The sequence below is a fragment of the Pecten maximus genome, chromosome 9 (genome assembly GCF_902652985.1).
Source record: "Pecten maximus chromosome 9, xPecMax1.1, whole genome shotgun sequence".
Classification (NCBI taxonomy): Eukaryota; Metazoa; Mollusca; class Bivalvia; order Pectinida; family Pectinidae; genus Pecten; species Pecten maximus.
In genome coordinates, this window is record NC_047023.1 from 45092778 (window position 1) to 45212939 (window position 120162).

The 120162-nt window shown below is 38.9% G+C and overlaps 3 protein-coding genes and 2 long non-coding RNA genes across 12 annotated transcripts; 4 read left to right on the forward strand and 1 right to left on the reverse strand.

The window, feature by feature from the left end:
* The first annotated feature begins 3503 nt into the window (after positions 1 to 3503).
* Positions 3504 to 22012, forward strand: LOC117334129 (lamin Dm0-like). Its single transcript, XM_033893588.1, has 11 exons — positions 3504 to 4036; positions 7007 to 7139; positions 7296 to 7445; positions 12408 to 12578; positions 12927 to 13052; positions 14256 to 14476; positions 14912 to 15137; positions 17147 to 17260; positions 17808 to 17924; positions 18346 to 18435; positions 18767 to 22012. Exons 1-11 carry the CDS (start codon positions 3606 to 3608, stop codon positions 18794 to 18796), a joined length of 1809 nt encoding a protein of 602 aa, XP_033749479.1. The 5' UTR covers positions 3504 to 3605; the 3' UTR covers positions 18797 to 22012.
* A 6490-nt stretch (positions 22013 to 28502) lies between these two features.
* Positions 28503 to 69509, reverse strand: LOC117334523. Its single transcript, XM_033894201.1, has 12 exons — positions 69369 to 69509; positions 68735 to 68897; positions 66987 to 67055; positions 66147 to 66223; positions 65700 to 65750; positions 57679 to 57749; positions 46793 to 46912; positions 36893 to 36973; positions 36021 to 36159; positions 33999 to 34081; positions 30413 to 30509; positions 28503 to 28729 (listed from the first exon to the last, which is right to left on the reverse strand). The coding sequence occupies exons 1-12, from the start codon at positions 69447 to 69449 to the stop codon at positions 28553 to 28555; spliced, it is 1209 nt and encodes a 402-aa protein (XP_033750092.1). The 5' UTR covers positions 69450 to 69509; the 3' UTR covers positions 28503 to 28552.
* On the forward strand, positions 47965 to 49216 carry LOC117334525. The gene is made up of 2 exons (XR_004534188.1): positions 47965 to 48160; positions 48712 to 49216. It is a non-coding gene; the product is annotated as an uncharacterized LOC117334525 (long non-coding RNA).
* LOC117334524 lies at positions 54096 to 55366 on the forward strand. Its single transcript, XR_004534187.1, has 2 exons — positions 54096 to 54317; positions 54862 to 55366. It is a non-coding gene; the product is annotated as an uncharacterized LOC117334524 (long non-coding RNA).
* Positions 69510 to 69534: 25 nt separating the features above from the next.
* Positions 69535 to 112951, forward strand: LOC117334526. 8 transcript variants are annotated; one of them, XM_033894202.1, is made up of 15 exons: positions 69547 to 69585; positions 69769 to 69886; positions 72309 to 72425; positions 76907 to 76991; positions 77102 to 77175; positions 78416 to 78475; positions 79481 to 79645; positions 81388 to 81573; positions 81978 to 82163; positions 84091 to 84189; positions 84815 to 84943; positions 93382 to 93483; positions 94230 to 94299; positions 104632 to 104726; positions 112133 to 112951. In XM_033894202.1, the coding sequence occupies exons 2-15, from the start codon at positions 69884 to 69886 to the stop codon at positions 112262 to 112264; spliced, it is 1503 nt and encodes a 500-aa protein (XP_033750093.1). In that variant the 5' UTR covers positions 69547 to 69585; positions 69769 to 69883; the 3' UTR covers positions 112265 to 112951. The 8 variants fall into 8 exon arrangements, with proteins under 8 accessions (XP_033750095.1, XP_033750093.1, XP_033750096.1 ...); XM_033894204.1 differs by lacking the exon at positions 69769 to 69886 and having other exon boundaries at positions 69535 to 69585; XM_033894205.1 differs by lacking the exon at positions 81978 to 82163.
* Positions 112952 to 120162: the final 7211 nt, after the last annotated feature.

The window sequence follows — 120162 nt, forward strand, 5'->3', positions numbered from 1 at the left end:
TAAAACGTTATTTCAACCGTGCGCTTTGGAATAACAAAGATGGTGATTTAATTAGAAAGGCATGGTACACAAAATCAGTGGCATCGTTAGCTGTTGTGACGTCAGCTAAATTTCCATATCTTTTTATCCTCGTATTTCTTCAAAATCATAAACGTCTTTTATGTTTCCATTATCCATCATTAAACTCATTGAAATGTAAATTGATTTTGAAATCTATAAAATGATTTGAAACAAGATACGTAAAACGATTGTTGAGTGTTAAGTATTTCAACCGTATTTGATCAAAATACAGAACAGACGCAGTTAGTAATAGATCACTGGTGAAAACATGTTGGTATGATTTGTCTGAAAAGTTTATCAATTGGCTGTTTGGCCCATCACATACATAGCTTTCTTAGCGAGGTGTATTTTCATTGGTTAAATCTTACATGGAGTGGCGTAGTTATAAAAAGAATTTTAAAACTTACTCCCACGCAAACGAATGAGCGTACGAAAAGGGGGCAGATGGCTTGCAGTAAATGCCGTGTAAATTAACGCTGTCATGGAAATACACAATAAAACGTTTCATCCTATCAAAATACTTCTGTGTGACTCTCATAAACGGCAGGTATCCTTGGACACTGCGGGAAGGACTGACATATTACAGAAGATTTCCAGAAAACCGGTTTTATCGCTGAGCGGGCCTGGCCTTGTAGTTATTTGTGACGGTTACAATGTCTAACCTACCTACAAACTGACTTACTAGCTCTGTATATTTATACACCTTACCTGTAAATACATATTTATACACCTTACCTGTAAATATATTTATACAACTTACCTGTACAGATATTTATGGGGTCATATGTTTGTTCGGAACAAGGTTACTTTACCCATTTTAATTTGTCGACTGAAGTAAAGTTTGCCCACGAGCCATTTTGACCAAACCATGTGGTGTTGTAAGTAGACCTTGACATAAACCCCTGGATGGATTTTTTTCTTTATTTTTCAAACATACCTCATGGGTTGTCTCTAAGGTTGTTACAATTAACACCTGTTTTTGTCAAATTGGTTTGTGGGCGAAATTACTGTAGCATGTCCTTTCCTGAGATCTCATGGGTCCATTTCCTAGGACTATTTCAGACTAACATGTCCTTTCCTGAGATCTCATGGGTCCATTTCCTAGGACTATTTCAGACTAACATGTCCTTTCCTGAGATCTCATGGGTCCATTTCCTAGGACTATTTCAGACTAACATGTCCTTTCCTGAGATCTCATGGGTCCATTTCCTAGGACTATTTCAGACTAACATGTCCTTTCCTGAGATCTCATGGGTCCATTTCCCTAGGGACTATTTGCAGGACTAACATGTCCTTTCGGAGATCTCATGGGTCCATTTCCTAGGACTATTTCAGACTAACATGTCCTTTCCTGAGATCTCATGGGTCCATTTCCTAGGACTATTTCAGACTAACATGTCCTTTCCTGAGATCTCATGGGTCCATTTCCTAGGACTATTTCAGAAACTGAAACATTTCTTTTGTCCACTATTAAATACCGAACACGTGTTCAACGCTTCTGTTCTGGTGTTTAAATTTGAGTTGGTAAAGTTTTTACAAAACAAAGTGTTATTTTGATATGCGATCCTGATGTAAATATACATGTACAGTGTATACAGAGATCGAATGGCGATCGATTCACAAGGGCGATCACTACTAATAGGTGTATTAGCACGTGTACGGACCACTGGACACTGGTCAATTCAATATAGAATAATCCGATTCCCCGTCAATTAGAAAATGTCTCGAGGTTTGACCCACTGTCAGCAGAAACTAAGGAAGTCTTGGTTTGGATCACCCTGACAATCCAGTGGTTAATCATTGTACAGAAAGCGTCCATGGAGTATCGATGATTGGTTAAATTTAGTAACACTAAGCTGATTTCTCTGATAGGAACAATAAACAAATAAACGCCATAATGCTAACCCTATTTCTAATGTACCCTCAGTATAGAGAGGAATGTTATGATCTACAAAAACTGCTTAAGATATTTAAATCAAACAATTTTAACAAACATCCTCGATCAGAAATTGCACAGAATGGCCGATAATGATAAAAAGCTGATCAAAATAACTAAGTTGTTTTGTGGAACAGAATGTTTTCATACTCCGATATAGAACGGGCTGGTGACAAAGTTGATAATTTTTTTGTTAAAAGTTAAGATTAACAAACCTACTAAAGAATAGTTATGTCTGAAAAGTCGGATATTTTATTCTCAAAGTTAATATATATGTTATCACACTGTTCAGCAGAGGAAGATATAGAAAAACAAAATAGGATATTTTAGAGATAGAGAAAATGGGTTAACATATTATATATTTTTCTACTGATGTATCCATTCGATCACGCTGTTTCGTTCGACCGCCTGTCCAACCCGACAAGAGAATAGTCAGAATAAGTAGAAACATATAAATATAAGACATACAAGGCGTGTATCTATACATGTGGTGTCTCTATAAATCTGAGGCACTGTGTGTTTGACAGTACATTATGTAATGTACAAGGCTTGAGGATCAGTTAAGTCAATCTTCTTTGTTGTAAATTGCGATATTTTGACAAAGGCTATATCATATGTGAGTAGACGGCCCATTGTTTACCGGCTGAAGAAGACCGCATTTAATCTACAATGTGTTTACAATACTGAAACACATTGACCGCTATCAAGTTTATTTTCAGGAGCAATGCACACACAAAACATCGACAACGAGTATTCAGTGCACCAGGCGGATTTTGATTTAAATATATTTCATTTGCTTCAAAAGCATAAAGGATTAGGAACAGTCGGTTTTCTTCTTCTTTTGAATAAACGCGATGATGAGGCTAATGTTGTTATGAAAAAATGAATACAATTTTCGCCAATAGTGTGGATAGTATTTCGTTTTATCCTGTTTATAGTCTTCGGCATAAACTTATAGTTATGTTTTCATCGTTTTGTCATAACGGCACAGTATGCAGTACACTGATCCATATCTGGTTGGTGAGTTAAACATTCCTATAGATCGCCATAAACAAATTTATTGTGCACAAGTATAACGCATGGGACAGAGAGGTACATATAGTTTGCAAACTGTTAACATCTGTCCACAATACATTCCGTATAGGCCTATATCATTTATGTTGAGAGCGCAAGTGTCGATTATTGTTCCACAAAGTACTAACAGACGTTATTTAAAGAGGTGTAGAAAATCCGTAGGATATAAGTATAAATGTCGCCCAGTTTGTCGTTCCACTTCACCATGCTTGCATGTCTAGCTACAAAATGAAAAAAAAGTCCGTGCAGTTAAAAAGAAATTTAATCGTTAATCACAATATTATTTGTCTAATCTTCATTACGAAGCGGAAGTGGACGAAGAGTAGGAAAATATTTACGACCCGTAAAATCCCAGCCGACGGCAACAACATACTGGAATTTATTTCTCACTCAAGCGTAGAGGAGATCTTACACAGTAGTCGGTCACGTGACCAAAAAGGCGGGTACAGACGCTATCCACATTGGCGGCCATTTTGCCGAAGTTTACATGGTCTGTGTTTGTTTTGAAGCTCCGATTTCCAATTAATCGTTGAAGATGGCAAGCAAAACTGGGACGCCGACGAAAACTACGAAAAGGACGGTCACTACGACAACTTATTCTCAACGGTCATCAGGAGATGAGACTCCTTCTACAAGCTCTGCCTCTCCGGGCCGGCGCGGCGTGCGATCTCCCTCACCGGCGAGGTTGACCCGTCAAAACGAAAAAGACCAACTGCAAAATCTTAACGATCGCTTGGCAACATATATAGACAGGGTTAGATATCTGGAAAATGAAAACAGTAGACTGACAGTTCAGATCAAATCCGTTGAAGAGACTGTGAACAGAGATAGATCGAATATAAAGGCTGTTTTCCAGACTGAGCTTGACGATGCTAGACGACTTTTGGATGAGACTGCAAAAGAGAAAGCACGTTTGCAGATCGAAGTAGGAAAGTACAAAGAGGAATCAGAAGACTGGAAACTCAAGTGAGTTGGCTGTTGATTTGCTTGTAATTACATCATTAAAAGTGTAAACAAAGTATGTTGATTGGGACCGACAGGTAAATTTGTATGGTACCTGTATCGTTTCGCCGCTATAGTCAGTTTCATAATTGTATCTTAAATTTAAATGAAATAGATAAAATCCGTGCCCATGAAGTATCTCAAAAATTCACAAATAATCGATACTAATATGATTAAGCTTTTTCTATTTTGTACTAGACTATGTTATTTCTTAAAAATGCATATTACATTTTAACTTTTAAAATGTATGTTGAAAGCGACGGGACTGCACAAACAGACACAAAGACAAAGTTTATTCAAAATATTAATAAAAAACATGTTATTTGGTGTTGAAAGTTCATCAAAGACACACTACACTGACTTATTATAGTAAGAGCACATACTATGTACTACAGTCGGTTTGTCTTTCATTCATGCTACAATGATTGAATCTGATGGGCATTAGGACCCAGCGAAATAATGAGGAGTGTATAATGGCACAGGGCGAGCCCCAGCTGGGACAGCACGTTCCCTGAGTCATTGGAGCCTGACATCTGATACTGTTAATAACTGTTCCAGAGTGCTTGCATTCTATTTGTTGGTGAAAGCTGTTGAGTATCTAACAACAGAGAAGACTTTGATTTTGTTGATAATCAGACAAAACAAAACTTGCAGAAGATAAAGTCTGTCCACATGCCAATTTTTTCAATGATCTTTACAATTTAAGTATTTGTACATATTTCGCTAATTTAACTATGAGCCGTTTGTTTTGGAAAGTAAAAAGTAATATATTAAAATTGGAGCCACAAATACAATTTTTTTAAAGAAAAATTTGTGTATGATATGGAGTCCTATTTTTTTTCGAAATATTTTGTCAACACTATAAATGAATTATTCTTTCATAGAAAATTATTACAGGTTAAAGTTTTGACAACAGGGGATTGGACAATAGATCTTGACTAAGCAGTATTATTTATTTTATTTTATATTATTTTTGATTTCATTTTGTTATCTGTAGCTGTTTTTTCATTTTTCAAAATTGCCTTAATATAGGTCTTTATTATATAAAACATATTTAATAATTCAAAAGTGAGTTTAGAATTGGGAATTTTTCAGTGGCAAATTGGAAATTTTCACAAGATTTGTTTAGGGGAATGGGTCTTTTTAAAGGTCCCTGTTTTTAATGTAGGACAATCCCTGGGCCTATATTAGTCCTCTCCTGCATATTTCTGTTATTACAAATATAAAGTGTTGAGTAGTAGGAAAATTGCAGAATACTGAATATATATAAATAGTCAAACAAAACACATTCTCGCTTATACTACATGTACCATGATGTAGGGATAGATTGATAGAACTTTGATATAAATAAATATATATATATAAACATATATACCCAATAAATTTGAACTTGTTAACATTTAAGAAAATAAAATCTAGTGTGAAAAGTAAGGTTTATATATATCGGTAGTATAGGGCTGCCCAATGGCACCATTATGAGTCCTAGAATTGTAGTAACATTATTTTAACGATTCATGATATGGTTTTTATTCTGTGTATTAATCAGTGTTATCAGGATGTCAGTGTATCTGTTTGTCTTTTGTTATCAAATGTTGACACAGAACTTATCTGCTTAAAACACATGTGATCTCTGTACTAATCCGGAGTGTAACGTACATGTCTGGTGGTATTTTACTCACCCTGTCACGCCCACACACTACTGTGGCAGTAACATAACATTACTATGAACTTAGTCATTCACAAAATCCTGTTGTATCTCATCAGTTCATTTGCATATTTATAATAAGAAAAAATATTTTGGTGTGGTAAAGCGATTTTGGGAGGGTTTTGTTGTTTTCTCATGGAAGGGGCACTGTATTTTCTAACCAGACCCTAATCAATTAAGAGAATCAACAAGTTTAGTTTAAAGCCAAAGAGGTACATGGAACCTGTCTTATTTCTGGGAAAATAAAATGTGCTCAATTTCTTCAGTTGAGGGTCAACTAAAAGCCCTGATCCATGATCACTCATTACCTAGTCCAATCAAATATTTATAATCTAAGTGAGTGATGGAGCGATTATCGCTGACGATCGATTAACAGTCGCCCAATCCACAGTGATGCTATCAATTCGATTACAAAATAAATAATAAAAAATAGCCAAAATCACAGATTTCCTTCTTTCTGCATCCCAGATTAATTTCCTGCATTAGTTTAAAGTTATCATATTGTCCATTCAATAAGATGCTTGAGACTTCATGGGGAAACAAATGCAGTCAGCAAGTGTCTGGTTGAATGTGACTATGATTAATCGGAACACCTTGGCTGCGCAATGAGTTCCGATCTAAAAACAAGATTGTAGACGTCTTTCATTCAAGGTCACTGGTTAAATTATTTCAGATTTGAAATTCTTTCAAAATTCTTCATTTTTGTCACATTTTAAAGAATCTGCTCTTATGAAGGTGTGTACAATGTTTCAAGGACAAATCATAAAAAATGATGCAGATATGGCACTTCGAAAATTTTTTTCCTGCCAAAATTTAAAAATCACCGAAATTACACATGAAATGTTTGTTCTTTTATCTATAGACATGAAGGCATGATGTTTGGCACATTGATAACATGTATGACGGGCTATAAATGTAATGCTCATCTTTGACCTTGACCTTCATTCAAGGTCACGGGGGTCAAATGCTGAAAAAAAATCTTCAATTCTTTCAAAATGGTGATATATGGCACCATTTTATCATTCAATAAGGGACAGGTTAGTTAAAACATCATTGGTCATTCAGACTGCCTTATGATTACAAGATAACATTTTAGTAGCTGACTTTGATATAGTAAGTTACATTTTCCTCCCAACATGATCACCAGTTAGTGACCGGTCTTCGTATCTCATTCATTTGCACTTTTGAAAGCATGCATGCAAAACTCAACATGATATTGTTCATTTCAGATATCACAAAAAGGACAGAGAACTGAGAGATGCTCAAAATCAAAATACAGCCCTCCTCAAAGAAAATGCTGACCTGGAAAACCGAGCAACAAATGCGGAGAACCAGAGGAAGCAGTTGGAGAAAGAGTGTAATGTAAGTTATTACCACATTATTATTTACCAGATTTGTGAGCGGTAAATAGATAACTGCCATATTATTAACTCTAGACTGCTCACCTTTAAACTACTTGTGTTCAAGTTCAACTCTATGAATAGTAATGCATTTATTTGCTGGTATCTTTCCATGTAGAAACTTCGGAGTGATTTGGCTGCACTGGAGAGACAGTTGGCAACGGCCAAGAAACAGCTAGAGGATGAAACCTTACTGCGTGTTGATCTTCAAAACCGTATCCAGAGTCTCAAAGAGGACCTATCCTTCAAAACTCAGGTGTACGAACAGGTAACTAAAGGGTAAAGATGATCATAAGAATGTCGTGCGGGACAGATCAGCTTTAACAAATATTTGACCAGTTTGGACAATAAGGCCTAGAAAAAAAAATGTTGTGTTTCCCCTTTCCCGACCGACCCTAATTTTAGGCCACCGACCCTAATTTTTTTTTGTTTGAAATACTGAAAATCCGGAAATTTTCGTAAATTTAGCCCGTTTTCCGTTTTATTATTATACACACCCAAGTCTTATAAACGCTTGTATATGACGGGCACTGGTTTTAAAGCGTATTGATGACCTCGATGTTCAAAAAACATGGCGGCTTTTTGCACGCCGTCGTCTGTTTTGGCACTGACGATAAAAAAATGTAAACACATGGACGAAAAGCGAATTATGACATCACTGCCGCATACAACGCTATGTGGAGATATATTTTATAGATATCACGAAAAAATTGTAAAAGGTGATTGTGTTATATTGGGGAGGGAGGTTGATCAGGAATTAAAGAAACAATATAAAACTGTTCTGCCCGTGTGTCTAGAATGTCTCGAACATGAACAGCCTCCATGTTATCGTCCATACGGAAAAAAATCGAAGAGTGGAAACTCTCAATAAACTTCGTTTATAATGACATGGTTTTACTGTTCTGACTATTAATATGATGCTCCTATTTGAGATTATCTGAAAAGAGATAACAAACACTGCAAATAAAGTTTGATATACTTTTAATATCATTTTCATCTCCCAATACATTGCATTTCAAAATGAAGTTAGGTAGAAGAATGATCAAACACTGAAATATAATGATATTGAAATGATATATACAGCATATATAAATATTCAAATATGAACATTTGATTATTTATTTAAAAAAAAAAGATAAAAAAAAAAAAAAATCCCTACCTACCTACCCTAATTTTTTGAGAGACGAAAGGGGAAACACAACATTTTTTTTCCTTGGCCTAAGGTGTGTCGTTATCAGAACAAATTTAAAATACAAATATTCAGGTATAAAGTAAAGAATGCGCTGCCTAGCCTAGCGACAATAACAAAAGTTATGAAGTTTTAATCTCGCATGTATGAATACTAATACATAAAACCATAGAATATAACAACTATTGATAGATTCTATAGAATATAACGCAGGTTTTTTAGCTCACCTGGACCGAAGGTCCGGTGAGCTTATGCCATGGTGCAGCGTCCGTCCGTCAACATTTGCTTCAACTCGCTACTAGTCATAAAGTTCTTATTGGATTTTAACCAAATTTGGTCAGAAACATCCTTGGCAGAAGGGGATCAGATTTTGCATAAATGGTTACTATGACCCCCAAGGGGCCTGAGGGGCAGGGCCCAATAGGGGAAATTAAGGCAATTCCTTTAAATCGCTACTAGTCATAAAGTTATGAATGGATTTGAACCCAATTTTGTCAGAAACATCCTTTGGGGAAGGGGAACAGATTTTGCATAAATGGTTACTCTGACCCCCAAGGGGCCAAAGGGGCGGGGCCTAATGGGGAAATAGAGGTAATTCCTTCTAATCGCTACTAGTCATAAAGTTATGAATGGATTTGAACCCAATTTGGTCAGAAACATCCTTCGGGGAAGGGGATCAGATTTTGCATAAATGGTGACTCTGACCCCCAAGGGGCCTGAGGGGCAGGGCCCAATAAGGGAAATAGAGGCAATTCCTTTAAATTGCTACTAGTCATAAAGTTATGAATGGATTTGAACCCAATTTGGTCAGAAACATCCTTTGGGGAAGGGGAACAGATTTTGCATAAATGGTGACTCTGACCCCCAAGGGGCCAAAGGGGCGGGGCCTAATGGGGAAATAGAGGTAATTCCTTCAAATCGCTACTAGTCATAAAGTTATGAATGGATTTGAACCCAATTTGGTCAGAAACATCCTTTGGGGAAGGGGAACAGATTTTGCATAAATGGTTACTCTGACCCCCAAGGGGCCAAAGGGGCGGGGCCCATTAGGGGAAATAGAGGTAATTCTTTCAAATCGCTACTAGTCATAAAGTTATGAATGGATTTGAACCCAATTTAGTCAGAAACATCCTTTGGGGAAGGGGAACAGATTTTGCATAAATGGTGACTCTGACCCCCAAGGGGCCAAAGGGGCGGGGCCTAATGGGGAAGTAGAGGTAATTCCTTCAAATCGCTACTAGTCATAAAGTTATGAATGGATTTGAACCCAATTTAGTCAGAAACATCCTTTGGGGAAGGGGAACAGATTTTGCATAAATGGTTACTCTGACCCCCAAGGGGCCAAAGGGGTGGGGCCCATTAGGGGAAATAGAGGTAATTCCTTCAAATCGCTACTAGTCATAAAGTTATGAATGGATTTGAACCCAATGTGGTCAGAAACATCCTTCGGGGAAGGGGATCAGATTTTGCATAAATGGTGACTCTGACCCCTCAAGGGGCCTGAGGGGCAGGGCCCAATAGGGGAAATTAAGGCAATTCCTTTAAATCGCTACTAGTCATAAAGTTATGAATGGATTTGAACCCAATTTGGTCAGAAACATTCTTGGGGGAAGGGGAACAGATTTTGCATAAATGGTGACTCTGACCCCTGAGGGGCGGGGCCCAATAGGGGAAATTGAGGCAATTCCTTTAAATTGCTACTAGTCATAAAGTTATGAATGGATTTGAACCCAATTTGGTCAGAAACATCCTTTCGGGATGGGGAATAGATTTTGCATAAATGGTGACTCTGACCCCCAAGGGGCCAAAGGGGCGGGGCCTAATGGGGAAATAGAGGTAATTCCTTCAAATCGCTACTTGTCATTAAGTTATGAATGGATTTGAACCCAATTTAGTCAGAAGCATTCTTGGGGGAAGGGGAACAGATTTTGCATAAATGGTGACTTTGACCCCCAAGGGGCCAAAGGGGCGGGGCCCCATATGGGAAATAGAAGTAATTCCTTTAAATCACTACTAGTCATAAAGTTATAAATGCATGTTGTAAACTCAGACAGTCTGGACTTCATTATTTCTTTAAAGCAGTTGGGATCCCCACGCTATAACCATAAATAGCATTGTTTGAGGTTAACAAACAAAAGGAATTGAACATGAACATTATTTTGACATTTGGTCAAATCCAACCAGGTGAGCGATACAGGCCCCATGGGCCTCTTGTTTTTCACTACTTTGGGAATGGGGCCTATGGCTTTGGGATTGGGGAAAAAATGTGCGGCAACAGGTAAATTGGGGAAAATGGACATAATGGTAAAAATAACAAGTAGACACAAATATAGATCTATGCTATATTTATTTAGACTCTAGAGCATTTATCTCCCTTTATCAGGCCAGAATAACCAATAAAACGTAGACGTGACGGCACCATCTGGATTTTTAAAGACATAATTTTTCTATAGATCATTTGATTGGGAATTTTAACTGGTCAGATTGGGAAAAATATCCAAAAAATTGGTCCCAAAAAAGCCCTGTAACGACTTTTGATATATTTAACATCATATACTGTATATGACCTAATAAGGGCGCAGGGTGCGGGTAATTGACAGTGGGGGGCGCCCTTATGAATATTTGTTATTCTAAGGTTTTATGAAACAGACTTTACCTTATAGCAGAATATCCAAGGCTGTGGAAACGGTAAAATATTCAGTCATAAAAATATTTCAGATGAAGATATTTATTCATTATCATAAATTCAACTTAAACATCACTTGAATATTCCTGTAAACTTGTAAACCATTATAGCTGTTCTTTAGAACATAGAACGTGTATTCCACCATTTATGTTCAAATGGAACTCTTATGTTCTATTTATAGACGCAGGTGATTTCCCAGATATCGGGCATCGTTTTCTAAACTTTTCTTTTACCTAACAATTGATTTACAATGTCTTTTACTAGTTTTTAGCTCACTTGGTCCAAAGGACCAAGGTGAGCTTATGCCATAACGTGGCGTCCGTCGTACGTCCGTCAACAATTGACTTATTTGACTTCTTCTTCATAACCGCTGATTGGAATTTGAACAAATTTGGTCAGAAGCACCCCTATGGGAAGGGATTCAAAAATTGTACAAATGGTGGGGCCGACCTCCACTGGGGCTGATGGGCGGGGCCAAAAGGGGTCAATTTGGTTAAATTGATATAAACAACTTCTCTTAAACTAAGCAATTGATATCACTTACATTTGTATGGTAGCATGGTCATGCCCCCCCAGGGGGCTGAGGGGTGGGGCCAAAAGGGGTCAATTTGGCTCAATTGATATGAACAACTTCTTCACTGAAGCAGCTCATATTTGACTGGTGCTGAGCATCCTTTAAGGTAGCCTAGGGATTCAAATTTTTATAAAGGAAGGAACTGACCCCCCGGGGTGCAGAGGGCGGGGTCAAAAGGGGTCAAAACAACTTCTTTTCTGAAACTAAGCAATGGATATCGCTCACATTTGTGTGGTAGCATCCCTATGGGGCTGCACAAAAAGTCCATTTCATTTCATGGATTAATGTATTTTTTGGCATAAAAACCTCGCATACCTGTATAAAATGCCTGTGATATATTGACATAGCAATATCAGTGACAAATATACTTAATCATCATTCTTGTTTCATATCTCATGAAATCCAGGTGAGTGTTACAGGCCCTCTGGGCCTCTTCACCCTCTTGTCTGTTCTTAACATTTAGTTAACAACATGAATTAAGTCTTTTACTTGATCTTCAAATAAATATGGTAGTTATTGATAAGTAATTTGTATGTGTGTTTAGCATTAGTTTTGGGTGCACTTTGTACTGACATCTGTATCACTGAGTAGACAAAATATGGCGAAAAACTTCTGTTCCAGTGACTTAGTTAGGTGAAGAAAATTGAACACATAAAGTAGCAAAACATTTCACATAAGTTATTAGTTATATATAGTTACGTAGAATATAAGGAGCTCATTATTTTCTCTCGAAGTCTTGTAATTTGATGTTTGGTCACTGAAGTTTTTGTTTGTTTTGAAGGAGTTGAATGAGACCCGTGTAAGAACAACACAAGAAATTGAGGAAGTGGATTCGTCTGTACGCATAGACTACGAGGCCAAGCTGCAGGAAGCACTCCAGAGTTTGCGAGAGGAACAGGATATTCAGTTACAAGAGGTTCGCCTCGAGGTTGAAAGTCTCTACGAGAGAAAGGTGATTATTTCATTTATCACTAATAACTTTCAGTGATGTGGATATCAGGTTGTATGAACCACATACACTGGCTTGATATGAATAGAAAAAGTTTGTTCCAAAATTACCCTGTTGGAACTATATCAGACTATTTTAAGTATTCATGCAATTTTCGTAAAGTTAAAATGAAAAAAAATGTTCTTATGGATAAGCAATAATACTAAGTAATATGGTAATGGTTCTGTGATATTTAAACAAATTCAAGCGATTTTTGGGATACTGTACAAGAAATTTAGTATAATGGCTTCTCCTTGAAAAGTTGTAGATCTAGGGGATGACTTTGTACATGTGTAAATTGTGTTGTTACAGATTGGTGATGTGCAGTCAGCTCTGGACAGGAGCATGAGCAGCTCAAATGTATCGTCAAAAGATCTGATGTCAACTCGTAAACAGTTGGATGAAATGTCAGCTGAAGTCACAAAGCTTCGGTCACAGGTACAAAAGATTACATGGCAGGGTTCTGTTTTGTGTGGTCTACTGACTAGCCGTATTAATGGACAAACCCCAGCACTGCATTTATCTTTCATCAAGTACTTATCTGGTCTGCTTCTACTACAACAATGTTACTGTTAGAGGATAACATGGCGAGAAACTTATGACAGGCGCCATGTAACCTCTTAGCTTCCCAAGGTGGATTTACACTGCACAGATTGTTAAATTTTCAAAGTCAGGGTTTTGATCATGTCAAACAGCTACTTTTAATACGTTTAAGTGTCAAGTTATAACCTCTTTTTCAATAAGCAATCATTAAATCCACAAAAATAGCACTCGAAGACACACAATCACGATTATTTATATTTCCAGGCTCTATTCTGGTAACAACTCGCATTGAAATTAGTGGCTTGATAAATACAAAATTAGAATGTAAAGCAAAACAAAGGAAAAGCTATTTGCTTTGTACTTCATTTTTGTTCTGCTTGGTACACACTTTCCGTACTTTTTACCACCAGTGCTCCAATATTCAAAACGTTACATGGAATGGTGTAGCAAAGTGTTTTGCGTCAAAGTATTATTAATTTGGTGTGAATTAGTGATTGGACTGTTTAAATGGGATATATATATTACCTAAACTGTAAGTACACACCACTGTCGCCCAGTTTAGACTGATGAATACCACCGATATTATTGTCTCTTTCATTCCGCCCTAAAATCAGGGTAGAACTTGCGCAGTGTCAAATAGGGTTCGGTTGCTAAAGGTCGGTTGGCGTCGGAACCAAAAACTAATCAGAGACCTTTAGCTAGCTGAAGAAGTATGCTTCATGTTTTTGTTGGTCATGTTGGTAATGCTGGCCCTCTCAATATTTCCAAGAGCATGAAGTTTAGATATTCCAGAAGATTGACAGAAACCAGTTGCCTGTTTTAATTTCAGCACATGTTTTATGTCAAGAAGTCCTTTTACCTCAAACAAATGTCTTTAGTCTATTGTTGATGACAGTTGCTCTATGAGTGCACAATGTTGATAAAGCTGTATGTTTTTTTCATCAAACATGATGAATTAACTGTTGACTAGGCTCTTGCTATACAAGCTTTGAAAATCATAATTAAACACTTTTTTTATGAATTTTATAATTTATATAAATCAAATCCATTGATATTTCTGCATTTACATCAGTATGTATCAATGTGTCTTCCCTGTAGAATGCGGCATATGAGGCACGTATTTCTAACCTGGAGGCCCAGCTAGCTCGTGACCAGGAGGAATTCCTTAATCGTATCGCTCAGAAAGACCAGGATATCAATGATCTACGTATCAGCCTTGATGAACAGACACGAGAGTATGCCGACCTTCTGGACATCAAGATTAAACTGGACAATGAAATCATGGCTTACAGGAAACTGCTGGAAGGAGAGGAAGAAAGGTAGTTACTAGGAAATGATGAAAGGCCCAGAAAAGTACTGTATTTATCTGTAATAAGCCCCTGCCCACAAATAAGCCACTGTATTTTTGCAAACTTGATCAATATTAAAAATAACGAGCTGAAAGTGGTTCACAATGGCGAAGGCTATGTTCCAGACATGGAGAAAGAAAGTTAGTTGGAAAGGAAATGATTAAGGCCAGCTACATCAAATGAGATATTTCAGACTCGTGTTCTGGCTTTGTAGAGTTTAATGAAATCTAGATGTCCTTGGTTTGAATTGATCACTGATTGGCCATGAATTTCCTGAATGTGAGGGTGAAATTTACAAAAGTAACCAAAATGAAGTGACTTGTAAACCTACCACAACAGAAAAAAAATAATGAAAAAAATTAGAAGGTCCATGGTGAACGGGTATCTCCTTTTCTCCATTTTCAGACTGAACTTGTCACAGACATCCTCCACCTCCGAGTCGACCCCTGGGCGGTCTGTAGCACGTGGTGCCAAGCGTAAGCGTGTGACACTCTCTGATTCTGTTGAGGCAATCAGTGAGTCTTCATCTAATGAAGGTTTTGCTACAAAATCTTCAGCCAGTGGCCATGTAGAAATTAAAGAAACAGACGGGGAAGGAAAATTCATCACAATTTCAAACACTTCAGACGAGGTAACAATTTAAAATCCTCGCAATATCATGAAGGTCTGATATATAGGTACAGTAAGGGTCGGGGAAGGTCTGATATATGGGTATAGTAAGGGTCGAGGAAGGTACGATATATAGGTACAGTAAGGGTCGGGGAAGGTACGATATATAGGTACAGTAAGGGTCGGGGAAGGTCTGATATATAGGTACAGTAAGGGTCGGGGAAGGTACGATATATAGGTACAGTAAGGTTCGGGGAAGGTCCGATATATAGGTACAGTAAGGTTCGGGGAAGGTCTGATATATAGGTACAGTAAGGGTTGGGGAAGGTCTGATATATAGGTACAGTAAGGGTTGGGGAAGGTACGATATATAGGTACAGTAAGGGTTGGGGAGGGTACAATATATAGGTATAGTAGGGGTCGGGGAAGGTACGATATATAGGTACAGTAAGGGTCGGGGGGAAGGTCTGATATATAGGTACAGTAAGGGTCGGGGAAGGTACGATATATAGGTACAGTAAGGGTCGGGGAAGGTACGATATATAGGTACAGTAAGGGTCGGGGGGAAGGTCTGATATATAGGTACAGTAAGGGTCGGGGAAGGTCTGATATATAGGTACAGTAAGGGTCGGGGAAGGTACGATATATAGGTACAGTAAGGGTCGGGGAAGGTACGATATATAAGTACAGTAAGGGTCGGGGAAGGTCTGATATATAGGTACAGTAAGGGTTGGGGAGGGTACGATATATAGGTACAGTAAGGTTCGGGGAAGGTCCGATATATAGGTACAGTAAGGTTCGGGGAAGGTCTGATATATAGGTACAGTAAGGTTCGGGGAAGGTACGATATATAGGTACAGTAAGGGTCGGGGAAGGTCTGATATATAGGTACAGTAAGGGTCGGGGAAGGTCTGATATATAAGTACAGTAAGGGTCGGGGAAGGTCTGATATATAGGTACAGTAAGGGTCGGGGAAGGTACGATATATAGGTACAGTAAGGGTCGGGGAAGGTACGATATATAGGTACAGTAGGGGTCGGGGAGGGTACGATATATAGGTATAGTAGGGGTCGGGGAAGGTACGATATATAGGTACAGTAAGGGTCGGGGAAGGTCTGATATATAGGTACAGTAAGGTTCGGGGAAGGTACGATATATAGGTACAGTAAGGGTCGGGGAAGGTCTGATATATAGGTACAGTAAGGGTCGGGGAGGGTGCGATATATAGGTACAGTAAGGGTTGGGGAGGGTACGATATATAGGTACAGTAAGGGTCGGGGAAGGTACGATATATAGGTACAGTAAGGGTCGGGGAAGGTACGATATATAGGTACAGTAAGGGTCGGGGAGGGTGCGATATATAGGTACAGTAAGGGTCGGGGAGGGTACGATATATAGGTACAGTAAGGGTTGGGGAGGGTACGATATATAGGTACAGAGAGGGTCGGGGAAGGTCCGATTATGAAGGTGGAAGGATCAGGGAAGGTTCGATATAATCAAACTTCAGTTTTAAACAGGATGAATATTTTCTCAGGATTTCCAAAAAATATGGCCTAGAATCCAGATATTTGACTGACAGGTTTCTAGGTTGAACCCCCTAGAGTGTTTGTGAAAAGAAATGATCCTGACCCATATTCAAGCTGACAGGGGTCAAATTTGTTGAAATATTTGTACGACTTGGAAGTATCCCTGAAAATCTGTAGAGTAATGAAATGTATCTTAAATAGTCTGTCCCCTCTAATCCAAGAGATGAAACTCAACTTTCATCAATCTATCAAATGGTTCTCACCAGTCTTTTACCATTACACCATTCTTACCAAAGAGATGAAATTCTCGGTTCGCTGAAAGGTGGGTACACCCCTAAAAATGTGTGCATGCCAATTGAAAAAAATAATCTAAATGGAGGCAAAATAATATACATATTCAATAAATATGCATGTCAATTCTAAATTTGCCTGTGAAGGTGATACGTCATTTGTTCAACCTAGTTCCTGTTATGACTTTATGATTACTGTTATTTTGTAATTACAGGATATAGCTATTGGAAGTTGGCAGCTTAAACACAATGCTGGAAAAGACGGTGAAAAATCTACCCACTACAAGTTTCACAGGAGTCTTCTCCTCCGGGCAAACCAGACCTGTACAGTGAGTTTTAAATCTGATTCAAACATAGAATATGTAAATATGTCAATCTAAGCTAAACAACCTTAGCCATTCCATCTCAACCTTCGACTGCTGTCTTGTGTGGGGACCATATCATTCAACCTAAGACTGCTGTGTTGTGTGGGGACTATACCATTCAACCTTAAGACAGCTGTATTATGTGGGGACTACCATTCATCCTGAAGACAGCTGTATTATGTGGGGACTACCATTCAACCTTAAGACAGCTGTATTATGTGGGGACTACCATTCAACCTTAAGACAGCTGTATTATGTGGGGACTACCATTCAACCTTAAGACAGCTGTATTATGTGGGGACTGCCATTCAACCTTAAGACAGCTGTATTATGTGGGGACTACCATTCAACCTTAAGACAGCTGTATTATGTGGGGACTACCATTCAACCTTTAGACAGCTGTATCATTTGGGGACTATTTCTAACTTGTAATAAACAATGTTCCTGAATGTTTGATATGTTGTTCCTGAAGTGTTCACTTTTACCTATGCTGACCTTTGAACTTTTGTAGGTGTGGAGTTCTGGTTTGGGTAAGACACATAGCCCACCCTCCGACCTGGTGATGAAAACTCAGGAGTGGGTTACCGACGGTGATATGAAAACCGTCCTCATAAACAGTGATGGAGAGGTTTGTATATCAAATGTAGTTCCATCTCTTAATGGGTTATAGTATGTATATGGTAGGCGGCTGTTATCCAAATTAAGGTGTTTGGGGTTTTAACTTTTGTCAGTATGTGGTAAATATACAACATAGTAAGATGTAGTGAATCCACAAATGTAAAAAAAAAAAAAAAAAAAAATGACTTTATGGGTAATGACACTTCCATTATTTTTTTGTTTTTGTTTTTTCTTTTAAATTTGGATATTTTTTTCATATATTTACATATATCACTGGAAAAATATATGTTAACAGTTTATATCTTTCAACTAGTGAAATTATTTAATGAATCGGAAGGACCCTATCAATGAGAGATTCAACATTGATTACTGTGTATTGTATTACTTCCTTCCCCAGAACTAATGTTAGCACTGTTTCTTGTTGGGTACAGGAGGTAGCCTCTAGAGAAATGTCTAAGACACTTGCTCGAACCACATTGTCCTACCGCACCAGCCGAGGATTTGATGATGTTGATGCAGCCGTAAGTAATTTGTTTTATTATGTCAGTTTTTGGTCATTGTGTTGGTGATTAGGCAGTAGAAGTGGAATTATTACATTTAGGTTATTGTTTATTGTATAAAATTTGCTAAATTACAAAATCTGCAGTTATTAAGGAAATCAAGGTTTTAGGATATTAACTTTGTATTTAACTGTGTATTCTCTATGTGATGCATGCAAGAATTTACAGACAGCTGCTTAAAATTAAATAAAATAAAGTTGACTTGCATCATCAAATCAATTCAAATCTTTCTTGTTAATGTTTCATTCTTTTGTTTGACATAATATTTGAATTATTGAATTTTCTTTTGCAGCGTGGAAATGATCGATGCTCCATCATGTAAAACAAGTATGGAAAAAAAAGGAGTCAGAAGTGTTTTGTGTGACATGATAGGAGATGTATAGAGCAGAGCTCCCTGGTTTACTTCCTACAAGATACTTCTAAATTGCTGATGATGTTCGGTATAGAATGGTGTTGAATCTCTTCCAACATAGTTGTGTCCTGCCATTGTTTTTTCGTGGGAACCAGACATTCAGATATATATATACAACATTTATATACAAGTTTATGATTTAAATGCACTCAGGAGAAGTTACTTTGAGGCATTTTGTTAAAATTTAATACAAGAATATCTTGTTAACATGTCTAATTTATTGTCTTAGATCATTTCAAATTTATTAACTGTCAGATTATGTGCTTGTGATTTGATAAATCATTGTTATTTTTTCTTTTGTCTATTGAATACCATTTAAATGTGATCAATAGATATCTTCAAACTATTTGGTTTTGCAGACTTAAGTGCTGTTCAGTTAAAAATTAAGTTTAAAAAAACTCCATTTGTGATTGGTCTAGATTTTGTGAAAAAAAAGAGAACATTAACGCATGTTGCTGTGTATATTGTGTGATAACATTTTACTTTATTTTTTTCATCATTTTGTACCAAATCATCTGAAAGCTAATCATTGTGGATGTTAGATTCATAAAAATGCCATTGTAAACGTGTTGTGATCAAATTCTTGTGTTGGTGATGAATGTTTACCATTGGTATGGTACAGCATTTGCTGCCTTTTCTACCTCAGACATGCAGAGGCAAGGTTAGATAGCAGGAATCCTGGCAATTTAATAGATGTCTCACTTCTGAGCGAAGACATGTACCAACCAACTTAACTCCTTTTAAACTCCTTTTACACTGCCATATAGTAATCCATTTGGTCTGTAATCCATCGTCATTATTGAAAGTATTAAACAACATTTTTAAATGTTTGCAAGTTCTCAATTGTAAAGGTGATATATATATCCCAGTGAGGTCTTGTTTTCTTAGAAAATGTCTGCAAACATTTTGCATCAAATTGATGTAAATATTTGTGGTAAAGGTAGGAAACTTTCCATTCTATATCACTGGTCATCACAAGCAATAATAATACGGTATTAAGGTCATTTGCTTATATTTGCTTACAAATGAGGCAGCTTAAAACGGTGTATATATTGTATGGTTATAACTATTAATAGATCATACTCCAAATATTGAATAAAAATGTACCAAGTCAGTCTTCACACAATACCAAATCACTTGGCTGTTTCTAGTAATCTGAGTTTGATAGTGTTGGAACAATTACCATGAATACTTCCTTTAGATTAAAGGTATTTACAATATATAAAGCTTGTACTGTTTATGATAGAAGCTTGTTATTGTTTTGTTGATCCATGTTAATGGATTCCTGCCTTGTTGGTGTTGTTAATGTCCGGTTGTGGTTTAGTCTTGTAAGATTTCTACGTGATGTCTATTATTTACATTTATTGTCCCACATTCTATTGATGTACAATGAATTCATGATATTGGTTTGTCAAAGCTGTTCTCGCTGGGATTTTGGTAATATGAGTCAATCTTAAGTGGCGATTTCGTATATAGCCCTATTTTTTTTATCTTCCATGCTGGTATACACTGTTAAACACAGGAAAATAGACAAAAATTTTTGAAACATTTCAACCAGAATGGCACCATTAATCTGGAAAACTTATTTTCTGGAAATGTTTCATGAAGGGTAAGGTACCTACAGATAGGCTGAAGTATTTGCGGGTAAATGTTTGATAACAAAAGTGTCGCCTTGTCCCAATATAATGCTTGGGAACACTCCCTGCTTTTGTTTCAGTAATGAGAAATATTTCTAGTGAGCAGCTTTGACAATATTGCACTTCCTCTTTTTACACTAGTCACTTTAGTGGTACTTGGCAATGATGATCTGTGTATACTAATGTTAGGACACAGCCAGATAAATTGATCCCAAGTTAATGAAACCACACTATACTCGTCATCATTGTCAATTATTAACTCCGAAATACTTGCCTAATATGTTACGCACTAATTAATAAATATATACATGTAAACTTTATACAAATGTTTTAATTATAAAGTAATATACTATACTCCTACATGTAAGCCTAATGTGCTCTAAAACATTTCATTTACTAGTATGCTAATAAAACCCCAACATTATTTACTATTAGAAACTTCACATTTTAAACTTAAAACTAGGTTCGAATTTGATTTTAAAAAGTTACTTTCTTAATGAGTTCAAAACTATATATCATTTTGTTGGTATGGTAACGAAACTATATATCATTTTGTTGGTACAGTAAAGATGGTATATTAGAAGTAAATGTTCTGGAAATAATTTAGGTTTACATTGAATTTGTCATAATATTTTTGTCTTTGTAGAATTTTTTTTTTTAATAATACATGACATGATATACTGGTGCATCAGCTGTTAACCTTTTTCCTCCCATAACCCTGGTTGTAGTAGCGTTTTTGTTTATCATTGTTTAGTTTTTACTTACTATGCTCAACATGGTATTATGATATAGATTCATACTGGGGTTTTTTAGGGTGCAATCGTATTTTAATTTGTAGTTGTGTTGCTTCATATATCCAATATAAGGGGCCAGGTGTACTAGTACACCTGGGTGTCCCACTTTCGTCATCTCGTTCAATGATTTTCCAGAATTCATGTACTACACTATACCAGTGTATATGAATACTAGCCCCTGTAGACTGGCATTCATCTAACCGTGAACTGTAATGGCCTTGTAGTGAAAGTTTGTGTGATATTCATGTTTAGTAACCTTTAGAAATATACACATAATATATATATATATATATATCAACATCAACAGCTTTTTTACAGAGAAAGGGAAAATGCTTTTATGATTTAGTTCGGTATAATTCACAAATTTCATCCTTCACTACAATTTAGATTAGCACACTTATGTGCTTGACTTATTATTTCTTGAGTAGAGAAATAAATGATTGTGAGGTATAATTGTCAGTTGATCCACCAAAACCTTCAAACTTGTTCTCATTTTAGATATAATCTTTATGATTTCTATCTAATTTACATATCTACATTTAATTTCGACCACAAACCAAGTGATATTGAAAGTAATGTCTTTCGTGGCTGGATGTTATATCTTGGTAAAAACAATGTACTACAAATGAATCATAAGTGATTTTCACTTCCTTTCAATGAAAAAAAAATTAATAAAAATATAATTGTTTTTGGTATTTTGTCTCCTTGTTTTGAATTTTTGATGAATGACCCTGAATACTGGTATTAATCCTCCTTTTCAATCTTCAATATAGCTGGTATACATACATGTAACTTGCTATGTAGTGTCATATTTAGTTTGATGTGGTTGAACCACAGAATCAAGTAAACATAGTAATAATTACCTGCTCTTAAAATTGGAAAGTAAAACTGAGGCTGTGCTCAAGACCTCCCTTCTGACTACATGAACACAGAAAACTGAGGCTGTGTTTAAGACCTCCCTTCTGACTATGAACACAGAAAACTGAGGCTGTGTTCAAGATCTCCCTTCTGACTGTATGAACACAGAAAACTGAGGCTGTGTTCAAGACCTCCCTTCTGACTACATGAACACAGAAAACTGAGGCTGTGTTCAAGACCTCCCTTCTGACTACATGAACACAGAAAACTGAGGCTGTGTTCAAGACCTCCCTTCTGGCTACATGAACACAGAAAACTGAGGCTGTGTTTAAGACCTCCCTTCTGGCTGTATGAACACAGAAAACTGAGCCTGTGTTCAAGACCTCCCTTCTGGCTGTATGAACACAGAAAACTGAGGCTGTGTTCAAGACCTCCCTTCTGGCTGTATGAACACAGAAAACTGAGGCTGTGTTTAAGACCTCCCTTCTGGCTGTATGAACACAGAAAACTGAGGCTGTGTTTAAGACCCCCCTTCTGGCGACAGAAAACTGAGGCTGTGTTCAAGACCTCCCTTCTGGCTACATGAACACAGAAAACTGAGGCTGTGTTCAAGACCTCCCTTCTGGCTGTATGAACACAGAAAACTGAGGCTGTGTTTAAGACCTCCCTTCTGGCTGTATGAACACAGAAAACTGAGGCTGTGTTTAAGACCCCCCTTCTGGCGACAGAAAACTGAGGCTGTGTTCAAGACCTCCCTTCTGGCTACATGAACACAGAAAACTGAGGCTGTGTTTAAGCCTCCCTTCTAGCTGTATGAACACAGAAAACTGAGGCTGTGTTCAAGACCTCCCTTCTGGCTGTATGAACACAGAAAACTGAGGCTGTGTTCAAGACCTCCCTTCTGGCTGTATGAACACAGAAAACTGAGGCTGTGTTCAAGACCTCCCTTCTGGCTGTATGAACGCAGAAAACTGAGGCTGTGTTTAAGACCTCCCTTCTGGCTACATAAACACAGAAAACTGAGGCTGTGTTCAAGACCTCCCTTCTGACTACATGAACACAGAAAACTGAGGCTGTGTTTAAGACCTCCCTTCTGGCTACATAAACACAGAAAACTGAGGCTGTGTTCAAGACCTCCCTTCTGACTACATGAACACAGAAAACTGAGGCTGTGTTTAAGACCTCCCTTCTGGCTGTATGAACACAGAAAACTGAGGCTGTGATCATAGTCAGAAGGGAGATCTTGAACACAGCCTCAGTTTTCTGTGATCATAGTCAGAAGGGAGGTCTTGAACACAGCCTCAGTTTTCTGTGTTCATACAGCCAGAAGGGAGGTCTTAAACACAGCCTCAGTTTTCTGTGATCATACAGCCAGAAGGGAGGTCTTGAACACAGCCTCAGTTTTCTGTGTTCATACAGCCAGAAGGGAGGTCTCTGTCTTCATGAGAGGGTTACATGGGATTGTGTATCTCATCACTGTCTTCCTGAGCGGGTTACATGGGATTGTGTATCTCATCACTGTCTTCCTGAGAGGGTTACATGGGATTGTGTATCTCATCACTGTCTTCCTGAGAGGGTTACATGGGATTGTGTATCTCATCACTGTCTTCCTGAGAGGGTTACATGGGATTGTGTATCTCATCACTGTCTTCCTGAGAGGGTTACATGTGATTGTGTATCTCATCACTGTCTTCCTGAGAGGGTTACATGGGATTGTGTATCTCATCACTGTCTTCCTGAGAGGGTTACATGGGATTGTGTATCTCATCACTGTCTTCCTGAGAGGGTTACATGGGATTGTGTATCTCATCACTGTCTTCCTGAGAGGGTTACATGTGATTGTGTATCTCATCACTGTCTTACTGAGAGGGTTACATGGGATTGTGTATCTCATCACTGTCTTCCTGAGATGGTTAAATGGGATTGTGTATCTCATCAGTCACTGTCTTCCTGAGAGGGTTACATGGGATTGTGTATCTCATCACTGTCTTCCTGAGAGGGTTACATGGGATTGTGTATCTCGTCACTGTCTTCTTGAGAGGGTTACATGGGATTGTGTATCTCATCACTGTCTTCCTGAGAGGGTTACATGGGATTGTGTATATCATCATTGTCTTCCTGAGAGGGTTACATGGGATTGTGTATCTCATCAGTCACTGTCTTCCTGAGAGGGTTACATGGGATTGTGTATCTCATCAGTCACTGTCTTCCTGAGAGGGTTACATGGGATTGTGTATCTCATCACTGTCTTCCTGAGAGGGTTACATGGGATTGTGTATCTCATCACTGTCTTCCTGAGAGGGTTACATGGGATTGTGTATCTCATCAGTCACTGTCTTCCTGAGAGGGTTACATGGGATTGTGTATCTCATCAGTCACTGTCTTCCTGAGAGGTTACATGGGATTGTGCATCTCATCACTGTCTTCCTGAGAGGGTTACATGGGATTGTGTATCTCATCACTGTCTTCCTGAGAGGGTTACATGGGATTGTGTATCTCATCAGTCACTGTCTTCCTGACAGGGTTACATGGGATTGTGTATCTCATCACTGTCTTCCTGAGAGGGTTACATGGGATTGTGTATCTCATCACTGTCTTCCTGAGAGGGCTACATGGGATTGTGTATCTCATCACTGTCTTACTGAGAGGGTTACATAGGATTGTGTATCTCATCACTGTCTTCCTGAGAGGGTTACATGGGATTGTGTATCTCATCACTGTCTTCCTGAGAGGTTACATGGGATTGTGCATCTCATCACTGTCTTCCTGAGAGGGTTACATGGGATTGTGTATCTCATCACTGTCTTCCTGAGAGGGTTACATGGGATTGTGTATCTCATCAGTCACTGTCTTCCTGAGAGGGTTACATGGGATTGTGTATCTCATCACTGTCTTCCTGAGCGGGTTACATGTGATTGTGTATCTCATCACTGTCTTCCTGAGAGGGTTACATGGGATTGTGTATCTCATCACTGTCTTCCTGAGAGGGTTACATGGGATTGTGTATATCATCATTGTCTTCCTGAGAGGGCTACATGGGATTGTGTATCTCATCAGTCACTGTCTTCATGAGAGGGTTACATGGGATTGTGTATCTCATCACTGTCTTCATGAGAGGTTACATGGGATTGTGTATCTCATCACTGTCTTCATGAGAGGTTACATGGGATTGTGTATCTCATCACTGTCTTCATGAGAGGTTACATAGGATTGTGTATCTCATCACTGTCTTCATGAGAGGTTACATGGGATTGTGTATCTCATCACTGTCTTCATGAGAGGTTACATGGGATTGTGTATCTCATCACTGTCTTCATGAGAGGTTACATGGGATTGTGTATCTCATCACTGTCTTCATGAGAGGTTACATAGGATTGTGTATCTCATCACTGTCTTCATGAGAGGTTACATAGGATTGTGTATCTCATCACTGTCTTCATGAGAGGTTACATAGGATTGTGTATCTCATCACTGTCTTCCTGAGAGGGTTACATGGGATTGTGTATCTCATCACTATCTTCCTGAGAGGGTTACATGGGATTGTGTATCTCATCACTGTCTTCCTGAGAGGGTTACATGGGATTGTGTATCTCATCAGTCACTGTCTTCCTGAGAGGGTTACATGGGATTGTGTATCTCATCACTGTCTTCCTGAGAGGGTTACATGGGATTGTGTATCTCATCATTGTCTTCCTGAGATGGTTACATGGGATTGTGTACTTCATCACTGTCTTCCTGAGAGGGTTACATGGGATTGTGTATATCATCATTGTCTTCCTGAGAGGGTTATATGGGATTGTGTATCTCATCAGTCACTGTCTTCCTGAGAGGGTTACATGGGATTGTGTATCTCATCACTGTCTTCCTGAGAGGGTTACATGGGATTGTGTATTTCATCACTGTCTTCCTGAGAGGGTTACATGGGATTGTGTATCTCATCACTGTCTTCCTGAGAGGGTTACATGGGATTGTGTATCTCATCAGTCACTGTCTTCCTGAGAGGGTTACATGGGATTGTGTATCTCATCACTGTCTTCCTGAGAGGGTTACATGGGATTGTGTATATCATCATTGTCTTCCTGAGAGGGTTACATGGGATTGTGTATCTCATCAGTCACTGTCTTCCTGAGAGAGTTACATGGGATTGTGTATCTCATCACTGTCTTCCTGAGAGGGTTACATGGGATTGCGTATCTCATCACTGTCTTACTGAGAGGGTTACATGGGATTGCGTATCTCATCACTGTCTTCCTGAGAGGGTTACATAGGATTGTGTATCTCATCAGTCACTGTCTTCATGAGAGGGTTACATGTGATTGTGTATCTCATCACTGTCTTCCTGAGAGGGTTACATGGGATTGTGTATCTCATCACTGTCTTACTGAGAGATAACATGGGATTGTGCATCTCATCATTGTCTTCATGAGAGGGTTACATGTGATTGTGTATCTCATCACTGTCTTCCTGAGAGGGTTACATGGGATTGTGTATCTCATCACTGTCTTCCTGAGAGGGTTACATGGGATTGTGTATCTCATCAGTCACTGTCTTCCTGAGAGGGTTACATGGGATTGTGTATCTCATCACTGTCTTACTGAGAGGGTTACATGGGATTGTGTATCTCATCACTGTCTTCCTGAGATGGTTACATGGGATTGTGTATCTCATCAGTCACTGTCTTCCTGAGAGGGTTACATGGGGTTGTGTATCTCATCACTGTCTTCCTGAGAGGGTTACATGGGATTGTGTATCTCATCATTGTCTTCCTGAGCGGGTTACATGGGATTGTGTATCTCATCAGTCACTGTCTTACTGAGAGGGTTACATGGGATTGTGTTTCTCATCATTGTCTTCCCGAGAGGGTTACATGGGATTGTATATCTCATCACGGTCTTCCTGAGAGGGTTACATGGGATTGTGTATCTCATCACTGTCTTCCTGAGCGGGTTACATGGGATTGTGTATCTCATCACTGTCTTCCTGAGCGGGTTACATGGGATTGTGTATCTCATCATTGTCTTCCTGAGAGGGTTACATGGGATTGTGTATCTCATCACTGTCTTACTGAGAGATAACATGGGATTGTGTATCTCATCACTGTCTTCCTGAGAGGGTTACATGGGATTGTGTATCTCATCACTGTCTTCCTGAGAGGGTTACATGGGATTGTGTATCTCATCAGTCACTGTCTTCCTGAGAGGGTTACATGGGATTGTGTATCTCATCACTGTCTTACTGAGAGGGTTACATGGGATTGTGTATCTCATCACTGTCTTCCTGAGATGGTTACATGGGATGGTGTATCTCATCAGTCACTGTCTTCCTGAGAGGGTTACATGGGATTGTGTATCTCATCATTGTCTTCCTGAGCGGGTTACATGGGATTGTGTATCTCATCACTGTCTTCCTGAGAGGGTTACATGGGATTGTGTATCTCATCACTGTCTTCCTGAGAGGGTTACATGGGATTGTGTATCTCATCACTGTCTTCCTGAGAGGGTTACATGGGATTGTGTATCTCATCACTGTCTTCCTGAGAGGGTTACATGGGATTGTGTATCTCATCACTGTCTTCCTGAGAGGGTTACATGGGATTGTGTATCTCATCACTGTCTTCCTGAGAGGGTTACATGTGATTGTGTATCTCATCACTGTCTTACTGAGAGGGTTACATGGGATTGTGTATCTCATCACTGTCTTCCTGAGATGGTTAAATGGGATTGTGTATCACATCAGTCACTGTCTTACTGAGAGGGTTACATGGGATTGTGTATCTCATCACTGTCTTACTGAGAGGGTTACATGGGATTGTGTATCTCATCACTGTCTTCCTGAGAGGGTTACATGGGATTGTGTATCTCATCACTGTCTTCCTGAGAGGGTTACATGGGATTGTGTATCTCATCACTGTCTTCCTGAGAGGGTTACATGGGATTGTGTATCTCATCACTGTCTTCCTGAGAGGGTTACATGGGATTGTGTATCTCATCACTGTCTTCCTGAGAGGGTTACATGGGATTGTGTATCTCATCATTGTCTTCCTGAGAGGGCTACATGGGATTGTGTATCTCATCACTGTCTTCCTGAGAGGGTTACATGGGATTGTGTATCTCATCAGCCACTGTCTTCATGAGAGGGTTACATGGGATTGTGTATCTCATCAATCATTGTCTTCCTGTGACATGGTGTAGCTCTTTGTCATTGATAACTTCAAAGTTTATTTGTGATGGTGTCATTTATCCTAATAGGTTATGTTGTCGGTCTTTACACCAGCAATGTACATATTAACTTGAATCAATAAAAAAAAAAATGAAATTAACGAGGGGAAAAAAACCAAAAATTTTATTTAAAATGGCATTGGATTGTTACAGATCAGTTTAGGATTTTTTCTGAACTTTTATTTTGCTCTTCCATTGTCGGACAATCCTGTTGATTGGTTCTGTGACGCTGGACGGATTGTTGTACAACATGTGACGATCAGCACTGTTGATAACTATGTGCTTGGAGTTAGGGTAATGTTTCGTCAGTAAAATCTGCTCCGATTTGGCCCAAGCCTACCAAAATAGAAACATTCATAAACAATGTAATGGATGCAGGTTTAGAAGCATATCAATCACAATGAAATTTTCTCATACAACTATTGATATTACAATGTTGTTATTTTGATGATAGATAAAGGTCATGTGTGATCAGAAATTGTCTCCTTGGCAACATGTGGACTTAAGACATTCTTCTAGGACCACTCTCCATCAACCCCTCTAGTAATCAAGTGGATCATGATACTATATTGAACACATTAGTTTTTCTCTTAGTAAGTCAAAGAACAGATCTGGTGACTTCGGTCACCTAAGAATTTCGTAGACAAAAGTATTTTTTGGCCACTTAAGTATTAAAAGTAGATCAAGGTATTAAAATCCTTACCTATAAGTTTTTAAATCTTTACCTTATTTTCAAACCCTCACTTTGTTTTAGAATTCTTACCTTATTTTCAAATCCTCACTTTATTAAGAATTCTTAGCTTATTTTAAAATCCTCAGTTTATCTTTAATTCTCACCTCATAAATTCACTGCCTTATTTCAAAATCCTTACCTTATTTTAGAATCCAAACTTTATTTTGAAATCCTTAGCTTATTTCAAAATCCTTTCCTTATTTTCAAATATTTACCTTATTATAAAATCCTTACCCTATTTTAAGATCCTTACCTTATTTTAATACCTTACCTTATTTCAAAATCATCACTTTATTTCTAAACCTTTGCCTAATTTTTAAATCCTTACCTTATTATCAAATCCTTACTCTTAGTTATAAAATCCCTACCTGATTTTAGAATACTTCCCTTGATTATAATGTCCTTACCTAATTATAAAGTACATACCTTTAATTATAAAGTCCTTACCTTAATTATAAAATCATTACCTTGATTATTAAATCCTTACCTTCATCATAAAATCCTTACCTAATTATAAAATCCTTACCTTAATTATAAAATCCTTACCTAATTATAAAATCCTTACCTTAATTATAAAATCCTTACCTTAATTATAAAATCCTTACCTAATAATAAAATCCTTTAAATTAATACCTTAATTATGAAATCCTTACCTAATCATAAAATCCTTACCTTAATTATAAAATCCTTACCTAATTATAAAATCCTTTAATACCTCAATTATAAAATCCTAACCTTAATTATAAAATCGTTACCTAATTATAAAATCCTAACCTTAATTATAAAATCGTTACCTAATTATAAAATCCTAACCTTAATTATAAAATCCTTACCTAATTATAAAATCCTAACCTTAATTATAAAATCCTTACCTTAATTATAAAGTCGTTACCTAATTATAAAATCCTTATCTTAATTATAAAATCCTTACCTAATCATAAAATCCTTTAATACCTCAATTATAAAATCCTTACCTTAATTATAAAGTCCTTACCTTAATTATAAAATCCTTACCTAATCATAAAATCCTTTAATACCTCAATTATAAAATCCTTACCTTAATTATAAAGTCCTTACCTTAATTATAAAATCCTTACCTTAATTATAAAATCCTTACCTAATCATAAAATCCTTAAATATCTTAATTATAAAATCCTTTCATTTTTATGACATCCTTACCTTGATTATAAAATCCTTTAATACCCTAATTATAAAATTCTTTAATACCTTAATCATAAAATCCTTACCTTAATTAACAAATCCTACCTTAATTATAAAATCCTTACCTTATTAAGATAGCTTGGCATCTGTTCGTCGTAGTAATTTCCACTTATAATTGTTACTGATATATTACTTGGTAGTGATTTTATCATTCGCACTGTTCTGAAAACAAAATGGGAGATAAATGTTAATGTTTCATTTTAATTTAAATCTTTGAGGTATGTGTGTGTGATATAGAAGGTGAGGTATGTGTGTGTGATATAGAAGGTGAGGTATGTGTGATATAGAAGGTGAGGTATGTGTGTGATATAGAAGGTGAGGTATGTGTGATATATACGAGTGAGGTCATGTGGTGCCCTAGCAGGGTGCGGTCTGTGTGTGTGATCTAGGTGCAGGTCTGTGTGTGCAACTCGCCGGGTTCGGTCTGTGTGTGTGCACCTCGCCGGTGCGGTCTGTGTGTGTGACATCGCCGGTGCAGGTCTGTGTGTGTGCTCTAGCCGGTGCGGGTCTGTTGTGCTCTCTCCGGTGCGGTAGTGTGTGTGCTCTAGCCGGTGCGGTCTGTGTGCTCTCGCCGGTGCGGTCTGTGTGTGTGCTCTCGCCGGTGCGGTCTGTGTGGTGTGCTCTCGCCGGTGCGGTCTGTGTGTGTGCTCTCGCCGGTGCGGTCTTGTGCTCTCGCCGGTGCGGTCTGTGTGTGTGCTCTCGCCGGTGCTGTCTGTGTGTGTGCTCTCGCCGGTGACGGTCTGTGTGTTGTGCTCTCGCCTGTGCGCTCTGTGTGTGGTCTCGCCGGGTGCGGTCTGTTGTGTGTGCTCTCGCCGGTGCGGTCTGTGTGCTCTCTCCGGTTCGCTCTGTGTTGCTCTCGCCGGTGCGGTCCCCTGTGTGTGTGCTCTCGCCGGTGCGGTCTGTGTGCTCTCGCCGGTGCGGTCTGTGTGTGCCCTCGCCGGTGCGGTCTGTGTGTGCTCTCGCCGGTGCGGTCTGTGTGTGCTCTCGCCGGTGCGGTCTGTGTGTGCTCTCGCCGGTGCGGTCTGTGTGTGTGCTCTCGCCGGTGCGGTCTGTGTGTGCTCTCGCCGGTGCGGTCTGTGTGTGCTCTCGCCGGTGCGGTCTGTGTGTGCTCTCGCCGGTGCGGTCTTTGTGTGTGCTCTCGCCGGTGCGGTCTGTGTGTGCTCTCGCCGGTGCGGTCTGTGTGTGCTCTCGCCGGTGCGGTCTGTGTGTGTGCTCTCGCCGGTGCGGTCTGTGTGCTCTCGCCGGTGCGGTCTGTGTGTGCCCTCGCCGGTGCGGTCTGTGTGTGTGCTCTCGCCGGTGCGGTCTGTGTGTGTGCTCTCGCCGGTGCGGTCTGTGTGTGCTCTCGCCGGTGCGGTCTGTGTGTGTGCTCTCGCCGGTGCGGTCTGTGTGCTCTCGCCGGTGCGGTCTGTGTGTGCCCCTCGCCGGTGCGGTCTGTGTGTGTGCTCTCGCCGGTGCGGTCTGTGTGTGTGCTCTCGCCGGTGCGGTCTGTGTGTGCTCTCGCCGGTGCGGTCTGTGTGTGCTCTCGCCGGTGCGGTCTGTGTGTGTGCTCTCGCCGGTGCGGTCTGTGTGTGTGCTCTCGCCGGTGCGGTCTGTGTGTGTGCTCTCGCCGGTGCGGTCTGTGTGCTCTCGCCGGTGCGGTCTGTGTGTGCCCTCGCCGGTGCGGTCTGTGTGTGTGCTCTCGGTGCGGTCTGTGTGTGCCCTCGCCGGTGCGGTCTGTGTGTGTGCTCTCGGTGCGGTCTGTGTGTGTGCTCTCGCCGGTGCGGTCTGTGTGCTCTCGCCGGTGCGGTCTGTGTGTGCCCTCGCCGGTGCGGTCTGTGTGTGTGCTCTCGCCGGTGCGGTCTGTGTGTGTGCTCTCGCCGGTGCTGTCTGTGTGTGCTCTCGCCGGTGCGGTCTGTGTGTGCTCTCGCCGGTGCGCTCTGTGTGTGGTCTCGCCGGTGCGGTCTGTGTGTGTGCTCTCGCCGGTGCGGTCTGTGTGTGCTCTCGCCGGTGCGGTCTGTGTGTGTGCTCTCGCCGGTGCGGTCTGTGTGCTCTCGCCGGTGCGGTCTGTGTGTGCTCTCGCCGGTGCGGTCTGTGTGCTCTCGCCGGTGCGGTCTGTGTGCTCTCGCCGGTGCGGTCTGTGTGTGCTCTCGCCGGTGCGGTCTGTGTGTGGTCTCGCCGGTGCGGTCTGTGTGCCCTCGCCGGTGCGGTCTGTGTGTGCTCTCGCCGGTGCGGTCTGTGTGCTCTCGCCGGTGCGGTCTGTGTGCTCTCGCCGGTGCGGTCTGTGTGTGCCCTCGCCGGTGCGGTCTGTGTGTGTGCCCTCGCCGGTGCGGTCTGTGTGTGCTCTCGCCGGTGCGGTCTGTGTGTGTGCTCTCGCCGGTGCGGTCTGTGTGCTCTCGCCGGTGCGGTCTGTGTGTGCTCTCGCCGGTGCGGTCTGTGTGCCCTCGCCGGTGCGGTCTGTGTGTGTGCCCTCGCCGGTGCGGTCTGTGTGCTCTCGCCGGTGCGCTCTGTGTGTGGTCTCGCCGGTGCGGTCTGTGTGCTCTCGCCGGTGCGGTCTGTGTGTGCTCTCGCCGGTGCGGTCTGTGTGCCCTCGCCGGTGCGGTCTGTGTGTGTGCCCTCGCCGGTGCGGTCTGTGTGCTCTCGCCGGTGCGCTCTGTGTGTGTGCCCTCGCCGGTGCGCTCTGTGTGCTCTCGCCGGTGCGGTCTGTGTGTGCTCTCGCCGGTGCGGTCCCCCTGTCTGTGTGCTCTCGCCGGTGCGGTCTGTGTGCTCTCGCCGGTGCGCTCTGTGTGTGGTCTCGCCGGTGCGGTCTGTGTGTGCTCTCGCCGGTGCGGTCTGTCTGTGTGCTCTCGCCGGTGCGGTCTGTGTGTGTGCTCTCGCCGGTGCGCTCTGTGTGTGGTCTCGCCGGTGCGGTCTGTGTGTGTGTGCTCTCGCCGGTGCGGTCTGTGTGCTCTCGCCGGTGCGCTCTGTGTGTGCTCTCGCCGGTGCGGTCCCCCTGTCTGTGTGCTCTCGCCGGTGCGGTCTGTGTGTGCTCTCGCCGGTGCGGTCTCTGTGTGTGCTCTCGCCGGTGCGGTCTGTGTGTGCCCTCGCCGGTGCGGTCTGTGTGTGCCCTCGCCGGTGCGGTCTGTGTGCTATAGCCGGTGCGCTCTGTGTGTGGTCTCGCAGGTGCAGGTATGTCTGTGTGATATAGACGTGCGCTCTGTGTGTGGTCTCGCCGGTGACGGTACTGTGTGCTCTCGCCGGTGCGGTCTGTCTGTGTGCTCTAGCGGTGCGGTCTGTGTGTGTGCTCTCGCCGGTGCGGTCTGTGTGTGTGCTCTCGCCGGTGCGGTCTGTGTGTGCTCTCGCCGGTGCGGTCTGTGTGTGCTCTCGCCGGTGCGGTCTGTCTGTGTGCTCTCGCCGGTGCTGTCTGTGTGTGTGCTCTCGACGGTGCGGTCTGTGTGTGTGCCATCGCCGGTTCGGCCTTTTTGCCCTATCCCCCGTCTTCCCTCCCCGGTTCCCCAAAAAATGCCAATGTCTATAATTATACATGTATCCTTTGAAAAATACTAAAATGCCTCTTTTCTTTGTGAAATGTTACTGAAAGTTTAAACATCAAACATGTACAAATTATGATGTTAGCTTTGAAAGATTAAACTGTCATCGCCATATGTGAGCAATAAGGAATTATATAATAGCTACCTTAGCTGTGAAAACGACTCATTGATGAAGTGATGTTCGTCCACAACAGAACTTAGGTGTTTAGGGTGACAAAGCAGATGTTTCTACAAAACAACAATAGATGAATCAAATTCACAAATCAACCATTTAATGGATTATCTAATATTCAAATATATTAATCAGACAATAATGGTAACATTTTGAAGACGTCTCGACTATGTTCATCTCTCTCATCTTGAAATTAATTTCACTAACAAACATTAAAAGAAACCGAGAAAAAAAATTTAATGCATGACCTTTCAAATCATATACATTGAGTTGGTCTTCAGATTTCAGATAATTCTTAAACTGATCTCTACATTAAATGTTTTGAAATATCTCAAATCTGTTTCATGAATAGTCAATGTAAATACATTATTTATTTGTGACCTAGTTTCATCAACTATTCATTTCAAGGCAAGGATCCTGTTATAAGTTGTGTCACCTTTTAACTTAATTCAGGGCATGGATCCCCTTATAAGTCGTGTCACCTACATAATTCAGGGCATGGATCCCCTTATAAGTCGTGTCACCTACTTAATTCAGGGCATAAATCCCCTTATAAGTCGTGTCACCTACTTAATTCAGGGCATGGATCCCATTATAAGTTGTGTCAACTACTTAATTCAGGGCATGGATCCCCCTATAAGTAGTGTCACCTACTTAATTCAGGGCAAGGATCCCCCTATAAGTAGTGTCACCTACTTAATTCAGGGCATGGATCCCCTTATAAGTCGTGTCACCTACTTAATTCAGGGCATGGATCCCCTTATAAGTCGTGTCACCTACATAATTCAGGGCATGGATCCCCTTATAAGTCGTGTCAACTACCTAATTTAGGGCATGGATCCCCTTATAAGTCGTGTCACCTACTTAATTCAGGGCATGGATCCCCTTATAAGTCGTGTCACCTACATAATTCAGGGCATGGATCCCCTTATAAGTCGTGTCACCTACATAATTCAGGGCATGGATCCCCTTATAAGTCGTGTCAACTACCTAATTTAGGGCATGGATCCCCTTATAAGTCGTGTCACCTACTTAATTCAGGGCATGGATCCCCTTATAAGTCGTGTCACCTACATAATTCAGGGCATGGATCCCCTTATAAGTTGTGTCAACTACCTAATTTAGGGCATGGATCCCCTTATAAGTCGTGTCACCTACATAATTCAGGGCATGGATCCCCTTAAAAGTAGTGTCACCTACTTAATTAAGGGCATGGATCCCCTTATAAGTCGTGTCAACTACTTAATTCAGGGCAAGGATCCCCTTATAAGTCGTGTCACCTACTTAATTTAGGGCATGGATCCCCTTATAAGTCGTGTCACCTACTTAATTCAGGGCATGGATCCCCTTATAAGTTGTGTCAACTACTTAATTAATTCAGGGCATGGATCCCCCTATAAGTAGTGTCACCTACTTAATTCAGGGCAAGGATCCCCCTATAAGTAGTGTCAACTACCTAATTTAGGGCATGGATCCTCTTATAAGTCGTGTCAACTACTTAATTCAGGGTATGGATCCCCTTATAAGTCGTGTCAACTACTTAATTCAGGGCATGGATCCCCTTATAAGTAGTGTCACCTACTTAATTCAGGGCAAGGATCCCCTTATAAGTCATGTCACCTACTTAATTAAGGGCATGGATCCCCTTATAAGTCGTGTCAACTACTTAATTCAGGGCATGGATCCCCTTATAAGTCGTGTCAACTACTTAATTCAGGGCATGGATCCCCTTATAAGTAGTGTCACCTACTTAATTCAGGGCATGGATCCCCTTATAAGTAGTGTCACCTACTTAATTCAGGGCATGGATCCCCTTATAAGTTTTGTCACCTACTTAATTCAGGGCATGGATCCCCTTATAAGTAGTGTCACCTACTTAATTCAGGGCATGGAACCCCTTATAAGTAGTGTCACCTAATTAATTCAGGGCATGGAACCCCTTATAAGTAACTTTACTGTATGTAACTACTTAATTACAGGTGGAGAAATGCTTACTTGACGATATTTAACATTTTCAGGTAACTCCGAGTCAAAAAGAGGCTGATGAAGGAAGCCTAATAGTAGAGCTAGTCGTGTAAGACCAAGTGCCGCCCCAAGTTGTAGGCTTTGGAACATTGGTACCATCTGGCCGTACCTAGGAAATAGTAAAATCATTACAATATACAACCTCTAATTAATTAGGTAGCTACCTTTTCTATGATTACTGCATAACCTCTTATAAAACAACTTAAATGTTCTGTCTTCTATCCACTACATCCATGCAAACGGTGAAAATAGTCATGTTTGAATATCAACATTTTTCCATTAATAAGTTTATCTTTCTCTGTACCCTGGAATATGTTATAACAAAAGGAGACCGATGGACGTAATGTTCAGATCTGGAATATGTTATAACAAAAGGAGACCGATGGACGTAATGTTCAGATCTGGAATATGTTATAACGAAAGGAGACCGATGGATGTAATGTTCAGATCTGGAATATGCTATAACAAAAGGAGATCGATGGACGTAATGTTCAGATCTGGAATATGTTATAACAATGGGGGAAACCGATGGACGTAATGTTCAGATCTGGAATATGTTATAACAAAAGGAGACCGAATGACGTAATGTTCAGATCTGGAATATGTTATAACAAAAGGAGACTGATGGAGGTAATGTTCACATCTGGAATATGTTATAACAAAAGGAGACCGATGGACGTAATGTTCAGATCTGGAATATGTTATAACAATGGGGGAGACCGATGGATGTAATTAATGTTCACCTGAGTTCTATTATGTATACTGATAGATGATGTTCTAAATCAATACATTATAAAATCAAGATATGAAACATGTTGGCTATAGGACTACTTTGAACTTACCAGTATTGATGCCAGGCTCCACCATCCTGTTCAAACAGGCCGTCAGAGGTTGGATTGATCAGAACCATCCCAGCTATCTGACTAAAATAAAATAAAACAAAATGTCAGAAACTGACTGAAAACATGTCCAATATTGACTCAATTTAACAAATACGCTTAAACCTGCTTTCTGTGTATAAACTTAAGTTCCTGGCCAAGACATACCAGACTATATATCTGATTCTTGCAGTCCTTCCAGACATTTTTAGCCCATCATCGATCATCAGATGGCTATTAATATCGTCCTGCATCCATGGTGCATTGTTTGTCCATCCATCCGTCTGTTCGTCCGTCCATCCCTCCATAAACAATTCTTGTTATTATTATTTCTCAGAAAGTACTAAAGGGATCTTTCTAAAACTTCATATGTAAGTTTCCCTTGGTCCCTAGTTGTGCATGTTGCATTTTGGGGCCGATCAGAAAACAACATGGCCCACAAGCCATCTTAAATTTTGACATTTGAAGTTTGTTATCGCTATATAGTTCTCAATAAATACCAAAAGGATTTTTCTCAAATTTCATTCGTACCGGTAATTTTCCCTTGATCCCATGAACCTTACATCACTTCACAACAGCTCACACCACCTCAAACAACCTCACACAACCTCACACCTCAAAACAACCTCACACCTCAAACAACCTCACACTTCACACAACCTCACAACACTTCACACAACCTCACATCTCACACCTCAAACAACCTCACACCTCAAACAACCTCACACCTTCACACAACCTCACAACATCTCACACAACTTCACATCTCACACCTCAACACCTCACACAACCTCAAACAACCTCACACCACCTCACACCTCACACAACCACACAACACCTCCCATCACCTTCCACTACCTCACACCACCTCACACATCACACCACCTCACACCACCTCACACATCACACCACCTCACACCACATCACACCACTTCACACCACCTCACACCTCACACCACCTCACACCACCTCACACAACCTCACACAACCTCACACCACCTCACACAACCTCCCACAACCTCACACTCACACCACCTCACACCACCTCAAACAACCTCACACCTCACACAACCTCACAACACCTCACACCACCTCACACCACCTCACACAACCTCACATCACCTCACACAACCTCACACAACCTCACAGCACCTCACAACACCTCACAACCTCACACCACCTCACATCACCTCACACACCTCACACCACCTCACATCACCTCACAACACCTCATACAACCTCACACCACCTCACACAACCTTGCACCATTTCATACAACCTCCCACTACCTCAAACAACCTCCCACCACCTTACACAACCTCACACCACCTCACACCGCGCAACAGACCTCACAACACCGCCAGCAGCCGCAAAACACCTCACACAACGCTGCAACACCCACCATCAAAACACGTAAAAAAGCACCGCCACAAATAAACGCACACCACCACACACACCGCACAACACCGCGTACGACACCAAACCTCACCACCACCGCACACAACTCTGGGCATCCACAGCAGACAACCGCCCCGACCGCTAAAACATAACGGCCTCACAACATTACCACAACCGTCACACCACAGCACATCCGCCCGCACAAACCGCACAACATCGCAGCCAGCACCGTCACACCACCGCACAAAAACCGCCACCATACCTCAGAACAAACGCCAGCACCGCAGCACCGCACACAACCGCACACCACCTGCACAGACCGCACACAACCACACATCACGCACACCAACCGCACAAACCTCACAAAACCGGCACCGCACACACGCACACAAACGCAGCAGCACACCAGGCACACCCCCTCAAACAACCGCACACCGACCGACATGACCGCACACCCACCGCACACAACCTCACACTACCTCACACAAACCGCACACACCGGCACAAACACCGCACACCACGCTCAAATCAACCTGCACCGCACACCCAACGCACAAAGCCCTCACTAAAAACCGCCAACAACCACACACCCTTTGACCACCTCACAACCTGATCCTTTGACCAAACAAACACCGCACAACCACCGCAAAAAAACGCACACAACCGCTCACCCAACCGAACCCCACCGCACACCTACCGGCACACAAAACGCACACAACCGCACACCAACCGCACGGAGAAGCGCACACCACCTCAAACAAGTCACCATTGGACAACCTCACACAACCGCACACCAACGCACAACACCTGGACATCACGTAACAACAGCTCACACCACCGTCAACAACGTCCCACACACCGGCAAACCCCCGTCAAAAAACCGCACACCAACCTACATCAGGCACAAACACCGTGCACACCACGCACACAACCGAACACCACCGCAAACAACCTCAAACCACCGCACAACAACCTCGCACACCGCACACAACCTCACCACCTCGCAAACAACCGCCCAAACACCGCACACCAACCTGCCACAGCGCACACCGCAAACGACCGCACACGCACACAACCGCCACAAAACCGCAAACAACAGTCACACCACCGGCACAACATCTCACAAAACCTGCACCACCACCGCACAACCCACCGCCACACCAACCGGGCTATCAACGCACAAACGCCCAACACTAACCGCACACACCCGAACACTCGCCGCAACACAACGCGCCGACAACACCGCCGAGCACCGGCCACCACCGCACACAACCGCACACTCCACCGTCAGACAAACGCACAAAACCTGCACAGCCACCTGCACCAGAACCACCTACAGCACCGCACACAGACGCACACAACCGCAACACATAACTCACAACGACCAGCACCGTCACAAAAACCTCACACAACCGTCCACTCCGCAAACCACGGTCACACCACCGCAACAAACCGCACACCACCGCACAGGCACCTCACACTCACACCACCTCACACAACCTCACACAACCTCACACAACCTCACACAACCTCACAACACCTCACACCACCTCACACAACCTCACAACCTCACACACCTCACAACACCTCACAACACCTCACACAACCTCACACAACCTTGCACCACCTCATTCAACCTTGATCCCTTGAACCACACAAACACCTCACACCACCGCAAACATAGACAAAACCTCATCACAACTCGCACACACCGCACACACCGCACACAACCTCACACAACCTCACACCACCGCACACCAGCATCAAGAAAGCTCACAACCAACCTCAAACAACCTCACACAACCTCACACAACCTCACACCAACTCACACACCTGAACGTGGCACTTCACACAGCCGCACATACCACCTCGAAACAACCTCCTCACACAACCGCGACTCCACCGCAAAACAACCGCACACCACGGACGCCCGGCACCACACCGCTACACAACCGCACACCACCTCAGAAACAACCGCACACCACCGCACACAACCGCACACGGCACACAACCCGCACACCGGCAAAACAACCGCACTAAACCGCACACTATACCTCACACTCACACCGCAAATCAACCGGTCACACCGCACACAACATCACCAAAAATCCGCAAACAACCGACACCACCTACAACAGCGCACACCAACCGCCACACACCTCAACAATCACCTCACACAAACGTGCACCACCTCAACACACCTCACAAACCTCACACAACCTCACACTCCGCACACAACGACAACACCTCCCAGGGCACCGACACACCTCACACAACCTCACACCACCTCATACAAACTCACAACACCTCACATCACCTCACACAACCACACATCACCTCACACAACCACACATCACCTCACACAACCACACATCACCTCACACAACCTCACACAACCTCACAACACCTCTCATCACCTTCCACTACCTCACACCACTTCACACCACCTCATACAACCTCACACCTCACACCACCTCGCACAACGTCCGACAACCTCCCACAACCCTCACACCACCTTCCACTACCTCACACAACCTCACACCTCACACCACCTCACACCACCTCACACAACCTTTGACACAATCATCCACCGCCTCACACACTCACACCACCGACCAGCAACGCACACACATCACACAACCTGGCACCACCGAAACACTCACGCACACAATCCCTGCACACTCCACAGCACACCACCCCACACCAGTTGCCACAACACCGCACCCAAACGCAAACCACCGCACAACCGGCCTCACACCGTCCGAACACAACCTTAACAAAACCGCACACAACCTCACACAAACTCAGACCACCGCCCACCACCGCACACCACCGCACACAACGGGCCACCAACAGCACACATCCTCACCCACAACCTCACACCACCGCACATCACCGACACCACAGAACCACAACCTTGCACCACTCACACCACATCACACAAAGCGCACACCACAGTAAGCCCACCCTCACACAACCTAACACAACCGACACAACCGGCACAACAACCGCAACACCAACCCTCACACAACCTTACAACCTCACACCACCTCACAACACCTCACACAACCTCACACAACCTTGCACCACCTCATTCAACCTTGATCCCTTGAACCACACAACACCTCACACCACCTCAAACAACCTCACACAACCTCACACAACCTCACACCACCTCACACCACCTCACCACAAAACCTGAACACCACCGCGAACGGACTCACGAAAGCGCACACCACCTCAAACACGGCACTACAAAACCTGCACACAACCGCACACCAACTCACAACACTTACATCACGGCACAGACAGCGGCAAACCCCGCAAACAGCCCCACAACGAACACCACCGCAACACAACCGCCACACACCTGATCGCATCGGCACGAACACCGCACACCACCGCATCACACCCCACACCATCCGCAAACAACCGCACACCACCGCAACACCAGCACCAACGCACACAACCTCACACCGAAGAACAACAGTGCACAAACACCGCACACAACCGCTACATCGCACACCGCAAACAACCGGCCACACCCACGACAACGCACAAACCGAACAACCGCACACACCGCACAAAACAGCGCACACAAACCGCACACCAACGCCAACCACCGCACATCAACCGGCACCACCTCCACACACGCACACTCACCTACACCTCCCCACACAACGCACAACACCGGCCCAGCACCGGCACTATCACTCGACACACAACTCGCACCGACCACCGCAGACAAGAGCACAACACCGCACAGCAACGCACACAACCTACAAGCACCGGCACACAAACCGGGCAACTAACCGCACAAACACCAGCACTCCCACAAAACCGCACACAAAACCTCAAGCAGCACACCCTGCCCACCACCGCAACAACCTCACACCACCGCACGAGGACCGAACACACCGTCATCACTACCGTAACACAAACCTCACACAACCGTCACAACACAGTGCAACCAACCATGCACACAACCGTACACCTCACAACACCTCACAACACCTCACACAACCTCACACAACCTTGCACCACCTCATTCAACCTTGATCCCTTGAACCACACAACACCTCACACCACCTCAAACAACCTCACACCAACCTCACACAACCTCACACCACCTCACACCACCTCACACAACCTCACACCACCTCACACCACCTCACGAAAGCTCACACCACCTCAAACAACCTCACACCACCTCACACAACCTCACACCCAGCACAAGCACCTACAACACGGGCACAAACAGGCACCACCACCGCCAAACAAACCGCACACAAACCGCACACCACCGCAAACGAACCGCACACCACCGCGACTACAACGGCAAAAACCCACGCACACACCGCACACAACCGCAAAAAACCGCAAACCACCGAACAACCTGGCACACCGCGACACAAGCCGCAGCACCGCAAAACAACCGGCACAACACCGCACACAACCGCACCAGGCGCACACGCAAACAACCGCACACCGCCACACCAACCGTCACAAAAAACCGCAAACAACCTCACAACATCTCACACAAACCGCACACTCACCGCACACTCATCCGCACACAACTCTTGCACCACCGCACACCCCGCACACCACTCGCAACGCCGCAACCGAACTCGCACAACACCGCCCAAGACCGGTCACACCACCGCAAACAACCGCACACCCAGCATACTAAAAAAAACTAGAACTCAAAAACCGCACATCACCTCACACAACCACATATCACCTCACACAACCACACATCACCTCACACAACCACAACATCCACCACAACCGTAACACAACCGCACAAAACCTCTCATTCACTTCACTAAACTCACACCACCTCCCACCACCTCAAACAACCTCACACCTCACACCACCTCCGACAACCTCCCACAACCTCACACCACCTTCCACTACCTCACACAACCTCACACCTCACACCACCTCACACCACCTCACACAACCTTGCACCACATCACACCTCCTCACACAACCTCACACCACCTCACATCACCTCACACCACCTCACACAACCTTGCACCACCTCACACCACCTCACACAACCTCACACCACATCACACCACCTCACACCACCTCACACAACCTCACAAAACCTCACACCACCTCACACCACCACACAACCTTGCACCACATCACACCTCCTCACACGACCTCACACCACAGCACACACCTCAAACTCACATCACACAAACCTGGGCACCACCTCCACAAGCAGTCACCACCCACACCACAGTCACACCACTCACACCACCTCCACTACAACCACATAAACCGCACACAACCGAACACCACGCCACACCACCGAACACCGCAAACAACCTAACACCACCTGCAAACAACAACGCACACCAACGCACACCGCCGCACACCACCTCAAACCGCACAGATCACCGCCACACCACCTCACACAACCTCACACCACCTCACACAACCTCCAACAACCTCACAACCTCACACCACCTCACACCACCTCACACAACCTCACACCACCTCACACAACCTTACAACCTCACACCACCTCACACAACCTCACACAACCTTGCACCACCTCAAACAACCTCACAACACCTCACAACACCTCACACCACCTCACACACGTGCACAGCACGCAAACAGTGCACACCACTGGTCACACACCTCACACAAACCGCACACCACCTGCACACAAAACCTCACAAACCGCGCACAACACCTGACAGACGTACACACCCCAGCACCTGTCCACTACCGCCATACAACTCAAAAACCGCACACCTCACTCCTACGCACACCACCTCACCCACAACCTCATACCGCACTCAACATCCCAACAACCTCAAAAACACTCACACAACCTGCACCACTCAGACAACATCCCCTACCTCAAACACCTAAAAAACCTACACAACCTCACACAACTCAACCTACTCACACAACATCCACACAACCTCAGACAAACTCACAAAACCTAATACAACCTAAAACAAACCTATCAACCGAACACCACCTCAGACAACACGTCTCACTACCACCTCACACATAACCTTGCACCACCTCATACAAACCTCCCAAACATGCACAACAACCTCCCACACCCGCAACACCCGGTCACACCGCACACAACCGCCAAGAAACCCGCCACAAGCAGCACACCACTCTTCAACGACCGCACACAACCTCACACTCACACCACCTCAAACACTCACACCACTCACAAAACCTTGCACCACATACACCGCCTCACAAAGACCTCACACCACCTAACATCGACCTCACACCACTGCACCAACCTTGCACACCTGCCACACACCTCACACACAACCTGCAACCCACATGCCAACCACCGGTCACACCATCCGCACACAACGCACACAACATGCACACCCAGCTCTGCAAATCAAGCCTCACACAACCTCACACCACATCACACCACCTCACACCTCCTCACACAACCTCACAAAACCTCACACAACCTCACACCACCTCAGACCACCTCACACCACCTCACACCACCTCACACAACCTTGCACCACATCACACCTCCTCACACAACCTCACACCACCTCACATCACCTCACACCACATCACACAACCTTGCACCACCTCCACCCACGGCACACACGACACCACAGCACACCACGCACACACCCACACAACGCACACACAGCTACACCCACCGGCTACAACCACCGCAAACAACAGCACACACCTCACACAGAAGCACACCAAACCGCACAAAAACCGCACACAAACGACACCATCCGCACCACCACCGCACAAGCAAACAACCTCACACCACGCAAAACAACCTCACACCACGCGCACACGCCGCACACCACCGCAAACCGAGACACCACCGCACACAGACCGCACACGAACCGACACCGACAGCACAAAACCCCAACAACCTCACAACCTCACACCACCTCACACCACCTCACACAACCTCACACCACCTCACACAACCTTACAACCTCACACCACCTCTCACCACCTCACACAACCTCACACAACCTTGCACCACCTCAAACAACCTCACAACACCTCACAACACCTCACACCACCTCACACAACCTCACATAACCTCACACATCACACCACTTCACACCACCTCACACAACCTCACAACACCTCACACAACCTCACACAACCTCGCACAACCTCACAACACCTTACAGCCTTACAACACCTCCCATCACCTTCCACTACCTCACAACACCTCACACAACCTCACACCTCACTCCACCTCACACCACCTCACACAACCTCACACCTCACTCCACATCACAACACCTCACAACACCTCACACAACCTTGCACCACCTCATACAACCTCCCACTACCTCAAACAACCTCCAACCACCTTACACAACCTCACACCACCTCACACCTCCTCACACAACCTCACACCACCTCATACAAACTCACAAAACCTCATACAACCTAAAACAACCTTACAACCTCACACCACCTCACAACACCTCACACCACCTCACACAACCTTGCACCACCTCATACAACCTCCCACAACCTCACACAACCTCCCACCACCTCAAACAACCTCACACCTCACACAACCTCCAACAACCTCACACCACCTCACACAACCTCCTACTACCTCAAGCAACCTCGCACCTCACACAACCTCACACAACCTCGCACAACCTCACAACACCTTACAGCCTCACACCACCTCCCACCACCTCACGACACCTCACACCACCTCACACAACCTCACACAACCCCCCCACTACCTCAAACAATCTCCCACCACCTCCCACCACCTCACAACACCTCACACTACCTCCCACTACCTTATACAACCTCACAAAACCTTGCACCACCTCACACCACCTCATACAAACTCACAACACCTCACACAACCTCACACCACCTCACACAACCTCACACAACCTCACACCACCTCACACAACCTCACACAACCTCACACCTCACACCTACTCACAACACCTCACACCACCTCACACAACCTCCCACAACCTCACACCACCTCACACAACCTCACACCACCTCACACCACCTCACACAACCTCACACAACCTCTCACCACCTTACACAACCTTGCACCACCTCAAACAACCTCACACAACCACACACAACCTCTCACCACCTTACACAACCTCACACAACCTCATATCACCTCACACCACCTTACATGCGTGTACAACATGCAAAACAGCAGGTAACATTAATGAAATGTGACCAAAATTTCATAACTCAAAATCCCAGTAAAGTTCATTGGATCAGTACTATCAAGTAAAACAATAGATATATCTTCAATTTAAAAGCCTTCAAATCACCATGAAAATTAAATAACTTTAGAAACATTAGGTTGCTAAAACTCCTACCAGTAGTGTTAGTGGGAAGATTTCCCTATTGTTACTGAGAAGATTTGCCTCCCTTTTGGGCCCTTCAGGTTGGGGCTCTTTACAGAGATTTACTTACTTATCAAACATTTGTGAGTAGAACTGTGCGACCAGTGCCCCCAATTCCGCCCCGACAAAGATGAAAGGTTGAGGCTCCTCACTGCTCACAGTCAACAAGTGATTAAGGTCATCAGCCATTCTACAAAAAATATCAAAATAATGAACACAGCGTATTACATGTAATTATCAAAGACTTGGAAGCTTTACAATAAAATACAGCTCAATCTCTGTAATCAAACTCAAGACTGATCATAAGTAACTATTATACCAGTTGGGCAACCAGATTAGTGGTGTCTGGATAGTGGGGTAACAAGATGAGTGGTGGCTGGATAGTGGGACAATCAAACTAGTGGTGGCTGGATAGTGGGACAACCAGATTAGTGGTGGCTGGATAGTGGGACAACCAGATTAGTGGTGTCTGGATAGTGGGACAACCAGATTAGTGGTGTCTGGATAGTGGGGCAACAGGATTAGTGGTGGCTGGATAGTGGGACAACCAGATTAGTGGTGTCTGGATAGTGGGACAACCAGATTAGTGGTGACTGGATAGTGGGGCAACAGGATTAGTGGTGTCTGGATAGTGGGGCAACAGGATTAGTGGTGACTGGATAGTGGGACAACCAGATTAGTGGTGTCTGGATAGTGGGGCAACAGGATTAGTGGTGGCTGGATAGTGGGACAACCAGATTAGTGCTGTCTGGATATTGGGACAACCAGATTAGTGGTGTCTGGATAGTGGGACAACCAGATTAGTGGTGGCTGGATAGTGGGACAACCAGATTAGTGGTGTCTGGATAGTGGGGCAACAGGATTAGTGGTGTCTGGATAGTGGGGCAACAGGATTAGTGGTGGCTTGATAGTGGGGTAACAAGATTAGTGGTGGCTGGAAAGTGGGACAACAGGATTAGTGGTGTCTGGATAGTGGGACAACCAGATTAGTGGTGTCTGGATAGTAGGGCAACAGGATTAGTGGTGGCTGGTTAGTGGGACAACCAGATTAGTGGTGACTTGGTAGTGGGACAACCAGATTAGTGGTGTCTGGATAGTGGGACAACCAGATTAGTGGTGTCTGGATAGTAGGGCAACAGGATTAGTGGTGGCTGGATAGTGGGACAACAGGATTAGTGGTGACTGGATAGTGGGACAACCAGATAAGTGGTGTCTTGATAGTGGGACAACCAGTGTCACAATCGCTTGTATTTGTATATTTGTCATATGTGTCTGTATATATTGTGACGTGTTGTTACTATCTGTATGGCGTAACGGATGTTCCGTAGAGGGTGAGTGAGCGCGCACGAGCAGGAGCCATGACAGTGTTCTAACAGGCCGTGTCGACGCATTTGAGATATTTTAACATTATACGGGCACAGAAACCTTACAGTCTGTGGTAAGTATTGTTTTATCAGTTAGTAATTATATATATATTGGATAATCATCGTTTATTTTGTGTAAATAGGGGTTATTTTACCTTGGAATGTTGTTCATGCATTATGTCAACGTGCGGTCCAATCATGCATATCGTTCACTGATTTGTAACTTGTAATTTATTTATATACATTTGTTCAATCGTACTTCCAAATATAAACATGTATATTAGATATTTGGAAGGTATTTAGGTTATTTGTGTATTTAATATGACTTTATAAAACTTCAGTGCTAGTCAAATTTTATTGTATGGAAGCCCATAGGGATCGTACGGTTAGTTTTTGTATGATTAAGTTGATACATGGACCAGCACTTTTTCGGGGTAAAAAGGTGTCAATATTATTACATTTCCTATAATTGTATTCATTATTCATGCCATATTTATGGTATTCATGATACATTTTAGAAATAATATTTGAAATGTATACTTTGAAAGTAGGTGTAATATTATATAAATTAGCAATATGCGTGGTTGTGTATTTGTGTGTAGCAAGTGTGTTTATGTTTCCACAGCAATAATGTGGACTGGAGAGAGCTCGAGGTGAAGCCAGATGGTCAAAACCGCCTGAGTCATATTACAGGACCAGATGCTGCCATACTGGACTTCAGTAAATAAAAGCCCTATGTTGAGGACAAGGCACCATTTGCCGAATTATGGAGACCCAGATAGATCTGACGACGGGTTCTCATATGTCAGTGATTGACAATATATCTACATTCATCATTCATTCGATGATATCAGCCGTACGTGTAGGAGGCTGTGCAGACAGACAAAGTGTTATTTAGTCTGTGATTTTTTTTGTATAGGATATTGCAACACGTGGGTAAACATCAGACCAACAGACTGGTGTCCTATATAAATGCAGCTGATCTCCACCTAGTGTTTTCTGGAGCATAGGAGACATGTGCAGAGACATTGTTAAGTGTGTGTAAGATGTGAGAGTGTGACATGAACATTTGTAGTAATCTTGTTGTATTTTGTGTTGTGTTGTGTATATAAATTTACTATTGTTGTACATATCCGTTATTGAGTTTTCTTTTCCCCAACTGGAGACAACCTCGCTTGTCCCACGTTACAAAATTGGTGGCAGCGGTGGGATAAGCCACGTTTGTCTCTGTAGGGATTAGAATACCTATAACGCTTGATGGTAATGTAAGAAAAACATTCCTAGGGATATTTCTTGGTACAGGAATTTGTCTTTGGGTTGTAAGTATTATTTACCGTTGTTACTTATCTGGACGGTTCTACATGATACAGGTAAGTACGAGAACTCGGGAGTTCCAAAGGACAAAGCGGAGCCTGTGTGGTAAGTATTACCCTGTGCTGTTTGTGTGTGTAGTCTTATTTTGTCATTCTTCTTTGATTGTTTCCCCCTGTTTGTTCATCACCATGACGTCTATTAAGGAGTTGACGGGGATTGGAAAGGATTTGGGTTATAAAGATACAGAGCTTCAGAGTTTTGTGAAGTCAGAACAAGCCCGAGAAAGAGATGAACGAGAAGCAGAAAGAGAAAGGAAGAAAGCTGAGGCAGAAGAGACAATGCAATTAGAGAAAATTAGAATAGGAACTGCCATTGAACTGGATAAGTTAGCAAAGGAACGAGACGACCGAGAGGAAGCACGTGCCGAAAGGGAACACAGAAGGAAAATGGAGTTGCTTCAGGCGGGTTCTGCAGAAGGTACCAATGTGACAGATTACGTTCAACACCAACATGAGTTTAGAGGTGCTAGGGGACCTAAGCTTCCATCCTTTGAGGAAGGTAAGGACAATATCGACGCCTACATAGAACGATTTGTTCGGTACGCATCAGCGCAACGATGGCTGCAAGAGCAATGGGGAGCTAATCTAGGAGCTTTACTGAAGGGAAGAGCTTTAGACGTTTTTACTCGCCTGTCAGTTGAGGATTCTTTGAATTTTGATACTCTGAAGAAAGCACTCTTAAGGAGGTTTGAGAAAACTGAAGAGGGATTTCGGAAAAGCTTCAGATCAGAGAGACCAGAGCCTGGCGAAACCTTTTGTCAATTTGCGATAAGGTTAGACGGATATTTGCAGAAATGGGTTGAGATGACGAACACACCGAAGACATATGATGATCTGAAGGATTTAATGGTGAGGGATCAGTTCCTGCACTGCTGTGGAAAGGATCTCGCATTATTTCTCAGGGAGCGTGTTCCAAAGTCTATGCAAGAGATGGCGAGATTTGCGGATCAGTTTGCCGAGGCAAGAGGAACCAAGACAAATGTGATGATGGCACGACCGGCGAGACCTGGTGACAAGCAACACAACGCTAACCCTTTGGACATCAAGACCAATGATAAGAAAGGAAACTCTTTTGCGAAAGGTCCAGTATGTTTTAAGTGCCTCCAACCAGGACACAAATCTTTTGAATGCCCAAACAAGAAGTCTGGAAACCGGGTAGCTGGAATGACAAGAACTGTTGAGACGAAAGGCAACATACAGACAACAGAGTCCAAGGCCGTGGTAAGTAAGGGACAGGTTTCTGTAACTGGGAAAGGAAGAGGAAAGCGCAAAAACCAAGGATGGAAACCTATGGATAGCTCGTCGTGTGCTGTTGATACAAACACTCCGGAGCTGAGTAAGTCTTGCAGCGCTGATTTATCTGTAGCTACGAGTATGCCGGTAGTAAGAGGATGTATTGGAGAACACTTCGTGACTGTCTTGCGAGATAGTGGTTGTAGTGGGGTGGTTGTGAGAAGGAGTTTGGTGGATTCTACGCAAATGACGGAAAAGAACCAGCTATGTTCTTTAGCAGATGGATCCCGGATACAAGTTCCGATCGCTGAAGTGGAAGTTGATACGCCATATCTTACGGGAGCAGTGAATGCTTGGGTACTTGACACTCCTCTCTACGATTTGATAATTGGCAATGTGGATGGGGCCAGACCACCTGATCAGCCAGATGGAAGCTGGAAACGGACCCAGGAGACTATGCTAGCTGTGGAGACGAGGGCACAATGTCATCGAAGACAGCAAAGTTATAAACCGTTGAAGGTGTCTCATGTGTTAGACGTAGGGGACGTGGATGACTTGAAGAAAGAGCAACAGGATGATGAGTCGCTGAGCAAAGTTAGGAAGCTAGCTGATGATGGGAATATCGTAGAAAGGAACGACGGTGGTAAGTCAGAGGTGTACTATCACAAAGGTCTACTGTACAGGAAATTCCACAGCCCTAAGGTGTCAAATGGCAAGACATTTCGTCAGTTGGTGGTACCTCGCAAGTTCCGTCAGGCTGTACTAAAACTAGCGCATGATTCGATCATGGCAGGACATCAAGGAGCGAAGCGGACAACTAGCCGTGTCTTGACAGAGTTCTTTTGGCCGGGATTGCAATCGGATGTCGTTCGTTACTGCAGGTCATGTGATGTGTGCCAGAGAACGGTACCAAAAGGGAGGATTACCAAAGCGCCGTTAGGTTCGATGCCTTTGATCGATACCCCATTTAAGAGGATAGCTGTAGACTTGGTTGGACCGTTGCAACCCGCAACAGACAGAGGGAATCGCTACATCCTCACCGTTGTGGACTACGCAACACGTTATCCAGAAGCGGTAGCTCTCAGAGGGATAGAAACGGAGAGAGTGGCAGAAGCCTTGGTCGACATCTTTAGCAGAGTTGGTGTACCATCGGAGATGCTAACCGATCAAGGGGCGCAATTCACTTCCCAGATGATGAGGGAGGTCAGCCGTCTTTTGTCCATTCGTCGCCTGACTACGACCCCATATCATCCCATGTGCAACGGGCTCGTAGAAAGATTCAACGGAACACTCAAACAGATGTTACGTCGTATGTGTTCCGAGAGGCCAAAAGATTGGGACAAGTATTTGAACGCCTTGCTTTTCGCCTACAGGGAAGTTCCCCAAGAGAGTTTAGGGTTCTCACCGTTTGAGCTGCTATATGGGAGAACGATAAGAGGTCCGATGATGATTTTGAAAGAACTATGGACGAAGGAAGTACCAGATGACGAAGTTAAAACAACTTATCAGTATGTGATGGACCTTCGTGAGAGATTAGATGAGACCTGTGAACTGGCAAAAGAACAGCTGAGAACAGCGAAGATCAGCCAACGGAAGTACTATAACAGAAAGGCCAAGGATCGACAGCTTGATGTTGACGACAAAGTACTTATACTACTTCCAACGAAAACCAACAAACTGCTGATGCAGTGGAGGGGTCCATACAGTGTGACGGCGAAAAAGGGTCCAATGGACTATGAAGTAGACATGGTAGGCAAGAAGAAGACATTTCATGTCAATATGCTGAAGAAGTACTTCGAGAAAGATGTGGAAGGAGCGGGAAGTATTGGAGGAGTCTTATGCTGTGTAACCGCAGCTGTAGTGCATGAGGATGAGTTGGAACCAGAATGTCATCGAGAGTTGGAATCATTTCCAGTGCGAGCAGGGAAAGAAGGAATGGAAGATGTCAATGTTTCTGAGCATCTCACCACTGAACAGAGGAATGATGTGGATACGCTTCTATCGAACTTTAAGGATGTTTTGACGGATAAACCTGGGAGAACCAACCTAGCAAGTCATGACATTTTCACAACGACAGATGATCCTGTGAGAGTTAGGCCATACCCACTTCCTTTTCACACGAAGAGCATAATCAAGGAAGAAGTGGAAAGTATGCTTGAGATGGATGTTATAGAACCATCCACATCACCATATTCTGCACCAGTCGTTATGGTCAAGAAGAAGGATGGTAGTAATAGGTTCTGTATAGATTTCAGGAGCTTGAATAAGGTAACGGTCTTCGATGCAGAACCTATGCCCAACACCGAGGAAATTTTCGCCAGACTTGCGGGATGTTTCTATTTTTCGAAGCTTGACCTTACAAAGGGGTATTGGCAAGTGCCAATGACGGACAGAGCAAAGGAGATGACTGCTTTTTCTACTCCTCAAGGACTATTCCAGTTTAAGGTCATGCCTTTTGGTTTAGTCAATGCACCTGCAACGTTCAGCCGATTGATGAGGAAGCTGCTGATGGGCATAGCAAACGTTGAGAACTTCATCGACGATATTCTGATGTATACAAAGACCTGGACAGAACATCTGGACACTCTCAAGGAATTGCTGTTGCGACTAAGGAATGCAGGACTTACAGCTCGACCAACGAAGTGTTTCCTCGCACATAAGAGTTTGCCTTGTTTAGGACACATAGTTGGAGAACAGAGACTCTTGCCAGAACCAGAGAAAGTAAAGGCAATTCTTGAAGCCCCGCGTCCAGAAACAAAGAAACAAGTGAGGTCATTTCTCGGCTTGGCAGGATTCTACCGGAGATTTGTTCCAAATTTTTCCGCCGTTGCGGTACCACTTATAGAGCTTACCAAGAAAGGAAGCAATCACAAAGTCATCTGGGGAGACAGCCAGGAGAGATCGTTCAATGCGTTGAAGAAACTTCTGACCTCCCAACCGATCTTGAAGCTTCCGGATCTGGATGAAGACTTCATTCTGAGAACAGATGCCTCTGACCAGGGGATTGGAGCTGTTTTACTCCAAGAGGAACATGGAAATAAACTACCGGTAGCATATGCCAGTCGGAAATTGCAACAGAGAGAGCAGAATTATGCAGTGGTTGAGAAAGAATGCCTTGCTATTGTTTGGGGGATTCAGAAATTTGAGCAGTACATCTACGGTAGAGAATTTCTTCTTGAAACGGATCATCAACCCCTGGTGTACCTGCAGCGATCCAAAACAGCCAATGGAAGATTAATGCGATGGGCTCTTATTCTCCAGCAATACAGGTTCAGAATCTGTGCTATAAAAGGAAGCGACAATGTTGGAGCTGACTACTTGAGTCGTACTTAGGAGACTTCATACCTGGATTGAAACTACCTGTCATTTACGCGATGTGAGTTATTGTAAAATGTACCATTTTCTTAGGCAGGGGGATATTGTCACAATCGCTTGTATTTGTATATTTGTCATATGTGTCTGTATATATTGTGACGTGTTGTTACTATCTGTATGGCGTAACGGATGTTCCGTAGAGGGTGAGTGAGCGCGCACGAGCAGGAGCCATGACAGTGTTCTAACAGGCCGTGTCGACGCATTTGAGATATTTTAACATTATACGGGCACAGAAACCTTACAGTCTGTGGTAAGTATTGTTTTATCAGTAATTATATATATATTGGATAATCATCGTTTATTTTGTGTAAATAGGAGTTATTTTACCTTGGAATGTTGTTCATGCATTATGTCAACGTGCGGTCCAATCATGCATATCGTTCACTGATTTGTAACTTGTAATTTATTTATATACATTTGTTCAATCGTACTTCCAAATATAAACATGTATATTAGATATTTGGAAGGTATTTAGGTTATTTGTGTATTTAATATGACTTTATAAAACTTCAGTGCTAGTCAAATTTTATTGTATGGAAGCCCATAGGGATCGTACGGTTAGTTTTTGTATGATTAAGTTGATACATGGACCAGCACTTTTTCGGGGTAAAAAGGTGTCAATATTACATTTCCTATAATTGTATTCATTATTCATGCCATATTTATGGTATTCATGATACATTTTAGAAATAATATTTGAAATGTATACTTTGAAAGTAGGTGTAATATTATATAAATTAGCAATATGCGTGGTTGTGTATTTGTGTGTAGCAAGTGTGTTTATGTTTCCACAGCAATAATGTGGACTGGAGAGAGCTCGAGGTGAAGCCAGATGGTCAAAACCGCCTGAGTCATATTACAGGACCAGATGCTGCCATACTGGACTTCAGTAAATAAAAGCCCTATGTTGAGGACAAGGCACCATTTGCCGAATTATGGAGACCCAGATAGATCTGACGACGGGTTCTCATATGTCAGTGATTGACAATATATCTACATTCATCATTCATTCGATGATATCAGCCGTACGTGTAGGAGGCTGTGCAGACAGACAAAGTGTTATTTAGTCTGTGATTTTTTTTGTATAGGATATTGCAACACGTGGGTAAACATCAGACCAACAGACTGGTGTCCTATATAAATGCAGCTGATCTCCACCTAGTGTTTTCTGGAGCATAGGAGACATGTGCAGAGACATTGTTAAGTGTGTGTAAGATGTGAGAGTGTGACATGAACATTTGTAGTAATCTTGTTGTATTTTGTGTTGTGTTGTGTATATAAATTTACTATTGTTGTACATATCCGTTATTGAGTTTTCTTTTCCCCAACTGGAGACAACCTCGCTTGTCCCACGTTACAACCAGATTAGTGGTGGCTTGATAGTGGGACAACAGGATTAGTGGTGTCTGGATAGTGGGACAACCAGATTAGTGGTGTCTGGTTAGTAGGACAACCAGATTAATGGTGGCTTGATAGTGGGACAACAGGATTAGTGGTGGCTGGATAGTGGGACAACCAGATTAGTGGTGTCTGGATAGTGGGGCAACAGGATTAGTGGTGTCTGGATAGTGGGGCAACAGGATTAGTGGTGGCTTGATAGTGGGGTAACAAGATTAGTGGTGACTGGATAGTGGGACAACAGGATTAGTGGTGACTGGATAGTGGGACAACCAGATTAGTGGTGTCTGGATAGTAGGGCAACAGGATTAGTGGTGGCTGGTTAGTGGGACAACCAGATTAGTGGTGACTGGATAGTGGGACAACCAGATAAGTGGTGTCTTGATAGTGGGACAACCAGATTAGTGGTGGCTTGATAGTGGGACAACAGGATTAGTGGTGTCTGGATAGTGGGACAACCAGATTAGTGGTGGCTGGATAGTGGGACAACAGGATTAGTGGTGGCTGGATAGTGGGACAACCAGATTAGTGGTGACTGGATAGTGGGGCAACAGGATTAGTGGTGGCTGGATAGTGGGACAACCAGATTAGTGGTGGCTGGATAGTGGGACAACCAGATTAGTGGTGTCTGGATAGTGGGACAACCAGATTAGTGGTGTCTGGATAGAAGGGCAACAGGATTAGTGGTGGCTGGATAGTGGGACAACAGGATTAGTGGTGTCTGGATAGTGGGACAACCAGATTAGTGGTGACTGGATAGTGGGGCAACAGGATTAGTGGTGGCTTGATAGTTGGGCAACAGGATTAGTGGTGGCTGGTTAGTGGGACAACAGGATTAGTGGTGGCTTGGTAGTGGGACAACCAGATTAGTGACGACTGGATAGTGGGGCAACAGGATTAGTGGTGGCTGGAAAGTGGGACAACAGGATTAGTGGTGACTGGATAGTGGGACAACAGGATTAGTGGTGACTGGATAGTGGGACAACCAGATTAGTGGTGACTTAATAGGGGGGCGGCCTTATTAGTGGTGGCTGGATAGTGGGACAACAGGATTAGTGGTGGTTGGAAAGTGGGGCAATTGGATTAGTGGTGGCTCGTTAGTCGGGCAACATGGTTTGTTTTGGCTTGTTTTTGTTTAACGTCCTATTAACAGCCAGGGTCATTTAAGGATGTGCCAGGTTTTGGAGTTGGAGGAAAGCCGGAGTGCCCGGAGAAAAACCACCGGCCTATGGTCAGTACCTGGCAACTGCCCCACGTAGGTTTCGAACTCGAAATCCAGAGGTGGAGGGCTAGTGTTAAAGTGTCAGGACACCTTAACCACTCAGCCACCGCGGCCCCAGTTGGGCAACAAGATTAGTGTTGACTTAGTAGTGGGGCAACAAGATTAGTGTTGACTTAGTAGTGGGGCAACAGGATTAGTGGTGACTTGATAGTGGGACAATTGGATTAGTGGTGGTATGATAGTGGGGCAGCTGGATTAGTTGTGGTATGATAGTGGGGCAGCTGGATTAGTTGTTGGTGGGATTATGATATGAGATAGGTTTCTCTACCCTACCCTACCGTAAATGGTTGCTATCTGTTCCTGTGTCTGTAAGGGGAGATAACTCTTAATCTTACCTTTCTACCATAAACATCTGCCATCTGTTCCTGTGACTGTAAGGGGGAGATAACTCTAAATCTTACCTTTCTACCGTAAATGGCTGCCATCTATTCCTGTTATTGTAAGGGGGAGATAACTCTAAATCTTACCTTTCTACCGTAAATGGCTGCCATCTATTCCTGTTATTGTAAGGGGGAGATAACTCTAAATCTTACCTTTCTACCATAAACATGTGCCATCTATTCCTGTTATTGAAAGAAGGGGATAACTCTTAATCGTACCTTTCTACCGTAAATGGCTGCCATATGTTTCTGTGACTGTAAGGGGGAGATAACTCTAAATCTTACCTTTCTACCATAAACATGTGCCATCTGTTTCTGTTATTGTAAGGGGGAGATAACTCTTAATTTCACCTTTCTACCGTAAACATGTGCTATCTGTTCCTGTTATTGTAAGGGGGAGATAACTCTTAATCTTACCTTTCTACCATAAACATATGTGCCATCTATTCCTGTTATTGTAAGGAGGAGATAACTCTTAATCTTACCTTTCTACCGTAAATGGCTGCCATCTGTTCCTGTTATTGTAAGGAGGAGATAACTCTTAATCTTACCTTTCTACCGTAAATGGCTGCCATCTGTTCCTGTAATTACTCTTCGACTCATTGGCATCTTCTGTCACATTCTGGAATTTATGCATAAATTCATGATTATGAGTTTAAGTCCAACCTTAACCCATACATAAACATAAACTGCCCAGCCAAAATTTACGCATACCACAAACAAATATACACAGTACATGTACAACTTTCCTAAGATAAACAGCTAAATACAAATTTCCATCTGCTATGTGTGGAGCAGTAAATTGGTTACTTAGATTTAGCTCAACATTGTTTATTTCAAAATAAGAATTTTGGATGTAACAAAGAATTTCTTCATGTCCTATGGAATTTGTTATAAAGAAGTTTATTATATAAATGGGCTGTGACATTCAACATGTGGTATATATATATCATATAACAAAGTATTTCCTCATGTCCTATGAAATTTGTTATAAAGAAGTTTATTATATAGATTGTCTGAAACGTTCTACATGTGGTATATATATATCATATAACAAACAAGAGATCCCAGAGGGATCTTGGCGCCCACCATTGAATGATCTTTATAGGTTCCATGTCAGATTGATCTTTTCTCTATTTTTCCCTTCCTCTTACTAATCTGTGCAAATTGAGAAACATCTCTCAAGTACTTTTCAAACAAGGGGAACCTATATATGAAATTTGAGAAAGATCCCTTCAGTACTTTCTGAGAAATAGCGATAACAAACTTCAATTGTCAAAATCCAAGATGGCTGCCTGTCGGCCATGTTGTTTTCCGATTGGTCTCAAAATGCAATATGCATAACTAAGCACCAAGGGGAACCTACATATGAAATTTCAGAAAGATCCCTTCAGTACTTTCTGAGAAAAAGCGATAACAAACTTCAATTGTCAAAATCCAAGATGGCTGCCTGTCGGCCATGTTGTTTTCCAATTGGTCTCAAAATACAATATGAATAACTAGGCACCAAGGGGAACCTACATATGAAATTTGAGAAAGATCCCTTCAGTACTTTCTGAGGATTAGTGATAACAAGAATTGTTTACAGACGGAGGGACGGACGGACGACGGACGACGGACTACGGACGCAGGGCGATTTGAATAGCCCACCATCATGATGATGGTGGGCTAAAAATATAAGATATATCTAGTATTTCATATAACAGAAATTAATGATATGTTTTTACTGTTATAAATACAATGTAACAGAAAACCCTGACATATTAATGTTTTATATAACATAGAATTCACACTATTTTATTATACTCAACAGACATTCTTTTGTATTTAGGTCAATTAAAGAAAAATAAAAAAATACATGTATTTATTCATAAAAACGATATGTCATTACTTTTGTATATCTTAATGCTGTCAATACTATACATTTCATTAGCCTTCTGTTCAAGTTCTCCTGACATGATTCTATTGCATATCTTAAGAAGGAGTAGATACACGTGTGGTTTAGAACTTGAGCTGATTTCCACGAGGTAAGCTAACAACAAATGGCTAAAGCTTACAGTTCTGCTGTGCTTGACAACCATAGTTAATCTGAGACAGAAATGTGGATTGTGAATATATCAATTAATTAAAAACATAAAAGGTGTTAAACAAAAATGTTGAGTTGTTTCTATTAATTTTGTTATCAATACTGGTGTCTATATGCAGGTTTACTGGAACTATATCATCTTAGGAACCACGGCTAGCGTAGTTACCAATGTTGTAACACACCTGGTCTGTAACATTCTACACATTGGTCTGTAACATTCTACACATGTGGTCTGTAACATTCTACATGTGGTCTGTAACATTCTACATGTGATCTGTAACATTCTACACGTGTGGTCTGTAACATTCTACACATGTGATCTGTAACATTCTACATGTGGTCTGTAACATTCTACATGTGGTCTGTAACATTCTACATGTGGTCTGTAACATTCTACATGGGGTCTGTAACATTCTACATGTGGTCTGTAACATTCTACATGTGGTCTGTAACATTCTACATGTGGTCTGTAACATTCTACACATGTGATCTGTAACATTCTACATGTGATCTGTAACATTCTACATGTGGTCTGTAACATTCTACACATTGGTCTGTAACATTCTACACATGTGGTCTGTAACATTCTACATGTGGTCTGTAACATTCTACACATTGGTCTGTAACATTCTACATGTGGTCTGTAACATTCTACATGTGGTCTGTAACATTCTACACATGTGGTCTGTAACATTCTACATGTGATCTGTAACATTCTACATGTGGTCTGTAACATTCTACATGTGGTCTGTAACATCCTACATGTGGTCTGTAACATTCTACATGTGGTCTGTAACATTCTACACATTGGTCTGTAACATTCTACACATGTGGTCTGTAACATTCTACATGTGGTCTGTAACATTCTACACATTGGTCTGTAACATTCTACATGTGGTCTGTAACATTCTACATGTGGTCTGTAACATTCTACACATGTGGTCTGTAACATTCTACATGTGGTCTGTAACATTCTACATGTGGTCTGTAACATTCTACATGTGGTCTGTAACATTCTACATGTGATCTGTAACATTCTACACATTGGTCTGTAACATTCTACATGTGGTCTGTAACATTCTACACATGTGGTCTGTAACATTCTACATGTGGTCTGTAACATTCTACACGTGTGGTCTGTAACATTCTACATGTGGTCTGTAACATTCTACATGTGGTCTGTAACATTCTACATGTGGTCTGTAACATTCTACATGTGGTCTGTAACATTCTACATGTGGTCTGTAACATTCTACATGTGGTCTGTAACATTCTACATGTGGTCTGTAACATTCTACACATGTGGTCTGTAACATTCTACATGTGGTCTGTAACATTCTACACATGTGGTCTGTAACATTCTACATGTGGTCTGTAACATTCTACACATGTGGTCTGTAACATTCTACACATGTGGTCTGTAACATTCTACATGTGGTCTGTAACATTCTACACATGTGGTCTGTAACATTCTACATGTGGTCTGTAACATTCTACATGTGGTCTGTAACATTCTACACATGTGGTCTGTAACATTCTACATGTGGTCTGTAACATTCTACATGTGGTCTGTAACATTCTACATGTGGTCTGTAACATTCTACATGTGGTCTGTAACATTCTACATGTGGTCTGTAACATTCTACATGTGGTCTGTAACATTCTACATGTGGTCTGTAACATTCTACACATTGGTCTGTAACATTCTACACATGTGGTCTGTAACATTCTACATGTGGTCTGTAACATTCTACATGTGGTCTGTAACATTCTACACATGTGGTCTGTAACATTCTACATGTGGTCTGTAACATTCTACATGTGGTCTGTAACATTCTACATGTGGTCTGTAACATTCTACACATGTGGTCTGTAACATTCTACATGTGGTCTGTAACATTCTACATGTGGTCTGTAACATTCTACATGTGGTCTGTAACATTCCTACATGTGGTCTGTAACATTCTACAATGTGGTCTGTAACATTCTACACATGTGGTCTGTAACATTCTACACATGTGGTCTGTAACATTCTACACATGTGGTCTGTAACATTCTACACATGTGGTCTGTAACATTCTACATGTGGTCTGTAACATTCTACACATGTGGTCTGTAACATTCTACACAGTGGTCTGTAACATTCTACATGTGGTCTGTAACATTCTACATGTGGTCTGTAACATTCTACATGTGGTCTGTAACATTCTACACATTGGTCTGTAACATTCTACACATGTGGTCTGTAACATTCTACACATGTGGTCTGTAACATTCTACACATGTGGTCTGTAACATTCTACACATGTGGTCTGTAACATTCTACACATGTGGTCTGTAACATTCTACACATGTGGTCTGTAACATTCTACATGTGGTCTGTAACATTCTACATGTGGTCTGTAACATTCTACATGTGGTCTGTAACATTCTACACATGTGATCTGTAACATTCTACACATGTGGTCTGTAACATTCTACACATGTGGTCTGTAACATTCTACATGTGGTCTGTAACATTCTACACATTGGTCTGTAACATTCTACACATGTGGTCTGTAACATTCTACATGTGGTCTGTAACATTCTACATGTGGTCTGTAACATTCTACATGTGGTCTGTAACATTCTACACATGTGGTCTGTAACATTCTACATGTGGTCTGTAACATTCTACATGTGGTCTGTAACATTCTACATGTGGTCTGTAACATTCTACATGTGGTCTGTAACATTCTACATGTGGTCTGTAACATTCTACACATGTGGTCTGTAACATTCTACATGTGGTCTGTAACATTCTACACATGTGGTCTGTAACATTCTACATGTGGTCTGTAACATTCTACATGTGGTCTGTAACATTCTACATGTGGTCTGTAACATTCTACATGTGGTCTGTAACATTCTACATGTGGTCTGTAACATTCTACATGTGGTCTGTAACATTCTACATGTGGTCTGTAACATTCTACACATGTGGTCTGTAACATTCTACATGTGGTCTGTAACATTCTACATGTGGTCTGTAACATTCTACATGTGGTCTGTAACATTCTACATGTGGTCTGTAACATTCTACACATGTGGTCTGTAACATTCTACATGTGGTCTGTAACATTCTACACATGTGGTCTGTAACATTCTACACATGTGGTCTGTAACATTCTACACATGTGGTCTGTAACATTCTACACATGTGGTCTGTAACATTCTACACATGTGGTCTGTAACATTCTACATGTGGTCTGTAACATTCTACACATGTGGTCTGTAACATTCTACATGTGGTCTGTAACATTCTACATGTGGTCTGTAACATTCTACATGTGGTCTGTAACATTCTACATGTGGTCTGTAACATTCTACATGTGGTCTGTAACATTCTACATGTGGTCTGTAACATTCTACACATGTGGTCTGTAACATTCTACATGTGGTCTGTAACATTCTACACATGTGGTCTGTAACATTCTACACATGTGGTCTGTAACATTCTACATGTGGTCTGTAACATTCTACATGTGGTCTGTAACATTCTACATGTGGTCTGTAACATTCTACATGTGGTCTGTAACATTCTACATGTGGTCTGTAACATTCTACATGTGGTCTGTAACATTCTACATGTGGTCTGTAACATTCTACATGTGGTCTGTAACATTCTACACATGTGGTCTGTAACATTCTACATGTGGTCTGTAACATTCTACATGTGGTCTGTAACATTCTACATGTGGTCTGTAACATTCTACACATGTGGTCTGTAACATTCTACATGTGGTCTGTAACATTCTACATGTGGTCTGTAACATTCTACATGTGGTCTGTAACATTCTACATGTGGTCTGTAACATTCTACATGTGGTCTGTAACATTCTACATGTGTGATCTGTAACATTCTACACATGTGGTCTGTAACATTCTACATGTGGTCTGTAACATTCTACATGTGGTCTGTAACATTCTACACATGTGGTCTGTAACATTCTACATGTGGTCTGTAACATTCTCCCATGTGGTCTGTAACATTCTACACATGTGGTCTGTAACATTCTACATGTGGTCTGTAACATTCTACATGTGGTCTGTAACATTCTACACATTGGTCTGTAACATTCTACATGTGGTCTGTAACATTCTACATGTGGTCTGGTCTGTAACATTCTACATGTGGTCTGTAACATTCTACAATGTGGTCTGTAAACATTCTACACATGTGGTCTGTAACATTCTACCATGTGGTCTGTAACATTCTACATGTGGTCTGTAACATTCTAACATGTGGTCTGTAACATTCTACATGTGTCTGTAACATTCTACATGTGGTCTGTAACATTCTACATGTGGTCTGTACATTCTACATGTGGTCTGTAACATTCTACATGTGGTCTGTAACATTCTACATGTGGTCTGTAACATTCTACACATGTGGTCTGTAACATTCTACATGTGGTCTGTAACATTCTACATGTGGTCTGTAACATTCTACATGTGGTCTGTAACATTCTACACATGTGGTCTGTAACATTCTACATGTGGTCTGTAACATTCTAACATGTGGTCTGTAACATTCTACATGTGGTCTGTAACATTCTACATGTGGTCTGTAACATTCTACAATGTGGTCTGTAACATTCTACATGTGGTCTGTAACATTCTACATGTGGTCTGTAACATTCTACATGTGGTCTGTAACATTCTACACATGTGGTCTGTAACATTCTACATGTGGTCTGTAACATTCTACATGTGGTCTGTAACATTCTACACATGTGGTCTGTAACATTCTACACTGTGGTCTGTAACATTCTACACATGTGGTCTGTAACATTCTACATGTGGTCTGTAACATTCTACATGTGGTCTGTAACATTCTACACATGTGGTCTGTAACATTCTACACATGTGGTCTGTAACATTCTACATGTGGTCTGTAACATTCTACACATGTGGTCTGTAACATTCTACACATGTGGTCTGTAACATTCTACACATGTGGTCTGTAACATTCTACATGTGGTCTGTAACATTCTACATGTGGTCTGTAACATTCTACACATGTGGTCTGTAACATTCTACACATGTGGTCTGTAACATTCTACACATGTGGTCTGTAACATTCTACATGTGGTCTGTAACATTCTACACATGTGGTCTGTAACATTCTACATGTGGTCTGTAACATTCTACATGTGGTCTGTAACATTCTACACATGTGGTCTGTAACATTCTACACATGTGGTCTGTAACATTCTACACATGTGGTCTGTAACATTCTACACATGTGGTCTGTAACATTCTACACATGTGGTCTGTAACATTCTACATGTGGTCTGTAACATTCTACATGTGGTCTGTAACATTCTACATGTGGTCTGTAACATTCTACATGTGGTCTGTAACATTCTACACATGTGGTCTGTAACATTCTACACATGTGGTCTGTAACATTCTACACAGTGGTCTGTAACATTCTACATGTGGTCTGTAACATTCTACATGTGGTCTGTAACATTCTACACATGTGGTCTGTAACATTCTACATGTGGTCTGTAACATTCTACACATGTGGTCTGTAACATTCTACATGTGGTCTGTAACATTCTACACATGTGGTCTGTAACATTCTACATGTGGTCTGTAACATTCTACACATTGGTCTGTAACATTCTACATGTGGTCTGTAACATTCTACACATGTGGTCTGTAACATTCTACACATGTGGTCTGTAACATTCTACACATGTGGTCTGTAACATTCTACACATGTGGTCTGTAACATTCTACACATGTGGTCTGTAACATTCTACATGTGGTCTGTAACATTCTACATGTGGTCTGTAACATTCTACACATGTGGTCTGTAACATTCTACACATGTGGTCTGTAACATTCTACACATGTGGTCTGTAACATTCTACACATGTGGTCTGTAACATTCTACATGTGGTCTGTAACATTCTACATGTGGTCTGTAACATTCTACACATGTGGTCTGTAACATTCTACATGTGGTCTGTAACATTCTACATGTGGTCTGTAACATTCTACATGTGGTCTGTAACATTCTACACATGTGGTCTGTAACATTCTACATGTGGTCTGTAACATTCTACATGTGGTCTGTAACATTCTACATGTGGTCTGTAACATTCTACATGTGGTCTGTAACATTCTACATGTGGTCTGTAACATTCTACATGTGGTCTGTAACATTCTACATGTGGTCTGTAACATTCTACACATGTGGTCTGTAACATTCTACATGTGGTCTGTAACATTCTACACATTGGTCTGTAACATTCTACATGTGGTCTGTAACATTCTACACATTGGTCTGTAACATTCTACATGTGGTCTGTAACATTCTACATGTGATCTGTAACATTCTACACATTGGTCTGTAACATTCTACATGTGGTCTGTAACATTCCATATTTGGTCAATTGTTAATTACAGGTAACAAATCACATGAACACCTACCATTATTGGTCTTTCACTGAAACCCAGACCTGCCCGATCATACACACAGATCTGCAAAACAAACAATGCACAAGGCATATGTTAATACATATGAATTTACTAGGAGTTATACTATAAAATACTTCAAATACCCTGAAATGATCATAATATGTAGTTATAATTGCATAACTTATTCGGTAAAAGATCTTTTGTTGACAATTTGTAAAAGAAATTAAAATTTAGAAAAAATCTCTTCTAATTGCTATCAAGCTTTTTTAATTTAAATTATTTCTGTATTCAATTTTGAAAAAAGAAAATTTTCGGTCTAGGCCAAATATGTTTGAGAATCTCCACATTGTACACAGCATACCCGAGCATTCTTAGCCACATGCGGCCAGATCAATGTCCAAACAACATACCCGAGCATTCTTAGCCACATGCGGCCAGATCAATGCCTAAACAACATACCCGAGCATTCTTAGCCACATGCGGCCAGATCAATGTCCAAACATCTGAAGTCTGACCTCCTGGGGCATCAAATATCACTGTAACAAACACACATCAGATGTTTAGAATATGTAGATCAATATATAACAAGTAAACATAACATCTATAAACCATTTAAAATGCACATTTTTACATGATCTTTATCAGAGTGAGATAGGTCATCTAAATATCAGTAAAATAAGACTTTTCTGGAGATATTTACGGGTTGGTGAACAGACCTCATCTGTAACAGTCATTATTCAATAATTGTTGTATAGTTCCTGTATTTTGTTTTATCTGAAACACTTATTTCCCACTTAGTCAGTTTTCTTCCCAAAATGAGACAAAATGCTCTGTAAATAACAAACGGACCATTTACTTATTTGAATGGATTAATTGCTACACATACTCAGTAACATTATATATATGACATGTAAAATTGACAAATAAATCCATAATCTTTATTTTCAATGTTGACAGACAGTGGTTGGAAATCTTGTAAAACTGGAAAAGAGGCACATACAAACTTACAACACACGCACATATATATGTATATCTACAACACACGCACACATATATTTATATCTACAACATACGCACACATATATACATGTATATATATCTACAACAAACGCACACATATAATTCTGATAACAGTGTAATCCTTCGATAAACACACAGTTACACCTTGGTCAGAGCTTGTTTAAGGATGATCAAGGTACTTCTTATTATGTAAAAATTAATTACAAATGTTCTTAACAATCTTTTCTTTCCTTATAGTATAAACATAGTCATATTGTAGTGGTATAGTGTTATATTTACCTGTTGGTGGGCCTTTCCCTTGACACATTTTAAAAATCTTCTGCCCCCAACCAACATCGTAAAGCTCACCTGTACAAAACAAAATGATGAAGGCTGATCATAACTCATTCAATATTATAATCACATGCTGTAAAACCGAAATTAAATGTAGTCTTATTAAATTGGAATCATTTATTAGCAGTAAAAGTTTTAAGTGATTTCTGAGACAAATTATCAGACACAATGAATTGCATACAGGCACGAGGAGTTGGCACAAAATACATATTAACTGTGGAATGGCAATTTGTGTTTAGGTAGCAGAGTACAGTATAAATGCCAAATTCTGAAAAATAAAGCACATGTTTTAGACATGTAGACATAGCCAGTTAACCCTGCATATTACCTATAATAAAGTATATATATTTGTAATCATACAACATTGGCAATTTTAATACAGCTCTGAAGGATAAGTAACCTTATTTTTGGTCAGCCCCACTATTTGTACAATTTTTAATCCCTACTCCAAAAGGATGCTACCAGTCAAATATGAGTGATATAGATTGCTTGGTTTCAGAGAAGAAGTAGTTATATCAATTTAGCCAAATAGACCACTTTTGGCCCCGCCCCTCAGGCCCCTGAGGGGTCAGCCCCACCATTTGTAAAATTTTAAATTCCTACCCCATAGGGATGCTACCAAGCAAATATGCGCGATATTCATTGCTCGGTTTAAGAGAAAAAGTCATTTACATCAATGTAGCCAAATCAACCAATTTTGGTCCCGCCCAACAGGCCCGGAGGTCAGCCCCACCATTTGTACAATTTTGAATCCCAACCCCATAATGATGCTACCAGTCAAATAGGAGCATTATCCATTTCTTGGTTTCAGAGAAGAAGTCATTTATATTAATAGAGCCAAATTGATCCCTTTTGGCCCCGCCCCTCAGACTCACGGGGGGTTCAGCCCCACCATTTAAATATGTTGTTCAGAGAGGTAGTCACCAGCTACTATAAGGAGGCCAACCTCAAAATGACCCAGGCTGTTCACAAGTGATAAACCAAACAAGCAAACAAAATTTATTGAAGAAAATAGAAAGAAACTGGAGGACACTATAAATTACTTGTAGCCACAAGTTTAATCAGTTAAAGAGCATTTCCAGGTTGGAATCTTAAACTGTTCATTACCTTTTTCTTTCCTGTGTAAATATAAAAGACTTATATGAAACTGAGTTAATAAATGAACTATAATCAAGGCTCCATTTAAAATTGCTGAAATTATCTCTGTTCTTTGATTTATCTCACCAACTTACCTGGTACTGACTTCTGGTCTTTGATTTACCTCACTAATTTACCTGGTACTGGCTTCAGGTCTTTGATTTACCTCACTAACTTACCTGGTACTGACTTCTGGTCTTTGATTTACCTCACTAATTTACCTGGTACTGGCTTCAGGTCTTTGATTTATCTCACTAACTTACCTGGTACTGACCTTAGGTCTTTGATTTACCTCACTAATTTACCTGGTACTGGCTTCAGGTCTTTGATTTACCTCTCTAACTTACCTGGTACTGACTTCAGGTCTTTGATTTATCTCACTAACTTACCTGGTACTGACTTCAGGTCTTTGATTTACCCCACTAACTTACCTGGTACTGGCTTCAGTTCTTTGATTTACCCCACTAACTTACCTGGTACTGACTTCAGGTCTTTGATTTACCTCACTAATTTACCTGGTACTGACTTCAGTTCTTTGATTTACCCCACTAACTTACCTGGTACGGGCTTCAGTTCTTTGATTTCTTTCTGAAGAGACGCGTAGTTTAACAATGGAGGGACAATGACAATGAGAAATACAACTTGGAGAACTTTGATAAAAATTCGACATCTTCTACTTTTCTCTTCAAGATGCTTTCCTTTCTTAGCCTGTACACCAGTCTGCAATCATCAATGCAATTAAAAGAGTAACAAGAGTTTAAGGTTATCATCTTCTTAAATGTTATATTTTCCAGCTGTGTAATTATTTAACACCTAGGTATATATGAACATGGGAGTGTTATTTTTTATTTAATATGATGACTAAGAAGAGAATAAATTGTTTGATAACAATAAGATGGTTGAATTTAAATGAGTATCAAATCAATAATCGAGGCTGTGGCCTTAGAAATCACAGTACATGTGATTAACCACCCATGAGTGAATTATCTCCCTTCAACTAACTTGTGATACTTTCATGACATGGAGATTTACTATTTTAAGCCAGCCGACAGTGCCGTATAGACCTATGTTATTGGGCACTATGTAGCTATGTCACAAGTTTACAAACTGTTGTTAGTATTGTAAACCCTGGAACGTACACATGTACCATTAATACCATAATATCAATCCAGTTTCTGTCATTTATATCACCTTCTTTGGTGTTTTGTTGTCATCGTTATCAGCTTCAACCGTCGATACCTGAGGCGGCCGCATTAATGTGCGCCGTTTCATCCTATTTTGTGAGTTGGACAGATGTCTTTCGTTTGTTCGATCTAGAAATGAACATGTGGATATCACTTCCGGTTGAAGTGAAAGTAGGAACTTCCGGTAATTTTGTTATTCTGCGGGGTCGATCGACGATATCCAGGTATAACATTGATGATCGAACTTGCAGTGACGATATTGTGATACGTCATTTTTAGTTCAAATGTCGTGTTTTTATCATGTTGCCTTTCAACTGTTAAAGCCAAATTTCCAAAATTGCCGTTTCTGAAACCATACGTATGACACAAGTGCACGTATACTTGCTATGACAAATTTCTCTTTATAGCGTTACTAATTCTTCGAGTACTGTTGTAATGAAATTGGAAGTGTATTGGAATGGAGAAGAGATTATAAGTTTGATGTTAATTAGATTGTGTCGTGATTCACAGACTTTCACCTGAATGGTAAGTTAGAAAGATGAAGTACATTTTTTACCATTGTGTATAGATTATCTATGTATATATGTAGAAGGGTTCGAACTACTACGGTCGTCGGTTTGTGTCAGAACAAAACAAAACTTCAGCTTGTTGAATTATGTACATGTGACACAGTAGTGTCATCAAGGTGCCTTGCTACTGAGAAATATTCCCTGAGCTAGTGAGGTGACTGTTTACTCTTTATGTTAGCACTACCCAAACTTAAACATTATAGTCTTCTATTGCAAAGACACCCAGAGTCAAGTTTATTTACATCATGAAGATCCAAAGATTTACCTAAGTCAAGTGAACAAGGGTTAACTTAATGTTAGCCTGACACCATGTCTGGTGTAGGAGCCTTAGGCCAGAGGAAACTCGGGCTAACTTTATGTGTAATTCATTATTGTTGAATATAATAATGACATAAGACAGCTTTTTGTAGTGAAAGGCACACAGTTGACTACCAGATGGATTTTTTTGTAGTCTAGGGATTACAGTTGACTACCAGATGGAGTTTTTTGTAGTCTAGGGATTACAGGTGACTGTCAGATGGAGTTTTTTTGTAGTGTAGGGATTACAGGTGACTGTCAGATGGAGTTTTTTTGTAGTCTAGGGATTACAGGTGACTGTCAGATGGAGTTTTTTTGTAGTCTAGGGATTACAGGTGACTGTCAGATGGAGTTTTTTGTAGTCTAGGGATTACAGGTGACTGTCAGATGGAGTTTTTTGTAGTGTAGGGATTACAGGTGACTGTCAGATGGAGTTTTTTTGTAGTGTAGGGATGACAGGTGACTGTCAGATGGAGTTTTTTTGTAGTGTAGGGATTACAGGTGACTGCCAGATGGAGTTTTTTGTAGTTTAGGGCACACAGGTGACTGTCAGATGGAGTTTTTTGTAGGGTAGGGATTACAGGTGACTGTCAGATGGAGTTTTTTGTAGTGTAGGGCACACAGGTGACTGTCAGATGGAGTTTTTTGTAGTGTAGGGATTACAGGTGACTGCCAGATGGAGTTTTTTGTAGTGTAGCGCACACAGGTGACTGTCAGATGGAGTTTTTTGTAGTGTAGGGCACACAGGTGACTGTCAGATGGAGTTTTATTGTAGTGTTTTAATTGTTGGACCTTTTAATATTGATATGACTAATAGATAATCATGTCACTGGTACATTGTACCTCTATAAAAATGATCTTTATATAATGGTGGTACATTGTACCTCTATAAACAAGATCTTTATATAATGGTGGTACATTGTACCTCTATAAACATGATCTTTATATAATGGCAGTATATTGTACCTATATCAACAAGATCTTTATATAATGGTGTACATTGTACCTCTATAAACATGATTTTATATAATGGTGGTATATTGTACCTCTATATACAAGATCTTTATATAATGGTGGTACATTGTACCTCTATAAACAAGATCTTTATATAATGGTGGTACATTGTACTTCTATAAACATGATCTTTATATAATGGTGGTACATTGTACCTCTATATACAAGATCTTTATATAATGGTGGTACATTGTACCTCTATATACAAGATCTTTATATAATGGCAGTATATTGTACCTATATCAACAAGATCTTTATATAATGGTGTACATTGTACCTCTATAAACATGATTTTATATAATGGTGGTACATTGTACCTCTATAAACAAGATCTTTATATAATGGTGGTATATTGTACCTCTATATACAAGATCTTTATATAACGGTGGTACATTGTACCTCTATAAACAAGATCTTTATATAATGGTGGTACATTGTACCTCTATAAACAAGATCTTTATATAATGGTGGTATATTGTACCTCTATAAACATGATCTTTATATAATGGTGGTACATTTTACCTCTATAAACAAGATCTTTATATAATGGCGGTATATTGTTCTTCTTTAAAGATTATCTTTATATAATGGTGGTACATTGTACCTCTATAAACATGATCTTTATATAATGGTGGTACATTGTACCTCTATAAACATGATCTTTATATAATGGCGGTACATTGTACCTCTATAAACAAGATCTTTATATAATGGCGGTACATTGTACCTCTATAAACATGATCTTTATATAATGGGGGTACATTGTTCTTCTTTAAAGATTATCTTTATATAATGGCACACAGGTAGTTTAACTAGATATTGTTCGTCTATCTGCAGCACCATCTCAAGATAAACAGATAGTCCACCAACAAACAGGGATCTGTCAAATTGTCTTACATCTGGTGTAGAGGAAACTCGGGCTACAAATTACCTGTCAAGTTTAGTGGTACATTGTATATATGTTTGTCAAATGAAATAAAGGAAAGAGCAGTTTGTTGATGTCCCCATGTGGCCTTAATATAAGAAAATCCAGAATATTAAAATGATTTTGTGATTATTTATTTCAGGGAGGAAAAATGTCCAAGAAAGAGAAAAGTTCGTTATTGACAGCCATTGTTATTGGAGCAGGAATTCGAGGTTCCATTTATGCTCAGTATGCACACATATATCCAGACCGACTCAAGGTATATATATAGTTTTATAAAGGAGCAAATACAAATGTTTGATATATAGCTGTACTTATCAGGAGTGATCAATTACCAGGATTTATCAATTATCAGGATTTATCAGTTAACAGGATTGATCAATTATCAGGAGTGATCAATTAACAGGATTTATCAATTATCAGGATTGATCAGTTAACAGGATTTATCAATTATCAGGACTTCTCAATTATCAGGACTTATCAATTATCAGGACTTCTCAATTAACAGGACTTATCAATTATCAGGATTTATCAATTATCAGGACTTATCAATTATCAGGACTTCTCAATTAACAGGATTTATCAATGAACAGGATTTATCAATTAACAGGATTTATCAATTATCAGGATTTATCAATTATCAGGACTTATCAATTATCAGGACTTCTCAATTAACAGGATTTATCAATGAACAGGATTTATCAATTAACAGGATTTATCAATTATCAGGATTTATCAATTATCAGGACTTATCAATTAACAAGATTTATCAATTATCAGGAGTGATCAATTAACAGGATTTATCAATTATCAGGATTTATCAGTTAACAGGATTTATCAATTATCAGGACTTATCAATTAACAGGATTTATCAATTATCAGGATTTATCAATTATCAGGACTTATCAATTATCAGGACTTCTCAATTAACAGGATTTATCAATGAACAGGATTTATCAATTAACTGGATTTATCAATTATCAGGATTTATCAATTATCAGGACTTATCAATTAACAGGATTTATCAATTATCAGGATTTATCAATTATCAGGACTTATCAATTAACAGGATTTATCAATTATCAGGATTTATCAATTATCAGGACTTATCAATTAACAAGATTTATCAATTATCAGGATTTATCAGTTATCTCGATTTATCAATTATCAGGATTTATCAATTATCAGGATTTATCAATTATCAGGACTTATCAATTATCAGGATTTATCAGTTATCTTGATTTATCAATTATCAGGATTTATCAGTTATCTGGATTTATCAATTATCAGGATTTATGAATTATCTGGATTTACTGGTATTTATTAATAAATCCAGTGGGCAACTTATATTCTTGGAAACAAAATACAATATATATAGAAGGTTCATTAGATGACAATAAGATTGTAAAAGTTGACATTTCTACTGAGCTAATTTAGATATTTATAATATAATGGTGACAGTGTGGCTTACTGATGGATAAATACACTAAATATTACGGTTATAAATGTAACTGTTTCAAGCTTTGACTCATTTCATCCATATTACATTATATGTATGTTAAGGAAAGTTTGATGGTCAACATCATGATCTGATTTAGAATTATTATATCTCCTCGGCCTAGTGGTTAGGTTGTCACCATTCTATAACTCTCATTTGGAATTAATATATCTCCTCGGCCTAGTGGTTAGGTTGTCACCATCCTATAACTCTCATTTAGAATTATTATATCTCCTCGGCCTAGTGCTTAGGTTGTCACCATCCTATAACTTTCATTTGGAATTATTATATCTCCTCGGCCTAGTGGTTAGGTTGTCACCATCCTATAACTCTCATTTGGAATTATTATATCTCCTCGGCCAAGTGGTTAGGTTGTCACCATCCTATAACTCTCATTTGGAATTATTATATCTCCTAGGCCTAGTGGTTAGGTTGTCACCATTCTATAACTCTCATTTAGAATTATTATATCTCCTCGGCCTAGTGGTTAGGTTGTCACCATCCTATAACTCTCATTTGGAATTATTATATCTCCTCGGCCTAGTGGTTAGGTTGTCACCATTCTATAACTCTCATTTGGAATTATTATATCTCCTCGGCCTAGTGGTTAGGTTGTCACCATCCTATAACTCTCATTTGGAATTATTATATCTCCTCGGCCTAGTGGTTGTCACCATCCTATAACTCTCATTTAGAATTATTATATCTCCTCGGCCTAGTGGTTAGGTTGTCACCATCCTATAACTCTCATTTAGAATTATTATATCTCCTCGGCCTAGTGGTTAGGTTGTCACCATTCTATAACTCTCATTTGGAATTATTATATCTCCTCGGCCTAGTGGTTAGGTTGTCACCATCCTATAACTCTCATTTGGAATTATTATATCTCCTCGGCCAAGTGGTTAGGTTGTCACCATCCTATAACTCTCATTTGGAATTATTATATCTCCTAGGCCTAGTGGTTAGGTTGTCACCATCCTATAACTCTCATTTGGAATTATTATATCTCTTAGGCCTAGTGGTTAGGTTGTCACCATCCTATAACTCTCATTTGGAATTATTATATCTCCTCGGCCTAGTGGTTAGGTTGTCACCATCCTATAACTCTCATTTGGAATTATTATATCTCCTCGGCCTATTGGTTAGGTTGTCACCATCCTATAACTCTCATTTGGAATTATTATATCTCCTCGGTCTAGTGGTTAGGTTGTCACCATTCTATAACTCTCATTTGGAATTATTATATCTCCTCGGCCTAGTGGTTAGGTTGTCACCATCCTATAACTCTCATTTGGAATTATTATATCTCCTCGGCCTAGTGGTTAGGTTGTCACCATCCTATAACTCTCATTTGGAATTATTATATCTCCTCGGCCTATTGGTTAGGTTGTCACCATCCTATAACTCTCATTTGGAATTATTATATCTCCTCGGCCTAGTGGTTAGGTTGTCACCATCCTATAACTCTCATTTAGAATTATTATATCTCCTCGGCCTAGTGGTTAGGTTGTCACCATCCTATAACTCTCATTTGAAATTGTGACTTAATCATATTTGACCGAGATTTATGTATGTTGGTTGAAATCATGACCTAGATTTATGTATGTTGGTTGAAATCATGACCTAGATTTATACATGTTGGTTGAAATCATGACCTAGATTTATGTATGTTGGGTGAAATCATGACCTAAATTTATGTATGTTGGTTGAAATCATGACCTAGATTTATGCATGTTGGTTGAAATCATGACCTAGATTTATGTATGTTGGGTGAAATCATGAACTAGATTTATGTATGTTGGTTGAAATCATGACCTAGATTTATGTATGTTTGGTGAAATCATGACCTAGATTTATATATGTTGGGTGAAATCATGACCTAGATTTATGTATGTTTGGTGAAATCATGACCTAGATTTATGTATGTTGGTTGAAATCATGACCTAGATTTATATATGTTGGGTGAAATCATGACCTAGATTTATATATGTTGGGTCAATCATGACCTAGATTTATGTATGTCGGTTGAAATCATGACCTAGATTTATATATGTTGGTTGAAATCATGACCTAGATTTATGTATGTTGGTTGAAATCATGACCTAGATTTATGTATGTTGGGTGAAATCATGACCTAGATTTATATATGTTGGTTGAAATCATGACCTAGATTTATGTATGTTGGGTGAAATCATGACCTAGATTTATGTATGTTGGGTGAAATCATGATCTAGATTTATATATGTTGGGTGAAATCATGACCTAGATTTATGCATGTTGGGTGAGATCATGACCTAGATTTATGTATGTTGGGTAAATTTTTCAACAATCCTCTTACAAATCTATATTTTCATTTATTTTTTGCCCTCTTTTAATTGATTTTGATTTGAATTATGTGTTTGTTATTTTAACCTTTTTATTATTTTCCTCAACTTAAAAATCTACAACTTTTCATTTACAACAATAATTATTCAGTGATAAAAACAATGTCTTCAGAGAAGTTGATTATTAAATCTTGCTATTCTCACCCATAACAATGTGTACAATAGTATTCTCATCCCTAATTGACATACATCCTTAAACGAAATAATTCACACACAATTCAATTATTGCAAATAATGGAAGAATCCTTTAAAGAGATAACTCTCATATACCACAAATATAGTGTATCAGGTAGCATTTCTCTTGAAGGAGGCGGAGAAAGCAAAAACTAAACTATTTTGAGAAAATTTTTAATGGGAGGCTCTATAGCATTTGATTTACAAAGTGTGTGTATGCGTGTTATGTTCTTTTTTCAATGCTCTAGCAACATCATTTTGATATGGATATGATCAAACTGATGAGAAACCTGGGAGGAGGCTATGTTTTAGGGTGTCAAGATCAAAGACAATGTTAATGTTACTATTTATGGGTTTTGTTGTCACTACACTATTTAACTAGTGACTTTTTTAATGCATTTTAATCAAACTTCATACAATGGTCAAGTTGTAATGAGAAAACCTCAAAGACTTTCATATTTCAAGGTGCAAAGGTCAAGGTCAAAACTTTATACAATTTTCAAGTAGGGGATTATCTTGAACAAGTTTGTGCTTCAGGGTGCTTAGGTCAAGAGCAAGGTCATGTTTTTATTTATATATGGGTTATAGCAGGATATTTCAGCATGTGTTTTTGGCATGGGAGGTCATTTGTACTCTTGTAATGACCTGTTCAGTTGTTATGCTTGAAGTAATTTATCAATTTAGATTATTGGAGTGGCTGACCCGAGAGAATTTTACCGCAGGAAGCTTCAGGAACGCTTCAATATCCAGGATGAAAACTGTTTTTCAGGTACTGTATTTAGATATTTCATTAAATTCTAAATTCAGTATATTTCTTATTCAGTGATGTGGTGGTGTTGAGTGTAATCAACTATCTGTATAAAATTGACTATTTTATAGATTGGAGTGAGGCGAGTCAGAGAGACAAAATGTCCGACTGTGTCATCATTACTACCCCAGATCGTCTACATAAGGTTTGTTTGTTGTGTGTTTTTTTTTTCTTTTTATTATTTGTTAAACATCCTATTAACAACCAGGGTCATTTAAGGATGTGCCAGGTTTTGGAAGTGAATGAAAGCTGGCCTATGGTCAGTAGCAGGCAACTGACCCATGTGGGTTTTGAACTTGCATCCCAGAAGTGGAGGGCTAGTGATAAAGTGTCAGGATACTAACTACTCGGCCACCACAGACCCTATTTTTTTTTTATTTATGATTATTGGTGCAGATATCATGTTACTCACAACAAATTAGAATATTCCTGTCATATACCCAGGAGATATCAGTCTATTGTGATTGTGTCTATTATTATATCCTGACTAAAGCAGTTGTTTATTTCTAGAGTTTCATTTTTATAATCTGATGTCAATTCATCATTTTATTCTATGACATAGAAATAATAATTTCCATATTTGGATTAAAGCCAGGAAAAAGTATGATTTGATTGCATGTCTAACACAGAATTGTATCTTACAATGTACATTTTTATCCATGTTGAAATTTCGTGCAGAGCAACTGACTGGTAGCCCATATCATACAGAAGCTTATTAAAATGCTAACTATTATACAAGCTTATCAAATTATAAACTATCATACAAAAGCATATTAAATTGTTAACTATCATACAAAGCATATTAAAATGTTAACTATCATACAAAAGCATATTAAAATGTTAACTATCATACAAAAGCATATTAAAATGTTAACTATTATACAAAAGCATATTAAAATGTTAACTATTATACAAAAGCATATTAAATTGTTAACTATCATACAAAAGCATATTAAAATGTTAACTATTATACAAAAGCATATTAAAATGTTAACTATCATACAAAAGCATATTAAAATGTTAACTATCATACAAAAGCATATTAAATTGTTGAGTGTTATACACGTTTATTGAATTGTTAACTACATTATGTATCATATTAAAGCTTATCAAATTGTTTACTTTTATACTAAAGTTTATTAAATGGTAGATGAAGCTGAAAGTTTTCACTTTGCAGTCTTTCTGTTTGACTTGGGCGTAATTTCTTTTGGTGAATTACATTTTGATGATATAGATGTAGACCTGCTGAGTCATCAGAATTTCGATGTAAGAAGGTTACTGTATGTCCCTTATAATAACCCTGGAGCTACTGATGGAGATCAAATGGTATCCTACTTGTGAATATCACTGAATAGTAGCCATGTTTATTTTCATTTCTCCTTCAGGACCCTGCCATTGCTTTTGCAAAAAAAGGTTACAACATACTTCTGGAGAAACCGATGGCTGTGAGTATGATTTACCGTTTAATGTACATGAATTATGGCCACCGTTTACCTTGTAATTAAACCCTAATATAATTACCTTCTCTCATACTCCCAACATACAAAATACCAAAATCTCTTCATTTTGGTGATAGGTTTAGCTGTTCAGTGTGTCATTCAATACCCCAAACACTTACTGGACAAGACTCTTGCACATTCCCCTTAAGGTTACATGCTACATTTGATTTGTTATACTTTGTGCTTGTTATTTCCCCTTTAAAACATTTAATTGCTATTTTTGAAAAGTCAATTTTTTTCAATACAGCCATACTTGTGTAAGCCTTCTTATGTGTCATTATTATTGATTGATCTATAGGACTCCATTCATTGAGAAACTTAATCCTTGACCTCTAGGACAGAGTGAATTGAGAAATTTAATCCATGACCTCTAGGACAGAGTGAATTGAGAAACTTAATCCATGACCTCTAGGACAGAGTGAATTGAGAACTTTAATCCATGACCTCTAGGACAGAGTGAATTGAGAAATTTAATCCATGACCTCAAGGACAGAGTGAATTGAGAAATTTAATCCATGACCTCTAGGACAGTGTGAATTGAGAAATTTAATCCATGACCTCTAGGACAGAGTGAATTGAGAAATTTAATCCATGACCTCTAGGACAGAGTGAATTGAGAAATTTAATCCATGACCTCTAGGACAGAGTGAATTGAGAAATTTAATCCATGACCTCTAGGACAGAGTGAATTGAGAAATTTAATCCATGACCTCTAGGACAGTGTGAATTGAGAAATTTAATCCATGACCTCTAGGACAGAGTGAATTGAGAAATTTAATCCATGACCTCTAGGACAGAGTGAATTGAGAAATTTAATCCAGGACCTCTAGGACAGAGTGAATTGAGAAATTTAATCCATGACCTCTAGGACAGAGTGAATTGAGAAATTTAATCCAGGACCTCTAGGACAGAGTGAATTTTTCTGCTGATTTAATTATCTTGTTGGAACAGGTTAATGAAAAGGACTGTAGAGAAATTGTTACGACATGTAAAGAGAATGACGTTGCCTTGGCGATATGTCATGTGCTGAGGTATGCACCATGGGCAATTAAACTTCGGGAACTCATCGACAGTGGTGTCATTGGGGAAGTGGTCAACATCAACCATACAGAGCCTGTGAGTTCATCTTTTTTCAGGAATTTTGCTCCATATATCATCAGGTCCAACAATATATCATCAGATCAACCAATATATCATCAGGTCCAACAATATATCATCAGGTCCAACAATATATCATCAGGTCCAACAATATATCATCAGATCCAACAATATATCATTATTTCCTTAACAAAATCATTATCAATGCATATTTCAAAAGTCCAAATATATTCAAGTCAACACATATCATGCGTCAACCATTCTAATCAGTGTCCATACAATTATATCTATCAGGATCCAACATATATCATCAGTCAAAACTTAATCCATGGTCCCAATACATACAGGACAGTGTGATCTAGCAAATTAATCTCAGGTCCAAAATATGATCATGGTTGAAAATATATCATCATGACAATCTAGATCAGGTCAAATTGAGACAATTAATCACATGTCCACATAGATCATCAGTGATTCAACAATTATCATCCAGGTCCCAACAATGAATAGTCAAATTTAAAGTCCAACCATATCTAGGTCACAGATATAATAAAATTTAATCTAGCCTAACAATATAATAGGAAATTAATATCGGACCTCAGGACAAGAATTTGTATGCGATTTACAATATTCTCGTTGGCAACAGTATATGATCAGAGTGAAACAATATGTCTAGAAACAATATATCATCAGGTCCAACAATATATCATCAGGTCCAACAATATATCATCAGGTCCAACAATATATCGTCAGGTCCAACAATATATCATCAGGTCCAACAATATATCATCAGGTCCAACAATATATCATCAGGTCAACAACATATCATCAGATCCAACAATATATCATCAGATCCAACAATATATCATCAGGTCCAACAATATATCATCAGATCCAACAATATATCATCAGGTCCAACAATATATCATCAGGTCCAACAACATATCATCAGATCCAACAATGTATCATCAGATCCAACAATATATCATCAGGTCCAACAATATATCATCAGATCCAACAATATATCATCATCAGGTCCAACAATATATCATCAGATCCAACAATATATCATCAGGTCCAACAATATATCATCAAGGTCAAACAATATACCATCAGATCCAATAATATATCATCAGGTCTAACAATATATCATCAGGTCCAACAATATATCATCATCAGGTCCAACAATATATCATCAGGTCCAACAATATATCATCAGGTCCAACAATATATCATCAAGGTCAAACAATATACCATCAGATCCAAAAATATATCATCAAGGTCCAACAATATATCATCAGGTCCAACAATATATCATCAGGTCCAACAATATATCGTCAGATCCAACAATATATCATCAGGTCTAACAATATATCATCATTTCACCATTTAGATCAGTTGCTCAAAAAATACAACTCAAATTTGGTACCTAGTTAGAAATCTCAACCTTCATTTACAGAATATCTTCCAGAATTTATGGGCTATGGAAATCAGAGTGCTAGTAATCTTGATTTTAACAATTTGCGTCGACATCCGATTCTCAAAAACATCAATGTTATTTCAACCAAACCTGAATCATAGTTTCATTGTAGTATCTGAACACATCCAACTGATTTTCAGAATTTTACCTATTTCTCAATATTAAGTTTACCCAAGACATTGAAAATCCGACTGTCTAGACAAACAACGAAATGTTACATACGGGATACCACATATTTATTGTGATGTTTATTTAATGATAAACTGTTTTTATTGGAAAGGTTGGTTTCTGGCACTTTGCACATTCCTATGTTCGTGGTAACTGGCATAATGAAGCTAATAGTTCCAGTTCATTGTTAGCCAAATGTTGCCATGACGTTGACCTTATAAACTACTGGATGGCAGGACGACGCTGCACCAGTGTATCTTCATTTGGACATTTAAGTCACTTCAATAAGAAGAGCAAGGTGAGGTTACTTACTAGATATCACTTTGTCCTTCAGTATGTATCTATAATAATCTGCCTGGAATGTCTCTATCAAAGGGATTAACAGTTTATTCTGCAAAAAGCCAATGGACCTAAAGCCTAATAATTCAAAAGTTAAATAGGCCATTGACCTATCATTTGTTTATATTTCTGTAGAATTGTGATGGATATCAGTGGGTTTAGTGACAGGCCTGCGTTTATTACCGGGTAAATATGGTTTATACATAAATATAACCTGGCAATGATCTTTGTTCAAAACAATTAGTTTTTGACATTCACTCGAGCAGATTATTAGATACATGTTGGGTGATAAGACAGTGCCATCTGGTGAGTAAAGAGTTTGTAAGGATAAGGCCAGTAACTCGTTGTTGTACAATGTTGTAGGTAGGGTTCTGGCACTTTGCCCATTCCTTTGTGCGAGGGAACTGGAAGAGAGAAGACGAGAGTTCGTCTGCACTCTTACAAAAATGTTGTCATGACTTGGATCTTATTAATTATTGGATGCTGGGAAAGAAATGTTGCAGTGTGTCCTCTTTTGGGTGTCTCAGTCACTTCAATGTTGCAGATAAGGTTAGATTATTTCCATTTTTAGCTCACCTGGCCCTAAGGGCCAGTAAGCTTATGCCATGGCACATTGTCTCTCATCTGTCCATTAACATTTTCTTTAAATCGCTACTAGTCAAAAAGCCCTGAATGGATTTGAACCAAATTAATTCAGAACAATTCTAGGGGAAAGGGGAACAGATTTGACATAAATGGTGACTCAGTCCCCTCTGGGACAAGAGGGATGGGTCAAATAGTGGAAATAGGGGAAAGTCCTTTAAATCACTACTAGTCATAAAGTACCGAATAGATTTTAACCAAATTTGGTCAGAAACTTCCTTGGGGGAAGTTGCACATATTTTGCATTTGCATAAAGGATGACTCTGACCCCCTGGGACAAGAGTGGCAGAGCCCAATAGAAGTAAGTCCTTTTAATCTTATATACTTGTTATACGTGTTTAATTTCCCTAGTTCAGTAAACATGTTTTATGATGTATGGGTTACAGTATACTCAATCTTATTCTTAAATATTTTTATTGCCTGCTCAACTACAAACGGAGGTTTTACCCTTTAAAACCTGTAGTTTACTTCAATCCCCATATTTTCATGAACAAATATTTAGCAAATAAAGCTACACAAAAAATGGCACATTCCACAAATTATTATAATTCAGCCAAGCACCCTCCCAGTGGAGCAACCTCTTTTTCTCACATACCTTTGTAATTCAGTGACATTTGTAATTCAGTGACATTTGTAATTCAGTGTTTGGTAGCCTCTCTTTCTGTTGTTGAATTCAAAATGACTGCCCTGATTGAGAAATTATCTTCTTTGGTGATTCACACTTAAAAGTAGAAATAAATGTGGTGTTACCCAATGTGCTGCCTGCATGATCTCCGACACAGAAACTCAAATTAAGTACATGAAAGTACACAAAAGAGAATTGATATGACTGACCTTCACAACTTCTTACAAAGTTTTAATTGGAAACGACACCAAAGCTAAACCATGGATTTAAACTCTGGTAGAGTGGCATATTGAGGATTGATGGCAAACTTCTTACACCAGAACAACTTGTTGAGCCTTACTGTAAAACCTGCCTTTTAAAGTAGAAGGTCAACGCTACACTCTGATTGCATGTTCAACTTGTCGAGATAATCTTTGTTGACAGTTTTTTTCCACAAGTCAGAACATTATTAGGTTGGGGCGATGTTTGATGACCTTTTTTCTGTGTCAGTTGTTTTTTTTTGTTCTGAAAAGTAAGCTGTATAGGATACTTGCTATAAGTTATACTGCTGATCCGGAAAACCAGTAAAGTATACTGCTGATCTGGAAAACCTGTAAAGTATACGTCTGATCTGGAAAACCAGTAAAGTATACTGCTGATCTGGAAAACCAGTAAAGTATACAGCTGATCTGGAAAACCAGTAAAGTATACGTCTGATCTGGAAAACCAGTAAAGTATACAGCTGATCTGGAAAACCAGTAAAGTATACAGCTGATCTGGAAAACCAGTAAAGTATACGTCTGATCTGGAAAACCAGTAAAGTATACAGCTGATCTGGAAAACCAGTAAAGTATACAGCTGATCTGGAAAACCAGTAAAGTATACAGCTGATCTGGAAAACCAGTAAAATAAACGTAAACGTAAATGCCAGTGTGTGTATGAATAAAAAGGTTTCATGAAGCTGCATTTTATTTACATATTTACATCAGAAGTGTTGGCAGTTTTAGAGATTTGCCTATTAGTTGTGTAGTTGGCCTGTTGTTTACATATTTACATGAGACGTGTTGGCAGTTTTAGAGATTTGCCTATTGGTTGGTGTAGTTGGCCTGTTGTTATTTGCTCCTCTCCACTTCCCACTTCTAGGGTTTCTAACTCATTGGCCTTGTTTGAACTTTCTATTTTTGATCTTTATGTTCCATGTCCTGATGTATTGTGTGTTGCCATCCTTAGCCTCCAGGAGCAGCTAGTCGCTGTACAGAATGTCCATCTCACATAGAGTCCAAGTGTCCCTATTCAGCTAAAAAGATTTATCTAGACCAGATTAAACAGGTAAGAATCCTAACAGATCAGTTTGATACTACACATATGATATTATAAAGCAAATGTAGCTGGAATGGGATGATGAAATCTGCACTTTAGTAGTCAGATAGTCTGTAGCCAAATGAAATGCCCTTTTTTTCAAAAAAGGAGTGCAAGTGACCTATATATTTGGTAAACTTTTCATTAAAAGGTTTGAATTATTTACGATTATCTTTTAGATTTTTCAGATGCTGAATGAAATGATACACTAAATAGTTTTATATAAACAATGTGATTCTAGACACTAAATAGTTTTATGTACACAATATGATTCAAAAGATCTTTTTTGTTTGATTCTAGACACTAAATAGTTTTATATACACAATATGATTCTAAAGATCTTTTTTGTTTGATTCTAGACACTAAATAGTTCTATATACACAATATGATTCTTAAGATTTTTTGTTTGTTTGATTCTAGACACTAAATAATTTTATATACACATGTGATTCTAAAGATCTTTTTTGTTTGATTCTAGACACTAAATAGTTTTATATACACATGTGATTCTAAAGATCTTTTTTGTTTGATTCTAGACACTAAATAGTTTTATATACACAATATGATTCTAGAGATCTTTTTTGTTTGATTCTAGGGAGACGTAGATTTCCCTGTTTGTGTGATTGCAGAGAAGCCGACCCTAGAGAGTGTTACAACAGCGCTCAAAACTGGTCCTTACGGTGTGTGTGTGTATGACAATGACAACGACGTAATGTCCAATCAGGTACATGGGGAGTGATGTGACAGGTCTTCATTAGGGTGCGGTGTACAGTGTGTTGTATACTGTGGAGTACAGTGTGTTGTATACTGTGGAGTACAGAGTGTTGTATACTGTGGAGTACAGAGTGTTGTATACTGTGGAGTACAGAGTGTTGTATACTGTGGAGTACAGTGTGTGGTATACTGTAGAGTACAGAGTGTTGTATACTGTGGAGTACAGAGTGTTGTATACTGTGGAGTACAGTGTGTGGTATACTGTGGAGTACAGAGTGTTGTATACTGTGGAGTACAGAGTGTTGTATACTGTGGAGTACAGTGTGTTGTATACTGTAGAGTACAGAGTGTTGTATACTGTGGAGTACAGAGTGTTGTATACTGTGGAGTACAGAGTGTTGTATACTGTGGAGTACAGAGTGTTGTATACTGTGGAGTACAGTGTGTTGTATACTGTGGAGTACAGAGAGTTGTATACTGTGGAGTACAGGGTGTTGTATACTGTGGAGTACAGAGTGTTGTATACTGTGGAGTACAGTGTGTTGTATACTGTGGAGTACAGAGTGTTGTATACTGTGGAGTACAGTGTGTTGTATACTGTGGAGTACAGAGTGTTGTATACTGTAGAGTACAGTGTGTTGTATACTGTGGAGTACAGAGTGTTGTATACTGTGGTGTACAGAGTGTTGTATACTGTGGAGTACAGTGTTGTATACTGTGGAGTACAGTGTGTTGTATACTGTGGAGTACAGTGTGTTGTATACTGTGGAGTACAGAGTGTTGTATACTGTGGAGTACAGTGTGTTGTATACTGTGGAGTACAGAGTGTTGTATACTGTGGAGTACAGAATGTTGTATACTGTGGAGTACAGAGTGTTGTATACTGTGGAGTACAGTGTGTTGTATACTGTGGAGTACAGAGTGTTGTATACTGTGGAGTACAGAGAGTTGTATACTGTGGAGTACAGAGTGTGGTATACTGTGGAGTACAGAGTGTGGTATACTGTGGAGTACAGAGTGTTGTATACTGTGGAGTACAGAGTGTTGTATACTGTGGAGTACAGAGTGTTGTATACTGTGGAGTACAGTGTTGTATACTGTGGAGTACAGAGTGTTGTATACTGTGGTGTACAGAGTGTTGTATACTGTGGAGTACAGTGTGTTGTATACTGTGGAGTACAGAGAGTTGTATACTGTGGAGTACAGAGTGTTGTATACTGTGGAGTACAGAGTGTTGTATACTGTGGAGTACAGTGTGTTGTATACTGTGGAGTACAGAGTGTTGTATACTGTGGAGTACAGAGTGTTGTATACTGTGGTGTACAGAGTGTTGTATACTGTGGAGTACAGTGTGTTGTATACTGTGGAGTACAGAGAGTTGTATACTGTGGAGTACAGAGAGTTGTATACTGTGGAGTACAGAGTGTTGTATACTGTGGAGTACAGTGTGTTGTATACTGTGGAGTACAGAGTGTTGTATACTGTTGAGTACAAAGTGTTGTATACTGTGGAGTACAGAGTGTGGTATACTGTGGAGTACAGAGTGTTGTATACTGTGGAGTACAGAGTGTTGTATACTGTGGAGTACAGAGTGTGGTATACTGTGGAGTACAGTGTGTTGTATACTGTGGAGTACAGAGTGTGGTATACTGTGGAGTACAGTGTGTTGTATACTGTGGAGTACAGAGTGTTGTATACTGTGGAGTACAGAGTGTTGTATACTGTGGAGTACAGAGTGTGGTATACTGTGGAGTACAGAGTGTGGTATACTGTGGAGTACAGTGTGTTGTATACTGTAGAGTACAGTGTGTTGTATACTGTGGAGTACAGTGTGTTGTATACTGTGGAGTACAGAGTGTTGTATACTGTGGAGTACAGTGTTGTATACTGTGGAGTACAGAGTGTTGTATACTGTGGAGTACAGAGTGTGGTATACTGTGGAGTACAGAGTGTGGTATACTGTGGAGTACAGTGTGTGGTATACTGTGGAGTACAGAGTGTTGTATACTGTGGAGTACAGTGTTGTATACTGTGGAGTACAGAGAGTTGTATACTGTTGAGTACAAAGTGTTGTATACTGTGGAGTACAGTGTGTTGTATACTGTGGAGTACAAAGTGTTGTATACTGTGGAGTACAGAGTGTTGTATACTGTAGAGTACAGTGTGTTGTATACTGTGGAGTACAGAGTGTTGTATACTGTGAAGTACAGTGTGTGGTATACTGTGGAGTACAGAGTGTTGTATACTGTGGAGTACAGAGTGTTGTATACTGTGAAGTACAGTGTGTGGTATACTGTGGAGTACAGAGTGTTGTATACTGTGGAGTACAGAGTGTTGTATACTGTGGAGTACAGTGTGTTGTATACTGTGGAGTACAGAGTGTTGTATACTGTGGAGTACAGAGTGTGGTATACTGTGGAGTACAGAGTGTTGTATACTGTAGAGTACAGTGTGTTGTATACTGTGGAGTACAGAGTGTTGTATACTGTGGAGTACAGAGTGTTGTATACTGTGGAGTACAGAGTGTTGTATACTGTGGAGTACAGAGTGTTGTATACTGTGGAGTACAGTGTTGTATACTGTGGAGTACAGAGTGTGGTATACTGTGGAGTACAGAGTGTGGTATACTGTGGAGTACAGTGTGTGGTATACTGTGGAGTACAGAGTGTTGTATACTGTGGAGTACAGAGAGTTGTATACTGTGGAGTACAGAGTGTTGTATACTGTGGAGTACAATGTGTTGTATACTGTGGAGTACAGAGTGTTGTATACTGTGGAGTACAGAGAGTTGTATACTGTGGAGTACAGAGTGTTGTATACTGTGGAGTACAGTGTTGTATACTGTGGAGTACAGAGAGTTGTATACTGTGGAGTACAGAGTGTGGTATACTGTGGAGTACAGTGTGTTGTATACTGTGGAGTACAGAGTGTTGTATACTGTGGAGTACAGAGTGTGGTATACTGTGGAGTACAGTGTGTTGTATACTGTGGAGTACAGAGAGTTGTATACTGTGGAGTACAGAGTGTGGTATACTGTGGAGTACAGTGTGTTGTATACTGTGGAGTACAGAGTGTTGTATACTGTGGAGTACAGAGTGTTGTATACTGTGGAGTACAGAGTGTTGTATACTGTGGAGTACAGTGTTGTATACTGTGGAGTACAGAGTGTTGTATACTGTGGAGTACAGAGTGTGGTATACTGTGGAGTACAGTGTTGTATACTGTGGAGTACAGAGTGTTGTATACTGTGGAGTACAGAGTGTTGTATACTGTGGAGTACAGAGTGTTGTATACTGTGGAGTACAGAGTGTTGTATACTGTGGAGTACAGAGTGTTGTATACTGTGGAGTACAGAGTGTTGTATACTGTGGAGTACAGAGTGTTGTATACTGTGGAGTACAGTGTGTTGTATACTGTGGAGTACAGAGTGTTGTATACTGTGGAGTACAGTGTTGTATACTGTGGAGTACAGAGTGTTGTATACTGTGGAGTACAGAGTGTGGTATACTGTGGAGTACAGAGTGTGGTATACTGTGGAGTACAGTGTGTGGTATACTGTGGAGTACAGAGTGTTGTATACTGTGGAGTACAGAGAGTTGTATACTGTGGAGTACAGAGTGTTGTATACTGTGGAGTACAGAGTGTTGTATACTGTGGAGTACAGAGTGTTGTATACTGTGGAGTACAGAGTGTGGTATACTGTGGAGTACAGAGTGTGGTATACTGTGGAGTACAGAGTGTTGTATACTGTGGAGTACAGTGTTGTATACTGTGGAGTACAGAGAGTTGTATACTGTGGAGTACAGAGTGTTGTATACTGTGGTGTACAGAGTGTTGTATACTGTGGAGTACAGAGTGTTGTATACTGTTGAGTACAAAGTGTTGTATACTGTGGAGTACAGAGTGTTGTATACTGTGGAGTACAGTGTGTTGTATACTGTGGAGTACTGAGTGTTGTATACTGTGGAGTACAGAGAGTTGTATACTGTGGAGTACAGTGTGTTGTATACTGTGGAGTACAGTATGTTGTATACTGTGGAGTACAGAGTGTTGTATACTGTGGAGTACAGAGTGTTGTATACTGTGGAGTACAGAGTGTTGTATACTGTGGAGTACAGTGTGTTGTATACTGTGGAGTACTGAGTGTTGTATACTGTGGAGTACAGAGTGTTGTATACTGTGGAGTACAGAGAGTTGTATACTGTGGAGTACAGAGTGTGGTATACTGTGGAGTATACAGAGTGTTGTATACTGTGGAGTACAGAGTGTTGTATACTGTGGAGTACAGAGTGTGGTATACTGTGGAGTACAGAGTGTTATATACAACACACTGTACTCCACAGGTTGTCTGTCTATATGTTCAGTATTTAGTTAAGGTTGTCTGTCCATACATTCAGTATTAAGTTAAGGTTGTCTGTCCATCTGTTCAGTATTTAGTTAAGGTTGTCTGTCCATACATTCAGTATTTAGTTAAGGTTGTCTGTCCATATGATCAGTACTTAGTTAAGGTTGTCTGTCCATACGTCCAGTATTTAGTTAAGGTTGCCAGTCCATCTGTTCAATACTTAGTTAAGGTTGTCTGTCCATCCATTCAGTATTTAGTTAAGGTTGTCTGTCCATATGATCAGTACTTAGTTAAGGTTGTCTGTCCATACGTTCAGTATTTAGTTAAGGTTGTCAGTCCATCTGTTCAGTACATGTACTTAGTTAAGGTTGCCTGTCCATACATTCAGTATTTAGTTAAGGTTGTCTGTCCATACATTCAGTATTAAGTTAAGGTTGTCTGTCTATACATTCAGTATTTAGTTAAGGTTGTCTCTCCATCTGTTCAATACTTAGTTAAGGTTGTCTGTCCATACATTCAGTATTTAGTTAAGGTTGTCTGTCCATACGTTCAGTATTTAGTTAAGGTTGTCTGTCCATACGTTCAGTATTTAGTTAAGGTTGTCTGTCCATACGTTCAGTATTTAGTTAAGGTTGTCTGTCTATACATTCAGTATTTAGTTAAGGTTGTCTCTCCATCTGTTCAATACTTAGTTAAGGTTGTCTGTCCATACGTTCAGTATTTAGTTAAGGTTGTCTGTCCATACATTCAGTATTTAGTTAAGGTTGTCTGTCCATACGTTCAGTATTTAGTTAAGGTTGTCTGTCAATACGTTCAGTATTTAGTTAAGGTTGTCTGTCCATACGTTCAGTATTTAGTTAAGGTTGTCTCTCCATCTGTTCAATACTTAGTTAAGGTTGTCAGTCCATACGTTCAGTATTTAGTTAAGGTTGTCTGTCCATCTGTTCAATACTTAGTTAAGGTTGTCTCTCCATCTGTTCAGTATTTAGTTAAGGTTGTCTCTCCATCTGTTCAATACTTAGTTAAGGTTGTCTGTCCATACATTCAGTATTTAGTTAAGGTTGTCTGTCCATACGTTCAGTATTTAGTTAAGGTTGTCTGTCCATACATTCAGTATTTAGTTAAGGTTGTCTGTCCATACATTCAGTATTAAGTTAAGGTTGTCTGTCCATACATTCAGTATTTAGTTAAGGTTGTCTGTCCATACGTTCAGTATTTAGTTAAGGTTGTCTGTCCATCTGTTCAGTATTTAGTTAAGGTTGTCTGTCCATACGTTCAGTATTAAGTTAAGGTTGTCTGTCTATACATTCAGTATTTAGTTAAGGTTGTCTCTCCATCTGTTCAATACTTAGTTAAGGTTGTCTGTCCATACATTCAGTATTTAGTTAAGGTTGTCTGTCCATACGTTCAGTATTAAGTTAAGGTTGTCTGTCCATACGTTCAGTATTTAGTTAAGGTTGTCTGTCCATACATTCAGTATTTAGTTAAGGTTGTCTGTCTGTCCATTTGGTATTTAGTTAAGGTTTGTATGTCGATCTGTTCAGTATTTAGGTAAGGTTGTCTGTCCATATGTTCAGTATTTAGTTAAGGTTGTCTGTCCATACGTTCAGTATTAAGTTAAGGTTGTCTGTCCATACGTTCAGTATTAAGTTAAGATTGTCTGTCTATACGTTCAGTATTAAGTTAAGGTTGTCTGTCCATACATTCAGTATTTAGTTAAGGTTGTCTGTCTATACATTCTGTATTAAGTTAAGGTTGTCTGTCCATCAAAGGTTGTCTGTCCATACGTTCAGTATTTAGTTAAGGTTGTCTGTCTATACATTCTGTATTAAGTTAAGGTTGTCTGTCCATATGTTCAGTATTTAGTTAAGGTTGTCTGTCCATCTGTTCAGTATTTAGTTAAGGTTGTCAGTCCATCTGTTCAGTATTTAGTTAAGGTTGTCTGTCCATATGTTCAATACTTAGTTAAGGTTGTCAGTCCATCTGTTCAATACTTAGTTAAGGTTGTCTGTCCATACATTCAGTATTTAGTTAAGGTTGTCTGTCCATATGTTCAGTATTTAGTTAAGGTTGTCTGTCTATACATTTGGTATTTAGTTAAGGTTGTCTGTCCATACGTTCAGTATTTAGTTAAGGTTGTCTGTCCATATGTTCAGTATTTAGTTAAGGTTGTCTGTCCATACGTCCAGTATTTAGTTAAGGTTGTCTGTCCATATGTTCAGTATTTAGTTAAGGTTGTCTGTCCATACATTCAGTATTTAGTTAAGGTTGTCTGTCTATACGTTCAGTATTTGGTTAAGGTTGTCTGTCTGTCTATTTGGTATTTAGTTAAGGTTTGTATGTTCAGTATTTAGTTAAGGTCTGTATGTTCAGTATTTAGTTAAGGTTTGTATGTTCAGTATTTAGTTAAGGTTTGTATGTTCAGTATTTAGTTAAGGTCTGTATGTTCAGTATTTAGTTAAGGTCTGTATGTTCAGTATTTAGTTAAGGTCTGTATGTTCATTATTTGGTTAAGGTTGTCTGTCTGTCTATTTGGTATTTAGTTAAGGTTTGTATGTTCAGTATTTAGTTAAGGTCTGTATGTTCAGTATTTAGTTAAGGTTTTTATGTTCAGTATTTAGTTAAGGTCTGTATGTTCAGTATTTAGTTAAGGTCTGTATGTTCAGTATTTAGTAAAGGTCTGTATGTTCAGTATTTAGTTAAGGTTTGTATGTTCAGTATTTAGTTAAGGTTTGTATGTTCAGTATTTAGTTAAGGTTTGTATGTTCAGTATTTAGTTAAGGTCTGTATGTTCAGTATTTAGTTAAGGTCTGTATGTTCAGTATTTAGTTAAGGTCTGTATGTTCATTATTTGGTTAAGGTTGTCTGTCTGTCTATTTGGTATTTAGTTAAGGTTTGTATGTTCAGTATTTAGTTAAGGTCTGTATGTTCAGTATTTAGTTAAGGTTTGTATGTTCAGTATTTAGTTAAGGTCTGTATGTTCAGTATTTAGTTAAGGTTTGTATGTTCAGTATTTAGTTAAGGTTTTTATGTTCAGTATTTAGTTAAGGTCTGTATGTTCAGTATTTAGTTAAGGTCTGTATGTTCAGTATTTAGTAAAGGTCTGTATGTTCAGTATTTAGTTAAGGTTTGTATGTTCAGTATTTAGTTAAGGTTTGTATGTTCAGTATTTAGTTAAGGTCTGTATGTTCAGTATTTAGTTAAGGTCTGTATGTTCAGTATTTAGTTAAGGTCTGTATGTTCAGTATTTAGTTAAGGTCTGTATGTTCATTATTTAGTTAAGGTCTGTATGTTCATTATTTAGTTAAGGTCTGTATGTTCAGTATTTAGTTAAGGTTTGTATGTTCAGTATTTAGTTAAGGTCTGTATGTTCAGTATTTAGTTAAGGTTTGTATGTTCAGTATTTAGTTAAGGTTTTTATGTTCAGTATTTAGTTAAGGTCTGTATGTTCAGTATTTAGTTAAGGTCTGTATGTTCAGTATTTAGTAAAGGTCTGTATGTTCAGTATTTAGTTAAGGTTTGTATGTTCAGTATTTAGTTAAGGTTTGTATGTTCAGTATTTAGTTAAGGTCTGTATGTTCAGTATTTAGTTAAGGTCTGTATGTTCAGTATTTAGTTAAGGTCTGTATGTTCAGTATTTAGTTAAGGTCTGTATGTTCATTATTTAGTTAAGGTCTGTATGTTCATTATTTAGTTAAGGTCTGTATGTTCATTATTTAGTTAAGGTCTGTATGTTCAGTATTTAGTTAAGGTCTGTATGTTCAGTATTTAGTTAAGGTCTGTATGTTCAGTATTTAGTTAAGGTTTGTATGTTCAGTATTTAGTTAAAGTCTGTATGTTCATTATTTAGTTAAGGTTTGTATGTTCAGTATTTAGTTAAGGTCTGTATGTTCAGTATTTAGTTAAGGTCTGTATGTTCATTATTTAGTTAAGGTCTGTATGTTCAGTATTTAGTTAAGGTTGTCTGTCTGTCCATTTGTATTTGGTTAAGGTTGTCTGTCTGTCCATTTGTATTTGGTTAAGGTTGTCTGTCTGTCCTTTTGATATAATATCTTGTACCACTTCTATAATGTGTATATAACCCTATAACCTCTAATCTCCAGGTGGTCAACATGCAATTTGAGGGCGGAGCTACGGCCACTCTAACCATGATGGCTTTCACCAAATCTGTCTGTACACGAGAGGTCAAGGTCTATGGAACAAAGGTTTATAGCTTCACATTATTTCACAAGTTACCACAAACTATTATCTTATTTTACAAGTAACCACAAATAATCACATTATTTCCCAAGTAACCACAAATAATCACATTACTTAACAAGTAACCACAAATAATCACATTACTTCACAAGTAACCACAAATAATCACATTACTTCACAAGTAACCACAAATAATCACATTACTTCACAAGTAACCACAAATAATCACATTACTTCACAAGTAACCACAAATAATCACATTACTTCACAAGTAACCACAAATAATCACATTACTTCACAAGTAACCACAAATAATCACATTACTTCACAAGTAACCACAAATAATCACATTATTTCACAAGTAACCACAAATAATCACATTACTTCACAAGTAACCACAAATAATCACATTACTTCACAAGTAACCACAAATAATCACATTACTTCACAAGTAACCACAAATAATCACATTACTTCACAAGTAACCACAAATAATCACATTACTTCACAAGTAACCACAAATAATCACATTATTTCACAAGTAACCACAAATAATCACATTACTTCACAAGTAACCACAAATAATCACATTACTTCACAAGTAACCACAAATAATCACATTATTTCACAAGTAATCTTAAGCAATCTTATTCAACAGATCCTCGGTGATCTTTATAAAAGAAAAATAAAGTACAAAAAGTTCCAGATGAGTTTGACTGTATATTCTTTTATATAATTATTATAAACACAGGGGCAACTGTCTTGTATAGCGACCAGCTGTCCAGTGATCCAGTATTTTGACTTCTTGACTGGACAAACTCGTAAGTTTTCTTATCACTATTTTGTGCCTTGTCATTTACTTAAAATAATTAAACTTACTACACACGACTTTATAACTAATACACACGACTTTATAAGTTACTAATACACACGACTTTATAAGTTACTAATACACATGACTTTATAACTTACTAATACACATGACTTTATAACTTACTAATACATATGACTTTATAACTTACTAATACTTATGACTTTATAACTTACTAATACACATGACTTTATAACTTACTAATACACACGACTTTATAACTAATACATATGAATTTATAACTTACTAAATACACATGACTTTATAACTTACTAATACATATCACTTTGTAACTTACTAATATACATGACTTGATAACTTACTAATACATATGACTTTATAACTTACTAATACACATGACTTTATAACTTACTAATACTTATGACTTTATAAGTTACTAATACATATGACTTGATAACTTACTAATACACATGACTTTATAACTTACTAATACATATGACTTTATAACTTACTAATACATATGACTTTATAACTTACTAATATACATGACTTGATAACTTACTAATACATATGACTTTATAACTTACTAATACATATGACTTTATAACTTACTAATACTTATGACTTTATAACTTACTAATACACATGACTTTATAACTTACTAATACACATGACTTTATAACTTACTAATACACACGACTTTATAACTAATACATATGACTTTATAACTAATACATATGACTTTATAACTTACTAATACATATGACTTTATAACTTACTAATACATATGACTTTATAACTTACTAATACATATGACTTTATAACTTACTAATACATATGACTTTATAACTTACTAATACACATGACTTTATAACTTACTAATACACATGACTTTATAACTTACTAATACATATGACTTTATAACTAATACATATGACTTTATAACTTACTAATACATATGACTTTATAACTAATACACATGACTTTATAACTTACTAATACATATGACTTTATAACTAATACACATGACTTTATAACTTACTAATACACATGACTTTATAACTTACTAATACGTATCACTTTATAACTTACTAATACATATGACTTTATAACTAATACACATGACTTTATAACTTACTAATACACATGACTTTATAACTTACTAATACATATGACTTTATAACTTACTAATACGTATGACTTTATAACTTACTAATACACATGACTTTATAACTTACTAATACGTATGACTTTATAACTTACTAATACACATGACTTTATAACTTACTAATACATATGACTTTATAACTTACTAATACGTATGACTTTATAACTTACTAATACGTATGACTTTATAACTTACTAATACGTATGACTTTATAACTTACTAATACACATGACTTTATAACTTACTAATACATATGACTTTATAACTTACTAATACACATGACTTTATAACTTACTAATACATATGACTTTATAACTTACTAATACACATGACTTTATAACTTACTAATACATATGACTTTATAACTTACTAATACACATGACTTTATAACTTACTAATACGTATGACTTTATAACTTACTAATACACACGACTTTATAACTTACTAATACATATGACTTTATAACTTACTAATACATATGACTTTATAACTTCCTAATACACATGACTTTATAAGTTACTAATACACATGACTTTATAACTTACTAATACACATGACTTTATAACTTACTAATACACATGACTTTATAACTTACTAATACACACGACTTTATAACTAATACATATGACTTTATAACTAATACATATGACTTTATAACTTACTAATACATATGACTTTATAACTAATACACATGACTTTATAACTTACTAATACACATGACTTTATAACTTACTAATACATATGACTTGATAACTTACTAATACATATGACTTTATAACTTCCTAATACACATGACTTTATAACTTACTAATACACATGACTTTATAACTTACTAATACACATGACTTTATAACTTACTAATACACATGACTTTATAACTTACTAATACACACGACTTTATAACTAATACATATGACTTTATAACTAATACATATGACTTTATAACTTACTAATACATATGACTTTATAACTAATACATATGACTTTATAACTTACTAATACACATGACTTTATAACTTACTAATACATATGACTTTATAACTTACTAATACATATGACTTTATAACTTACTAATACATATGACTTTATAACTAATACACATGACTTTATAACTTACTAATACACATGACTTTATAACTTACTAATACACATGACTTTATAACTTACTAATACATATGACTTTATAACTTACTAATACACATGACTTTATAACTTACTAATACACATGACTTTATAACTTACTAATACATATGACTTTATAACTTACTAATACGTATGACTTTATAACTTACTAATACACATGACTTTATAACTTACTAATACGTATGACTTTATAACTTACTAATACATATGACTTTATAACTTACTAATACACATGACTTTATAACTTCCTAATACACATGACTTTATAACTTACTAATACACATGACTTTATAACTTACTAATACACATGACTTTATAACTTACTAATACACACGACTTTATAACTTACTAATACATATGACTTTATAACTTACTAATACACACGACTTTATAACTTACTTATACACATGACTTTATAACTTACTTATACACATGACTTTATAACTTACTAATACACACGACTTTATAACTTACTAATACATATGACTTTATAACTTACTAATACATATGACTTTATAACTTACTTATACATATGACTTTATAACTTACTAATACATATGGCTTTGTAACTTACTAATACATATGACTTGATAACTTACTAATACACATGACTTTATAACTAATACATATGACTTTATAACTTACTAATACATATGACTTTATAACTAATACACATGACTTTATAACTTACTAATACACACGACTTTATAACTTACTAATACATATGACTTTATAACTTACTAATACACATGACTTTATAACTTACTAATACATATGACTTTATAACTTACTAATACACACGACTTTATAACTAATACATATGACTTTATAACTAATACATATGACTTTATAACTTACTAATACATATGACTTTATAACTAATACACATGACTTTATAACTTACTAATACACATGACTTTATAACTTACTAATACATATGACTTTATAACTAATACACATGACTTTATAACTTACTAATACATATGACTTTATAACTTACTAATACACATGACTTTATAACTTACTAATACACATGACTTTATAACTTACTAATACATATGACTTTATAACTTACTAATACATATGACTTTATAACTTATACATATGACTTGATAACTTACTAATACACATGACTTTATAACTTACTAATACATATGACTTTATAACTTACTAATACACATGACTTTATAACTTACTAATACACATGACTTTATAACTTACTAATATACATGACTTGATAACTTACTAATACATATGACTTTATAACTAATACATACGACTTTATAACTTACTAATACATATGACTTTATAACTTACTAATACATATGACTTTATAACTTACTAATACACATGACTTTATAACTTACTAATACATATGACTTTATAACTTACTAATACACATGACTTTATAACTTACTAATACATATGACTTTATAACTTACTAATACATATGACTTTATAACTTACTAATACATATGACTTTATAACTTACTTATACACATGACTTTATAACTTACTTATACACATGACTTGATAACTTACTAATACTTATGACTTTATAACTTACTAATACATATGACTTTATAACTTACTAATACATATGACTTTATAACTAATACGTATGACTTTATAACTAATACGTATGACTTTATAACTTACTAATACGTATGACTTTATAACTTACTAATACACATGACTTTATAACTTACTAATACACATGACTTTATAACTTACTAATACATATGACTTTATAACTTCCTAATACACATGACTTTATAACTTACTAATACACATGACTTTATAACTTACTAATACATATGACTTTATAACTTACTAATACACACGACTTTATAACTAATACATATGACTTTATAACTTACTAATACATATCACTTTATAACTTACTAATACATATGACTTTATAACTTACTAATACACATGACTTTATAACTAATTCATATGACTTTATAACTAATACATATGACTTTATAACTTACTAATACATATGACTTTATAACTTCCTAATACACATGACTTTATAACTTACTAATACACATGACTTTATAACTTACTAATACATATGACTTTATAACTTACTAATACACACGACTTTATAACTAATACATATGACTTTATAACTTACTAATACGTATGACTTTATAACTTACTAATACATATGACTTTATAACTAATTCATATGACTTTATAACTTACTAATACATATGACTTTATAACTTACTAATACACATGACTTTATAACTTACTAATACATATGACTTTATAACTTACTAATACGTATGACTTTATAACTTACTAATACACATGACTTTATAACTTACTAATACATATGACTTTATAACTTACTAATACATATGACTTTATAACTAATTCATATGACTTTATAACTTACTAATACATATGACTTTATAACTTACTAATACATATGACTTTATAACTTACTAATACATATGACTTTATAACTTACTAATACACACGACTTTATAACTTACTAATACACATGACTTTATAACTAATACATATGACTTTATAACTTACTAATACACATGACTTTATAACTTACTAATACACATGACTTTATAACTTACTAATACATATGACTTTATAACTTACTAATACATATGACTTGATAACTTACTAATACACATGACTTTATAACTTACTAATACATATGACTTTATAACTAATACATATGACTTTATAACTTACTAATACATATGACTTTATAACTAATACGTATGACTTTATAACTTACTAATACGTATGACTTTATAACTTACTAATACACATGACTTTATAACTTACTAATACACATGACTTTATAACTTACTAATACATATGACTTTATAACTTCCTAATACACATGACTTTATAACTTACTAATACACATGACTTTATAACTTACTAATACACATGACTTTATAACTTACTAATACACATGACTTTATAACTTACTAATACATATGACTTTATAACTTACTAATACATATGACTTTATAACTTACTTATACATATGACTTTATAACTTACTAATACATATGGCTTTGTAACTTACTAATACATATGACTTTATAACTTACTAATACACATGACTTTATAACTAATACATATGACTTCATAACTTACTAATACACATGACTTTATAACTTACTAATACACATGACTTTATAACTAATACATACGACTTTATAACTTACTAATACATATGACTTTATAACTTACTAATACACATGACTTTATAACTAATATGTATGACTTTATAACTTACTAATACACATGACTTTATAATTTTCTAATTTATATGACTTTATAACTTACTAATACACATGACTTTATAACTTACTAATACACATGACTTTATAATTTACTAATTTATATGACTTTATAACTTACTAATACATATGACTTTATAACTTACTAATACACATGACTTTATAACTTACTAATACACATGACTTTATAACTTACTAATACATATGACTTTACAACTTACTAATACATATGACTTTATAACTTACTAATACACATGACTTTATAACTTATATGTATGACTTTATAACTTACTAATACACATGACTTTATAACTTACTAAAACACATGACTTTATAACTTACTAATACATATGACTTTATAACTTACTAATACACATGACTTTATAACTAATACATACGACTTTATAACTTACTAATACATATGACTTTATAACTTACTAATACATATGACTTTATAACTTACTAATACATATGACTTTATAACTTACTAATACTTATGACTTTATAACTTACTAATACATATGACTTTATAACTTACTAATATACATGACTTTATAACTTACTAATACATATGACTTTATAACTTACTAATACACATGACTTTATAACTTACTAATACACATGACTTTATAACTTACTAATACGCATGACTTTATAACTTACTAATATACATGACTTGATAACTTACTAATACATATGACTTTATAACTAATACATACGACTTTATAACTTACTAATACATATGACTTTATAACTTACTAATACATATGACTTTATAACTTACTAATACATATGACTTTATAACTTACTAATACTTATGACTTTATAACTTACTAATACACATGACTTTATAACTTACTAATACATATGACTTTATAACTTACTAATATACATGACTTTATAACTTACTAATACACATGACTTGATAACTTACTAATACATATGACTTTATAACTTACTAATACACACGACTTTATAACTTACTAATACACATGACTTTATAACTTACTAATACATATGACTTTATAACTTACTAATACATATGACTTTATAACTTACTAATATACATGACTTTATAACTTACTAATACACATGACTTGATAACTTACTAATACATATGACTTTATAACTTACTAATACACACGACTTTATAACTAATACATATGACTTTATAACTTACTAATACATGACTTTATAACTTACTAATACACATGACTTTATAACTTACTAATACATATGACTTTATAACTTATACATATGACTTTATAACTTACTAATACACATGACTTTATAACTTACTAATACATATGACTTTATAACTTACTAATACATATGACTTTATAACTTATACATATGACTTTATAACTTACTAATACACATGACTTTATAACTTACTAATACACATGACTTTATAACTTACTAATACACATGACTTTATAACTTACTAATACACATGACTTTATAACTTACTAATACATATGACTTTATAACTTACTAATACATATGACTTTATAACTTATACATATGACTTTATAACTTACTAATACACATGACTTTATAACTTACTAATACACATGACTTTATAACTTACTAATACATATGACTTTATAACTTACTAATACACATGACTTTATAACTTACTAATACATATGACTTTATAACTTACTAATACATATGACTTTATAACTCACTAATACATATGACTTTATAACTTACTTATACACATGACTTTATAACTTACTTATACACATGACTTGATAACTTACTAATACTTATGACTTTATAACTTACTAATACATATGACTTTATAACTTACTAATACATATGACTTTATAACTAATACATATGACTTTATAACTTACTAATACATATGACTTTATAACTAATACATATGACTTTATAACTAATACATATGACTTTATAACTTATACATATGACTTTATAACTTACTAATACATATGACTTTATAACTTACTAATACATATGACTTTATAACTTACTAATACACATGACTTTATAACTTACTAATACATATGACTTTATAACTTACTAATACTTATGACTTTATAACTTACTAATACATATGACTTTATAACTTACTAATACATATGACTTTATAACTTACTAATACATATGACTTTATAACTTACTAATACACATGACTTTATAACTTACTGATACACATGACTTTATAACTTACTAATATACATGACTTTGTAACTTACTAATATACATGACTTTATAACTTACTAATACATACGACTTTATAACTTACAAATACACATGACTTTATAACTTACTAATACACACGACTTTATAACTTACTAATACACACGACTTTATAACTTACTAATACATATGACTTTATAACTTACTAATACATATGACTTTATAACTTACTAATACATATGACTTTATAACTTACTAATACATATGACTTTATAACTTACTAATACATATGACTTTATAACTTACTAATACATATGACTTTATAACTAATACATATGACTTTATAACTAATACACACGACTTTATAACTTACTAATACATATGACTTTATAACTAATACACATGACTTTATAACTAATACACACGACTTTATAACTTACTAATACATATGACTTTATAACTTACTAATACATATGACTTTATAACTAATACACACGACTTTATAACTTACTAATACATATGACTTTATAACTTATACACATGACTTTATAACTTACTAATACATATGACTTTATAACTTATACATATGACTTTATAACTTACTAATACATATGACTTTATAACTTCTCTTTATAAGATTCCGCTTGTATTAGTTTAAGTTTGTTAACCCTATTTATCAGAGATAGATTTCTCTTGTATTAGTTTAAGTTTGTTAATTCTATTTCTCAGAGATAGATTCCTCTTGTATTAGTTTAAGTTTGTTGACCCTATATTTCTCAGAGATAGATTTCTCTTGTATTAGTTTAAGTTTGTTAATTCTATTTATCAGAGATAGATTTCTCTTGTATTATTTTAAGTTTGTTAATTCTTTTCATCAGAGAAAGATTTCTCTTGTATTAGTTTAAGTTTGTTAATTCTATTTATCAGAGATAGATTTCTCTTGTATTAGTTTAAGTTTGTTAACCCTATTTATCAGAGATAGATTCCTCTTGTATTAGTTTAAGTTTATTAACCCTATTTATCAGAGATAGATTTCTCTTAAATGTATTAGTTTAAGTTTGTTAATTCTATTTCTCAGAGATAGATTTCTCTTGTATTAGTTTAAGTTTGTTAATTCTTTTTATCAGAGATAGATTTCTCTTGTATTAGTTTAAGTTTGTTAACCCTATTTATCAGAGATAGATTCCTCTTGTATTAGTTTAAGTTTGTTAACCCTATTTATCAGAGATAGATTCCTCTTGTATTAGTTTAAGTTTATTGACCCTATTTATCAAAGATAGATTTCTCTTGTATTAGTTTAAGTTTGTTAATACTATTTATCAGAGTTCTTGATGGATCTGTCCCTGTAGGTTCCTTATGTTTTCTAATGGTTGCTTATGACACAATACTTGTAAAGTCCAATTTCAAGATTAAAGATGTTTATTTCTTCAATAGCTGGTCAGCTCTGTCTTTCTCTTACTTACCGGTCCTTCCGTCAAGTGTGTCCGTAGGTCTCTGTGTTATTCTCTGTCTCCATCTCCCTGACCCTATAATCTGCCTACCTTTTATAGTATACCGTATTGGATAATTAATTAGCCCTGTCACCCTTCCCTACCTGTTAAGCGTATAGGCACACTGATATTGGTACTTACAGAATCCTACAGCTATTATTCTGACATATTGTGTTCGTATTCCTGATCTGGATTTGACATGGTAATTTCTCATACTGACTATAACTGCCCCTGAACTGGTGCGTGTATACCTACCACCCAATTATGCCCATGGCTTGTTTATATTAAGTTTATTACTTATTGACTGATTAAACCTCAGAACTTATTTTAAAATCCTTGAATTTATTCAATTCTATACGTTATTTTGTAACATACTAGAGGAAGAAGAGAATAGTAGAGAAAATAATAGTCTTACAGAGATCCAATAAAGGTCATTCGATGTCTTACAGAGATCCAATAAAAGTCATTCGATGTCTTACAGAGATCCAATAAAGGTCATTCGATGTCTTACAGAGATCCAATAAAAGTCATTCGATGTCTTACAGAGATCCAATAAAGGTCATTCGATGTCTTACAGAGATCCAATAAAGGTCATTCGATGTCTTACAGAGATCCAATAAAGGTCATTCAATGTCTTACAGAGATCCAATAAAGGTCATTCAATGTCTTACAGAGATCCAATAAAGGTCATTCAATGTCTTACAGAGATCCAATAAAGGTCATTTGATGTCTTACAGAGATCCAATAAAGGTCATTTGATGTCTTACAGAGATCCAATAAAGGTCATTCAATGTCTTACAGAGATCCAATGAAGGTCATTCGATGTGATAACAAATCTCTTTGTGACTCTTACAGAGGAAGAGATTCTTGATATCTGATTGTGACAGATACATCCAATAATTTAAGTTATGATGTTTTGATACTTAAACAAAAAAAAGATGGAAGAACCTACCCAAGTGTCAAATATAAAGATTAGGATATTATGATGAATCATTAACTGATTATAGACACAGATATGCTATCAAACAGATAGACATATATACTAAGAGATTCCTTTTCAGATGAATATCCAGCTGAATCCACAAGGATGAGTGGAATATCGGGACATGGGGGCGCTGACTTCCACTGTATACATTCCTTTGTCAGCAGTGTTGCCGTAAGTTATAGCTTTATATAGGTCTGGAATGACCACTTAGAGCAGGCAGAATGGTCAACATATACATTTTATTAAAATGATTTTACAAAAACAGTAAATTTAGTGAAAAACTAATTTAGATTTTAATAGTATATATGCATTATTAAATGTTGAATAAAACAATGAATACATCGGCCATATTTATATAGCTCACGTATCAAAATACTGACTCCTCAAGGCAAGCCAAAACATTTAGAAAATGACCAAACATTTGGACATGACTGAATGACCAAACCTTTGGGCATGACTGAAAGACCAAACCTTTCGACATGACTGAATGGTCAAACCTTTCGACATGACTGAATGGTCAAACCTTTCGACATGACTGAATGACCAAACCTTTCGACATGACTGAATGATCAAACCTTTGGATATGACTGAATGATCAAACCTTTGGACATGACTGAATGATCAAACCTTTGGACATGACTGAATGGTCAAACCTTTCAACATGACTGAATGGTCAAACCTTTCGACATGACTGAATGGTCAAACATTTGGATATGACTAAATGACCAAACCCTTTCGACACATGTCAGACATTTTACAGTACGGCTTAATATATCCTTGATAATCCAGGTGTTGAACTCACTGTGCAGGGAAAGAAAGTGAGAATAACCCTTTTACTTTTAATTGTTGTCCACATCTATGTCTAATTAACATAACTTGTTAATTGTTGTCCACATCTATGTCTAATTAACATTACTTGTTAATTGTTGTCCACATCTATGTCTAATTAACATAACTTGTTAATTGTTGTCCACATCTATGTCTAATTAACATTACTTATTAATTGTTGTCCACATCTATGTCTAATTAACATAACTTGTTAATTGTTGTCCACATCTATGTCTAATTAACATTACTTGTTAATTGTTGTCCACATCTATGTCTAATTAACATAACTTGTTAATTGTTGTCCACATCTATGTCTAATTAACATTACTTGTTAATTGTTGTCCACATCTATGTCTAATTAACAAACTTGTTAATTGTTGTCCATATCTATGTCTAATTAACATAACTTGTTAATTGTTGTCCACATCTATGTCTAATTAACATAACTTGGTAATTGTTGTCCACATCTATGTCTAATTAACATAACTTGTTAATTGTTGTCCACATCTATGTCTAATTAACAATCTTGTTAATTGTTTGTCCACATCTATGTCTAATTAACATAACTTGTTAATTGTTATCCACATCTATGTCTAATTAACATAACTTGTTAATTGTTGTCCACATCTATGTCTAATTAACAAACTTTTTAGCTCACCTGCCCGAAGGGCAAGTGAGCTTATGCCGTAGCGCGGCGTCCGTCGTCCATCCGTCCGTCGTCCGTCCGGCCGTCCGTCCAGCGTCAACTTTTCCATTCAAGCAACTTCTTCTCAATAACCAAAAGGCCCAGAGACCTCATATTGGGCCTGTAGCATGCTGGGGTGAAGGGCTACCAAGTTTTTAGGTCATCTGACCCAAAGGGTCAGGATGACCTATAGTCATCGTGCTTCGTCTGTCGTCGTCCGCCGTGCGCCGTGCGCCGTCCGTAAACTTTTTCTTTCAAAACGCTACTCCTCCTTAACGCTTGGGTGGATTACTTCCAAATTTGGTTTGAAGCATCATTGGGGGAGGGCAATCATATTTTATATAAATGAGGCTGGTCTGACCCCTGGGGCCAGAAGGGCGGGGATCCGAAAAGGGAACTTAGGTGAATATTGCTATAAAATCCTACTCCTCCTTTACCCTTTGGTGGATTACAACTAAATTTGGTTGGAAACATCATTGGGGGAGGGCGGTCATATTTTATATAAATGAAGTTGGTGTGACCCCTGGGGCCTGAGGGGTGGGGCCCAAAAAGGGGAACTTTGATGAAATTTTGCTATAAAATCCTACTCCTCCTTAACCCTTTAGTGGATTTCGACCAGATATTGTGTGAAATATCATTTGGGGAGGGTGATCATATTTTATATAAATGAGGCTGGTGTGGCCCCTAGGGCCTGAGGGGCGGGGCCCCAAATGGGGAACTTTGATGAAATTTTGCTATAAAATCCTACTCCTCCTTAACCCTTTAGTGGATTTCAACCAGATATGTTGTGAAACATCATTTGGGGAGGGCGGTCATATTTTATATAAATGAGGCTAGTGTGACCCCTGGGGCCTGAGGGGCGGGGCCCCAAATGGGGAACTTTGATGAAATTTTGCTATAAAATCCTACTCCTCCTTAACCCTTTAGTGGATTTCAACCAGATATGTTGTGAAACATCATTTGGGGAGGGCGGTCATATTTTATATAAATGAGGCTAGTGTGACCCCTGGGGCCAGAGATGCGGGGCCCCAAAAGGGCAACTTTGATGAAATTTTGCTTTAAAATACTACTCCTCCAAAACCCAAAAGTAGATTATTACAAAATTTGGTGTGGAACATCGTTGGAGGAGGACAATCATATTTTATATAAACGAGGCTGGTCTGACCCCTAGGGCCAGAGGGGCCGCGCGGGCCCTAAATAGGGAACTTTGGTGGATATTTGCTATAAAATCCTACTCCTCCTTTACCCTTTGGTGGATTACAACTAAATTTGGTGTGAAACATCATTGGGGGAGGGTGGTCATATTTTATATAAATGAGGCTGGTGTGAGCCCTGGGGCCAGAGTGACGGGCCCAAAAAAGGGAACTTTGATGAAATTTTGCTATAAAATCCTACTCGTCCTTAACCCCCATAGTGAATTATTACCAAATTTGGTGTGAAACATCATTGGAGGAGGACAATCATATTTTATATAAATTTGGCTGGTGTGGCCCCTGGGGCCAGAAGGGCGGGGCCCCAAAAGGGGAACTTTGATGAAATTTTGCTATAAAATCCTACTCCTCCTTAACCCTTTGGTGGATTTCAATAAGATATGGTGTGAAACATCATTGGGGGAGGGTGGTCATATTTTATATAAATTAGGCTGGTGTGGCCCCTGGGGCCAGAAGGGCAGGGCCCCAAAAGGGGAACTTTCGATGAAATTTTGCTTTAAAATACTACTCCTCCTAACCCCCATAGTGAATTATTACCAAATTTGGTGTGAAACATCATTGGAGGAGGAAAATCATATTTTATATAAATGAGGCTGGTTTGACCCCTAGGGCCAGAGGGGCGGGGCCCCCAAAAGGGGAACTTTGGTGAATTTTTGCTATAAATCCTACTTCTCTCTAATCCTTGGGTGGATTTATACGAAATATGGTGTGAAACATCATTGGGGGAGGGTGGTCATATTTTATATAAATGAGGCTGGTGTGAGCCCTGGGGCCAGAGTGACGGGCCCAAAAAAGGGAACTTTGATGAAATTTTGCTATAAAATCCTACTCGTCCTTAACCCTTTGGTGGATTTCATCCAGATATTGTGTGAAACATCATTGGGGGAGGGTGGTCATATTTTATATAAATGAGGCTGGTGTGGCCCCTGGGGCCAGAGGGGCGGGGCCCCAAAAGGGGAACTTTGATGACATTTTGCTATAAAATCCTACTCCTCCTTAACCCTTTGGTGGATTTCAACAAGATATGGTGTGAAACATCATTGGGAGAAGGTGGTCATATTTTATATAAATTAGGCTGGTGTGGCCCCTGGGGCCAGAAGGGCAGGGCCCCAAAAGGGGAACTTTGATGAAATTTTGCTTTACAATACTACTCCTCCTAACCCCCATAGTGAATTATTACCAAATTTGGTGTGAAACATCATTGGAGGAGGACAATCATATTTTATATAAATGAGGCTGGTTTGACCCCTAGGGCCAGAGGGGCGGGGCCCCAAAAGGGGAACTTTGGTGAATTTTTGCTTTAAATCCTACTTCTCTCTAACCCTTGGGTGGATTAATACAAAATATGGTGTGAAACATCCTTTGGGAAGGGTGGTCATATTTTATATAAACGAGGCTAGTGTGACCCCTGGGGCCTGAGGGGCAGGGCCCCAAAAGGGGAACTTTGGTGAATATTTGCTGTTAAATCCTAATCCTCCCTAACCTTTTGGTGGATTACAACCTAATTTGATGTGAAACATAAGGTGACGGCAATCATATTTTTAGGTCATCTGACCCAAAGGGTCAGGATGACCTATAGTCATCGTGCTTCGTCCGTCGTCGTCCGCCGTGCGCCGTGCGCCGTCCGTAAACTTTTTCTTTCAAAACGCTACTCCTCCTGAACGCTTGGGTGGATTACTTCCAAATTTGGTTTGAAGCATCATTGGGAGAGGGCAATCATATTTTATATAAATGAGGCTGGTCTGACGCCTGGGGCCAGAGGGGCGGGGCCCCAAAAAGGGAACTTAGGTGAATATTGCTATAAAATCCTACTCCTCCTTTACCCTTGGGTGGATTACAACTAAATTTGGTGTGAAACATCATTGGGGGAGGGCGGTCATATTTTACATTAATGAAGTTGGTGTGACCCCTGGGGCCTGAGGGGCGGGGCCCCAAAAGGGGAACTTTGATGAAATTTTGCTATAAAATCCTACTCCTCCTTAACCCTTTAGTGGATTTCAACCAGATATTGTGTGAAACATCATTGGGGGAGGGTGATCATATTTTATATAAATGAGGCTAGTGTGACCCCTAGGGCCTGAGGGGCGGGGCCCCAAATGGGGAACTTTGATGAAATTTTGCTATAAAATCCTACTCCTCCATAACCCTTTAGTGGATTTCAACCAGATATGTTGTGAAACATCATTTGGGGAGGGCAGTCATATTTTATATAAATGAAACTAGTGTGACCCCTGGGGCCTGAGGGGCGGGGCCCCAAATGGGGAACTTTGATGAAATTTTGCTATAAAATCCTACTCCGCCTTAACCCTTTAGTGGATTTCAACCAGATATGTTGTGAAACATCATTTGGGGAGGGCGGTCATATTTTATATAAATGAGGCTAGTGTGACCCCTGGGGCCAGAGGTGCGGGGTCCCCAAAAGGGCAACTTTGATGAAATTTTGCTTTAAAATACTACTCCTCCAAAACCCAAAAGTAGATTATTACAAAATTTGGTGTGGAACATCGTTGGAGGAGGACAATCATATTTTATACAAACGAGGCTGGTCTGACCCCTGGGACCAGAGGAGCCGGGCCCCAAATAGGGAACTTTGGTGGATATTTGCTATAAAATCCTACTCCTCCTTTACCCTTTGGTGGATTACAACAAAATTTGGTGTGAAACATCATTGGGGGAGGGTGGTCATATTTTATATAAATGAGGCTGGTGTGAGCCCTGGGACCAGAGGGACTGGGCCCAAAAAAGGGAACTTTGATGAAATTTTGCTATAAAATCCTACTCGTCCTTAACCCTTTGGTGGATTTCATCCAGATATTGTGTGAAACTTCATTGGGGGAGGGTGGTCATATTTTATATAAATGAGGCTGGTGTGGCCCCTGGGGCCAGAAGGGCGGGGCTCCAAAAGGGGAACTTTGATGAAATTTTGCTATAAAATCCCACTCCTCCTTAACTCTGTGGTGAATTTCAACAAGATATGGTGTGAAACATCATTGGGGGAGGGTGGTCATATTTTATATAGATTAGGCTGGTGTGGCCCCTGGGGCCAGAAGGGCGGGGCCCCAAAAGGGGAACTTTGACGAAATTTTGCTATAAAATCCTACTCCTACTTAACCCTTTGGTGGATTCATTCGGCGAGGGCGATCATATTTTATATAAATAAGGCTAGTGTGGCCCCAAGGGCCAGAGGGGTGGGGCCCCAAAAGGGGGAACTTTGACGAAATTTTGCTATAAAATCCTACTCCTCCTTAACCCTTTGGTGGATTCATTCGGAGAGGACAATCATATTTTATATAAATGAGGCTGGTGTGACCCCTAGGGCCAGAGGGGTGGGGCCCCAAAAGGGGAACTTTGGTGAATTTTTGCTATAAATCCTACTTCTCTCTAACCCTTTGGGTGGATTAATACAAAATATGGTGTGAAACATCCTTTGGGAAAGGTGGTCATATTTTATATAAACAAGGCTAGTGTGACCCCTGGGGCCTGAAGGGCAGGGCCCCAAAAGGGGAACTTTGGTGAATATTTGCTGTTAAATCCTAATCCTCCCTAACCTTTTGGTGGATTACAACCTAATTTGATGTGAAACATAAGGTGACGGCAATCATATTTTTAATGAGACAGATCTGACCCCTGGGGAAAAAAAGTTGGGGCGAAAGGAGTGCTTAGGTTAAAAAATTCTTAAAAATGCAATTCCTCCTTAATGCCTTAATTGATTACAACCATATTTAGTATGAAACATCATTAGGGAAAGGCAATCCTAATTAATATAAATGAGTCTTGTCTGACCCATTGGGACAGAGGGGCATGCCCCAAAAATGGGAACTTGGCTAAAATTTTGCTTTATGATGCTGCTCTTCCTGGACAAGCTTAATGGATAAAAACCAAATTTGATCTAAAACATAACTGGCTGCGATAAATAATTTATGGTAATAATGCTGGATTGAGGGGTGTGTCCCTGCTGTAAGTGTAAGTGTTTGTCAGATGACCGTTAAGGCCAATGGGCCTCTTGTTTAATGAGACAGGTTTGGCCCCTGGGGAAAAAAAGATGGGGCAAAAGGAGCGCTTAGGTTAAACATTTCTTTAAAATGCAATTCCTCCTTAATGCCTTAATTGATTACAACTATATTTAGCATGAAACATCATTGGGGAAAGGCAATCCTAATTGATATAAATGAGTCTTGTCTGACCCATTGGGACAGAGGGGCATGCCCCAAAAATGGGAACTTGGCTAAAATTTTGCTTTATGATGCTGCTCTTCCTGGACAAGCTAAATGGATAAAAACCAAATTTGATCTAAAACATAACTGGCTGCGATAAATGATTTATGGTAATAATGCTGGATTGAGGGGTGTGTCCCTGCTGTAAGTGTAAGTGTTTGTCAGATGACCGTTAAGGCCCATGGGCCTCTTGTTTCAAATGAATGACCCTGACTCACATTCAAGGTCACGTCGATCAAGTATGCTTTAATCTTTAAATGACTTTTAGTGAAAAGCCAAAGTGCAGAGAGACATTATATTGGTCCTGTAGCATGCTTTCAAATAACTGCAGGATCCATATATGAAAAGATCACTGCATTGCAGGTGAGCGATTTGGGCCCATTGGGCCCTTGTTAATTGTTGGTCCACATCTATGTCTAATTAACATAACTTGTTAATTGTTGTCCACATCTATGTCTAATTAACAAACTTGTTAATTGTTTGTCCACATCTATGTCTAATTAACAAACTTGTTAATTGTTTGTCCACATCTATGTCTAATTAACATAACTTGTTAATTGTTGTCCACATCTATGTCTAATTAACATGACTTGTTGTTTTATCCTGTCTTAACAGTTTAATCCTGTTTTCAAATTACAGAATGAAACCTTGGCAGATATTGTCACTGGTCCCGAGGAGAGCTTGGCCGGTCATTTACTAGTGTTTGCGGCTGAAAAGGCGAGGAAGGAGAATCGAGTTGTCACGCTACAACCTGACGGCTCATATAACTGACAGGATGTGAACGGCTTATGGTTTATTACCAAGCAAACGTATACAATAATATATAAGTGTATTGATATAATCCGGGTGAATAAAACAAAATTTACAATCAATACAAAAAAATCTGTGATATGACATAAATTACGTTTCATTCAGAAACGTATGACTATTTCTGGTTAAATTATCTATATTGATGATTCAGAGTCACTTAGACAAATAAGAAAATATTTATATCAATTGTACTTGTAATCTATTTTAGTATATTACATAAATATAAATGTTCTTATAATAGCTACATCTATGTTATTATGACTTCCGAGGAAATACAAAACCACTTGTTAAGATTACATACATTCAGTTTGTATGGATGTGATTTATTCAGATGATGTCCTATAATGTGCCAAATGTGTTTTGTATTAATAAGTTATCCTGAGTATCCAACTAAGTATCCGGTCAATTCTATTATACTAATTCACATTACTGTTGTAATGGTAGATTTATTCATGGTATGCTTTCCTTTTATTAAAAAGACTATAACTTCAATAATTATCATGTATTCAGCATACCTGGCTGGTTAGGGGAACTCTGTCCATTAGACCTCAGACACTGTATAGTTGGTATATAATACAGTACTACTATTCATCATTATGTCATAGAAATGGTTTGCATTGTATTATAAATTAAACGAGATGAAACCATTTTACCTTTCATTCCCAGTATATAATACAAGGGTCTGTCCCAAAAACCCTATCTAGGGCCTTTATACTGTCATAATATATCGGAACATTTCATTTACTATTTCACGGATATTGTTACCCCCACTATAAAACTACATGTGATGTCATATCGTCAGACACCCATTATATGACTACATGTGATGTCACAGTAACATATCGTCAGACACCCATTATATAACTACATGTGATGTCAACGTAACATATCGTCAGACACCCATTATATAACTACATGTGATGTCACAGTAACATATCATCAGACACCCATTATATAACTACATGTGATGTCATATTGTCAGACACCCATTATATAACTACATGTGATGTCACCGTAACATATCGTCAGACACCCATTATATAACTACATGTGATGTCACCGTAACATATCGTCAGACACCCATTATATAACTACATGTGATGTCACAGTAACATATCGTCAGACACCCATTATATAACTACATGTGATGTCACCGTAACATATCGTCAGACACCCATTATATAACTACATGTGATGTCACCGTAACATATCGTCAGACACCCATTATATAACTACATGTGATGTCACAGTAACATATCGTCAGACACCCGTTATATAACTACATGTGATGTCATATTGTCAGACACCCATTATATAACTACATGTGATGTCATATTGTCAGACACCCATTATATAACTACATGTGATGTCACAGTAACATATCGTCAGACACCCATTATATAACTACATGTGATGTCATATTGTCAGACACCCATTATATAACTACATGTGATGTCACAGTAACATATCGTCAGACACCCATTATATAACTACATGTGATGTCATATTGTCAGACACCCATTATATAACTACATGTGATGTCACAGTAACATATCGTCAGACACCCATTATATAACTACATGTGATGTCATATTGTCAGACACCCATTATATAACTACATGTGATGTCATATCGTCAGACACCCATTATATAACTACATGTGATGTCATATTGTCAGACACCCATTATATAACTACATGTGATGTCACAGTAACATATCATCAGACACCCATTATATAACTACATGTGATGTCATGGTAACATATCGTCAGACACCCATTATATAACTACATGTGATGTCACAGTAACATATCGTCAGACACCCATTATATAACTACATGTGATGTCACCGTAACATATCATCAGACACCTATTATATAACTACATGTGATGTCACCGTAACATATCATCAGACACCCATTATATAACTACATGTGATGTCACAGTAACATATCGTCAGACACCCATTATATAACTACATGTGATGTCACAGTAACATATCGTCAGACACCCATTATATAACTACATGTGATGTCACAGTAACATATCGTCAGACACCCATTATATAACTACATGTGATGTCAACGTAACATATCGTCAGACACCCATTATATAACTACATGTGATGTCACCGTAACATATCGTCAGACACCCATTATATAACTACATGTGATGTCAAATCGTCAGACACCCATTATATAACTACATGTGATGTCACCGTAACATATCATCAGACACCCGTTATATAACTACATGTGATGTCACCGTAACATATCGTCAGACACCCATTATATAACTACATGTGATGTCACAGTAACATATCGTCAGACACCCATTATATAACTACATGTGATGTCATGGTAACATATCTTCAGACACCCATTATATAACTACATGTGATGTCACCGTAACATATCGTCAGACACCCGTTATATAACTACATGTGTTGTCATGGTAACATATCTTCAGACACCCATTATATAACTACATGTGATGTCACAGTAACATATCTTCAGACACCCATTATATAACTACATGTGATGTCACAGTAACATATCGTCAGACACCCATTATATAACTACATGTGATGTCATGGTAACATATCATCAGACACCCATTATATAACTACATGTGATGTCACCGTAACATATCGTCAGACACCCGTTATATAACTACATGTGATGTCACAGTAACATATCGTCAGACACCCATTATATAACTACATGTGATGTCATGGTAACATATCTTCAGACACCCATTATATAACTACATGTGATGTCACAGTAACATATCGTCAGACACCCATTATATAACTACATGTGATGTCATGGTAACATATCGTCAGACACCCATTATATAACTACATGGTCTGCCTGTCGGTTTTTACGTAATCCCCGTGCACCCAATGAGGAAGACAAACCTTGGCGGGACCACACCTAACTGACTAGCTACCCAGCTTGGGAGGATGGTAGCTTTCCAATAAGATGCGAAGATCACTACCACTGTCTGAAGCAAACGCCAAACTCTACGCCAATAAATATGTTTTGCTTATAACCTGTAAACTGCTGCTTCCCATGTTGGTTCAGCGCTGTACCAGCCAGGGAAGGACCAGCTGTTGTCCAGGTAACAGCACTATCCTCTCCACAGTGCTGTTTGATCTAAAGGGTCGGGAGGAACGATACAGTTTGGGACTGGTGAAGTTGCCGGAGTAGCCAGAGCGGTACTACATACAACCACGAACTGCCTATCGGGGACTCCAGCTCCAGATTTTCCCTAGATTTACTCCTGAGGCCTTTCCTCTAAAAAGAGGCATCACCACAAGACAGTGGAGTCTTTATATACAGTTTTCCTTCTCTGCATGTGGCAGGCAGCACAGGGCTGTATGGAACCGCCGGCAGTGTATAGTAACATGTGGCAGGCAGCACAGGGCTGTGTGGAACCGCCGGCAGTGTATAGTAATATGTGGCAGGCAGCACAGGGCTGTGTGGAACTGCCGGCAGTGTATAGTAATATGTGGCAGGCAGCACAGGGCTGTGTGGAACTGCCGGCAGTGTATAGTAACATGTACAGTCAAAGGCTTGCAATTGATTAATTTACTGACAAGTTATTAATACAGTTGTTTGGTTTGTAGATGGTTCTAGAATAGGGCAATGTTATCGCTGGGTAAGATTAAGGTGTGCCCATTCACACTGTTTAGCTCTTAGGTAATAAAGCAATATCCCTGCAGGTAGATTATTGATGATTATGACAAATAAAGGGTATGATATGGCCTGGCACATGGTATTCGAACAGGTTAGAGCTGTGACATAAAGATCTCGAGTATACATCTCAATAGGATTAGGTAACCATATCACAATAGCCCCCCGAAACACAGGCGGTATATGATTGGATACTTGTAATTGACTGAGAGGATAAAAAGACTGGTTTCATAGTTTGTGGGAGAGACAGGGCAGAGACACAGTAAGGCAGAGACAGAGATACAGTAAGGACAGAGAGAGATACAGTAAGGTCAGAGACAGAGATACAGTAAGGTCAGAGACAGAGATACAGTAAGGTCAGAGACAGAGTTACAGTAAGGTCAGAGACAGAGATACAGTAAGGTCAGAGACAGAGATACAGTAAGGTCAGAGACAGAGATACAGTAAGGTCAGAGACAGAGATACAGTAAGGTCAGAGACAGAGATACAGTAAGGTCAGAGACAGAGATACAGTAAGGTCAGAGACAGAGATACAGTAAGGTCAGAGACAGAGATACAGTAAGGTCAGAGACAGAGATACAGTAAGGTCAGAGACAGAGATACAGTAAGGTCAGAGACAGAGTTACAGTAAGGTCAGAGACAGAGATACAGTAAGGTCAGAGACAGAGTTACAGTAAGGTCAGAGACAGAGATACAGTAAGGTCAGAGACAGAGATACAGTAAGGTCATAGACAGAGATACAGTAAGGTCAGAGACAGAGATACAGTAAGGTCAGAGACAGAGATACAGTAAGGTCATAGACAGAGATACAGTAAGGTCAGAGACAGAGATACAGTAAGGTCAGAGACAGAGATACAGTAAGGTCAGAGACAGAGATACAGTAACGTCATAGACAGAGATACAGTAAGGTCAGAGACAGAGATACAGTAAGGTCAGAGACAGAGATACAGTAAGGTCAGAGACAGAGATACAGTAAGGTCATAGACAGAGATACAGTAAGGTCAGAGACAGAGATACAGTAAGGTCAGAGACAGAGATACAGTAAGGTCAGAGACAGAGATACAGTAAGGTCAGAGACAGAGATACAGTAAGGTCAGAGACAGAGATACAGTAAGGTCAGAGACAGAGATACAGTAAGGTCAGAGACAGAGATACAGTAAGGTCAGAGACAGAGATACAGTAAGGTCAGAGACAGAGATACAGTAAGGTCAGAGACAGAGAGACAGAGATACAGTAAGGTCAGAGATAGAGATACAGTAAGGTCAGAAGTAGAGATACAGTAAGGTCAGAGACAGAGAGACAGAGATACAGTAAGGTCAGAGACAGAGATACAGTAAGGTCAGAGACAGAGATACAGTAAGGTCAGAGACAGAGAACAGAGATACAGTAAGGTCAGAGACAGAGATACAGTAAGGTCAGAGACAGAGATACAGAGCTACAGTAGGTCAGAGACAGAGATACAGTAAGGTCAGAGACAGAGATACAGTAAGGTCAGAGGACAAGAGATACAGAGATACAGTAAGGTCAGAGACAGATATTTACAGTAGGTCAGAGAAGAGATACAGTAAGGTCAGAGGAAGAGATACAGTAAGGTCAGAGACAGAGATACAGTAAGGTCAGAGACAGAGATACAGTAAGGATCAGAGACAGAGATACAGTAAGGTCAGAGACAAGAGATACAGTAAGGTCAGAGACAGAGATACAGTAAGGTCAGAGACAGAGATACAGTAAGGTCAGAGACAGAGATACAGTAAGGTCAGAGACAGAGATACAGTAAGGTCAGAGACAGAGATACAGTAAGGTCAGAGACAGAGATACAGTAAGGTCAGAGAGAGATACAGTAAGGTCAGAGACAGAGATACAGTAAGGTCAGAGATAGAGATACAGTAAGGTCAGAGGTAGAGATACAGTAAGGTCAGAGGTAGAGATACAGTAAGGTCAGAGACAGAGATACAGAGATACAGTAAGGTCAGAGACAGAGATACAGTAAGGTCAGAGACAGAGATACAGTAAGGTCAGAGACAGAGACAGAGATACAGTAAGGTCAGAGAGAGATACAGTAAGGTCAGAGACAGAGATACAGTAAGGTCAGAGACAGAGATACAGTAAGGTCAGAGACAGAGATACAGTAAGGTCAGAGACAGAGATACAGTAAGGTCAGAGACAGAGATACAGTAAGGTCAGAGACAGAGATACAGTAAGGTCAGAGACAGAGATACAGTAAGGTCAGAGACAGAGATACAGTAAGGTCAGAGAGAGATACAGTAAGGTCAGAGACAGAGATACAGTAAGGTCAGAGACAGAGAGACAGTAATGTCAGAGACAGAGATACAGTAAGGTCAGAGACAGAGATACAGTAAGGTCAGAGAGAGATACAGTAAGGTCAGAGACAGAGATACAGTAAGGTCAGAGATAGAGATACAGTAAGGTCAGAGGTAGAGATACAGTAAGGTCAGAGGTAGAGATACAGTAAGGTCAGAGACAGAGATACAGAGATACAGTAAGGTCAGAGACAGAGATACAGTAAGGTCAGAGACAGAGATACAGTAAGGTCAGAGGCAGAGATACAGTAAGGTCAGAGACAGAGATACAGTAAGGTCAGAGACAGAGAGACAGTAAGGTCAGAGACAGAGATACAGTTACGTCATAGACAGAGATACAGTAAGGTCAGAGACAGAGATACAGTAAGGTCAGAGACAGAGATACAGTAAGGTCAGAGACAGAGATACAGTAAGGTCAGAGACAGAGATACAGTAAGGTCAGAGACAGAGAGACAGAGATACAGTAAGGACAGAGATACAGTAAGGTCAGAGACAGAGATACAGTAAGGTCAGAGACAGAGATACAGTAAGGTCAGAGACAGAGATACAGTAAGGTCAGAGACAGAGATACAGTAAGGTCAGAGAGAGATACAGTAAGGTCAGAGACAGAGATACAGTAAGGTCAGAGATAGAGATACAGTAAGGTCAGAGGTAGAGATACAGTAAGGTCAGAGGTAGAGATACAGTAAGGTCAGAGACAGAGATACAGAGATACAGTAAGGTCAGAGACAGAGATACAGTAAGGTCAGAGACAGAGATACAGTAAGGTCAGAGACAGAGATACAGTAAGGTCAGAGACAGAGACAGAGATACAGTAAGGTCAGAGAGAGATACAGTAAGGTCAGAGACAGAGATACAGTAAGGTCAGAGACAGAGATACAGTAAGGTCAGAGACAGAGATACAGTAAGGTCAGAGACAGAGACAGAGATACAGTAAGGTCAGAGACAGAGATACAGTAAGGTCAGAGACAGAGATACAGTAAGGTCAGAGACAGAGATACAGTAAGGTCAGAGAGAGATACAGTAAGGTCAGAGACAGAGATACAGTAAGGTCAGAGATAGAGATACAGTAAGGTCAGAGGTAGAGATACAGTAAGGTCAGAGGTAGAGATACAGTAAGGTCAGAGACAGAGATACAGTAAGGTCAGAGACAGAGACAGAGATACAGTAAGGTCAGAGACAGAGACAGAGATACAGTAAGGTCAGAGACAGAGATACAGTAAGGTCAGAGACAGAGATACAGTAAGGTCAGAGAGAGATACAGTAAGGTCAGAGACAGAGATACAGTAAGGTCAGAGACAGAGATACAGTAAGGTCAGAGACAGAGATACAGTAAGGTCAGAGACAGAGATACAGTAAGGTCAGAGACAGAGACAGAGATACAGTAAGGTCAGAGACAGAGATACAGTAAGGTCAGAGACAGAGAGACAGTAAGGTCAGAGACAGAGATACAGTAAGGTCAGAGACAGAGATACAGTAAGGTCAGAGACAGAGATACAGAGATACAGTAAGGTCAGAGACAGAGATACAGTAAGGTCAGAGACAGAAACATAGGCAGATAGTTAAGAAACAGAGAAAGCTTGATTGGGAATGACCTGATACACATTACAGTGTCTCCGGAAAAACGAAACCACGGGTCCCTTATGATAGACATTATTGTATTAACAGAAGATACTATATGATCACTGTGGGTAAAAACAAAACCCACCAGGGAAGGTCCAAATACATGTAGACTGTAACAAATTATCAAGTCCCTGTGTCTACGCGTGGGCGACAAAACATTTGAAAGGGTTACGTATTTACACCCGGTCACTCAGCAGTTCATTTAGGGTGGCCGAGT

Excerpts from the sequence above, each read along its gene's own strand:
- LOC117334523 (XM_033894201.1), bottom strand. The coding sequence starts at position 69,449 with ATGAAACGGCGCACATTAATGCGGCCGCCTCAGGTATCGACGGTTGAA. Across the intron at positions 66,224-66,986 it reads AGGGAAAGGCCCACCAACAG|TGATATTTGATGCCCCAGGA; the intron begins GTAAATATAACA and ends TGTTTGTTACAG. Across the intron at positions 46,913-57,678 it reads CAGCCATTTACGGTAGAAAG|AATGGCTGATGACCTTAATC; the intron begins GTAAGATTAAGA and ends TATTTTTTGTAG.
- LOC117334129 (XM_033893588.1), top strand. The coding sequence starts at position 3,606 with ATGGCAAGCAAAACTGGGACGCCGACGAAAACTACGAAAAGGACGGTC. Across the intron at positions 7,446-12,407 it reads AAACTCAGGTGTACGAACAG|GAGTTGAATGAGACCCGTGT; the intron begins GTAACTAAAGGG and ends TTTGTTTTGAAG. Across the intron at positions 15,138-17,146 it reads TTTCAAACACTTCAGACGAG|GATATAGCTATTGGAAGTTG; the intron begins GTAACAATTTAA and ends TTGTAATTACAG.
- LOC117334526 (XM_033894202.1), top strand. Across the intron at positions 77,176-78,415 it reads CCCCAGATCGTCTACATAAG|GACCCTGCCATTGCTTTTGC; the intron begins GTTTGTTTGTTG and ends TTTCTCCTTCAG. Across the intron at positions 84,190-84,814 it reads ATCTAGACCAGATTAAACAG|GGAGACGTAGATTTCCCTGT; the intron begins GTAAGAATCCTA and ends GTTTGATTCTAG.